Genomic DNA, 144,179 nt, shown 5'->3' with positions numbered 1-144,179 from the left:
TAAAGAATTGTGACTGAATTGTTATTTTGTGACACGACGAGCTTGGCTATTTTTCATTTGGCTGTAGGCTGAAATTATTCAACCCGCCAAGTGGCTAGTGGGAGTGGCTGTCTTACCCGCCACAGCTGAAATCTACCCGCATTTGGCGGGTGTTAATGTCAAGCCCTGCATATATGAGAGATGGTAGTCAGAAACAGTAGTGCAAATAAACATTTATGAAATAGACATTCTCAACTATATTTCTTGAATGTAAAAGAAAAAAACAGCAAAAATACAGAAATAATACACATCTATTGGCAGGCCCGGCTCCAGATATGAGATGAAAGGTGGGCCAAATGATATTCCAGGTGGGCCGGTCGGATTGGTGGGGGGCTTTAATGCTTTAATCTCACATGTCTATTGATATAGATAAGGCAATTGTTAGGGTTGTTTGTTATTGTTATTGTTATAAACTATTATACTATTTTGAAAAATCACATTACAAAATATAATGTGAGATAACACAAATAATATTTGCAACATTTATTATTTAAATTTTTTTGCACGAGCCGTTTATACTGTACGAAATTAGAACTTTTGTCCAATGCCTCCTCTAGGGGGGTCGGGGGGCATGCACCCCCGTAAGAAAATTTTGTACATTTTAAGGTTAAATGCATCAATCTGGTGCACTTTGGAAGCTCAAAATTAAGAGCTTCAACTCATGTACAGTGTGCAAATTGACCAAAGAAACAACATTGACTTGTACCTGGACATTAAAGAGGGTTCAAACATATTTTTAGTTGTGATATAAAGTCTACATCGTTTTAGGTGTTTTAGGATGCCAAACAATTATAACAATAAAATAATAATATAATAATGTTTTAGGCCTATATAATTATACATGACAGTAATATCCATATAGGCTATTGTAAGGGAGTGAGGTGGAACCTGACGTGTCTGTGACATATATATATATATATATATATATATATATATATATATATGGTTAGGCTACTTTACACAACGTATAGGAAAATTAAAATACTAGTTGTAGCCAATTTCTAATCCTTGAGCTTTAATTTTGATCACCAAATAGCCAGCTGATCGTGTGAGCAAAGTGCGCACTTCTCTTTAAAACACGCAGCACAAACAGACTAAATAGTATATACTTAATCACTGTATATATTTTGGTGCTTTATTAAGGCACAAAGCCATTACGGTTTCGATTTTAGTTCATTGGCAAAATACAATTTAGAGACCATTTATGTTTTAAATTTTCGGTTCATTATGAAACGGTGGCGGCGCACAGGGTCATTAATGGGAAACACTGAATGAATGAATGCTAAAGTTGTCGTATCAGTTGTTATCATAACAAAAACGCTTCAACCGGACCGAACGAGAGTCTCGAGGCCTGCCGCTGCGCTGAGTGAGTGACAGGAGGCTGCGATGTGCGTGAACTCGCTGTCATATGGATACTGTAGAGAAGCGGTATTGAACGGTTTAACATATTTTAGAGACATGTTTAGAAAAAATATATATTTTAGCAGCACTACTAAGGGGGAGGTTGCCGCTTGGTCTGGAGCTGAATTGAATATCACACTAATTTTGTGATTGGCTGTTATGTGGTGTGGGGCTGGTGTGGGGCCAGGGTGGGCCAAGCCTCTGATTGGGTGGGCCAGGCCCACCCTGGCCCCCCCGTGGAGCCGGGCCTGTCTATTCTTGGTATGGCCAAGAACTGGCAGAGCACCCATAGCGTGCGTCTCAATCAGCTCCCTAGTTCACTAGTCAGGGCACTGATCAGGGAGTCGGCCACATTCATTTAAATGGTATACTGATACACGACCTAGGAAGCTAGAGAGCTGTTTGAGACGCAGGGATAGTTTGTAGGGGTCTTCCTCGTCTACTTACTTTCTCTTCGTCGTCTTGTGTGCTCAGCAAGACTGTTTTGTGCTTGAGCGCCACCAAGTCGTGTTTTACTGTAACTTCAGCAGCTCCAGGCACGTGAACAAAAGCACCAATCTCATTGGTCGGCCAGTTTTTAATGCGGCGCGTCAAACCAAAAAAAACGAACCCGAGGCGTTTTTAAAAAAATGACGCTTTTACGCCTCGCGTTTTTCGCGTCGGTGTGCACACTCACATTGGCTCCCGTTGTTTAGTCACGAGGCGTTAAACGTAGGCGAAAATCGCGCGCGATATTCGTCCCGGTGTGAACAGGCCTTTACACTGAATCTTTGCTGCTTCAATCCAGAAGAGTAGGCTATTGTATAGGGTAAATTTGTTATTTGTCATGTTCTTTTCTCAGATTGAGCTCCCTGACAATCTGACAGAAATGTCTTGTTGTGGCTCAAAAATGGGTTGAATACATGCGGTTCTTGTATGTCTTCTTTAGTCTGTTGGCTCTTTAGGTTTTTTACTGGCACACGTCACTTACACATTTTGCACTTACTGTGGAGTGTTGAGAAAGTTTACATATTTGTGCCCATATGTACATTTTATGTACTGGTTTTATTTTTAATATTATTTTTTAATATTTTCTAAAATTGTATGATGTTTTTTTTTTGAGTTATTATTACACAATACTTTTTCTGACCTTTTTAAATCTTGCCCCTGACAAATAACCCAAATTACAAAAAAAGACTAAAACTAACACTAAAACTAATAAAAACTAAACTAAGCATTTTCAAAAAATAAAAACTAAACTAGCAAACCCACTTTAAAAACTAATTAAAACTAAACTGAATTTGAAAAACAAAAAGTCAAAATGAAATAAAAATAAAAACTAATGAAAAATGCAAAACTATAATAACCTTGCACACGAGTAATTTGAAAATTCTGTGTGACTGCCACAAGGGGGCTAAATGCAACAATCATGCAGTGAAAAGCCGGCTTAAGGCTGATTTATACTTCTGCGTCGAGTGTACGCTGTATAGCGATGGCGTAGGCTGTGCATAGCACACGTAGCCTATGATGTAAGGATGATTTATACTTCAGCGTCGGACCTACGCCGGAGCCTCTTCGCCGTAGGCTATGCGTCTGTTTTCATTATACTTATGCGTCCGTGTCGACGTGCATACAGACCACTAGGAGGCGGCGTCCGCGGTCATGTTGAGTATCAAAACAAAAGCCGAAGAAGAAGCAGCTCGTCATGTACGTTGTCAGAGAAGCTTACAAACAGAAACGGCAGAGAAACGGCAAATAGGTCACGACTTTTGTTGCAGTTTGACTTCATGTGTCCTCTGAAACAGAGTGTTTTTTCATTCATAGTGAAGTTGAAAGTGCTCGCTCTTCTCCGAGTGCTCCGCGCCAGTTTTTTGACCCGAGGGAGGGGTTCTAGCAGACCAATCAGAGCACTTGCGGTCCGCGTAGAATTGACGCGTTGTTACATTTTTGAAGAGGTGCACGTCAGGCTATGTTGTAGGCTACGCGTGCTACGCACAGCCTACGCCGTTGCTGCGGCGTACACTCGACACAGAAGTATAAATCAGCCTGTAGCCTTAATATTAAAGGTGCCATCGAACGTTTTTTTACAAGATGTAATATAAGTCTAAGGTGTCCCCTGAATGTGTCTGTGAAGTTTCAGCTCATTTAGAAACATTTAGAAAGACAGTTTACAAATATCACTAAAAATATCATGTTATCATGGATCATGTCAGTTATTATCACTCCATCTGCCATTTTTCGCTATTGTTCTTGCTTGCTTACCTAGTCTGATGATTCAGCTGTGCACATCCAGACGTCCTGCCCTTGTCTAATGCTTTGAACATGAGCTGGCATATGCAAATATTGGGGGCAGTCCCCCCGACTGTTACATAACAGTCGGTGTTATGTTGAGATTCGCCTGTTCTTCAGAGGTCTTTTAAACAAATGAGATTTATATAAGGAGGAAACAATGAAGTGAGTGTTATGTTGAGATTCGCCTGTTCTTCAGAGGTCTTTTAAACAAATGAGATTTATATAAGGAGGAAACAATGAAGTTTGAGACTCACTGTATGTCATTTCCATGTACTGAACTATGAAACAAGAACATTCTTTGTGCATTTATGTCCTTGTTCCCTCTCTATGACCTGTCCTGAACTATTAGCTAAAAAATCCCAGAAATATAGAAACCATTTCAAAAAATAGAATCCTTTGTCGTGTCACGGCTGGTTAGGACCAGTGGCGATTTCTTTAAGACTGCAAGGGAAGCTCGGCTTCCCTTATAATGTCACAAAATTAATGGTCAAATATGTACTATTGTATTAACATTTTATTGACTAAAAATGCGTTAGAAAACGTTCATCTCAAAGACGAGTTCGTTCAGAATCAGTTACATATAGCAGGTCGGCTGACTCGATTTCCTTCTCATACATTCCCGCAGCGTCACAGTGCATTTCCCTATTGAAGCCCAGCGTCCATTGACTTCAATGGGGCTGCTTTGAATGGTTTTTTTCAGCGCTTCGAAACTAGACGGTCATTGGATAAACGCTGCGATTATGTCCCGCCCACGGATGCTCAGCGTCTCTGGGGGTGAATGGGGAGTGGGCTGGCCCGAAAGGGTCTGTCGAAAGACTGCATCTCCTTTTGACTGACAGCGATTCTGTACTATAAGGAATCACTGAAGCTATTCGCGCTCAGTCCCATCGCGGATTTCTCAAGTTCAGTCGAAATAAAAACTGCTGCAACCTATTTCTTTGATATTTGCTTGGCGAAATTGCTTGATTTTCATCATACATTTCACACAATTATACACCACATTCCTTGTTTCAGTTTTACAGAGTTTAATTTTTTTTTTTTTTAGATCGTTCATTCATTCATTCCTTCATTCATTCATTCATTCATATAACGTTAGTAGGCTAGGCTAGCTTCGTGGGTGAAACTGCGCACGATGGCAGACGGTGCTAATATTGTCGACCTGATTTTGGCAAAGCCATTTGAAAGTGTTCCTTACGAGGAAAAACTTAGAATTAAACAGCAGGGCAGATCAACACCTAAGATTGATTTAGTGCAAAAGATAGGGGAAAATAACAGGTCTTTTCAGCTCTCCTGGTATGACAAAGTTAGCTGGCTGACTGGAAGTGCTGTGACAAATAAAATGTACTGCTGGCCATGCCTCTTGATGAAAGGAGCTTCTCCTGTTTAAAGCGACTCAAGTCCTACACCCCAAACACAATGGGCCAAGGCCGTTTAAGCAGCCTAGCTCTGCTGGCCATTGAGAGGACACTGGTCAAGTCACTTGAAAAGACTCCTAGTTGGTACGACAGGGTCACAGACCATTTTCTTGAAAAGGAACGTAGGGCAGAATTTACTTAATAAATAGACAATTTTATGATGTAGGCCGAAAATGAGCTTCCCTCTCTGACAGACCAGTAGCCGCCACTGGTTAGGACAGTGGTCATTTTGTAGCCAGAGCTCTTGAAATTTACATTTTACTGGCATGTTTGCCTTAGTTAACAGGCACAGGCAGGGATGGGCAGTATTTCAGATACATGTATTTAAAATACGTATTTGAAATACAAAATACTATTTTTTTTTTTTTTTTTTTTTATTAAGCAAAAAGACAGTTACAAAAGAAGAAAAAACAGTGACAGTTATATACATATACAAATAGAAGAAGACAGGAAAAGAGAGACAAAGAGTAGGCTATAGATATATGGTTGTAGTAGTTTCTGCAGGTACAGGTACAGAGATCAGTTCAGTATCATGAATTGTATTAGTAATTACTGTTTAACTTTCCTTGTATTGTTGTAGGGAGGAACAAAGGGGGGGGGGGGGGGACAACAACAGAACAAAAACTAGAAGTGGCTGCACTCAGTGATAGATAGTTATTAATACAATGTAATGCAACAACATTAATATTAATAGTAAATAACTTAATAATAATAATAATAATAGTAGTTGTGGTACCCATCGGTGCTGGATTGGAAGTAATGGCAGTAGCATTGGTAGTGATAATAATAATGACAATAATATTAATGATAATAATGAATGGACTAGTCAGTGAAATGATTACAGACGAATCCATACCCTGCTAGGTTCAGGAGCCACCCTACCCCCGGCGGCAAGCACAATCGACAGACCCGTCCTCACAACCATCAAAACCGCCTCTGATTCACCTTCTCTCTCCTTCACACCCCCGGACATACCAGACTCTTGTGCCAGTGTCAGGCACCTCCAGACAAGGCTCACCTAGTCTGGGTGTGACCCAACAACTGACTATTCTTATATGAATTTCTGGTGTTCAATGTATCAGTTGAGCCATTTTAAGTTATATTCTTTGGGTATAACTGCGGCGTGCCCTAGCCAGCTCCCTAGCCAGAGACACCACGTTTAACCCAACAGAGATGTTTGACCCAGATCACCGGCAGAGGTGGCGAAGGGAGGAGGTAGGCAACAAAAACAAACAAACAAAAAAAAAAAAAAAAAAAAAAAACATAATCGACAGTGCCTGTATCAACTGGATGTGCCATTCAGGCCCACCGACAGAAACAGAGTGGCCACCAAACCCAGAGTGTGTATATGTTATGTAAATTATTAAAAATTCATAATGATTGTGAAATTGTTATCATAATCAATGTAGATACAGAAGAGGCCCAATTGTTCTATAAAAAAATGAAAGTATTGATAGTTCGACCAATGCTGCCACTACTAATAACCATAATCATAGTAATAATAGTACTAATATACTTTAAAATATATATATATACATATATATACATATATATACACACATACATACATATATATACCCATATACATATACATACACACACATACATACATACATATACATACATATACGCATCCACATACATGCATATATATGCACACATACACATACATACATACATACATACATATACACATACGACATATTTTCGCATACAGTACAACTATATAGTCAGGTATCATATATTCATAATATAAAATCGCAGTCACTTAATACGCATAATATATGTACATAAACCCCCATACACATACATCTATATACTCATACACACACAAACATATATATATACATACATGTACATAAACATATATCCACATATAGACATATACATATAACATATAAAACATATGCATTATATTCATCTATAATTGTAATAATATATATTAGATAAAACTTTATTCATCTTTTGTTGAAGCATGATTTCTCATTTCCTATTCATCTAATTTGAAAATGCATCTATTGTATGTACCCTGAGGATTGGGGCATCAGCTCACCAGCCAGATTTAATCAATATTTAAGGATAGAAGCAGTGGGCTGAAAACTGTATTAAATCTGAATAACTGATTTTGTGTTTCTGATGCATGTTTTTCTTGATTAATATGTTCCTTTAATAGATGTAGCCATTGTGTAATTGATATTTGGCATTTCTTTTTCCAATTAAGTAATATTGTTTTCTTGGCAATAGCTAGAGACATGAGTAAAGGTATTGGATATTTAAAAGATGGGTTAATTTGGGAGGTGTCGCCTAGGAGGCATAATGAAGGGAATTTCGGGATTTTGGTTTTGAAAAATTCTGTTAATTTGTTAGTGACATCTGTCCAGAACTGATGAACTGGAGGGCATAACCAAAGTGCATGAAAGTAGGAGTCTTGTATGTTTAAATTGCAGTTAGTACATTTGTCCGAAGTTTCTAGGCCCATTTTGAACATCTTCTGTTGTGTAATGTGTGTTCTATGTACAATCTTATACTGTATTAATTGAATATTTGTGTTAGTACTAAAGATAAAGCTATTTTTACAGACTGTTTTCCAAAATTCCTCATCTGTGTTGATATTAAGGTCTTTTTCCCATTGTTTGACTGGTGCCACTGTGTTGGTATCTATAGAAGATATTAAAGAATATAGTTTTGTGAGCATCTTTACTGAATTACTGATTGTAATAATATGTTTAATAATTGGGGAAGGTTGTGCAATATCTGTAATTCCAGTTGTGGTTTTAATGGAGTTCCTGATTTGTAAGTAGTAATAATAGTGTTCTTTACCTAAATTAAATTTCTGCGTTAATTCTGAAAAAGTGATGAAGGTGTTACCAGAGAGCAAGTGATGTATATATGTGATGCCTTCCTCTTTCCATTTAGTATTGTGAAGTGGCATATGATTAATTGTGAAATCCGGATTATTCCATATAGGTGAGTTGATGTGTGGTACAAGCTTGTGATTTATCAATGTATTCGTTTTCCACCAGGCAGTGAGAGTTGTTTTAATTGTCAAATTCTTGAAGAGATTTTGTTGTTTGATTTTACTTGTGAGTGATGGAAGATCTGAGATGATTATTTCCTTACATTCTGCTTGTTCTATCTCTAGCCATGGATATTGAGTAGTATTATTTCTGATCCATTTACAAAGATATTGTAATTGCGATGCTAGATAATACTGTTGAAAATTTGGTGCTGCTAGACCGCCTTGAGCTTTATTTTTGTGAAGTTTTTGTAGGCTTATTTTCGGATTCTTGTTTTTCCAATAGAATTTGCTTATTATTTGATTTAATAATGTAAACCATTTTTTGTTTGGTTGTACCGGAGTCATGGTGAATAAATAAAGGACTTTGGGTAGTATACACATTTTAACTGTTGCAATTCGACCTAAAATGGAAAGTGGTAGATTCATCCATCGAGTTAAGTCATCTTCTATTGTTTTTAACAGTGAAGTAAAATTAAGGTTAAATAAGTCTGCGAGGTTTGAAGAGATGTGTATTCCTAAATATGTAATATTGCTTATTGTAAATGATGTGTCTTGTATACTAGTGTCCTGCGAATTCATGTTCAGTGGTAAAATTGTTGATTTAGTCCAGTTTATGGAATAATCTGAAATATTTGAGTATTTATTGATGACGTTAATTATTTCTGAAAGTGATGTTTTGGGATTTTGTAGAAAAAGTAATATGTCATCCGCATATAAGGAGATTTTATGATTTGTGTTGTTTGATAAAACTCCAGAGATATTGTCATTCTGTCTTATTGCAGTGGCCAGACGTTCTATAAATAAAGCGAAAAGTAATGGAGATAAGGGGCACCCTTGTCGGGTCCCACGCTGAAGCTGGAATGGTGGTGATATTATGCCGTTTGTTATGACAGATGCTAAAGGTATATTATATAATGTTTTAATCCAGTGTATAAAGGATTCTCCGAACCCAAATTTTTTAAGTGTTGTATGAAGGAAGTACCAGTTGACCTTATCAAAAGCTTTTTCTGCGTCCAGTGATACAATTATTGTTTTTTTCTTATTTTGTTTACATAGATGCATTATGTTGAATAATCGTCTAGTATTGTTTGATGATTGACGTCCTTTAATGAAACCGGTTTGGTCGGGGTGGATAAGGGATGAAATGACTAATTCCAGACGATTGGCCAAAGCTTTGCTTATTATTTTTAAATCTGTATTGATAAGAGATAATGGGCGATAACTAGAACATTGAGTCGGGTCTTTATTTGGTTTGAGTAGTACTGTAATTAGTGCTGTATTCATATGAGCTGGAATAGACGACATTTTTTTAATTTCTTTAATGTCATTTGCATGAAAAGCGGTGATATAGTTGACCAAAAGTGTTTATAAAATTCTGGTGGGTATCCATCTAAACCTGGAGCTTTATTGTTTGATAGTGATTCAAGAGCCTGCTTATATTCAATTTCTGATAGAGATTTATCTAATGCTTCTCTTTGCGTCAGGGTTAAACTAGGTAGAGTTATGTTGTTAAGGAATAAATTAGTATCTTTTATTTTCGGGTTTTTATCGTTACTGTACAAATGTTTATAGAATGTTTGAAAGGTGTTGTTGATGTCTTGTAAGGTGTGGAGCGCCTTCCCTTCTGTGTTCTTAATTACTGGGATTGTTGTTTTTTCTCTATTACGTTTAATTAAGTTGGCTAGATATTTACCTGATTTATTATTATGTTCAAAGTGTGTATATCTTAGACATTGTTTTTGAAATTCTATCCGTTTATTTATAATATTTTCATAATCAGTTTTTGTTTTGTTAATCTCCTTTAAAGTCTGTTCATTAGGATTATGAGAGTAGCTATTATGTAACATATGTATTTTATTTTCTAGGTCTTTTTCTATTTTTTTGTTCCTTTTTGTGTTTATATGCAGAGTATGATATAATCTTTCCTCTTAATACAGCTTTAGCTGTCTCCCAGAGAATTACTGCAGAGGTACCTGGTATATTATTTGTTTCCATGAAAATTGCCCATTCTTTTTCAAAGTATTCATTAAAGTCTTTATCTTTGAGTAGAGATATATTCATCCTCCATCTAAATGATTTTTTTGTAACCACTGTATTATTAATAGTTATAATGATTGGGGCATGATCGGATATAATAATAGGATTAATTGTTGTATTTAAAATGTCTGGCATGAGGGAGTTGCTTGTTAAAAAATAATCAATGCGCGAGTATGACTTATGAACTGCTGAAAAATAAGTGTATTCTCGTGAAGTTGGGTTTGTAAGTCTCCAGCTATCACCAAGACCTAGGTCAGCCATGTATTGTTTAATGATTTCTGTAGATTGCCATGGTTTAAAATGCAATGGTGTATTTGATTTATCTTGAGTTGGATCGATAACTGTATTATAATCTCCTCCTATTATGATACCTAATTGAGAAAGGTTGGCTAATGCTAAAAATTGGGGGTCATCGGTGTTTGGTCCATATATATTAGCAACGGTCAGTATTTTATTATTAAAGAATATGTTAATGATAACATATCGCCCTTCTGGGTCACATATAGCTGACTGATTAATAACTGTTATATTTTTATTGATTAATATAGCTACGCCTCTTTTCTTTGAGTTGTAGGATGCAGAGTATATTTGTGTTAATTGTGTATTTGTTAATTTTTTATGTTCTGATTCCAAAAGGTGGGTTTCTTGTAATAAGCATATATCTGCCTTGAGTTTTTTAAGATGGTTTAAAATTTTGGATCTTTTCACTGGTGAGTTGATGCCTCTTACATTCCAGCTTACAATTTTTAAATGTGTCATTTAATAATAAGATAGTTAGCTTTATTCAGTATTTCATATATAAGTATCTGTATCCTGTTGTATAATATAAACAATAAAAGCCTACGTACATTACACATTCAATATCATACGGACATAACATAGAACAAAAAAAGCTCTTGGTTTCAAATGAGTACACAGACATGTTTTGAATGTAGCCTACAGGTGTTTATTTTATGTCTTATATTGCTTTACTGGCGATATACATATGTATATATACTTTTTTCTTGCCTTTGATAACAGATTATAACCACGATATAGTCTCATTTCTATAAAGCTGACCGTCAACATATAGTCGATCGACCGTGAGGACCGCTTTCCTTCCATTCTGGCGAAACTGTTTCATAATGGGGATTAGTATTCTCCGTCTGTCTTGGATGACCCGTGGATATTGATCGTTAAGTCCGAAAGAAGTTCCTCGCAATTCTTTACCCTTGCTCTTGACCAGTTCTTTCTGTTTGTAATGTTCGAATTTTGCAACAATGGGACGTGGGCGCTTTGTATCTGCGTTTTTCTTGTTGTTAGTTCCGAGGCGGTGGACACGGTGAAAAGTTATGTTATTGACAGTTTCTTTTGAGAGTTTAAGAGCAGAGAGCATGAAATCTTTGATCGCTTGTTCCGGGTTGTCTTGAGTTTGTTCTGGTATACCTGAGAAGACCAGGTTGTCTCGCATACTACGACATTGAATGTCTAATATGGACTCTTTCAGCAGTTTATTTTCGGTTTTCAGACTGTCGATTGTTGTTGTGAGATTTAATACCTTTGTATGCATTTCGTTTCCTATTTTGTATTTTGTATTTTAAAGCCTTTGGAAAAAATCAAATGTAATTTGTATTTAAATACATTTAAGATGAGTATTTTTGTATTTTCAAAATACTCAAAATACTTTGAGACAGTCAACCTCTTTATCAGGGTGTTGTTTTCATGCATCAACTAGTTCAGACCAGACACGCCAGACACGGATTTCTTCACATGTAAACTGATTAGGTTGTGGGTCATTTTGACGACACATGTGAAAAAAGTTTTTTAGTACACTTCTTAAACCCTAACCAAATAATCAAGTTAAACCCAGTAAACTTGAAATTGTGACTTGTGACATTAGAACAAAACATATTAATATGATAACATATGTATAACACTAAATTGAACAATACTGTGTTATACAGTGGGTACGGAAAGTATTCAGACCCCCTTAAATTTTTCACTTAAATTTTTCACTAAAATTACGTTTTTTTTTTCCTCAATGTACACACAGCACCCCATATTGACAGAAAAACACAGAATTGTTGACATTTTTGCAGATTTATTAAAAAAGAAAAACTGAAATATCACATGGTCCTAAGTATTCAGACCCTTTGCTGTGACACTCATATATTTAACTCAGGTGCTGTCCATTTCTTCTGATCGTCCTTGAGATGGTTCTACAACTTCATTTGAGTCCAGCTGTGTTTGATTATACTGACTGGACTTGATTAGGAAAGCCACACACCTGTCTATATAAGACCTTACAGCTCACAGTGCATGTCAGAGCAAATGAGAATCATGAGGTCAAAGGAACTGCCTGAAGAGCTCAGAGACAGAATTGTGGCAAGGCACAGATCTGGCCAAGGTTACAAAAACATTTCTGCTGCACTTAAGGTTCCTAAGAGCACAGTGGCCTCCATAATTCTTAAATGGAAGACGTTTGGGACGACCAGAACCCTTCCTAGAGCTGGCCATCCGGCCAAACTGAGCTATCGGGGAGAAGAGCCTTGTGAGAGAGGTAAAGAAGAACCCAAAGATCACTGTGGCTGAGCTCCAGAGATGCAGTCGGGAGATGGGAGAAAGTTGTAGAAAGTCAACCATCACTGCAGCCCTCCACCAGTCGGGGCTTTATGGCAGAGTGGCCCGACGGAAGCCTCTCCTCAGTGCAAGACACATGAAAGCCCGCATGGAGTTTGCTAAAAAAACACCTGAAGGACTCCAAGATGGTGAGAAATAAGATTCTCTGGTCTGATGAGACTAAGATAGAACTTTTTGGCCTTAATTCTAAGCGGTATGTGTGGAGAAAACCAGGCACTGCTCATCACCTGTCCAATACAGTCCCAACAGTGAAGCATGGTGGTGGCAGCATCATGCTGTGGGGGTGTTTTTCAGCTGCAGGGACAGGACAATTGCTTGCAATCGAGGGAAAGATGAATGCGGCCAAGTACACGGATATCCTGGACGAAAACCTTCTCCAGAGTGCTCAGGACCTCAGACTGGGCTCAAGGTTTACCTTCCAACAAGACAATGACCCTAAGCACACAGCTAAAAAACGAAGGAGTGGCTTCACAACAACTCCGTGACTGTTCTTGAATGGCCCAGCCAGAGCCCTGACTTAAACCCAATTGAGCATCTCTGCAGAGACCTAAAAATGGCTGTCCACCAACGTTTACCATCCAACCTGACAGAACTGGAGAGGATCTGCAAGGAGGAATGGCAGAGGATCCCCAAATCCAGGTGTGAAAAACTTTCCCAAACTTTGCATCTTTCCCAAAAAGACTCATGGCTGTATTAGATCAAAAGGGTGCTTCTACTAAATACTGAGCAAAGGGTCTGAATACTTAGGACCATGTGATATTTCAGTTTTTCTTTTTTAATAAATCTGTAAAAATGTCAACAATTCTGTGTTTTTCTGTCAATATGGGGTGCTGTGTGTACATTAATGAGGAAAAAAATGATTTTAGCAAATGGCTGCAATATAACAAAGAGTGAAAAATTTAAGGGGGTCTGAATACTTTCCATACCCACTGTATATGTTTTTTAATTCATTAATTATTTTATTTCAATTAACGATTGTATTAAACACCGACCATTACTTTATTCATTATTTCTGCTATGCAGGCTCATTTTGTAAATGTAATCATTTTAAATTTTACAAACATGGTGCTTTATGAAAATGTAACTGGACACATTTCCAAATTGTGATTGTGTTTACCCATCTATGCAAATGTTTGTTTATGTAGAGACGAAATAATTAGGTTAATCATTGTCTGTCTCCATCAGTTTAGTGTAGTGATTGTGTGCATTTGTGATGACAATGATGAAAGATACACTACACTTTTAGTTTTATTGTTCACCAAAAAAAGTGCCAAATGATTTCTAATTAAAAAAAAATATTTTCGATAAATGTTATATTTTCTAATTATGTATTTAGAAACAAATAAACTTTACATTAAATAAATATAAAAGTTACTATACTACTTGCGTGAAAAAAAAAAAGCATCAAAAGAGTTTGAAATTCAGTTTTTGCTGTGGTATCAAAACTGATATTGATAATTGTGAAACCATGCCATATATTGTTACTGTGAAGTAAAATTAAGATTTTGGTCATATCACCCATCCCTATTCTTTGCTATATAGCAGAAAAGGTTCCCACAGTTTTACAGTTTTTTTTAGTAGTGTTCGCCATAAGTAATAGACTACATTGTAACCTTGTCAGAAGTAAGTATATAAATGGCTGCTATTTTGCACTACATAAGTTTATTTGTAATTACCAGCAAGGAAGCAAGCACTTAAGAAAGAGAGAGAGAGAGAATGACAGAGAGAGCAGAAATGAGGTAAGGAATTAAAAGTCAGTAGGCATATGTAGTTTCTTAATTCACAGTGACTATTTATAATTAGCTTAACAAATTATATATAACATTCAGTGTCTAAATGAGAGATTAGTGTTTTGTTCTTGTCCCATAACTTTTCTATGAACTGTTCTATTTAAAAATCTAAATTGGAACGCCAGTCTGTCACATTGGCTTTTAAAGATGGTGATAAAACATAATAAAAGTTAAAAATTAGGGTTTTTTTGTAGTTTTTTTATTTCCTACAGGGCAGGGGAAGGGAAGAGGTATGTAAAATTAAAACGAAAGTTTCTAAGTAATTGCACACATCTAAATGCTTTTTGGCATTCAGAATAGGCCCAGATAGAGTTCAGCCTAATAGGGATACCTGCACTGAATCTTCAATTTCACATGTATTTTGTGTATTTTCAAAATACAAAATACTGTATTTGTATTTAAATACATTTTCCCACACAGTATTTTGTATTTGTATTTAAATACATTTTTCCACACAGTATTTTGTATTTGTATTTTAAATACATTTCCATGTATTTACGCCCATCTCTGGGCACAGGTGACTGCATTTGACTTAAGTTGACAAGCAGGAAGGGAATAAAATGCTGCTAAAAAATAGCCTAACCCTAACAATACGCAAAACAACTCAATAAAAAAATGTGGTATAGAAAAATTACATTTTGATAAATGGAAACTAAAATTTAAAGCGACAAACAAAAATCCCTGATATTCCATGACTTGGACAAAAATAAAAAATAAAAAGAATTCCCTGACTTTCAATGTCTGGAATAGACCTTTTAAAATTCCATGATATTGCAGAAATTCCATGACCCGTGGGAACCCTGAGAAACATACAAAGAATACAGCGTAGATATCCTCAACTTGTAGTGTGTAACTTTAAGTGTAATAGGTAGATTTGATTAAAGACTAATAGTTGTAATAGTAGGCAAAAATTTTATTTTATAATTGTTTCAAGTGTCTTGTTGAGTTTTTATGTAATAAACAAACGTTTAACCTGTGATGGTGAACACACTTGCATTTTATGTTTTATGTGCTCTTTTGAGCCCATATCAATGCACTGCCACAGTATAGTCACACCAAGTAAACTAATTGTTAGTAAACATTTTTCAAATGTACAATCCGTGTGCAAATTTAATATATGAAGTATAAATACATCTTATGTTTTAAATGGACCAGAATGTAGTCACACCCCTGCATGACATGAAGCACACACCCTCTTTATCTTTGATCAGACCCCTTAAGATCATTTGTAACATTGTTTAAAAAGGGGGTTTGGGGAGTTGCTGTTCTTCAGAACTCTACAGCTATGGACTCAAGAACAGTGTTTGTCTTATTATGGATGTTGCTGTCGTCCTCCACTGGAATCAAACTAGATGGAAATGGTTATGTTGATGTTACCATTGCAATCAGTTCAACAGTACAACAGGATAACAAGCTCATTGATAAAATCAAGGTAAATATATACTTTTTTGTCTATTTAGGGATGCAACAATATTATCAATATCATAGTATCGCGAAAGCAAAATTGTCTCTATATTATTATTATGACTGTATGAAACGATGCGTCTTCTAATATTTGATAGTTTTATAATATTTGATAAAATTTTCTTCTGTTATACAGATGTTTTTATTACTGTTTTATGTATATATGTTTTGGCAATATTGTATTATTTACAGTCATGCCAATAAAGCAATTTTGAATTTGAATTTGAATTTGAGAGAGAGAGAGAGAGAGAGGTGCACAAATTAAGGCGAGCTGCACGACTAGTCTTTAAAAGATCGCGTTCTCAATGACAGCAAATCACTTGTGCATAGAAGGTATGCACGTGACGTCACCGTCGACCCTTACGACTGTGGTCATGCCCACTGAGTGGCAAAAGACTGGGGACTGGGGAAAAGCTCCTTTTTTCCTCCTCGCTGAAGCCTTTTTCAATAGCTCAGGGTAACTGCACGTCTATTGGCTCAAAGGAATGAAACTGCGGCAAAACAGCGCGCCAATGAGCCCGCCAAAACAGGCGTGGCTTATAGCTATATAAGCAGGTGTTTCGCCATGGAAATCCGTTCTCTCTCCTTCAGCGACGACTGCACTTCGCTGGATCCCGCTGAACACCTTCGCCGCTGGAACAAGCTCTTCTCCGCCGTCGAAGAGGCCTTGCAGAGGATAGCTGAGACCACCGCCTGCTGCAGCGCCGGTGACCTCAGACTGCCGCTTCTAGAGCCGCTCTCAACCGCACACTTCGAGCCTCCGGTGGTTCTTCTCAGCGAGTCTCCTGCTGCCATCCGGCGAGCTATAAAGCAAATTTCAGCGGTTCTCATAACCGCTTCTAAAAGAGCATTTTTTTACGCTTCTAAAAGAGCGTTTACCGTTTTCACGGCAGCGGCGTTGTTTAAAATGCCACGCCACAGCTGTGGCACCTGCAGAGTCCCTCTGCAGGATGATGACAGCCACGGTGAGTCTGTCGGATGTCTGGGCAAGCCCCACGCAGAAGCCGCGCTCACCGAGACTTCATGCCCGCACTGCGAGTGCATGAGTCTAGCCTCTCTGCGCTCGCGGATCGCTTTCTTCAATGAAAGCGGTCCCGCCTATCCCGCCTTCCCGTCTTCTTCCTCCCACGAGCCGACTAGGAAAATACAGCGAGGTAGAGGGGCTCAGCGCCAGGATTTGAGAAAGCTCACGCCGGCCCAGCGCCCGCCTGCCTCTCCCTCTCCTATGAGAGAGCCGTCCCCCGTTCTCTTCTCACGCCCGTAGCAGCATCCCTCGGCGGAAGTGAGCGACCTCGTCTCCTTCGGCGGGTCGGAGGACGAGCCGCTCGACGACTCCATGTCGCTCGCGGCATCCGAGACAGAGGAATGGGTCGGCGATGAAGAGCCCGTCCCCCTGCCGTCACTGGAGCCCATTCAGCCCAGGCCTGGGATGGACGCCGAGTTATTCCGCGTGCTCTCAAAGGCCGTCTCTCCGCCGCGCAGAAATCGTCCCAGGCTATGCGACATTTCTTGCCCAAGCGCTCCAGCTCTTTGTCTGCTGCAAGTCGGCCCAAGCCTGCGCCGACCCAGCACCAGAGCAAAACTGCCCCTTCCGCACTGCAAGCAGCGCCACCTAAAGAGCAGCGACAGCGGGCCCGCCCTGCTAAGTGCTCCACACTCCCGAGACGCCAGGGTCCCCGGCCCAAAATAGTGCTGGACCCGACGCCTCCGGCGTCTTCCTGATCAGAAGGGAAGAAAGAGGATGGGGCAAAGTCTCGCCGCGGCCGGACCACCCCAAAAGCTCTCTCGCACAGTTCCCCCACCACCTCGTTCAGTACCGGGTGTTGGGGACCAATGGGTTATGCGTCCTGGGTCCACAGTGGCCGCACCCACGCAAAACGCCATTCTAATGGCGAACTCAATAGAGTTTTTAAATTGTCAAATTTCCTCTTCCTTTAACGTCAGTGCAAAGACCCCTGCACAGCGGTCTGTCACCAGACGCTATCCAGCCCCTTGCCACACGGGCCGAGGCCTGGCAAGCCATCCCCGGTGTGTCAAAGTGGGTCATGGGGATCATAAATCACGGCTACTCACTGCAGTTCGCCCGAATACCCCGCGCTTCAGCGGCGTGGTTCCCACTTCAGTCAAACCGGACGTGCAGAAGTGATGTCTCTGTTAAAGAAGGGAGCCATAGAAATCGTTCTCCCCGCAGAGAGCGAGTCGGGCTTCTACAGCCGCTACTTCATCGTCCCCAAGAAAGATGGCGGTCTCAGACCCATCTTAGACCTCAGACTTCTGAACCGCTCCCTCATGAGACAGAAGTTCAGAATGTTAACATTGAAACAGATCTTCGCACAGATAAGTCCCGAGGACTGGTTCTTCTCGCTGGATCTGAAAGACGCCCTCTTTCATATCCAGATAACCCCCCCATCACAGGCGATTCTTGAGATTTGCTTTCGAGGGTGTGGCTTATCAATACACGGTCCTTCCCTTCGGGCTGTCCCTAGCTCTCCGCACTTTTACGAAGTGCATGGACTCGTCGCTTCTCCCTCTGAGAAAGATGGGAATCCGAGTTCTGAACTATCTCAACGACTGGCTCATACTGGCCCAGTCTCGTACCGAGCTAGAACACTACAGATCCATGCTCCTTAGCCACCTTCAGTGCATGGGACTCAGGGTCAACTTTGCCAAGAGCTCGCTGCTCCCCAGCCAACGTATCATGTTCCTGGGCACAGTTTTCGACTCAGTCCAAATGAGGGCTGTAGTCTCACCAGAGCGCGCTCTGACGATTCAGAAGCTCACGGCATCTGCCAGGAACAAAGCCCGTTACCCTCTGAGGTTCTTCCAGAGGATGTTAGGGCTGATGGCTTCCGCCTCCCCCGGTACTGCAGCTCGGCCTCCTCCGGATGCGGCCTCTGCAATACTGGCTGAAACTCAGGGTTCCACCCCACGCTTGGCGGCATGGCCGCTTTTTAGTCAAGGTCAATCAGGCCTGCATCACGGCCCTGAAACCTTGGATGAACCCCAGTTGGTTTGAACGTGGTGTTCCCCTACAGGCGGTGTCCAGAAGGAAGGTGCTCTCGACGGACGCCTCCAACACGGGTTGGGGCGCAGTATTCGAGGGCAGACTGGCCTTCGGCTCGTGGTCTCACAAGCAGAGCCATCTGCACATCAACTGCTTTGAGATGCTGGCAGTAGAATGAGCCCTCGTCTCGTTCCAGGTGTTCCTGGAAGGGTACTACGTCTTGGTTCTGGTTCTTCAACTTGGATATCCAGACCTTGCATGCTCGGGTCCTCTCAGTGTGACACGACGGCCTCATGTCGAGCTCCGTCGTCATACGGAGGGATGTCGTCATGTCAGGGAACACTGTTCCAGTGTAACACGAAAGGGTTCGACGGCTTCTGGCCTCTCACGTATCCACTGGGCCCCTAGGCGCCCAAGATATGTTTCTTGTCGTTCCCTGCCGTGGCACGGTGTGATTGTATTCGTTTCCCATACGCAGTATGAGTGAAAGTATCGAAAGGGAACGTACTCGGTTACGTACATAACCTCGGTTCCCTGAGGTACGGGAATGAGTACTCGCTTCAGTCGAAATAAACTGATTTCCATGGCGAAACACCTGCTTATATAGCTATAAGCCACGCCCGTTTTGGCGGGCTCGTTGGTGCGCTGTTTCGCCATAGGCTCGCGCGACTACGCCGCGCTATCATTGGTTCAAAGAGTTTTATTCCTTTGAGCCAACAGACGTGCAGTTACACTGCGCTATTGAAAAAGGCTTCAGCGAGGAGGAAAAAAGGAGATTTTCCCCATACGCAGTACTCGTTCCCGTATCTCAGAGAACCACGTATCTCAGCGTGAATGCAGCAAAAAAGCTTTGTGATTGACTGTACAAATAGCTTTGACACAAAACCTGAGGTGTATATTAACAGACTGCCGAAAGCTACAGAAAAAAAGAAGCTAATGGATCACTGTAATTCACAGAAAAAACTGGACTCCAGCAGAGAAACATGGATTTGCAGTTATCATTTTGTGTCAAATTCAGAGGTGGGAAGTCCAGGGGTCAGAGAGTAAAAGTCCTGCCATATTTTTATTCCACCCACTGATAAATAATGAGATAATTAATGAGATAAATAAGTGTTTAATTGAATGATGATTGACCATTATTAAAGACACATGATGATAACAAGCAGAATCACCAAAGGAGAAAATCACTATTTTTAAGTTACCATCATCGAGGTCAGGGTTTGTTTTAGTTGAACTCTTGACCCTTGACTTTTTAACATTAGATTTTGTTTGGGCAGTTTTAATTACATTAAATGTAGTTATGTCTTCTGGTCAGTGTTGGGGTAGTTACTCAAAAAATGTAATTAGTTACTAGTTACTAGTTACTTCTGTAAATTGTAATGAGATTACTTTACTAGTTACTGCATTTGAAAAGTAACTTCACTACTTATTACTTTACTTTTTCTTAATTTACCGTGTAGATACATGGACAAACATCATAGCCCTATCATCACTTAATCTTTCTGCATAGAGTTTATTGTATAAATATTGAACCATATGAAAGAACAATAACCCCGTCTGCACAAAGAAATATGCCTCACCGTAAACAACAGAAATAAAGAAGGCTATGGTGGGGTCATTTTAAAATGGTGTCAACACACAAGTTTCAAAACACAGGCTTTGAATCGCTAATTCAAAGTGAAAGTATAATGCTCACGGCCGCACGGGCATTCATAACGGCACCGCGCCAGTGGACACGCACGGTTATGAACGACCGTGAATGCATTTTAATGATGGGTTCATTAATGATGAGTTTATTATTATTCTTAATAAAAAAAAAACCAACAACAAAACAATACAATCAATGACAAACTCGCTTAAATAGGCACTCAGTCAAAGGTGAGGCGAAATGGGCAAAGTTAGGTGCGACTCTGGTTCAGCCCACTTTGAATTGAGCAGACGCGTTCAGTTCTGTAACTGAATGGTCACATGCAAAATAAAGAAATAAAATATTAAGTTTTGTTAACCAAATTTAGATTTTTTATTTGAATATTATTTAGTCTATTTGTTTGATTTGTAATGATTTAATTATAATTTAATTAATTGCTTGTCATCAACTTGCAATTCCCTTGCGAACCCCCGTTTGGGAAACCCTGTTTTTTAGAACATTATTTACATTCATTCTGGCGACGCGTCATGCAGCCAAGCTACAGGTATCGCGTTTATTTTGTTTTTCCTTTTAAAAATATTCACACTTGTTAACTAGGCTATATCATGAATTATATGATATTTTCCGATTGTCATATATGTGGAAGTGAATGCGTTTTGTTTAAACACCTATAATGATCATGTTAGTTGATAAAACAGAGTATCTGTCGGTATCTGTATCTGTTTACATTACATAAATTCATCAATTTTCCTGAAATAAACGTAAGTGGCTGGTGAACTGGGATGAGAGAGTAAACTTTGTTTCATACGCATTGTATCTGATATGAATAAACAACTTCGTCAAATTATAATTTAAAGGATTATCGCAGCTTCCATATGAGTGTATGGAATCTGCATTTAACAAACTATAAATGTCTTTTTTATATATAGCTTAGTCCTCATTCAAACATCTGAAACCTCAAATAAACATGTGGTTGAAAACTTAGTTGTGAAATATGAAAAGCACAGAGCGCGTCAATCTCTGGCTCAGCGCCAGCAGCGGGAAAGCAGGTTTGAATTTAGCGTATTGAACGTTCTCATCACACCGGTGTTATCGTACACGTTAAAAAAGTTAAAATCGATCGGGTGAAAGGAGACAAATTGAAACTGAGGGGGCACAAATCAGATCTGAGGGGGCAATATGCCCCCTTTTGCCCCCTCGTGGCGCCGGGCCTGCTGAAACCCCGTCTCCATCTCCATTTCCAGCTCCAGCAGCTACGTCAAATCGATCTCTATGGCAACGGCACACATACAGGCACACGCATGCACGCACCACTTAAACAGACAGAACTTTACACACAGGCAAACACGGCTTGGGTAACGAAGGAAAGCGTGTTCCTATAGTCTAATAAAGTAGTGTAGTTACCAATATTATTAGTGTAATGCGTTACTTTACTTCGTTACCCAAAAAAGTAATATCGTTACTGTAATCCGTTACTTTGTAACTCGTTACCCCCCAACACTGCTTCTGGTCCATATACTTTCCTTAGGAAGGTGTGCTAGACACTGATTAATGTAACATAAAAATACTATACTTATGTATTTTGCTATTGTATTGTGGATACTTTCATAAACTTTCATAAACATAAAGACAAATTTTGGATCACAATAATTAGGAACCACAGTTTCCACAAATCCCTTCACTCGATTGAGATGTTTTATTCTGGACGGCAAGGGCAGTGACTGTAACACCGAGCGTATTTTGCAGTATTAAACATGTATTTATACCGACTTCATCAGGCTCAGAAAATTCTTCAAAAAGAACACAAAGATTGGCCCTCTCAGCTGCCATAGTCGCAGCTCTTGCGTCATCAGAACAGGGTGTTCAACGCACCACCGTTTCTGTTTAAAAAACCTTTTGCAATGTTTTGTCGGGGCTGAACGCAGCCATGAATTCAGACACACATGTTAGTGCTCCTGACTATTCTACTGCTGGTTACTTACAAGGCAAACACAGTAAAAATGTTAATATTTTGTATATCCTTTATTTGTGGTTTAGTGGTGGTGTGTGTAAAATTGTGTTTGTTGTTTTTGTTTGTCTAGTTTTCAAGGTGTTCCATAACAAATAAAAACGCATCACGCAATTCTGACTTTATAACTTGCAATTGTGAGTTCATATCTCCCAGTTCTGACTTTATAAAACAAAATTGCTGCGTTTAAATCTTGCAATTCTGAGAAAAAAGGCAGAATGGTGGGATGCAAACTCGCTATTGCGATGAAAAGTCAGAATTGTGAGATCAAAAAAAAATCACAATTACCTTCTCTTTGTTTTACAATTACAAGGGACTCACAAACAACTATTGCAAAACATGAAAACAGTCGATTATCCAGGTAATAACAGGACAGTTAAGATTCAAGAGTATTTAAATTTTGAATGGGGCAATATTTATAAAGTCATTTTGTGTTGTGGAGTATACAGTATATGTAAACATTTGTTATGAGAAATAGCTTATTCAGGACAGTACTAAATAAAAAACATGCAATTTTTGTGATCAAGCTAGGCTTATTTTGTTGAAATTCTTAAAATGTTGCATATTCTGCAAGGGATATGAATCATATGAGCAGAAATGTAGCTTAGGATGCTATCGCAGACTGTCAGAATCATCAATTGCCGTTTACATTAATTGCCCGTCACAGTTTACATTAATGTTTAAATAAAATAAATGACTAAAATTCAAAGCAATCACTTTGATAATCTAAAATACTTTTCGGAAGTAACTGTAATTTTATTACCACCCATATAAAATGTAACTGTAATGAAATACAGTTACTCAAATTTTGTATTTTAAATATGTAACTTACAGTGCCCTCCACAATTATTGGCACACTTAGTAAATATGAGCAAAGGTGGCTGTGAAAATAAATCTGCATCGTTTACCCTTTTGCTCTTTCATTCAAAAAATTCTAACCTTTCATCAGAATAAAACAATTGAAAGTGTGGGGAAACTTACATTATGAAATCAATGTTTTTCTCTAAAACATGTTGGCCATAATTATTGGCACCCCTAGAAATTCTTAGGAGTAAAATATCTCTGAAGTATATTCCCATTCATATTTACATTTTTAGCACACCAGGGTGACTAGGAGCATGAAATTGTCCAGCCATGACTTCCTGTTCCACAGGAGCATAAACATGAGAAAACACAAAGGCCAAATTCCCTTAATCGTTCATCACAATGAGTAAAACAAAATAATATAGTTCTGATGTGCAGCAAAAGATTGATGAGCTTCACAAAATAGAAAGTGACTGTAAGAAAATGGCTAAAGCATTGAAAATCCCCATTTCCACCATCAGGGCAATAATTAAGGAGTTCCAATCAACTAAAGATGTTACAAATCTGCCTGGAAGAGGACGAGTCTAAATTGTCCTAATGTGTGGTGAGGAGGAAAGTTTGAGTGGACAAAGACTCTCCAAGGATCACAGATTGTTAGTTGAGTCTTGAGTCTCAGAAAGCCTAAAAAAAAATATCAAATAGCACCTACATCACCAAAAGTTGTTCGGAAGTGTTTCAAGAAAAATCCTCTGCTCTCATCCAGAAACAATCTCCAGCATATTCAGTTGTCAGACATGACTTGAACTTCATAAGGGACCGGCTTCTATGGTCAGATTAAACTAAAACAAGAGCTTTTTGGCAGCAAACCCACCAGATGGGTTTGGTGCACACATGGATAAAAAGTACCCCATGCCCACAGTTAAATATACTGCTAGATCTTTAATGTTGTGGGCCTATTTTTCTGCTAGAGGTCCTGGACGTCTTGTTCAGATTCATGGCATCATGGATTCTATCAAATACCAACAGATAAAAATCAAATCCTGACCGCTTCTGCTAGAAATCTTATAATGGGCCGTGATTGGATCTTCCATCGGGACAATGATCCAAAACAAACATCAAAATCAACACAAAAATGTGTCACTGAGCACAAAATGAAGCTTCTGCCATGGCCATCCCAGTCCCCTGACCTGAAACCTAAAGAAAATGAGTGAAGTGAACTGAAGAGAAGAGAAGAAGCACCAGCATGGAGCTGGAATCTGAAGGATCTGGAGAGATTCTGTATGAAGGAATGGTCTCTGATCTCTTGTCAGGTGTTCTCCAAACTTATCAGGCATTATAGGTGAAGACACAGAGCTGTTATCTTGGGAAAAGGGCGTTGCGATAATTGTGTAAGGACTTAGCCTATTTATTAGCTCAATTTAATTGTTACAGGGAATAAGAATTGAATCAACTGTAAATGATTCACTGTAAATGATTCAGGATTAATATTTAACACTTCATCAATTATTCGTCCAGCGAAAATTGAGGTTAGAGTATTTTACCAATTCTGGATAAAATATTATTCTGCGGCCAACAGTAACAATATTTTATTATGATTATTGTTATTATTGTAATTATTATATTATAAGCAAGAGGTAACTTGATCTTTTACGTTTAAGGCAGTAATTTGACACACAGCACAAGAAACTTGTATATGTGAAAATCAAAACAAGATTTATTGACTACTTCTAATGATTACAGGAAACTAAGGCTAAACACACACACACACACATACATACATGCACACACATTCGCGGAGTTGATGAGTTATGAAAAGTCCCAAGTTCAGTGCTAACTTAACTCATAACCTGAGGAAAATCACAAAAGCAGAGCTTTGGCTTGGTTCTTTAGGTTTAAAGGAGTTTCACCAGTTTCCAGCAAGAGAGAGAGAAGTTTGCTTGTACCTGCGTTTGCTGTGACAGCTGAGGTAATCGGGTTGTTCCGTGACTCGTGTACAGCAGAATCCCGTTCTGGATTGGCTGTCTTTCAGGTGACGTCTTCTCGGGAAAAGCCCTGTGGGTTGCGCGGAAGCTTTGAAGGATGCTGCTGGCTGAGCGTCTGGCTTGAGCGGCTCTCTTCTTGGGAGACTTTGGTCAGATATTTCACGAAGTGTTTTGGAGTCTGGATGTGACGGCTGTCGAATGATCAGCGGCGCAGCTCGTGGTTGAAGTCGGGTGTTCGATGGAAAATCAGCCCCGGTCAATCGGTTATCAATGACCCATGCGACTTTTCCGCCGTGGTCAAAGTAGCGGTGTTTCGGCTACCGGCTTCTGACCGATTTCGAGCGATTTCTGACCGACTTCTGGCTTCCAGCTTCTGACATTAGCTTGTTCGGACAGCATAGTTTTAAGGGAGCGATCCTCCAATGAGACGTTGCTACGGAGATTAGACACGCCTCGTCTATTGTCTATTGATCACATCGCGTGATATCTGCAGAACATTCTCCTGTTTTATTAACAACTTTATAAAGTTTCTTAATATTTTCCTGATACTGAATTTCAATGTTTCATTCACACAGAATTACAGAGAATTATAAATTCTGCATTTAGAACTCAAACATGACACACTTCTTACACACATATTACTAGACTGACCTAATTAAAACAATGATTACAATAATGCATTTGAAGAAAACCCACATATTGAATACATTGAATAGACATGTTAGTAATTACATCATGGCATGTATTATTCTGTATATAGTTAATACTTTAAGTAATCGACAATTGTCCCTTTTGAGATTCAAGATTGAGTCCTTAAGCATAGTTTAAACTTTGACCGGAGTCACGAGTGACCGGGTCAGGATGGATTGCTCACACAAGGGAGGTATTGATAGGACAGATTCGTCTTTAAATCCGTTGATGGGTCTTTTCCTGTTCCGTCCGATAATACAAGAGGGTTTTGTGAGAGAATCAATAGATTTAATGTGATCAGATCCACGTGATGGGTTCTGATTAGTTTATTGCTGATGAGCTAAGAAGTCCTTTAGACAGAGTCCTTTGTTAAAAGAAGTCACGTCATCACTCCGGTTAAGGCTAGGCGTTTCCTGTCAGGAAATGGATCTTTTGGACCAAAATGAAGCTTTGTTCAATCATGTTGTTCATTGATAAAGTCATTGGTAAGTTCTGTCGAGCAATGCCCTACAATTGGGTGGCAAAAATTGTGGCCAATGTGAACTAGAGAAAAAAATGTATTTCATAATGAGCTTTTCCCCCCATTTTCAATTGTTTTACTTCAATAAAAGGTTAGAATTTTGTGACTTTTTTGAATGAAAGAGCAAAAGGATAAACAATGCATATTTATTTTCACAGCCAGCTTTGCTCATATTTACTAAGGGTGCCAATAATTGTGGAGGTCACTGTAAGTTACATGTCTTTCGCTACTCCCTAACCCTATTTAAAGGGATAGTTCACCCAAAAATGAAAATTTGATGTTTATCTGCTTACCCCCAGGGCATCCAAGATGTAGGTGACTTTCAGTAGAACACAAATGATCATTTTTAACTCCAACCGTCGCGGTCTGTCAGCCGTATAATGCATGTCAATGGGAACTTCGTCTATAAGAGTCAAAAAAACACGACAGACAATCCAAATTAAACCCTGTGGCTTGTGACGACACATTGATGTCCTAAGACACGAAACGATCGGTTTGTGTGAGAAACCGAACAGTATTTATATAATTTTTTACCTCTAAAACACCTCTATGTCCAACTGCCCTCCACATCTGGTTAGTGAGGTCTGAACGCGCTCTGACAAGTGATGTCTCGCACTTATTGAAGCAAAGCGCAAGACATCAGTTCCGTCAGCAGAGAACGTTTTTTGACCTCACTAACCGGATGTTTTAGAGGTAAAAAATTATATAAATACTGTTCGGTTTCTCGCACAAACCATTTTGTGTCTTAGGACATCAATGTGTCGTCACGAGCCGTAGTGTTTAATTTGGATTTGTCTGTCGTGTTTTTTTTACTCTTATAGATGGAGTTCCCATTTACATGCATTATGCGACTGACAGACCGCGTCAGTTGGAGTTAAAAATCATCATTTGTGTTCTACCGAAGAAACAAAGTCACCTACATCTTGGATGCTCTGGGGGTAAGCAGATAAACATCAAATTTTCATTTTTGGGTGAACTATCCCTTTAACACTTATGGCACTTTTTTCCAAGTCTTCATTTATTTTCTTTCTTTTTTTAAATATCGCAATAAATATCATATTGTGGACTTTATATTTATTATTGTACTGTGAGATTTTGATATTGTCACATCCCTACTATTTAAAAAAAAAAAGCATTCTTTCTTTTTTTTGGCTTTTGTGAAACATACTATGTTGTTGCATTTTTTAAAGAAAATCATATAAAGAAACATATAGGGTGAATTCAGGTTGATTGGGACACTTTTTATCTCAATTGCAAAATCACCCTTAATTCACCCTAATCAAGTTTCATCAACAGTATTTGTGAATGAACAAATGAATTACTTTTTTTATAAATACTGTATTTTGAGACTCATTTTTCATTCTGACAGGACATAGTCACTAAAGGGTCGATTCATCTTCATCAAGCATTGGATAAAAAGGTTTATTTCAAAGAAGCAACGATACTCGTTCCACCCCACTGGAATAGTAAGGATTTTACCAAAGCAAGAACAGAGTCCTATGAAAAGGTACAGAGAATTATGCCATTTTATCTTACGTGTCAAATATTAATGTTTAATCATTTCATTAACATACTGCTGACAATTTCAATGTGAAATACAGGCAAACATAAGAATTGATAATGCTAATCCAGCATATGGTGATGAACCCTACACTCTTCAATATGGTGAATGTGGAGATGAGGCTCAGTTCATTTATTTCACCCCAAACTTCCTCCGAGACGATACACTTATTAAGACTTATGGGTCAAGAGGTGAATGTCATTTGTTATCCTTCAACATCTATCCAGGTTAATGCACTAATCTCTTTGTATTATTAACAAGAATATTTGTTTGTTTGTTTGCAGGAAATGTCTTGGTTCATGAATGGGCTCATCTGAGATGGGGCGTGTATGATGAATACAGTGAAACAAATCCATTCTACTACTCTAATGGCCGTATTAAAGCTACAAGGTCATAAAACTTTAACAAAACAGAATTTTTAAAATGTCACTGAAAATTAATCTCAACCATTGATTTCCTGCTTATCTTTAGTTGTAGCAAAAACACTGAAGGTCAGTTTTCTGATGAATCACTTCGACCGTGCCAGACTGATCCACAAACTTTACTACCGACTAAAAGGTGCAAGTTTTTTCCTAACAAATATCAAAACACAGACAACTCTATAATGTTCTTACCAAGCCTGGATTCTGTAAATACAGATTTTACATGTTCCCACACATGCTAATTTTATCTTTGACCATTTGACGAATGAAGAATTTATTTGAAATATTTGGTTTCAGGTGAGCACATTTTGTCATGAAAACAAGCACAATTATGAAGCCCCAAACTTGCAAAACAAAAAATGTGGCAAAGCAACACGGACTGTGATATTTGAGGATTCTGTTGATAAAGACGCACTTCGTTCTCTGAAACCACTGCTGTCCTCTCCACCAGCGCCAACTTTCAAAGTTGTGCAGCGAAAGCATCGGGTTGTTTGTCTCGTCCTTGATGTCTCAGGAAGCATGCATGTATGCAAAAACATTAACTTTACTTGAAAACAAAGATGCTTACAAGTATTTTAACCTTCAATGCCCTATGAGCTTAATCACTTTGAAACTTGAGAAAGCATTAAACCTGATATCACATGCATTTTTTTTATTGCACCCATTTTCTAGGGCCCCCAGAATGCGTCGACTACAGCAGGCTGCCACAGATTTCCTGCAGAACCTCATTGAGGATAAAGCCAGTGTTGGAATTGTAACCTTTAGTACTAATGCTAAAACTCTGAGCCCCTTGACTACTATTGACAATAATTCGACACGAGACAAACTCATTGAATTGTTGCCAAAAGTAGCAAAAAGGATGGACATACATTTATAAAGGCCTCAATGTAGGCTTACAGGTGCCATATTATTCATGTTTATGATCTGTTAAGTATATAGCCTACAGTTTGTTTTATACCAATGTTCTGTATTTGTCTTCAAAACTTAAAGGTACTCAAAAAGGACAATGGGGATGTGATAGGGGATGAAATCATTTTTCTGACAGATGGTGAAGCGACGGATGACATTAATACTTGTGTCCCAGCTGCAATTGAAAGTGGAGCCATTATACACACAATAGCTTTGGGTGATAAAGCAGATAAAGCACTGATGGAAATGGCTGAGAAAACTGGTAAGTACCATCATCACATAATGACATGAAGATGTCATTCCAGAAAATGTCTAAATAAAAAAAAGAGAACTCCAAGTTCCATGTGAATTTTTTTATTTTTTATTTTTTTATTTTTTTTGGGTTAATTTCTAAATTTATTATAGTAGGCCTTCATCTATAGGTGGATCTTGACATGAAAAATTTTGGGAACTAACAAAATTTTAAAGCAATTGGCAAATCTACAAACATATGATGCTAGAAGAATAACAAATTATCTGAGCCACATTAGTAACTTTTAACCAATTGATCCCAAGGTGAATTTAGTTATATATTGTTTGATGTTTTGGTATGTATGTGTGAAAAATGCAAAAATGTAGTAAATCATAATATTCATATTATGAATGCTTGTTTATTATCCAGTGCATATTTCTCATATGTTCTATGTTGGAATTAGGGGGGAAATTTATCACAGCCAGTGACGACATTCTCTCTAATCAGCTATTGCATGGATTTTTTTCACTTAAACTACCAACAGGAGATCAAACAAAAGACCCAGTTCAGGTTTGACAAGTTATTGCTCATTGCTCATGGTAAAACACTTTAAGATTATTATGAATATTCTAATAATTCATTTTTATCAACACTTTAGATAGACAGTGCAGGGAAAAAAACATCAGACTGGTTCAATGGGACAATATTAGTGGATAAGACCATTGGTACCAAAACCAGCTTTACAATAACCTATGAAAAAAGTTTACCTGACATTTCCATACAGTCACCAAGTGACTCAACCTACAAAGAAGTACAGATGCTTCACTATGAATCAGCAAAAACAGTCACTTTAAAAGTTCCAGGAACTGCACAGGTGACAACCTGCAAGAGATTTCATTAACTTTCCTAAAACATTTTCATTAATTATTCATCTAATTATACTATTGTGTGTTTGCTAGCATGGGGACTGGAAGTACAGTATCCAAACTACAATAAGTCAGTCTCTGACTGTAACAGCAACGAGTCAAGCGCCGCGAGCTGATGTTCCTCCTATCGTTGTCAAAGCCCGCATGAACCAGCAGTTCAGTGACGGCACTAAACCCATGATAGTGTTTGCTGAGGTCAGTCAGAATTACATGTCTGTAATAAAGACTGAAGTGTGGGCTACGCTGGAGTCTGAATCTGGGTCCGCAGAAGAATTACAACTTCTGGACAATGGAGCAGGTAAATTACCCATCATTTTTGTTTAAAGTGTACACTATAGATATCAGATTTACACTATAAGGCCAAAAGTGCTCAAATAAATCAAGTATTGTTTTACAGGAGCTGATGCTTTCAAAGATGATGGCGTCTATTCCAGATATTTCACACAGGTGAAAAAAGGGAGAAGCAGCTTGAAAGTGAGAGTGAAGAATCTAGATGGACAAGCCAGATTTACTGTCCAAAAAAGGGGTGGTGCCCCATACGTACCTGGATATGTGGTAAATGGTAAATCGTGAGATTGAGACTCTTAAAGCAAACTGTTCAAACATTTGTCCAAGTGGATGCTGCTCACTGGTGGTGTTTGAGGAGAAACCCCCTGATATGCGTGTACAATAGTACAGGAAATGCAAAAACATATAAACATATAAATGCAAAACATATAAATACTTCATTAATTAATTCAATTCCTCAACTTTAAATTTACTAATGCGGTTCCTCTAATTTCAGGTGTGGTGGAGCTGAACCCTCCAAAGCCTCCAGTTACTGAGGAACCACTCGAGGTTGGAAGATTTACCAGGACAGCCACCGGAGAGAGTTTTGAGGTAGTTTTCACAGGAACAACCCCACCAAATTTCCCTCCTAACAGAATCACAGATCTGAGTGCTGATATCCAGGAGGACTCTGTGTTTCTCAGCTGGACGGCTCCTGGTGAGGACCTTGACCAAGGGACAGGTAAAGCATACAGTTACTATACCAGAATTTAAAATTTCGTTAACGTCTTCACTGACAACATAGAAGTAGTGTCAAATTTAGATGAAATAATGAAAATTTAATTGTCTTGCATGACATATTTCTTTTCCTTTAAGCTAAATCCTATGAGATCAGGTGGAGCTATGACCTTCAAATGCTTCGAGAAAGCTTCATCAATGGTCATGTAGTCAACGCAGCTGCCGTCTTACCGCTGGAGGCTGGATCAGTTGAACAGCATTCATTCAATCTCAGTTTCACAATCCAATATGGCACCACACTTTTCTTTGCAGTTCAGTCTGAGGACAAAGAAAATGCGAAATCTGAAACCTCTAACATCGCTCAAGCTTCAAAGATCCTCCCTGATCCAACCCCCTCTGCAATATCAAACCCAGGCTTGAATTTGACAGTTCTAATAATTTCGTTGTGTGTAATAATTATGGTCATATGCTTTGTTGTTGCTGTAATCACATGGTCAGTGAGACGCAGAAAAAGCTTTGATATAAGCAACAACTGGGAATTAACAATTTGGAATCCAACAACTTTAGAACATTTCTTAAAATAACCATTTTTATCAAACAATAACAATCATAATGACTTTATTTTGTAATCATACATGCCAGCTTTGTAGTTTAATCGATTGTATAATTGGTTTGTCATGCTTAATATGTGTTCATAATCATTAAATATTATAAAATACTGTAAACAAAAAATAAACACATTAACAAGTGTACATTATTTCATGTATTTATTATTTTTAATAAAGTTTTTTTTAGTTTGTTATAAACTCTCACGCTCACAGATGAGGTGGTGTTTGAGCGCCCTCAGGCGACCGTTATGATTTGAATACGCTACTGATGATTAACGACAGTCCTCTCCGCATTGGATTTTGGGAAATAGTGCTTCAGGCCACTGAGCACCAGAACAGACAGGCACAAGAGAAGTTAAATGTTCTCCCCACTGTGCAACAACTACGCAATATCAGCAATATCTCTTCTTATCCCATTCCTTTCCTTGTTAATTCTAGTTAATACAAATTTGTGTATCTTATTCACATATATATTTATTTTATTTTTGTATATGTCTACTGTTGTTGTCTCTGTGAAGCTTCTTCTGTCACCAAAATAATTCCTTGTGTACCTTGAAACACTGTATCACAATAAAGCAGTATTTATTACATTTATCAGAATCAGAAGGAGCTTTATTGTCAAATATGTTTGCACACAAGGAATTTTGTCAGGAGACAGGAGTAACAACTGCAGATTACATCGAATGTACACTCGAAATCAGAGAGAATTGTGGGGAAAAAGTAGTGAACGAATGTAGGGAATTAAGTCACTCACTCAGAATTCGGACACCACTACAAAATGGCCGACACCCGATATAGTGGACTATATAGTGGATAGGGAGCGGTTTCGGACACAGCTCTAGTGTATATATCTATGGTATTCTCTTACTAGTAACCATGACGACAGTGATCAACGTAATATTAAAGATGGACGAGAGTAACTGAACCTTGAGTTATGTTTTACCATTTGTACATTTTGGTTTTGCGTTACCAACCATGTGAAACTACAGCAAGCAAAAAAAAAAAAAAAAACATGCTGCAGCAAACAGATATATTGTGTAATTTTAAAACCATGCAGTAGGAAAAGAAAGAAAAAAAAAAGAGTTTAGACACACACAGACATCAAGAATCAGCATATGAATCTCAACAATGGTGATAAAATAAATGCTTCACGCTGCAATGCATGCTGGGTATCACCATAGGACCAAACTCCCATCATGCACTGCAGTATGAATAATTATTGTCACCACTGTTGAAGATTGTATGCTATATTTTCATGTATAAGCCTGAGTGGTAAGAGTTGTTATTAGCGCTGAAGCATTATGGTGATATTTGTTTAATGGAGTTTTTGTTGCAGTTTTGTCTCTGTCAAGAAACCAAAGAGACTTCTTTATCATGGTAATTTAAAATGTCATTCAATCTAGTCAGCATCTAAACATCTGTTAATTCTCAATAAGAACCTCTTTAGTGTGACAGAAGTCAATCTGGTTAGTAATAAGCAGAGGTGGGAAGTCCAGGGGTCAGAGAGTAAAAGTTACCATCATCGAGGTCAGGGTTTGTTTTAGTTGTTTTAGGTTTTGTTTGGACAGTTTTAACTGCTTTAAAACCAACCAGACAAGCAAAGTTAAAAGATTTTCAGGTGGCACTGGTTATGTTTTCACATAATCATTATTTGATCTGAATCACTGAACTCATTTAGAGTAGTGATGTGTTGTTCTTGAACGATTCGTTCATTTTGAACAAATCTTTTATGTGACTCAGGAAGAACGAGTCGTCTCGGGGGGTGATTCGTTCAGTCGCGCATGTGCAATATTCTACAGGTTCTGTACTGCTAGAAGTAGTTCACCTGATGATTCAATTGTTAGTTCATTTCATGAGTCTTTCGGGTTTTGAGTCGTTCCTTAATCACGTGACAGACCCATACGCTACCAATGCATTCTGAGCCGGAAAGAGAATTGATTAGTTCTTTTTATGAGTCTTTCGGGTTTTTGAGTCGTTCCTTAATCACGTGACAGACCCATACACTATGCTGTGTGACCCAAGCACATTATATTTATTAGTAAATAACGTTAACTCTCCAGTTTTGTTTGAGTTTGTGTTACAACTGTTAAAGCTGAAGTTATCATAACCTTGATGTTTTAAACTAACACTAACTAATCATTCAAATTCAAAATGTTATTTGCTTTTAAATGTATGTCATTATGTCCTTTTTGAGCAATCTTCTTATATTAGACCAATATGTCAAGTCTGCCTAGGAAAAGCAATTATTATAACAGCAAACTCAAAATATTGGAGTAAAAATGAACAAACTAGGCTATAAATACTTTGTATTGTAGGCTTGGATTATTATAGTATTATATAGCCTAGTGTTTATTTACAGATAGACAGTCAAAAAGATAAATTAATCAATATTTTATTTATAACAGGGCTTTATTTATTTATAATAACACACCACAGATCCTCAGTAACAAAAACAGTGACAGAAATGTCAGAAATAGCGTATGGGTCTGTTACGTGACGACTCAAAACCCGAAAGACTCATGAAGAGAACTAATCAATTCTCTTTCCGGCTCAGAATGCATTGGCTTAGTGTATGGGTCTGTCACGTGTTTAAGGAACGACTCAAAAACCAGAAAGACTCATGAAGAGAACTAATCAATTCTCTTTCCGGCTCAGAATACATTGGCTTAGTGTATGGGTCTGTCACGTGTTTAAGGAACGACTCAAAAACCCGAAAGACTCATGAAATGAACTAATCAATTCTCTTACCGGCTCAGACTGCATTGGTTTAGCATGGGACTGCCTGTCACGTCATTAAGGAATGACTTAAACCCGAAGACTTGTCAGACAAGAGGTGAGGCGAGCTTAATCAGCTTGTCATAAACTGAAGACCCAGGTAATGAATTAATCATTTCTGAATCTTATAGCATTGTAGTTTTGTATTGTTTGTAGTGGGATCAACGTTTGCATAAGTAGTAGATGTGTTGGGGAAGTAACACGTAACATTTTAATTACATTTTGCTAAAATGAACGAAATGAACGAAATGACTCGAAAAAAGATTCGTTCATTTTGTTGAACGAGACTCAAAAGTCCGAGTCAGTAAAATGATCCGAACTTCCCATCACTAATTTAGAGCCCAATCTTAGTTCGATTTATGTTATTGATTACAGCAGCACTGTGATTCTACAGCAGAAGATCAACTACATCAATATGAAAATATATATTTTTTAAACTTCTAATTTAAAAAAAAAAAAATTTCATTTAAACACACAGACATCAAGAATCAGTCTGTGAATCTCAACAGTGGTGAAAGTAATAAAGCATGTTGCAATGCATTCTGGGTTCCACCAATCAAAATTCGTCCATGCCTCCCATCATGCATTGCTGCATAAATAAATTATGAGTTGAGCTGTCTCAGTAATTTTCGTTATTCTCACTATTTAATTTTTGCTGTTTTTCTGTGACTTTTTAGTAGCTTGTTTTCTAATGTTCAGAGTTGATCTGTTTATCAGAATATGTTGCTTGTCACCATTGTTGAGATTCATACGCTGATTCTTGATGTCTGTGTGTGCCTCAAATAAATATTTTTTTTTTTGTGATAAGGGCAACTTTCAAAAAAAAAAATTGTATTGATAAAATTGATCTACTGTAGAATCACAGTGCTGCTGTAATTAATAATGTAAATCTAACTAAGATTGGGCTCTAAATGAGTTCAGTGATTCAGATCAAATAATGATTATGTGAAAACATAACCAACACCACCTGATCATCTCTTAACTTTGCTTGTCTGGTTGGTTTTAATGCAGTTAAAACTGCCCAAACAAAATCTAATATTAAAAAGTCAAGGGGCAAGAGCTGAACTAAAGTAAACCCTGACCTTGATGATGGTAACTTAAAAATTGCGATTTTCTCCATTGGGGTTTCTGCTTGTTATCATCAGGTGTCTTCAATAATGCTCAATCATCACTCAATTAAACACTTATTTATCTCATTAATACTTCAGTGGGTGGAATAAAAATATGGCAGGACTTTTACTATCTGATCCACCTGGTGGACTTCCCACCGATGGTAATAAGTGAATCAGATTTTTTAATCAGATCTTGAGAGATTTAATGTCTTTTACCTTCAGTTGATTTCAGTTAAATGGTTTTGGCTGAAGTCCATTGTAGTTCTTGTGTTTCTCTTTTCTTCAGCGATTCTGCTTGTTAACAGCTGGTGTTCATCATTACTGTTCAATCATCACTTAAGTAATTGCTTAATTATCTCATTAACTTTAACTCTGCTTCAGTGTTATTTTAAAACTATTCAGAGACGGACCAAATGTACTCTGAGCAGAGTTGATTTAACTCTGGGGATTTTACGTACTAAACTTCTCCATATAACAAAGCAATTGTAAATCATGCAAAATAAATTCCATGATCAGTAGATTTTATACAGGAGTTACTATAATGATTTTGTAAGTGGTGGTCATCAACCAAATATTGATAATGTGGAAGTTACAGCCATTTGCCTTGGTGTGACTTCTCACTTTTTGCAGACAATACAAAGGCAGAGTACATTAACTTCAAAATAGAACACACACACACTGAATTAAAATCAGAATTTATTAAATCCTTTTCATTTTCACATTTTACAACATTTCATTAGAAACACATTTTTAAACATTCCATATGAGTCCATCTTGCCGGGTGTTAAAAAGTAACACTGAAGCAGTGTTAAAGTTAATGATATAATTGATTGATGATTGAGTGATGATTGACAATTAGTGGTGACATCTGATGTTAATAAGCAGAATCGCTGAAGAAACAACAAGAGAAAAAGAGAGAGAGACACAACAACTACAACTGACTTCCAGCTATTAAACATTATTACACTTATTATTAACCAGTTTGATTTTATTTCTGTCATACATCAACAAACGTTCTTATTGAGAATTAACAGATGTTTAGATGTTAAAGGTGCTAAATGTTTTGTTTTATACATTTTTGCAATATTACTTGAAACTGTCTTTACTAACTGATAAAAGACTATTTATTAGGTGCACTGAAAGGAATAATATTAATATACATCATCTGTGCATGAGGTAGGGCCTTAAAAACATCAGCCAATCGTTTACATGATCATCGCGTAAACGATTGGCCCTCTGGCTTGTCAATCACTGCCGTGACGTTCCTTGTGAGGGACAAGCGCGGCTGCGCGCTCCAGTAACTTTCCACACTCCACAGGCGCCGCATGCAATGTTTTTGTCAGGAGACAGGAGTAACAACTGCAGATTATGAGTTACCTGCGGTGAGTCCGACATAATGAATCCACTAACACGACACAGCGAATGCCGGTGGTAAACACTCGTGTTCCAATACTCATGCACGAGTTTTGGGAGGCATTCCCTCGAAATTCTTACGCATGCGCTCATTTCAAAAACTCAGTAACAGTCTTTGGTTTCTCAGTCGGCGAAAAGATCCTCTTTAGCACCTTTAATGTCTCAATGAAAGTTTAGTTTGAAGTCACCATGATGGTGAAAAGCATTTCCTTTAGTTGGGCTCTTGACTCTATTTATTCACATTAGTTTATCTCTGGCTTCTCCAACTTTGTGTTTGTAGAACAAACTATGATCTGAGCTGTTTTTCCCAAAAGTGCAGTGAGCCAAAGTTGATCAATTTAGGTTTACAATGCTTTGGGTAGCACAATCATAATGGTTGTTTTCTCATTGTGAAATGGCCAGATTCATTGGTGACACCCAGTATTAACCAGTGATATAGATGTTATATTACTTCTTTATAGTAAATCTCTGTTACCGCTTGAGATCCAGCAGAGCTTTTATAATCTGAAGGGTTTTTTTTTTTTTTAAACACACACAGACATCAAGAATCAGCATATGAACATCAACAATGGTGACAATCAAACAAAGTGCTTCATGTTGCAGTGCATGATGGGTGCCACCAATCAAAACTCATCCATGGCTCCCATCATGCATTGCTGCATGAATAAATTATGCAGCTAATTTGTCCTGTAATTTTCGTAGATTGCTCAATCATCACTCAATCATCAATCAATTATCTCATTAACTTTAACAATGCTTCAGTGTTAATTTTTAACACCCGGCAAGATGGACTCATATGGAAAGTTTAAAAATTTGTTTAAAATGAAATGTTGTAAAATGTGAAAATGAAAAGGATTTAATAATTTCTGATTTTAATTCAGCGTGTGTGTGTAAAATATATACATCTCATTATAGTCAACGATTGTACGTTGTCAAAGCCAATTTTGTACCCAATTTTGTAAGGGTCAATTTTTGTACTATTAAATAAAGGTACAAAATTGTCTCCAAAGGTACAAAATCACAAGGGTACAAATTTGTACCTTTGTACCATTGTACCCCTACAATTTTGTACTTTATTTTCTGAGAGTGTATAGTTAATTTGGCTGGACAACTAAAAGTATTTAAAGTAATTTTTCTCAGTTCCACACTCTAGTAAGTTAATGTCTTTTGCCTTTTAGGGTAGAATTGTTTTCAAGTCTTTTGTTGAGTTTTTACGTAATACACAAACGTTTAACCTGTGATGGTGAACACACTGAAGAGTGCATTTCCTGTTTTCTAAGTGCTCTTACGAGCCCATATCAATGAATTGCCACAGTATAGTCTCACAAAGTAAACTAATTAAGAGTTAGCCAACATTTTTCAAATGTACCAGCCTTTTGAGCAAATTAAGTATATGAAGTATGTCTTATGTTTTAAATGGAAACAAAAGATGTGGATGTAGGCAGAATGTAGTCACGCCCCTGCATGACATTGAAGCACACACCCTCTTATCTCTGATCAGACCCCTAAAGATCATTTGTGAAATTGTTCAAAACTGGGTTTCGTCAGTTGCTGTTCATCTAAACTCTTCAGCTATGGACTCAAGAACAGTGTTGGTCTTATTATGGATGTTGCTGTCCTCATCCACTGGAATCAAACTAGATGGAAATGGTTATGTTGATGTTACCATTGCAATCAGTTCAAGAGTACCACAGGATAACACGCTTATTGATAAAATCAAGGTGAATATATGTTTTTTTGTCTGTTTAACAAAATATGAATTAATGGTTTTAATGGCTTTTGTGAAAGATAATATTTTGTTGCAGCTTTTGAAGACAATCATAGAAAGAAACATATAGGGGGAATTCAGGTTGATTGGGACACTTTTTCTAAGTCTCAATTGCAAAAATTGTCCCAATCATCCTCAATTCACCCTAATCAAATTTCATCAACAGTATTTGTGAATGAACAAATTAAAGTATAATTACTTTTTTATAAATACTGTATTTTGAGTTTTTCTCATTTTTCATTCTGACAGGACATGGTCACTAAAGGGTCGATTCATCTTCATCAAGCATTGGATAAAAAGGTTTATTTCAAAGAAGCTACGATACTCGTTCCACCCCACTGGAATAGTAAGGATTTTACCAAAGCAAGAACAGAGTCCTATGAAAAGGTACAGAGAATTATGCCATTTTATCTTACGTGTCAAATATTAATGTTTACTCATTTCATTAACATATTGCTGACAATTTCAATGTGAAATGCAGGCAAACATAAGAATTGATGATGCTAATCCAGCATATGGTGATGAACCCTACACTCTTCAATATGGTGAATGTGGAGATGAGGGTCAGTACATTCATTTCACCCAAACTTCCCAGCCAGCAGAGCCATGTGGGGCCCAAATGGGTTTGACCTGGGCTATCTAACTGGGACCCAGCCAGTTTTGCACCCAGTTTCCATGTAGGCCCCACATGGATTTGCCCAGATGAAATGAACACTGCTTAGTGTGCACACTACAGGCTGTTTAATGTAACACTTAATCAGTGTTGGAGGTAATGAGATAATTAAGTGATTGAATAATGATTTTGTATTAGTGAAGAACACCTGCTGTTAACAAGCATAATCACTGAAGGAAAGAGAAACACAAGAACTACTTTCAGCCACAGCCTTGGATGAAATCAACTGAAGATAAAATACATTACATCTCTCAAGATCTGATTAAACAACTCCACAAACAACATTAGCTTCACTTATTACTAACCAGACTGACTTTATTTCTGTCAGACATCTACAGAAGTTCGTATTAAGAATTAAGAAGAGGCTTAGATGTTGATTACTTATTTGAAAGTAATAGTTTGATTTGATGTTACCATTGTGGCGATCAGTGTGTGCTTTAGTCAGGCTCTTGAATTTTTAACATTAGTTTTTTCTCTTGACAGCTGTGTCTGTTTGTTATGGTGAGAACAGCAAGAGAAAATATAATCAGATGCTGTAAGCTGATTGATGATAAGAATATAATCATCATATATTGGCTTAACTCATTGATATTATGTGGGAGGTTTATACAGGTAGTGTGTTATTAATTCTGTTTTATTGTTGTGATTCTACAGCAAGAGAATAATAGAATTTAATCAGAACATCAAACGATTTATAACACACCATTTACATATTTTGGGCTCCTGTGAGTTTTACTCGCACACAGACATCAAGAATCAGCATATGAATCTCAACAATGGTGACATGCTTCATGGTGCAATGTCATGGTACATTTTCTCTTGCTGTTCTCACCATAACAAACAGACACAGCTGTCAAGACAAAAAACTAATGTTAAAAAGTCAAGAGCCTGACTAAAGCACACACTGATCGCCACAATGGTAACATCAAATCAAACTATTACTTTCAAATAAGTAATCAACATCTAAGCCTCTTCTTAATTCTTAATACGAACTTCTGTAGATGTCTGACAGAAATAAAGTCAGTCTGGTTAGTAATAAGTGAAGCTAATGTTGTTTGTGGAGTTGTTTAATCAGATCTTGAGAGATGTAATGTATTTTATCTTCAGTTGATTTCATCCAAGGCTGTGGCTGGAAGTAGTTCTTGTGTTTCTCTTTCCTTCAGTGATTATGCTTGTTAACAGCAGGTGTTCTTCACTAATACAAAATCATTATTCAATCACTTAATTATCTCATTACCTCCAACACTGATTAAGTGTTACATTAAACAGCCTGTAGTGTGCACACTAAGCAGTGTTCATTTCATCTGGGCAAATCCATGTGGGGCCTACATGGAAACTGGGTGCAAAACTGGCTGGGTCCCAGTTAGATAGCCCAGGTCAAACCCATTTGGGCCCCACATGGCTCTGCTGGCTGAGTTCCTCCGAGACGACACACTCATTAAGACTTATGGGTCAAGAGGTGAATGTCATTTGTTATCCTTCAACATCTATCCAGGTTAATGCACTAATCTCTTTGTATTATTAACAAGAATATTTGTTTGTTTGCAGGAAAGGTCTTGGTTCATGAATGGGCTCATCTGAGATGGGGCATGTATGATGAATACAGTGAAACAAAACCATTCTACTACTCTAATGGCCGTATTAAAGCTACAAGGTCATAAAACTTAATAAAAAAGAATATTTTTAAAATGTCCTTGTAAATTATCTCAACCATTGATTTCCTGCTTATCTTTAGGTGTAGCAAAAACATTGAAGGTCAGTTTTATGAAGAATCACTTCAACCGTGCCACACTGATCCACAAACTTTACTACCGACTAAAGGGTGCAAGTTTTTTCCTAACAAAAATCAAAACACAGACAACTCTATAATGTTCTTACCAAGCCTGGATTCTGTAAGTACAGATTTTACATGTTCCCACACATGCAAAATGTATCTTTGACAATTTGCAATGCATTTCATACAACATACAGAATGAAGTAATTGTGCTAAATATTTGGTTTCAGGTGAGCACATTTTGTCGTGAAAACGAGCACAATTATGAAGCCCCAAACTTGCAAAACAAAAAATGTGGCAAAGCAACACGGACTGTGATATTTGAGGATTCTGTTGATAAAGACGCACTTCGTTCTCTGAAACCACTGCTGTTCTCTCCACCAGCGCCAACTTTCAAAGTTGTGCAGCGAATGCATTGGGTTGTTTGTCTCGTCCTTGATGTCTCAGGAAGCATGACAGTATGCCAAAACATTAACTTTACTTGAAAACAAAGATGCTTCCAATTATTATAACCTTCAATGCTCTGATATGATCTTAATCATTTTGAATGAGTATAAACCTGATATTACATGCACTTTTTTTATTGCACCCCTTTTCTAGGGCTCCAGAATCCTCCGACAGCAGCAGGCTGCCACACATTTCCTTCAGACCATCATTGAGGATCAAGCCAGTGTTGGAATTGTAACCTTTAGTTCTGATGCTTCTACTCTGAGCCCCTTGACTACTATTGACAGTGAATCCACACGAGAGAAACTCATCAATTTGTTGCCAAAAGTAGCAGATGGAGGGACATACATTTGTAAAGGCCTCAATCTAGGCTTACAGGTGCCATATTGATCATGTTTATGATGTGTTAAGTATATAGCCGACAGTTTGTTTTATACCAATGTTCTGTATTTGTCTTCAAAACTTAAAGGTACTCAAAAAGGACAATGGGGATGTGATAGGGGATGAAATCATTTTTCTGACAGATGGTGAAGCGACGGATGACATTAATACTTGTGTCCCAGCTGCAATTGAAAGTGGAGCCATTATACACACAATAGCTTTGGGTGATAAAGCAGATAAAGCACTGAGGGAAATGGCTGACAAAACTGGTAAGTACCATCATCACATAATGACATACAATGTACAATGTTTTTTTGGGGGTTAATCTAAATTTATTATAGTAGGCCTTCATCTATAGGTGGATCTTGACATGAAAAATTTTAGGAACTAACAAAATGCCAAAGCAATTGGCAAATCTACAAACATATGATGCTAAAAGAATAACAAATTATCTGAGCCACATTAGTAACTAGTAACTCAACCAATTGATCCCAGGGTGATTTTTGTTATATATTGTTTGATGTTTTGGTATGTGTGAAAAATGCAAAAATGTAGTAAATCATAATATTCATATTATGAATACCTGTTTATTATCCATTGCATATTTCTCTTATGTTCTATGTTGGAATTAGGGGGGAAATTTATCACAGCCAGTGACGACATTCTCTCTAATCAGCTACAGAATGGATTTTTTTCACTTAAACTACCAACAGGAGATCAAACAAAAGACCCAGTTCAGGTTTGACAAGTGATCGCTCATGGTAAAACACTTTGGGGCGGTTTCCCGGACAGGGTTTAAATTAAGCCAGGATAGGCCTTAATCTAGAATAGTTAATCATGGCTTAAAAAAATGGCTTTCTGAAACACAGATTAAGTACAAATTACTAAAACCTGGACTATGGAGTCCTGATTTAAAATAAACTAGATTAATTTAAAACCAACTGTGCTAATCTGAATTAGCATGAGAGAGGTTGCCTGTAAAACATTGAATGAACCAAGAAAAGATTAAAATTGCATGGGACTGAGAAGCAAATCCAAGGAAAGTGACTGCAGCAGAAAAAGACTGCAATCTCAAAAAAAAAAAAAAAAAAAAAAACTTTACTAAACAAGAGACAGTTCTTTTAAAGCAAGCAAAAAAAAAACAAACAATGGTGTTAAATCAAGATAAATTGTTTAAATAAAGTGAACAGCATCAAAAAAAAAAAAAAAAAAAAACTATTTTATATATATGTGTGGTCCACTAGAGCACTAGAGAGTGCGCACGGACTTTGAAAGGTTCGCGCGTTCAACTGTGCACGAGATGGAGCGGGACACGGAAAATGAAGTAAGGCCTGGCTATAGTCTACCCGCGGCTTAAGACAATTTTTATTTTCTTTCACACACAGCACAGAGAAACATCTTTCTATAAACCGACCAAACTGCCTGTAAAGTGACGAAACTGACAATGATTTTATATTTTTTAAACAAATGAAAGGCAATGTGGATAAACATTCACAGCCACGATGTACAGAACACTCTCAAAGATATAGAAGAAAATGAATAAAAACATTTTGGATCAATAAACTTTATATAATATATATATATATATATTAATAACTGCAGAAAAGCCACACTGCAGACAGATATAGGACATTTCATATGTCGGCAAATCAAATTACATCGGCTAAATTGTCTGTGCGAGCAAGCTTTAACTAATCTACAGCGCAACATTGATGCACCAAAAACCATAATAACCAAATATATATATATATATATATATATATATATATATATATATATATATATATATATATATATATCAAACATTAATTTACAGAATTGAATTAGAACAGAATATACCATTCTAATAAATGAAAATAGCCTAATTAAAAAAAAATGCAAAATGCCTGAAGTGCAGGGGAACATATATTCAAAACAAAAGCCAGAAAAAGTTAAATTAAATAACCCAGAGTGATCAATAAATAAATTAAAATAAAAGAAATTATTAAAATAACAAAATTATAACTAGAATTGTCAACTTGTCATTTCAACTGCAGAGACAATAAACGCTAAACTGGAGTGGCAGTCTTTTTAGCTAAACATTCACAGCATCCAAAAATCTAATTACATCCGGCTGAAATAGTTTGAAATCACTTGTAGCTACCCTACCTGATTGAGAGAGAAAAATCCAGTCTTTCACGCGATCTGCCTGTGTCCGTTTGAGTCTTTTCAAATAGCGCGCTATAGTCAGCTCGTTGGCCGGCAGAAGCGCGCCGCAGTGTTTGTCGTTGAGTTGTATAGGACATGATCTGTTGGCACAACTTGCATCATACGTTTTTTTGATCATCTTTTACCATTTCAAAGTGCATCCAATGTACACTTTATCCCAGACATTGTTGAAGATGTAATCCCTGTCGTAAAGATGCTCATCTGCCGGTCACGGATCATGGAAGTGAAACTTAAATCTGTCACAGGTTGGATTTATTCACGCACATTAAAAATATTTATTAAAAGCTTCTTTCTTTTCACATTTTTATTTATAGTATTAACATAATAGGCTCTATATTAACCTAATGGGAAAGAACCAGTAGGTCAATGTAAAATCAGATATTGAGCGCACCCATCTCGTCTCATAACACCTCTGCGACGATTCGACTGTGAGATTGGTAGTCGAATCAGGCTCCTCCTATCGAAGATTCGAATCGTCGACTATTCAGGGTCACCCCTAATATATATATAGTGTAGTATCTGAGGAACGACAGACAAGGGAGGCTTCGTTCTGAACTGTTTTAATCGGAACGCAGAACAACTGCAACACACCCGCATCAGACTAACTAACTCTCTGTCTGCCTCTCTTCCGGGCTCATTAACTTCCTGCCTTAACCCTAGAACTGCGGTGCAAAATAATAAACAGCAATTTCAAAAACAATTACAAAGATTCTGTGTGCTACAATATATATATATATATATATATATATATATATATATATATATATATATATCCAAGTAATACATGCATCTTCTTTTAAACACAACGTTAATCTGAAGTTAAACCTGCCTCCTAGTAGGTTTAATTTAAGCCTCAATTTAGTCCTGGAGTAGCTCTAGTCTTCCAGGAAATCAGCATATTAAACTATGGACTAGACTAAGTCTAGGACTATTTTAAACCATGACAGAGAAAGCAGATTTCTGTTAATCTGGTTTAAAGGGCCATTTTATTCTAGGGCTAGGCTTAATCTCTGTCTGGTAAACTTTAAGATTATTATGAATATTCTAATAATTCATTTTTATCAACACTTTAGATAGACAGTGCGGGAAAAAAAACATCAGACTGGTTCAATGGGACAATATTAGTGGATCAGACCATTGGTAACAAAACGAGCTTTACAATAACCTATGAAACAAGTTTACCTGACATTTCCATACAGTCACCAAGTGACTCAACCTACAAACAAGTACAGATGCTTCACTATGAATCAGCAAAAACAGTCACGTTAAAAGTTCCAGGAACTGCACAGGTGACAACCTATACAAGATTTCATTAACTTTCCTAAAACATTTTCATTAATTATTCATCTAATTATACTATTGTGTGTTTGCTAGCCTGGGGACTGGAATTACAGTATCCAAACTACAATAAGTCAGTCTCTGACTGTAACAGCAACGAGTCAAGCGGCACGAGCTGATGTTCCTCCTATCGTTGTCAAAGCCCGCATGAACCAGCAGTTCAGTGACGGCACTAAACCCTTGATAGTGTTTGCTGAGGTCAGTCAGAATTACAAGCCTGTAATAAAGACTGAAGTGTGGGCTACGCTGGAGTCTGAATCTGGGTCCGAAGAAGAATTACGACTTCTGGACAATGGAGCAGGTAAATTACCCATCATTTTTGTTTAAAGTGTACACTCAACTCAGATTTACACTATATGGCAAAAAGTGCTCAAATAAATCAAGTATTGTTTTACAGGAGCTGATGCTTTCAAAGATGATGGCATTTATTCCAGATATTTCACACAGGTGAAAAAAGGGAGAAGCAGCTTGAAAGTAAGAGTGAAGAATCTAGATGGACAAGCCAGATTTACTGTCCAAAAAAGCGGCGGTGCCCCATACGTACCTGGATATGTGGTAAACGGTAAATCGTGAGATTGAAACTCTTAAAGCAAACTGTTCAAACATTTGTCCAAGTGGATGCTGCTCACTGGTGGTGGTTGAGGAGAAACCCCCTGATATGGGTGTACAGTAGTACAGGAAATGCAAAAACATATAAACATATAAATGCAAAACATATAAATACTTCATTAATTAATTCAATTCCTAAACTTTATTAAATTACTAAATTTATTTATGCATTTCCTCTAATTTCAGGTGTGATGGAGCTCAACCCTCCAAAGCCTCCAGTTTCTGAGGAACCACTCGAGATTGGAAGATTTACCAGATCAGCCACCGGAGAGAGTTTTGAGGTGGCTTTTACAGGCTCAACCCCACCAAATTTCCCTCCTAACAAAATCACAGATCTGAGTGCTGAGATCCAGGAGGACTCTGTGCTTCTCAGCTGGACGGCTCCTGGTGAGGACCTCAACCAAGGGACAGGTAAAGCATACAGTTACTATACCAGAATTTAAAATGCATTAAGTTTTTCATCTTCACTGACAACAAGTAGTTTTAAATTTAGATCATGAAATAATGTAAATTTAATTGTCTGGCATGGCATGTTTCTTTACCTTTAAGCTAAATCCTATGAGATCAGGTGGAGCTATGACCTTCAAATGCTTCGTGAAAACTTCAGCAATGCTCATGTAGTCAACACATCTGCCGTCTTACCGCAGGAGGCTGGATCAGCTGAACAGCATTCATTCAATCTCAGTTTCACAATCCAAAATGGCACCACACTTTTCTTTGCAGTTCAGTCTGAGGATGAACAAAATGCGAAATCTGAAACCTCTAACATCGCTCAAGTTTCAAAGATCCTCCCTGATCCAACCCCCTCTGCAATATCAAACCCAGGCTTAAATTTGACAGTTCTAATAATTTCGTTGTGTGTAATAATTATGGTCATATGCTTTGTTGTTACTATAACCACATGAGTAGTGAGACGCAGAAAAAGCTTTGATATAAGCAACAATTGGAATTAACAATTTGGAATTAAAATGCAAATGATCAAATCAATCCTTTAGTCTAATTTGAGCATAACTATGTACATCCAACAACTTTAGAACATTTCTTAAAATAACCATTTTTATCACACAGAATTTCTTACTTTCTGAATATTTTTCAAGTACATGTATTGCTATCTCATGTAGAATTCTCATTTGTAATATATTCTCAATCGATTTATCTTCCTCTGAAATGTGAGCGACTTTAAATACAAAAGAATAAAAATATTTTTGTACAGTAGGGCATGTTTTAAACTTTCATTATGATGATTTAAAGCACATTTTTAGTTAAGTCAGTCTTTGAATTTTAAATGGGGACCTATTATGCCATTTTTCAAAGTCTTGAATTTGTATTTTTTGCTCGACTAGGTTGTCATGCTTGAATGATCAAAAACACTTTATTTTTCACATTATTTTATATTGTTGCAGCACCTTTCTTCCCAGTCTGTCAGTAATGCTTTGTTTAGTTCCTGTCTCTATGAAGCCCCTCCTACTGAAAAGCTCAATGAGCTCTGATTGGTGTTGTGTTGTGATTGGTCATCCACTTTGAGTGTTTTTTTTTTTGGAAATGTCACTCCCCTTACCATAACCGTGAGTTTCAACACACTACTACTAAGGGTATGTTTACATAACAATCATGTATTCAAAATGGAAAAGTTTTTTCTTTGTATAGTTCTGTGAAAATGACTAAAAACGCTGTGCACATCAGGCCAATAGTTGGCAATGTCAGTTTGTAAATAAAGACACTCTTGCACACATACACAGATTTTTTTCATAGAGCACCAAACGTGTATGTCCATAGACTAAGCATATAATAAGCATGTGCATGCTGTCACTGTTTTCACAGATTTGTGTATTTATAGTTTACATGGAGATGATAACTGTATAATTTTCAAAAACGTCCACTTTGAAACCCGTTTTCAAAAGTTTGTGTTTTCAGGCCCCCAAAACGTTTTTGTCATGTAAATGAGCAGCCAAAACGTATGAAAAGGTAAACTCAAGAAACTCAGCCAGGCATCACCCCCTTTTTTTTTTTTTTTTTTTTGCATAAGCCTTGGACAGGAATTATTAATATGAGGAATATCATGACGTGTATGTTCCTGGAAGAAACTCAAGACTATAATTGAGGCGTTAAAGGATTAAAGGATTAGTTCACTTTCAAATTAAAATTTCCTGATAATTTACTCACCCCCTTGTCATCCAAGATGTTCATGTCTTTCTATCTTCATTCGAAAAGAAATTAAAGTCCCCGTGAACCGGAAGTTGCAAACGACTTTTCTCCAGTGTTGTGATGTATTTCCAAGTGAAACGGAATATTGAATAAAGGGCAGGTTTTACTTTAGCGCTCCTCCTCTCCATCTCTCGCTCATTGAAACTGTCTTTACTAACTGATAAAAGACCTAAATAAAAACATCAGCCAATCGTTTACGCGATCATCGCGTAAACGATTGGCCCTCTGGATTGTCAATCACTGCCGTGACGTTCCTTGTGAGAGACGTGCGTGGCTGCGCGCTCCAGTAACTTTCCACACTCCACAGGCGCCGCATGCAATGTTTTTGTCAGGAGACAGGAGTAACAACTGCAGATTATGAGTTACCTGCGGTGAGTCCGACATAATGAATCCACTAACACGACGCAGCGAATGCCGGTGGTAAACACTCGTGTTCCAATACTCGTGCACGAGTTTTGGGAGGTGTTCCCTCGAAATGAGCTGTGAAGGAGGGGGGTTGTTCTTACGCATGCGCTCATTTCAAAAACTCACTAACAGTCTTTGGTTTCTCAGTCAACGAAAAGATCCTCTTTAGCACCTTTAAAGATTACCATGACAAACTATTTTTTTCTGTGTATTAACTTGCACGGATTAATTGTTCACCACAAGACTAGTAATATGCACTAACAAAGTAAACGGTCAATTCTGATTTCATGCCGACTTTAAGGTTTTTGATGAAAACATTCCAGGATTTTTCTCCATATAGTGGACTTCAAAGGAGCCCAAATGGTTGAAGGTCAAAATTACAGTTTCATTGCAGCTTCAAAACGTTCTACACAATCCCAGATGAGGAATAAGGATCTTATCTAGAGAAACCATTGTTTCACATTTATTTGTATAGCGCTTTTCACGATACATATTTCAAAGCAGCTTTACAGAGAATGCATGTCAACATCACAATTTAAAGAATGCAGTTAGCAAATAATGTAATAATTTAGGCAATTAATTTACAATCACTGTTAGCAGTTTAACTGAACGTAGAAGCAATGAGCTCCTGGAAAAATGAATTACATTAACAATAATTAGGATATAGAAATTGGGCAATGTGCATGTTGATCCAGATGATTGCGTCTTCTGAAGTCCTCGCAGGAGTTGGCGCCGTCTCTTCATAGGTGTTGGTCATCTGAGGTCTTCTTAAGAGGCTGGATCCAAACTAAAGCTGATGTACTCTCTAGTCTCAGGACGGGTGTCCCGAGGTAAAACAGAAAAGCAAATGGAGAATAATTAGCATAGCTGCTGTTCATAACATTAAGCAAAGATAGTCATGTGCAATTGATCTGGTATGAGATGCATTATGTGAATGCTTGGCTAAAGAGATGTGTCTTTAATCTAGATTTAAACTGGGTGAGCGAGTCTGAGCCCCTAACATTATCAGGAAGGCTATTCCAGAGTTTCAGAGCCAAATGTGAAAACGCTCTCCCTCCTTTAGTGGACTTAGATAGGTACAACCAGAAGTCCAGAGTTTTGTGATCTTAAAGAGCATGAAGGAATGTAGGGCAATAGAAGATCGGTTAAGTACACAGGAGCTAAACCATTTAGAGCCTTATAGGTCATTAGCAATACTTTATAATCAATACGGAACTTAATGGGTAACCAGTGTAGAGATGATAAAATTGGTGATATATGATCATATTTTCTTGACCTGGTAAGAACTCTAGCAGCTGCGTTTTGTACTAATTGTAGCTTATTTATTGAGGAAGCAGGACAACCAGCTAATAATGCATTACAGTAATCAAGTCGAGATGTCATGAAAGCATGAACTAACTTTTCTGCATCAGAAATAGATAACATATTCCGTATCTTAGCAATGTTTCTGAGGTGGAAGAAGGCTGTTTTTGTAACATATGAAATATGATTTTCAAAGGACAAGTTGCTGCCTAATATAACACCCAGGTCTTTAACTGTCGAGGATGGAGTAACAGTACATCCTTCTAAATGCAGATTGTAGTCTGAGAGATTCTGTGTACAGGTTTTTGGCCCAATAAGTAATACTTCAGTCTTATCTGAATTTAATAGAAGAAAATTACTAGTCATCCAATGTTTTACTTCTTTAACACACTCTGTCAGACTGGATAATTTAGAGATTTCATCTGGTTGTGTTGAAATATATAACTGAGTATCATCGGCATAGCAGTGGAAACTAATTCCATGTTTTCTTACAATATTGCCGAGTGGCAGCATGTATATTGAAAATAGCAGAGGGCCTAACACAGATCCTTGCGGCACTCCATAGTTTACTATCATTATCTTAGGTTTTTTTAAACAAAATTGTGACAGTCTGATAGTCTGACAGTCTTTTAGGAAATCAGCATAAGGCCCTGGAGGTCTATAAACGGTAGCTAAAGCAAGAGATAGTAGCGACTTTTTACTTATATCTGAGAGTGTAACATTTAGCATAAGAATTTCAAATGAATTAAACCTGTAGTTTGTTTTCTGAGTAACGTTAAGAATATCTCTATAGATTGTTGCTACACCACCGCCACGGCCAATCGAACGGCATTTATTTTTATAACAGTAGCCAGGTGGACAAGACTCATTAAGACCGAAATAATCATTTGGTTTAAGCCATGTTTCAGTAAGGCAAATTACATCAAGACTATTATCTGTGATAATTTCATTTATAATAACCGCCTTAGATGTCAGTGATCTAATGTTTAGTAGCCCTAGCTTTAGAAATTGTTTTTGTTCAGTAATTTTGTGAATTTCTGGTTTGATCACGATCAGGTTTTTTCTAGATCCTTTATTTTTATTGTTAAACCTCACTATTTGGGGAATAGACATTATAGACTGTACTACACTCACATTTCTATCAATTAAGTGGGCAGAACACAGACTGTGATTTGAGGTATGACTTACTAGTCATACAGTGCGAAGCGTCTTGGAGATGTTCTCTGACAGAAGATCAGGTCCGATTCTGCTGGGGTGCAGGCCATCAGCTCGGAAGAGCCTAGGTCGCTCCCAGAAAAGATTCCAATTATTTATAAAGAGCAGCTTCTGTTCATTACACCAAGACATCAACCATTCATTTAAAGCAAATAATCTACTGAACCTTTCATATCCTCGTCGGTATGTCGGAAGCGGTCCGGACACGATGATTCTCGTCGCGGGCGATGTGGCTCGTACCATCTCACCATCGTCTGCCGCAGCCTGGTGTCTTTCACCCCCATGTGCAGCACTACAGCTCCGATGGTCTCAGCACCGTTGAGGATCACGGGAATCTGCGCAGCGACATCAAGAACACGAGAACCAGGAAAACAGTGACTGCGCACCTTACCTTTGGCTGTGGTAGCGTGGACGTGGCGGACGATGGAGTCTCCGATGACCACGGCATCGTGTTCCGCCTCGCGAAGAGGGGAGAAGTGGTTTCGCGCCGAGACCTCGAAGACCGGGGACGGCGGAGGAGGAGAGGTCCTGGTCCGAGGCCTGGCTCGCGCCTTCCACTGCTGACGGTGCCGGAGTGAACGAGGGCTGGGATGAACGCGTTCTGGGTGCTCGGGCCCTGTGCAGAGAAACACACGGCGTAGAGGAAGCAGGAGTGTTAATATCGCGCTGCAAACTTACCGAGGATTGGTGAGCGTCAGCACAGGATGTTTCCAGCGCTGTCTGCCCCTCGCATAGCTCGGCCTGCTTCTTGTGAAGGGTCCGAATCTGTCGCTCCATGGCCTCCAGTTCCAACTGCACCGCATGCAGCTCAAACGTGTCCTCACCTGCACACAAAGGTAGAAAAACATCTGATACACTCGCCATTAGAATAGACTAACAATAATGTAGTGAGAGAAGAGTACAAACGCTAGAGTGACCACGCCGCTATTGCTAACAGGCTAAAGCTAATAGCGAATGTTCGGGAAGTCGGATAAAACTAGCGATATCAAGGTAATCCGAGTGTTTTTAATATAAAATAATGTTGGGGATGTGTTCCCCCGCTGAAAAAGAAAGAGTGATAGTTTATAAGTTTGATTTTAAGAGACAAAAACAAGCAATTAGGAATCAGCTCATTGGAGCTCTAGCTCAAACAGCGCAGCAGCAACAAACAGGAAGTGACGTGAAGAATACACAAAGCATGGAATCTATGAAAATTTGATTTATTAATTTACTTTACTGAATGCAGAAAGCAAAGAGAGGAAATGAGATTAGAAATACAGACATTACAAAGATAGTGTGTTACCTTGTATGTGATAGTCTAGGGGTCAGAGAGTAAAAGTCCTGTCATATTTTTATTCCACCCACTGAAGCATTAATGAGATAAATAAGTGTTTAATTGAGTGATGATGATTGACCATTATTGAAGACACCTGATGATAACAAGCAGAATCACCAAAGGAGAAAATCACTATTTTTAAGTTACCATCATCAAGATCAGGGTTTGTTTTAGTTGAGCTCTTGACCCTTGACTTTTTAATATTAGATTTTGTTTTAACTGCATTAAAACCAACCAGACAAGCAAAGTTAAAAGATGATCAGGTGGTGCTGGTTATGTTTTCACATAATCATTATTTGATTTGAATCACTGAACTTATTTAGAGCCTAATCTTAGTTAGATTTACATTATTGTAAATCTAACTAACATATCTGGACTTCCCACCTCTGCTCCTATCATATATTTGTGGGTAATGTAGTGTGGAGGGTTCCGATATCTTTTCTCCTGGTTATGGTTTAGTTAAGGAGGGAGGGAAGTTAAATGTCGTTTTGTTTTTTATTTTGGGGATAGGTAATTTTGTATTAATTCTTTTAGGTAGAGGCTTTTTTGGATTTTCATTTTATACAGGTCCTCCACTTGAGGTAATTATTCTTTTACCTTTAATTTCTTACCACTTCATACTCCTGCTCAATAAATAAAAGGCAGATATGCCACTTAAATTGAAAACCTAACATCTGGTGGTTTTGTGACTCTGGGAATGGAGAGCTAAAGATATTTTAAGTCTCTCCAATTTTTTTGTTCGTTCGATCCCTATTTACTCTGGACAAAAAATGGGAGGACGTAACAATTGGGGGCTCGTCCAGGATCCATGCAGTAAAAACAAGTCTGCCTATCTCCTTGACGCGCAGGATTTCGAGCATTCATTTTAGGATGAGTGCCGCATTTCCACAAGCAAGAACATTTTGGAGAAAGGGACTCTTCCCCCACAAACCTTTCAGCGGATGAAGGAATATTAGGAGTTAACTCAAAAAACTTTGCGGTGCGTAAGCACAAATTCATCAGCTGATACCGCAGCCTCAGCAAGCGTGATTACCTTCTGTTCATTTAGGTGTTGCACAACTTTTTCAGGAATACTCTTTTTAAAATCTTCTAGCAAAACCAATTCACAAAGTTGTTCAAATTGTCAATTTTACTAGACAGGCACCATTTTTCAAACAAAGCTATCTTCTCCCTTCCAAACTCAACATACGTTTGTTTGGATGTCTTCGTGTGTGACTGAAACCTCTGGCGATATGCTTCGGGAACTAATTTGTATGCACGAAGCACAGTTGCCTTTACCACATCATAATCAAGCGAATCCTCTAGGCTTAAAGCTGAAATTACTTCTTGCGCCTTAACCACTAGACTGCATTGAAGTAACAAAGCCCACATGTCTTTAGGCCAGTTAAGCTTACCCACTATTTGCTCAAAAGCTACGAAATAAGCGTCCACTTTGGCTTCTCGGAAAGGAGGCACAAGCTCAACATACTGATGTCAAATGTAGAAACAGAAGAAGACAGAGCAGAACTAACTGGTGAAACTGGAAACACCACAGAATAGGATGAACGAGAACGAGGTACAGGCACCGGCTTTTTCATTGCAGCGTGAGCCTCTAATTCAAACTTACGCAATTGAATCTCACAATCTTTCTTCGTTTCAATGACGCGCAGCCTAATAATTTGAGATTCACATTCTTGTTTTTTTATTTCTAAATCCAATTCCTGAAGCCTAATTTCCAACATGGGATTATAAGCTTGCACCTGCTCAGAGTCTAGAAAAACCGCAGGTGCAGATGTTTCTGCCACAGCATCCTGAGGTTTCCCATCATCACCATTCTCTGAACCCTCAGCTAAAATACAAGCATCCACTAACTTATCGTACAACTCTGTCTTTATAACTTGCTTAGTAGCTTCCCTTGCCATCTGAATATTAAAAAAATCAGCAATCAATAGCAAATCTTTTTTTCTACAATGGTTAAAAACCTCATTGGAAGGACAAAGAGTAAAAGCTGTCAAATCAAATTCCATTTCTTCTCCCACAAGAGCCCCCCCCCCCTTCCCCTAATATGAAGACATACCAAACAACAAAAGAGAGAAGAGAGTAAATTTCAACTTACCAACGTTTCTTAGAAAGGCTTTCGCCTATTGTGCCCGGACGAGCCCCCAATTGTTACATCCTCCCAGTTTTTGTCCCAAGTAAATAGGGATCGATCGAACAAAAAATTGGAGAGACTTAACAATTGGGGGCTCGTCCGGGTGCAATAGGCTTAATTTGAGTCATCACCTTTCTGAATTGATCTGCAAGCCCTCCTTCCAAAAAACACACTACCAATTAGTAACACAAACCCAGCTACTGACACCAGGGTCAGCCACCAGAGAGGATGAGCCTGTGGATGAATTAGACTTGGACTGTTTCTCCTGCTCTGTGCTGAAGAAAATAAAGAGGAGAAGAACTGAGTTTGGAGCTTTTATACAAACTAATCCACTTAAAGAAACCTTTAAAGTGGTGGTTCATTGCAATTTCACTTTTTAAACTTTAGTTAGTGTGTAATGTTGCTGCTTGAGCATAAACAGCATCTGCAAAGTTACAGTGCTGAAAGTTCAATACAAACGGAGATATTGTCTTTTAAAGTTATGGCAGTATAATGCCTACAAAAACGACTGGTTTGGACTACAACAAGCTTCTTCCCGGGTTGGTGACATCATAAACCCTGCAAAACACTGCCCATGGGAACACGCAACAAAGTGGGCGAGGCCATGTCGCGCAGCATAATCGAAACAGAGAAGTTGTGTACACCAGACGTGAGCAATGCGAATCTGTGGTATTTTCTACACTAGATGCGGCGCTGAAGACAGCTTCCAGAATCTACACGAGTTCAATGCTGGATTTGCACAAAGGCTATTACTGAAAGATGAAGCAGTTCCCACTTTAAAAGCAGAAGCTGCTGTTTATTGGCTTCAAACTGTAAGTACGTTTTATTGTTTGTACATGTCTTTTAAACGTATAGTTCTGTTGCTATTTTTGGTTGCATCAAGGACGTAAACAAAGACCAACTCGTTTTTGCTTCGCTAGCCAGTTAGCTAAATTCTACAAACACCAACAAACTTCTATGTTCATAGACAAACAGTTGTTCATGCTATAAATTAAACGATACCTTTACAAAAAATGCTACTACTCAGTCATGTATTCGGCTGCAGTAAATCTTTAATCAGGATAAAACCGTACATTGAAAGCTAACAAACAGCAGTGACAGCATCTAAACACTTTGACACAAATAAAAAAAATGAAATACCATTCATAAACGTCCTTTAAAAGCCGTGATTGCAGAGGTTCTGCTTGACCCTCTTCATCTGGGTCTAATTCGGGCTCAATTTGATACAGCAATATAGACACCATTATTTACATTTCCACTGAAGCACGTAACAACGAATAGTAAGGGGCGTGGCATTTCCAGACGCTTCAGCGAATCACGATACACTGGACCAGCTACCAACCTGCTAACCAATCTGAGCACATTACGTATTTCGGAGGGAGTGGTATCATAGAACCAGGAAGTCAAACGGCTCGTTCGAATGACAGTGGAAACAGAGGTGTAGAATAAAGGTAAAATATATGAAAAATACAGCATTTTCAAAAAAACAAAGCATTAAGACATGTTAAACTGTGCCCCAAAAACACAATCAAGCCTAGAAAAAAAAAAATACTGAACCACCCCTTTAAATATGTTTGTATGCTATGAAATGGTGACAGCTGTTTACAAGTATATGCTAAATCACAGATCACAAAGACTTAAAACTTATAAAAAAAAGTTACATTTTAATTTTGCTGCATTTGGTCGCTGCTTTGGATCAATCCAATATCATTTCTAGACTGCCAACACTGATTATCACATGTGTAAATAGTTATGTTTAGTTTGTTGCTAAAGGACAAAACAAAAACATTAATAATCATAGTATTATTATAATTCATCTATTTAAATAGAATTCATTACAAATAGATTTCCATGCATTTCTTCTTTTTTTCACAGCTGATGTTTTTGCTTGCTTTAAAATAAATGTCTATTGTTTAGTTAAGTTTTTATATTGGAGTCTTTTTTGCTGCCATTGTTTTCCTTGGATTTGCTTCTCAGTTCCATGCAATTTTAAGCCTTTCTTGGTTCATTCAATGTTTTCTAGGCAACCTCTCAGATTAGCACAGTTGATTTTAAATTAATCTATTTTTTTTTTTTTTTTTTTTTTTAAATTCAGGACTCCATAGTCCAGGTTTTAGCAATCTGTACTTAATCTGTGTTTCAGAAAGCCATTTTTTAAACCATGATTAACTATTCTGGATTAAGGCCTATCCTGGCTTAATTTAAACCCTGTCCGGGAAACCGCCCCAATATGTCTAATTTTGTGTTTCACAGAAGAAACAAAGTCATACAGATTTGGAATGATATTATTATTAGCTTTATTAGATTGAAGGTATTTTCCTCAAGAGAACAAAGACATCAAGTTAAATGAAGCTTCCGTGTAGGTACATCACCTGAGGCAATAACCAAAGACATTTGTCACATTGATCGATTCATTCTTTCTGATTCAGCACCTATAGCTTTCACAAAACACTTTGCCATTTGACGAAAAGCAAACGGGACATGATTTTTGAGAAGAATAGAATCATTACATGGGTCAGAAATGTCCTTAGAATTGTAAAATGTATTAATCATGAATAAAACATTAGCATTATGCTGCAATACAGAAATGTTTATGTTGTTGTTATCAGGTTTTAATATTGCTTATTGACCTACCAGCAGTCCCCACACAGAAGGCAACGTTCTCAGGACCTTGCGCAATGTTCCCTAAAAGTTCTGTAAAGGTGACAAAAATTCTGAACCTTTACAGAACATTAGGGACATTCCTAAAATGTCCTCTTTTATTAATGAAAGTGCTGCAGTTCAAGGTTCCTTATATGACTTTAGGGGACATATTTTTATTTTGTGGTCACATAAGAATGTTACAATGAGGATATTTGGGACATTAACAGAACGTTCCCACATGGTCCTCTGTTGGTCATTTAATAATGTTCCCAGATTGTTACAAAGAGGACATTTGGGAAGTTGTCAGAAAGTCCTATAATAATAGTCCCCTAAACATTCCCAGAACGTCCTGAATGTTCCCTGAAGGTCCACCAAATAACGTCCCCCCACCCCTTAAAATAACTCCACATCGTGACCGTCTCTGAACATTCTGGGAACATTACTAGGTGACAGGTTACCCCGCTAGAAATTTTACATTCACAGAACATTCACAGAACATTCACAGAACGTCCCCACTGGTGTTAAGAATGTCGTCTAGTAACATTCCCAGTACACAGTAAAATCCCCAGAGTTAAATCAACTCTGCTCGGAGTACATATGGTCCCTCTCTAAATAGTGATAAAGTAACACTGCAGCAGAGTTCAAGTTAATCAGATAATTAAGCAATTACTTGATGATTGAACATTAATGATGAACACCTGCCCTTAACAAGCAGAATCACTGAAGAAAAGAGAAACAAAAGAACTACAACTGACTTCAGCCACAGCCTTAGATGAAATCAACTGAAGATAAAAGACAATAAATCTCTCAAGATCTGATTAAAAGATCTGATTTACTTATTACTAACCAGATTGACTTTATTTCTGTTAAACGTCTCAAGAAGTTCTTATTGAGAATTAACAGAGGTTTAGATTTTGGTGTTTTATTGGTCAAAAAATTATGTCATCATCATAATGGTCAGTTTTTGTTTTAGTTGGGCTCTGAACTTTATCTTTATTGTCCTTAGAGGCAATTCTTTTTGTAGACAGCAGTATACGTACATGTACATACAGCAACACAATACACATTGGATAACACACATGTACATACAGCAACACAATACACATTAGATAACACACATTTATAATAGATCATTTCAAAACATAATAGCAGCAGGTATGAAGGAGTTTTTGTGTCTATTAGTTTTACACAAAGGGAGTTTAAATCTCCGACCCGATGGAAGCAGTTGAAATTCAGTGCACAATGGATGGGTAATGTCAGAAAGGACTAGCTGGCCCTTCCTAGTCACCCTCTGTTCATAAGTTTGTGTAATGGTCCTTAAATCAGTTCCAACAATCTTGCTGCACATTTTTACGATACTAGTCATCTTACTCCTATTCCTAACATTTAAATTACCATACCAGCAAATAATAGAGAAACTTAAAACAGATTAAATGAAACAGGAGTAAAACATTCTCATAAAGGAAACATCCATATTAAAAGTTCTAAGTTTTCTCAAAAAATACATACGCTGAAGAGCTTTTCCTCTGATACTATCAGTATTTGCTTCAAATTTTAGTTTGTCATCAAGTATAGTCCCTAAATATTTATACTGTTTGACCACATCTACTTGATGGCCCTTTTATGACAACAGGTAGCACAGGTACAGAGTTCTTCTTACGGAAATCAATGGACATCTCTTTAGTTTTAGAAGCATTAATATTTAAAAAACAATCCTCACACCATTGAATAAAATGATCAACCACTGGACCATGATTCCCATCTGACTCAGTGAGAAGAGACATAATTACAGAGTCATCTGCGTACACATTTAATAATGTGTCTTCCTTCAAAAACACTCCGACAATCATCAGTGTATAAGGAAAACAAAAGAGGGGATAAAACACAACCCTGAGGTGTACAAGTGGACGATAACACTGCATTAGACACTCTTGACACTTTACATCTATAAAATAGTTTGAGCAATTGCAATAATGTTTCACAAGAAACACTTGTACATTGCAGAATCAAAAGACTGAAAGGAACAGATCAGCTTGAATATTCTGCTTAAAAGCCCTTTCATATGAACATCACAAAGAGAGCTTTTTCTTTTTGGTTTATTGACTGAGATTTGGCATTTGCAAAAAAAATCCATTAAACAAATGCCATTGTAACGCTTAAATGCTAAAAATATGCAGCTCTTAGAGCTCAGGCTTATACATGGGAACATAGCATACAATCCTCAACAGTGGTGACTAATTATTCATACTGCAGTGCATGATGGGAGTTTTGTCCTATGGTGATAACCAGCATGCATTGCAGCATGAAGCGTTTTCACTATTGTTGAGATTCATATGCTGATTCCTGATGTCTGTGTGTGTCTAAGTGATGCAGTAGTTCAACATTTTTATGCAGTACATGGTTTAAAAATGATTCAATATGAACACTTTCTTCTCATGCTGTAGATTCACAGGTTGGTAATGCAAAACCAAAATGACAAAACATATGATCAGTTGTTTTGGATGCAATCAGGCAAGCTCACAATGACTATATTTACAACAACTATGCCTTGATGCAGATAAATAACTAACATAGAGGGGTGGTTTCCTGGACAGGCTTTAAATTAAGCAAGGATAGGCCTTAATCTAGAATAGTTAATTGTGTCTTAAAAATGGCTTTCTGAAACACAGATTAAGTACAGATTACTAAAACCTGGACTATGGAGTCCTGAATTCAAATAAATTAGATTAATTTAAAATCAACTGTGCTAATCTGAATAAGCATGAGAGAGGTTGCCTAGAAAACATGGAATGAACCAAGAATTGTTGGTTCAAATCCAAGGAAAACAATGAAAGCAAAGGAAGACTGCAATAATAATAATAAAAAACTTTACCAAACAAGAGAAAGTTCTTTTAAAGTAAGCAAAATACATCAACTGTAGGAGAAAAAAAAAAGAGAAATGACTGGAAATCTGTTTGTAATGAATTCTATTTAAATAGATTAATTCTAAACATATATAATCCTATGACTATCAATGCTTAGACTAGAAACATTTAGGGTTGATAGAAAATAATTTGATAGAAACAAGCTTGATTAATCCAAAGCACTACTATAGTAGATGCTTCATTATATAAAATAGTCAATACTTGTTAGCGAGTCCTCAACCCAAGCACAAGCTCTACACTTCACCACAATGGTAATCTCCAAAAAAACACTAACATAACAAAAACTTTTACATAATAGAACATTAAACAGTAAGAAGTCTCGCCATATTCTCATCATTATAAAAAAATGCATAAAACAAAACTTTTTCAACATTTACTGTCCCACTTCAGCCCGGTGCAAAGCATGATGGGAAGTGAAAGTCCTGTTTGACTGTTACTTGACTGAAACATGTTATTTCAAAGTGAAAACATCAGGTGAGTTCTAGTAACCATTTCAAGTCAATTTAACATGATGCAATCACATTTGAACCAAAAACAATGGTGTTAAATCAAAATAAATTGTTTAAATAAAGTGAACAGCACCAAAAGAAAAGAAAAGAAAAGAAAAGAAAAGAAAAGAAAAGAAAAGAAAAGAAAAGAAACACTTCAACACTTCACTTTCAACTTCTTTGAAACACAATGTTAACCTGAAGTTAAACCTGCCTCTTGGTAGGTATAAATTAAGCCTCAATTTAGTCCTGAGGTAGCTCTAATCTTTCTCCAGGAAATTATCTTATTAAACTCTGGACTAGATTAAGTCTAGAACTAATTTAAACCAAGCCGATTCTGGTAATCTGATTTAAAGAGCCATTTTATTCTTGGATTAGACTTAATCTCTGTTCAGAAAACCATCCAAGAAAGTCAAGGGTCCAAAGCCCAACTTAAGCAAATGCTGAGCTCCCTGATGGTGGCTTTGTTTCTTTTCTTTTCTTTTCTTTTCTTTTCTTTTCTTTTCTTTTCTTTTCTTTTCTTTTCTTTTTCTTGACCAATAAAACAATTCTGTAGATGTGTAAAAATAAAGTCTTCATAAAGCAGTGTTTTGAAACCAGCCATCACTATATAAATCATTATTATTTTTTTTTTTTTGGTGTACCAAAAAGAATCTCATCACTTTATAATATTAAACCACTGTACTTACATGAGCTGATTTAAATATGTTTTTTGCACGTTAACAGATCTTGAGAGAAGAACTGTTATTGCCTGCTATGCAGGCCTCACTATGCCATCAGATTTCAACCAAAACAGCTTAATCTGAGTTCCGAAGATGAACGAAGGTCTTACAGGTGTGGAACGACATGAGGGTGAGAAATTAATTACATTATTTTCTTTTTTTGGGTGATGTTACGTCCCAGAGTGTTTTAATGTCACTTTATTGTCAAATCTCTGTGTGTCCAGTGTTGTGCTCTGTTTCTCTCCCTCACTCTCTTACTCAGGTTAATTACCACCAGCTGCAACTCGTTGTGAGCATGCCTGAGTCAGAGCAGAGAAGTATGGTGCATTCAGAAGATCCTGTGCTGAGGAACATTTCTCTCCAGCCTTAAGGCTGGTTCACACTGCGCGATTTTGGGCTCGATTTGGTCGTCTGAGACAAATTTTGCAAATCCTAAAACATTCCTATAATACTAGCCTAAAATCTGTAGTCTTTGATCTCTAGTTTGACATGTTCACCGACAGCCGGTTAAAATTTACCTCCTACGAAATTCTGGCAGTGTCAGAAGATCTGGTACACAATCCTGCAGTGTGACTTCTCCTACGATAAACGTCAAGTTGTCTTATTTTTTCAAGACAAGCCGTGTTTAAAATGAATGATAGAGATGTCTTTTTTAGCCACCATTTTAGTCCCTCATATAATGCAGCTCACAATCATCTAACATGTATGAGTTGATGAAGTAAAACTCCGGAAAAGTTTTCATGCGTGCGTCTGTTTTTAACGCGTCTTGACTGTCATACAATCTGACATAAATGACAGCTGAGATCCCACAGTGTGACATGAGGATCATGTTCGTACAGTCTGACAAGCAACAATCCTAAAGGACTGTTATAAATCGCACAGTGTGAACCAGCCTTTAGAGTGGAAATTGAATTGCCTGTACCTCCCACATAGCAAACAGACTTGGCCCAAATGTGGCCTCATAATGGCACTGCTGGCGTGTTGCCGGCACTGGCATGCATCATGTCAGCCAACCGTGGGCCATGTGTGGCAATGATGGCACTGCATGCATGACGGCAGACAACATTTGGGCCGATTGTGGATGTGAGGTGTGTGGCCCAGATCAGTGTAACGATTATGGGCCATACTCTGTGTACTGCATGCATGACGGCAGACAACAATTGGGCCGATTGTGGATGTGAGGTGTGTGGCCCAGATCAGTGTAGCGATTATGTGCCATACTCTGTGTACTGGACAATTGTAAGTATTTAGGCCTGCTATATTCAAGGCAAGATTTACCCCCCCCCCCCCCCCCTCCTCTCTCCTCTCTCCTCTCTCTGAAACAGATGTAATGATTTTAATAATTAATAATATTAATTGACTTATATATATGAGTCATTTGAAAAAAAATGTCCAGATTTAAAAATGATACAAACAAAATATGATAACAAAAAATATATTTTCCTAACAAGATAGTTATTATATATATATATATATATATATATATATATATATATATATATATATATATATATATATATATATATATACACACACACACACATATATATGCGCACACATACATATATATATTTCCCCTACATAACAGTTTATTTAAAAATATATGTTAAGTTATAGTTACAACTGGGCGGTCAACTATTGTTTATTTTGGCGCGATCTCCACGGTAACACCAGCTTTTCTGGTTGGTGGATGAGGTTCACGTGATGCGTCGGTTTAAATTTCTCCCACTGAAGGGTGAAGACGTCTGTCGGACAACCGCTGTTCTAGGTAAGTGAAGTTATGTTGTGTACAACCTAACATTAGATGTTATGTTATGTTAGATGTTTTGAATCAATATTTGGCCTTTTGGAAAGAATTGAACTTAATTTTTTTTACAAAAAAGCCGCCAAATGCGGTTAAAACTCGCAGATTATTTTGGTTATTATGATTAATGAATTCCATCACTCGTAACAGCTATCTTTAAAAATAGAATAACAACCCATTTTTGGCGCTTTTTGAAATACATGAAACTCGGATGCCACTTAGTTCTTTATTGAAGTGAATTTTGCCTATAAGGTAGCTGATTCACTGCCCCATGAACTTGAGAACCTAGATATGAGGATTGACGCGACCGGGGTGAGATAGATCGGCCTGCGGGATGTCCGAGGCGCGGTGCTTCCTGTCCAGTGTGCGGAACAATGTAGCCCACTGTTGTTAAAAATCACAGCAAAATCAGCAACAGTAATTGACTTTTTTAACTGAAAGTGATTCAAAGGTTGTACAATCAGATTTAATTATATCTAAATCTAATCTCTGACTTTGATAATCAGGATAGGTCTATGTCTGATATTTTTGTTTTAGCTAGTAGACATTCTTAAACAATAAGAAGGCAATTTGTTATTTCGTAAGCATTTTGCATCAGTCATGTAGAATCAAATCTGGAATAATCATTGTGTCACATAAACAAAGACATGTTTTTGGTATTTGTAGGAGGTCATTGTTAGTTTACATTAACCTATGCAATAAGTAACTGTTTAAGACAGACCAGTACATTTTGAAATTAAATGCACTTTTTTTGAGGTGGAAATAAGATGTTATGCTTTGAATGCGTTACATTATCAGTACTTCAACAGTGCATTGGTTACTCTGTTTACACCACAGTTTCCATATCTCAACATTTTTAAGGTTTTTGTTTGCTAAAATGGTCTTATTTGTCATAATACTGTTGTCAAACTCTGACAAGCCAGTTAGTCATTCAATAGTGCCATATTATTGGCAATCATTTCCTGTAAAAAACACCAAAGCAACCTTATTTTTCATTTGTTACCTACATTTATTTACAGTAGATGGATGAATGTTTGTATATGTATTTATTAATTTTGTATTATTATTTTGTCTTTTAGCTGCTGTGAGGAAAAAATTGTCTGACACCACCCAGACAGCAACATAGTGTGGCCCAGATCCGGCCCACATCTGGTACATGTGGTTTACACGCGGACCAGATGTGGGCCGGATCTGGCCCGACACTATGTTGCTGTCAGGGACAAGACTAATAGTCTGCTGGAATAAGGAGAGAGCATTTGTGGAGAAATGAGGGGCTGCAGAGCTGTACTTCACTTCCTGAGGACAGTCCTAAATAGGATCACGTTCTCCCTCACACATACAAACATTCTGATGTGTAAATTTGTTTTTAAGTATTTTTTTTTTTTTATTTGCTCTATATTTGTTGAGAGTAAAATTACATTATAATATCTTTACATTTCAGTGCTAGATTCATTCATATATTCATGAGGTGGTAATAAGATATGCTTTGATTGTACTAAATAAAATAGCCTTCACACAGTTACACAATTCTGAATGTGGTTATTATTAATATTATTATTTTTGGCTTGTGCAATATTGTTAAATAAACTAATTTTGAGAATTGAATTTTCTTGTGACTCATTTGTTCACATGGTTTGGGTAAGATTAGGCTGGGTTATGGCTCATTTTTGGGGTTTCTGGTTAAAGGGTGGTGGTGATATGGTTAACATATGGCTTAGAATTGGTACCAATAATAAAACCTGTATTGGCCCACTTCAGGGCCAGTTAAGGGTGATTAACTGGCTGAGATTCGGGCCGGTTATGGCCCATGTGTGACCCCTGTCTTTAATCCAGTTCTGGGCCACTTCAGGGCCGCCATTCTTTGCGGTACTTGGGCCGAGGGAAACGTGATCGTGTGGCCCGGAGCTGGGCCAGAAAACATTTGCTATGTGGGCTGTGTATGCTGTGTGAGAACAAGTGCTTACAGTTTTGAGTTAGGTGTGGGCCTGTACTTTGTTGTGTGTCAGCAACATTCTTTAGCTTGCTTTTGGGTCTATCCATGTGTGGGTAACTAGAAGGTATTGTATCATTTAACTCTTAATTAGTATTTGGTTACTTGGGAATTGTAGGGAGAGAGTGCCTTTTTATTTTTGTGTACAATTGTTTTCTCCTGTTTATTGGTTAGAGAGGGAGCTCAGGGAAGTTTTTTGTTGTTTTTCATCTTTGTTTTTGAGCAAGTAGATTCTTTAAACTTTAGTTAGCTCCTGTTTTGTTTATTATTTTAGGCCATACTCTCTCCTGAAGATTTATTCCCTCATGTTCTTTTGTTAAGCTCTTTTTTTTGTAAAGGAAATAAACATTTTTACTTTCCTTTAAAGTGGTGTTACATTTTCCCTCTGAGTCTGAGGCTGAAGTGTGTCCTCCACGTTTTTTTTTTTTTTTTACATCCTTGCATTACTTTTTATTAGCATATCTTATTTTCTTTTGTTACCTTCCCTCCTAACCCCTAGACTGGGAGGGGAACATAACAATTGGGGGCTTGTCCGTTCCCATTACTAGTAATGGCAAGACACACTCATATTCATGGGTAAGTCAACTTTTTTCTAAACTGTTTGGCAGTTTTTTTGGTGTGGTGGAGGAAACTGTGGTAGGAAGATGGAGTTTGATTTGGTTGCATTCACTCTCTCTCCTACCACAGAAGTCTTTGAGCGTTGTAGGAAAAAGGATTTATTGTTGATTGTTAACTTTTTCAATATTACTGTTCCTACAGATGCAGTAAAACATGTTATCAAGCAAGTGCTGCGTGATAAACTTGAAGATATTTTGCCAGAATCCTCTGCCAGGGAGGAGGTTTCGCCTGACATAGCAGAGGGAGCTGTGTCAGATGATGGCCCTCCTAGTGTCCCTGTGGTAGAGCCTTCTGGTGACCCATTGTTAGTGTTTAAGATGAAAGAGCTTGATTACATGATTAAGAAACAAGAGCATCAGACAATGCTCGTTAAACTGCGCGTTATAGAGGAAGAAACTGATCTCGAAATTTGATTGTGTCAGATGGAACGTAAGGTGCCCGAACTGAAAAGTAAACCTGTACCTTTGCCTCGTTCACAAAGTATTTCTGCTAGCTCTCCTTCGTATACCCATTCTGCGACACTTCAAGATTCGCATGAGACCGAAGCCAATGCAAATTTTGATGTTAGCAGGTATTTGAAACTTGTTCCGCCCTTTAGGGAAAGCGAAGTGGATGCTTATTTTGTTACGTTTGAGCGCATAGCCTTGAAGTTGCTTTGGCCTAAAGATGTGTGGGCATTGTTATTACAGTGCAGCCTGTCTGGGAAAGCCCAGGAAGTTTCTTCTGCCTTGCCACTAGAACAATCACTTGACTATGACATTGTGAAGGCTGTGGTACTTAGAGCGTATGAATTGGTACCGGGGGCATACAGACAAAAGTTCCGCTCGCATGCCAAAACTGCCAAACAGACATACGTTGAGTTTGCCTGAGAAAAGCGCACCCTGTTTGAGAAGTGGTGTCTTTCTAATCGGATCACTACTTTTGAACAACTTCAAGAGCTGATTTTGCTTGAGGAGTTCAAAAGTAGTGTACCTGAGAACGTGGTAATTCACTTAAACGAACAGAAAGTGACTTCTATCGTTGACGCAGCTGTTTTAGCGGATGAATTCACGTTAACACACCGGAACGTGTAGTGTTCTCCACTAGCATTAATACGGACCAAGATGTGAGATCTGTCTTGTCACACACTAAACCTAGCATGCAACCAAGTTCGCCCCGTAAAAAGAATGTAAAGCGAGCTTGCTTTTTCTGCCTGGACCCAAATCACCTAATTTCTGAGTGTCAGGCTTGGAAACAGAAAACTGCTGCTTCACACCCTTAAAGTCTAGCTTTGGTGCACACTATCGATAACATTGATTGTAGTACAGAGACTGTTACGAGTGCGTATCAGCCGTTTCTACTGGATGGTACAGTGTCTCATTCACCTGACACAGTGGGTAAGTCGGTGAAGATTTTAAGAGACACTGGATCAGTCCAGTCGCTTATTTGTGAAAAATCGTTACCGGCTTCAAGCGTATACTCTGGCTCCAATATCTTAGTGCAAGCGATTGGCATGGGCTGTCTTAGTTTGCCATTACATTACTTGTATCTCATGTCAGACTTGGTCACAGGCCCTGTAACACTTGGAGTTTGCTCACATCTAGCAGTTGATGGGGTAGATGTTATCCTAGGGAATGATCTTGCGGGTGGAGATGTTTTTCCTAGACCATTGGTAATTAGTGAACCAACTCAAAATGATAGTTTGTCGCTTGCACAAAATTTTCCTGCGACCTTTCCTTCATGCGCAGAGTTTCTTAGCTGACTCACATGATGTAACGCCAGAGAAGGCTGTTGTTACAGAAACCTACGAAGTGGATTCTGTTCCTGAACTAAAGCCTATTTTAGAAGTGGGCAGGGAACAATTGGCTATTGCTCAGAGAACAGATCCTTCTTTAGCAAGCCTTATTGAGTCTGTTGCGAATTTCAAAAGAAAACCTCATGATAAGGTAAAGTATTTTTGGGAAGGGGAAATTTTAATGCGGAGGTGGAGACCCATTGCTCATTCTTCTCTTAATGAAATTCGGCAAATCGTTCTGCCTCAACAGTATAGAAAGCCTGTACTGAAAATCGCTCATGAACATGTACTCTCAGGACGCTTGGGAGTTACCAAGATGTTCAAACGAGTGTCCCGCTACTTTTTCTGGCCAGGGCTAAAGTCAGCTGTATCTAAGTTCTGCCGTTTGTGTGCTGCTTGTCAAATAGCTGGCAAACTGAACCAAAAACTTCCTGTTGCTCCATTGCGGCCCTTTGAACACCTGTTGCTGGACTGCGTGGGCCCTTTGCCTAAGTCAAAATCTGGTCACGAGTACATTCTGTCTATAATGTGTACTTCTACACATTTCCCCGAAGCGATTCCTCTGTGCTCTACAAAAGCCCACATCATTGTCCGTGAACTGATCAAGTTTTGTACTGTTTTTGGATTGCCAAAGGTCATACAAACTGATCAGGGTACAAATTTTACTTCAAAACTGTTCACACAGACTCTAACTCAGTTTGGAATTAGGCATGAACTGTCGAGTGCGTACCATCCGCAATCACAAGGTGCTGTGGAAAGATTCCACCAAACACTCAAGATGATGTTACGTACTTACTGTCTTTCTAGTGGTAAAGATTGGGCAGAGAGTTTACCATTCTTGATGTTTGCTATTAGAGAAGCAGCGCAAGAATCCCTTGGGTTCAGTCCCACGGATCTTGTCTTTGGTCACATGGTGTGGGCCCCACTTAAAGTGTTGAGCAAGCAGTTGCTAGCTAAAGATGCAGTGCCTATAACAGTTATTGATTATGTAAGTTCATTTCGAGAACGGTTGCACAGAGCTTGTGATCTGGCTAGAGAACATTTAGTCACAACCCAATCTAAAATGAAAGAACGCTACGACAAAAAAAAGTGTTTCTCATAGTTTTCAGCTGAACGATGAAGTTCTTGTACTTCTACCTGAGCCTGGTTCAGCCCTCCATGCTAGGTTTACAGGTCCCTACTCTGTGAAGGAGAAACTCAGTGAAACAGACTATGTTGTCAGCACTCCAGATAGGCAGCGTAAAACTAGAGTGTGCCACATTAACATGCTTAAGAGGTTTATGCGTGACTCTCAGTCTGAACCGCCATGTAACCCTGTGACTGTGTATTTACCAGTTGCTGTAGCCTTGCAAGTTACTGAGCAAGATGGTAAGAGACTACAAAACTCTGCTGTGTTGAAAGATCTGCCTTCTTTTCTTTCTCATCCAGAACCTGATGAGTCCGATCAGATTATCCAGTTAATGCATCGGGACTCACCCCTCTTTTCTGATGTGCCAAGGAGAACCACCGTTCTTGAGCATGACATCAATGTAGACTCAGCTAAACCGATCAAACAGCACTCCTACAGAGTTAACCCAAGTAAGCGTCACATAATGAAAACTGAAGCCAAGTACATGTTACAGCACGCCCTGGCTCAGCAAGGTCAGAGCCCATGGAGCTCACCATGTTTAGTAGTTCCAAAGGCAAATGGCACATACTGGTTTTGTACTGACTTCCGCAAAGTGAACACAGTGACGAAGCCTGACTCCTTTTCACTCCCCCGAATGGAGGATTGTGTAGATCAGGTAAGATCAGCCAAGTTTGTTACAAAACTTGACTTATTAAAGGGTTATTGGCAGGTGCCACTCACTGCCCGTGCTGCTGAAATCTCTGCATTCGTTACGCCAGACTACTTCCTGGAATATTCTGTCCTCGCCTTCAGAATGAGAAATGCACCAGCCACTTTACAGAGGCTGATGCATATTGTGTTGGGTGATGTACCTAATTGTGATGCTTACCTTGACGATATCGTAGTCTATACTGAGTCATGGGAAGACCACATTAAAACCTTGGAGAGGGTCTTTGAAAGGTTAAAGCATGCTTCGCTAACTTTAAACCTGTCTAAGTTCCTACAATCTGGAAAACTTCTACAATCATTCCGGTTCCCAAGAAGCCCCGTCCATCCGAGCTAAACCATTATCGACCCATTGCACTTACTTCAATAATAATGAAGTGCATGGAAAAGCTGATTCTCCACACCATCCTTCCAGCAGGCAGACCTCTGCTGGATCCCTACCAGTTCGCCTACAGGGCCAGGTGAGGAACATAGGATGCCGTGGCATGTCTCCTCCACCCCCTTCTAAAAATATATGGAATCACCTGGCACCTTCGCATCCATCTTGTTTATCGATTTCAGCTCAGCTCTTAATACAATACAACGGCACCAACTGATTAAAAGCTCCAATTTCTTAACTTATCTCCACTTCTCATCCACTGGATTCACAACTTTCTCAGTAATAGACTACAGGATGTTAAAGTGGGCTCAGTCACCTCCTCCATTATAGTTACCAACACCGGAGCCCCCCAGGGGTGTGTGCTCAGCCCCTTTCTCTACACCCTGTATACAAACGATTGTACTAGCTCATCATCCATCACCACATATTTTGAATACTCAGACGACACTGCCATTTTGGCCTTACTCACAGACAATAACTCCATTACTGCTTATCATCTGTCACTCACTTTACTAAGTGGAGCTGAATGTAGACAAGACCAAGTAGTTATCAATTTACACCCACTCACACATCCCAGACCTGGCTCCCATCATCATACATGACAAAACAGTGGAACATGTCAATCATTTTAAATATCTCGGACTCACATTAGATAATAATAATCTCACCTTCGAACAACATGTCACGGATATATATAAACGTTCCCAACAAAGACTCCACATTCTCCGCAATCTCCATGCCCTTTCTGTCACCCCACATCTTCTGTTACTGTTGTACACTAGCATCAACCAACCCATCCTCCTCTACTGTTCCCCTTGTTACTTCAACATGCTCTCCATCACCAATAGAAATAAGCTCATTAAGGTTACACACACAGCATTCAAAATTATCATTCTACCCATTACAAATCTCTCTCTTCTCAACAACAAAGCTGTCACACGCATGGCTCGGACAGTCAGCAGTGACTCGGACCACACTCTCCACATTTACTTCTCTCTGCTGCCCTCAGGCCGTAGATACAGAACTTTAAGGTGGAGACGAGCACGCTTCAGTAAAAGCTTTGTCCCTTCTGCCATTGCTGCTTCAAACAATCTGTAACCCGAACAGATCTTGCATGGGCTGTCTTTTTGTCTAATGTCGTTATTGTCTGTATTTTTGTGTATTGACAGAGTCTGTGAAAGCAAATTTCCCTTAGGGGACAATAAAGGTCTATCTATCTATCTTAGTGTGAGATAGGTAAGGCTACAGTAACCTACCTAGGGAAAAAGGTAGGTCATGGCTGGGTGAAACCTGTAGAAGCTAAAGTGGAAGCTATTCTTAAGTTCCCTAAACCTAACAACAAGCGTGAGCTTCGCCGATTTCTGGGAATGTCGGGTTACTATAGAGGTTTTTGCAGAAACTTCTCTTCTGTAGTTGTTCTTCTCACAGACCTCCTTAGCACAACAAGAGTGTTTAACTGGAGCTGTGACTGTGATCAAGCATTTGAAGCTGCTAAAGACCTGCTGAGCAATGCCCCTGTGTTAGCTGCACCTAACTTCAAATTGTCATTCAAGCTACAGGTGGATGCAAGCCACTTTGGTGCGGGAGCTGTCCTTATTCAAGAAGACATCAATGCTCAAGGCATTGAACACCCTGTTTAGTATTTCTCCCAGAAGTTCTCAAAGGGCCAGCTATCATATAGCACAATTGAAAAGGAAGCATTGGCTTTATTGTGTGCTGTACAACATTTTGAGGTGTACCTTGGGAGTAGTGCTCTACCTGTGATTGTGTATACAGACCATAATCCTCTAACTTTTCTGTCCAACATGTCTTCCTCTAACCAGCGTTTGCTGCGCTGGGCTCTCAAGCGTCAAGATTTCAATCTCCAGATCCAGCACATCAAAGGCAAAGACAACATTATGGCTGATGCTCTGTCCAGATCTGTTGAGATGACCGCTTAGGTGCTGTGCATGTTGGGTTGGTGATACAGAAACTTTATCGAACCATGGTCTGTAATCTTAGTGGTGGGGGTGTTACGTCCCAGAGTGTTTTAATGTCACTTTATTGTCAAATCCCTATGTGTCCAGTGTTGTGCTCTGTTTCTCTCCCTCACTCTCTTACTCAGGTTAATTACCACCAGCTGCAACTTGTTGTGAGCATGCCTGAGTCAAAGCAGATAAGTATATATGGTGCATTCAGATGATCCTGTGCTGAGGAACATTTCTCCCCAGCCTTAGAGTGGAAATTGAATTGCCTGTACCTGTGTATGCTGTGTGAGAACAAGTGCTTACAGTTTTGAGTTAGGTGTGGGCCTGTACTTTGTTGTGTGTCAGCAACATTCTTTAGCTTGCTTTCGGGTCTATCCATGTGTGGGTAACTAGAAGGTATTGTATCATTTAACTCTTAATTAGTATTTGGTTACTTGGGAATTGTAGGGAGAGAGTGCCTTTTTATTTTTGTGTACAATTGTTTTCTCCTGTTTATTGGTTAGAGAGGGAGCTCTGGGAAGTTTGTGTTGTTGTTTTTCATCTTTGTTTTTGAGCAAGCAGATACTTTAAACTTTAGTTAGCTCCTGTTTTGTTTATTATTTTAGGCCATACTCTCTCCTGAAGGTTTATTCCCTCATGTTCTTTTGTTAAGTTCTTTTTTGTATAAGGAAATAAACATTTTTACTTTCCTTTAAAGTGGTGTGACGTTTTCCCTCTGAGTCTGAGGCTGAAGTGTGTCCTCCACATTTTTTTTTACATCCTTGAGTTACTTTTTATTAGCATATCTTATTTTCTTTTGTTACCTTCCCTCCTAACCCCTAGACTGGGAGGGGAACCTAACAGTGAACTAACCCTTTAAGTGTAGGAGATGTTATTTAGTGGACCTTCAGGGAACATTCAGGATGTTCTGGGAATGTTTAGGGGTTCTGTAAACTTCCCAAATGTCCTCTTTGTAATGTTCTCGCACGACCATAAAATAACCAAAATAGAACATCGCCCTAAACTCATATCGGGAATGTTATTAAATGACCAACAGAAGACTGTGTGGGAACGTTCTGTTAATGTCCCAAATATCCTCAATGTAACATTCTTACGTGACCATAAAATAACCAAAATGGAACATCCCCCTAAAGTCATATAAGGAACCTTGAACTGCAGTACTTTCACTACCAAAAGAGGACATTTTAGGAATGTCCCTAATGTTCTATAAAGGTTCAGAATTTTCATCACCTTTAGAAAAATTTTAGAGAACTTTGCGCAAAATCACAAAAATGTCATCTTCTACCTGGGTGTTTTATAGAAAATAACAAAGTTTGAGATCATCCTCATCTTGATTCTTGACTTTTTAAAATGAGATTTTCTCTGGCTGATTTAACTTTGTTTCCAAAACATGCTTGTTATAAATTGACACATGAACCTCAACAATGGTGACATTCAGAGAATGTACTGAATGTTCCCTGAAGGTCCGCCAAAAAATGTACCCCAACCCTTAATAGAACTCCACATTGTGACCGTCTCTGAATGTACTGGGAACGTTACTAGGCAACATCCTTAACACCAGTGGGAACGTTTTGAGAATGTTCTGGGAAAGTAAAATTCCTAGCAGGGTTGTGACCGAAGCATTGAATTATTCATTAGATCAATGAGCCTATTCACAATAAGAGTATAATCACTTATTTGTTACTGAACACATGCAATTGCCAGATGTTTGAACTCAACTGAACAAGCTAACGTTTACATGCATTCTCTAATCAGACCATTTATATGGTTTAAAATACAACCGTTGCAGTATTCATCGGATTTATGTATCAGTTTGCAAATGTGAGCCAGCTGCAGCATCTAGTGGCTGTCATAAATACAAATTGCAAAGACAAAAGATTCAGAATAACATTTATATGCAGTGTGACTCTTCTCAGTGGTTAACAGAGGTGGGAAGTCCAGGGGTCAGAGAGTAAAAGTGCTGCCATATTTTTATTCCACCCACTGAAGCATTAATGAGATAAATAAGTGTTTAATTGAGTGATGATTGACCATTATTGAAGACACCTGATGATAACAAGCAGAATCACCAAAGGAGAAAATCACTATTTTTAAGTTACCATCATCGAGGTCAGTGTTTGTTTTAGTTGAGCTCTTGACCCTTGACTTTTTAATGTTAGATTTTGTTTGGCCAGTTTTAACTGCATTAAAACCAACCAGACAAGCAAAGTTAAAAGATGATCAGGTGGTGTTGGTTATGTTTTCACATAGTCATTATTTGATCTGAATCTCTGAGTTAGATTTACATTATTGACTACAGCAGCACTGTGATTCTACAGCAGAAGATCAACTTTATCAATACAAAATTTTTCTTTTGAAAGTTGTTCTCATCACAAAAAAAAAAATTTTTTAGGCACACACAGACATCAAGAATCAGTGTATGAATCTCAACAATGGTGACAAGCAACATATTCTGATAAACAGATCAACTCTGAACTTTAGAAAACAAGCTACTAAAAAGTCACAGAAAAACAGCAAAATTTAAATAGTGAGAATAAAGAAAATTACTATTATTATATAATTACAAATTTTTTGTTGAAATTTCAACATTTTTTCAACATTAATTGCGGGTGCAAAAGTGATATTGATTCAATGCGGTTAACGTTAACACATTAACATTGATTTAACATTGTTTAGATCATTGTTTGCTATCTGGGATATTACTAAGGGTACGTTTACATGACAATGATGTACTCAAAATGGAAAAGTTTTTTTCTTTATATAGATCTGTGAAAATGATTAATTTTGTTTTTTTATTGTGCATAGGCCAATAGTTGGTGATATCAGTTTGTATATGCATTTTTTCACAGAGCACCAAACGTTTATGCCCATAGACTAAACATATAATAAACAGTGACAGCATGCACATGCTTTCACAGATTTGCGTATTTATAGTTTACATGGAGATGATAACGGTATCATTTTCAAAAACTTCCACTTTGAAACCTGTTTTCAAAAGTTCGCGTTTTCAGGCCCCCAAAACATTGCTGCCATGTAAATAAGTGGCCAAAACGTATAAAAAGTTAAACTCAAGAAACTCAACCACGCATCACCCCTTTTTTTTAATCTTTTTTTTTTAAGCCTTGGACAGGAATTATTTAAATGAGGAATATCATGACGTGTATGTTCCTGGAAGAAACTCAAGACTACAATCGAGGCGTTAAAGGGTTAATTCACCCAAAAAATTCTGTTATCATTTACTTACCCTCATGTCATTCCAAACCCGCAAGACTTTCAGAACAAATCTTCAGAACAAATTAAGATATTTTAAATAAAATGTGAGAGATTTCTGTTCGTCCACTGACAGTCCATGCATCTACTGTACTACTTTGTCGCTTCAAAAAGTTCATAAAGAGATCATAAAATCATCCATAAATGAATGAAGTGGATCTCTGAAGGGACTCAATTGCTTATATGATGAATAGATTAAATTTAGGATTTTATTCACATATAAACATTGATCAGTGAACACAAACAAAAGCTCAACCGTACTTGCTTGATGCGTGAGAACAAATCTCATTGGTTCTTGCAGAAGCTCAAATGTGCTGGGTAACACATGAGAATGAACCTCACTTGTTCTCATACGTCAAACAAAGATGCTTGAGCTTGATTACCATAACTTGTGTTTATATGTGAATAAAAGCCGAATTACATCTCAGACTGTCTAATGAGGTAATAATGAGGTTCAATACTGTTTTGTACATGTTGTCATTTATAATTCAATAGATTGTGTTTTAGTGACCACCCAACATTATTGTTGATAATTGTTGAGAGGGGCACTTTTGATTCATTTTGAAAAAGGGCACGTGCTTGCAATATTATCTGCCTGCAATACCGGAGACTGCACTTCTAGGACTGCAGCAGTTTCAGGACTGCATTTCTAGGACCCTAATTTTTGTGACAGCGCCATCTAGTTGTAAATATTTAAACAGGATTACCAATGGGTAGGTTTAGGGCTAGGGGTTGGTTAGGAAAATATTTAATATAAACTTAATCAATTAAACAGTCCTAGAAATGCAGCCTCCTGTAAGTTTACCCAATTATGACGACTTCTGCTTCTGAGAACACTGGAAATGTGAAAAGGGTCCATTAATAAGGTCCATTAAAATAAGCTATTTTTAAATAAAATTTGCGATTTATTGGAGGTTTTTTTTTTTTGCAATTAAACTCTGGCACTAGTTGGCCACACCCAGCCAGTAATCTCACATTCACACTCAATCCTGCTATGAGCCTGCACACTGAACACAGCAGTATGCATGAAAATGTTCTCTATAGAGCTGAATGGGTAAAAAGTTATCCGAGGTCTGTCCTGCAACTAATGATGAAAATAATGAACTGTGGACTGTCTGACTAGCATGCCGGTGATAGCCAAGTCTGTGCTGCTGAAGAACAACAGACCCAGAGTAACATTGATCAATTACTGTTACTCCAGACCTCCCCTGAAGCTGATATGGTAGGCTATGTATTCTATTGATTTTTAATTTGGAAAATCTGTTAAAATAATGTTTAGCAGAGCTTAGCAGACATAATTATTAAGACAATAGACAGATCACATATATATATATATATATATATATATATATATATATATATATATATATATATATATATATATATATATAAATAAAATAATCCTAGTCTGTCATAGTCTATGACATTAAAAAAGATTTTTTTTTTTTTTTTTAAAGGGAGTTATTTGTTTATAGAGTGACAACTTAATGCACACTCCTGAAGGAGTTCTTTAGAAATAATGAATTAGATGTAAAATAGGCCTAATATAAAAAACATTTGTTCAAGTTCACATAAACTACTTCATCTATTGTTGAGCTGTCCAGTTGTCATGAATGAGTGTCCCTGGGGGTCGAGACAAGATGGCGACCGAGACAGACGTATGTTGAAACGCTCTGTAGGGTTTTGCTTCTATCCTCTTTAAAACGACTTGTCATGTGTTAAATCTAAAAAAACAACAAAACAAAAACAAACTTGAAACCATCGTGTAAAAAAAACTGTCATAGAAAAACTGATATTTTGGGATCAAGATAGACGTAACTGCGTGGCTCATCAACAAGCCGTTTAAAATGAGCGCCAAAGACAAAAGAAAGAAAGCAATCTCAGACCACTTCTACTCAGCTGATTGCACAATCACCTCTCCAACGGATTCATCTTCAGGAGAACTACCAGTAATTCTTCCTCCCGCTCCCGATACTCCACTGACCAGGGTAGCGTTTCCCAAAAGCATCGTAAGCCTAAGTTGATCGTAGCTCCATTGGTTTCAATGGAGCTACGATCAACTTAAGCTTACGATGCTTTTGGGAAACTCTGCCCAGCCCCATGCCAAAGAAAAACAGAGGTGAGCCCTCCCTGTCTGAGTTACAGGAAAACATCATCACGGCCAGCTCACCCTGAAAATTAATCAAAGGGCAGATTCACTCGAGCAGATGATAATCACTAATTCCAACACAATCGAGGAGCTCAAAACATCCTTAAATCATCTTTACGTGGAAATTCAGGAGCTTAAGGAAGACAAAACCAAGCTAGGTGAGAAATTCGCGAAGCAGCAAAAATCTCTTGTCAATCTGGAAGAACGAGTCGCCGAATGCTGAACGTTACAAAAGACGCTGGTGCCTGCGTCTTTATGGTCTCTCTGAGCAACCGAACGAAGATCTGAGGGCGAAAGTTGTTGAAATTTGCAAAGTTGTTGCCCCTGAGTCTTGCAAGAAAAGTTTTGAAGTAATTGACATTGCTCACAGGCTTGGCAAACCGCAATCGGGCAGAATTCGTGCCGTCATTGTTCTGGGCAGCGTATCCCAAAAGCATCGTAAGCTTAAGTTGATCGTAGCTCCATTGAAACAAATGGAGCTACGATCAACTTAGGCTTACGATGCTTTTGGGAAACGCTACCCTGATAGCACACGTACATCTTGGAGACGTCTATTTGATGTGTGTGTTTACGTCTGGAAGACGTATTATTTAGGTTGTTTGCTCATCTGGAATACGTCTATGGGACGTATCCTGTCAGATGTCAAATACACGTTTAGAAGATGTCTTTAAGATGTTTATGATTTAGAATGTATGTAAAACTGACATCTTAAAGACGTCTATCAGATGTTTGTAAACAGCAGATGCTTTCCAGATGAAGTGATCTTTAACAGACGTCTTGCAGACGTACGTGTGCTATCTGGGTACCCTGTTCGCTTTGCGATCTGTGCGAGATGCCATCTGGAAAAATGCCAAAAACAGCGAATTCCTGAAACAACACAAGCTTCGCTTCGTGGAAGATTTAACCAAAGAGGAAAAGGACGATCGCTTCTGTGGCCACATGTGAAGAAAGCACGTGAAGACAACAGAAAAGCCTACTATGTCGGATCCAAGGCGTTCATTGAAGGTATTGAAATCAAGCTCGATATGGAAGGGCCAAAAGATGGATTGAACTTTATACGGCTAACTTGGCATTCTGCAGACCCTTTAGATGCATGGCCACAAACTCATCGTGTTCAAACCTAACAAGGTTTCTTGGTTCATAATTGATGTTTATATATATAGGCTACTTTTCATATTGAGCTCATATTGTGGACTAATTAGCCTATATTTTATCGAAGTTTGTTTCAAGTCTGTTCTGCTTTTGAAGTTGAGGATGGACTAAACCCTCTTCATGTTTCTGTTCTTTTCTCTCCTGTTGATATTTCATAACGGAGTTATCACTGATATCACTTAATGTAAAGGGCATTCGAGATATTGTAAAAAGAAAAGCAATATTTTTGTTTTGTAAAGAGATGAAGGCAGATTTTATTTTTTTACAAGAATCCCACTCAAGTGCAGAAGATGTTTTGTTATTGGAAGAACCAGTGGGGTGATGATCTTTGGTTAGCACATGGAAATAATCATTCAGCGGGTGTGAGCATATTAAAAGGCAACTTCAGAGGGAAAATTCTTTGTAACAAATGTGATGTCAAAGGGCATTGGGTTATTTTGGTTATTGAAACTAGTAGTAATTTGTTTATATTATGTAATGTTTATGGATACAATTCCTCTTCTTTAAATTCTGATTTGCTAGAAACTATAGAGGAAAATGTCAATATTCTCTCAACTAAATTTCCAATGACAAAGATAATTATTGGTGGAGACTTCAATATGGTTCATGATAATGTTCTAGATAGATTCCCCACCAAAGTTTTTAATAAGAATAACAATCTCCAGAATTTTTGTGATAATTTAGCTCTCATAGACATATGGAGAAATAGAAACCCCCTCATTAGACAATTTACATGGAGCAATAAGCAAATAACTCAGCAATCGAGAATTGACTTTTGGCTGATTTCCTCTGATTTAGAACAGAAAGTTTTAGAAACCGAAATTTGCCCAGCTATTCTCACCGATCACAAAACTTTAACCTTAAAGATTAAATCTGAACATATACAGTATAATTCTAGAAATGTAGGTTATTGGAAACTAAACAATTCACTTTTGTACCATGAAGTTTATATGAAACAAATCCAATTATTAATAAATAAATACTGGAAACAGGCAAATATTCAGAAGGAATATGGCATGATGTGGGAACTATTAAAATTTGAAGTAAGAAAATTTAGCATTCAATTTGGGAAAAAATTGGCTATGAAAAAAAGAACACGTATTCAAGAAATAATCAGAGAGATTTCAAATTTAACTCAAACACCCCACCCACCCAATACTGATATTTTAGAAAATTTACAGAAAGAACTAAATAATATTTATCAAGAAAAAGCCAAAGGTGCTTTTGTAAGATCTAGAAGAAAATGGATGGAAGAAGGTGAAAGAAACAGTAAATACTTTTTTAGTCTTGAAAAAAGAAATGCAGAAATGTGTCTGATTAGAAAGCTAAAAATTAATGACATTGTTACTGAAGACCTAGTTATGATCTCTAAATTTGTTTCTAAGTATTATAAAGATATCTATTCATTAGAAGAAAATCAAGATAATTCCATTCCTTTTAAAACAATTAGAAATCCAAAAATGCTATCTTTAGAAAGTCAAATTGAATGCTCTCCGAAACCTTTCTCTAAATGAAATTGAGATATCCATTAAAGCACTAAAAAATAACAAATCACCTGGAAATGATGGCCTTACTTCAGAATTTTATAAAGCTTTTATAAACGATATATCTAAATTCCTCTTAGCGGTATATGAAGAAGCCATCAACAAAGGATCCTTACCTACATCACTTAGACAGAGTGTCATCACCTTGATCCCTAAACCTCAAAAAGATAAATTATTACTAGAAAATTGGCGACCTATCTCATTATTAAATAATGATTATAAAATAATGGCAGCAGTTTTTGCAAAACGTATGAAAAATGCCTTAAATGAGATAATTGATGAAACTCAATGTGGATTTATGAAAGGACGTCATATATCCTCTAACATTCGTTTAGTTATTGATTTAGTACAATATAGCAATTTACTAAATGGAGACCCTTTAATACTTTTTCTAGATTTTAGAAAAGCTTTTGATACAGTAAGCCATAAGTTTATATTTGATTTCCCTAAAACTCTTTGGTTTTGGACAATATTTCATCAAAAGTGTAAAAACTATGTACTATGGTAGTAATAGCTCTATTAAACTTGCTAATGGAACATCTCCCAGGTTTGAAATAAACCGTGGCATCCGTCAGGGATGTCCAATTTCTGCATTTCTTTTTTTAGTTGTAGCTCAAGTGTTAAGTAATATGATAAACCAACACCCATTTAAAGGAATTGAAATTCATGAAAGGCAAATTAAAATATCGCAACTTGCTGATGACACGACATTTTTTCTTGGGATAGTACTGAGGTACCTTTGGCTCTGAATATAATCATAAATATAGCTTTTCAAAATTCTCTGGTTTGTATTTAAATTTATCTAAATGTGAGATCTTACAACTCAAAAACAACAACCTATCCAATGTGTGTAATATTCCTGTTAAAAGTATAGTAACCTATTTGGGAATTAAAATTTCTAAAAATACCGATGTAATGGTCAACTCTAATTTTATGCCTGTTATTGAAAAGATGCAAAAGAAATATAACTCATGGTTAACAAGAGATCTTTCTATTCAAGGGAGAATTTTATTGAGTAAAGCAGAAGGCCTCTCGAGAGCAGCATACCTTTTTTCTTCTCTTAGTGCTCCAAAGGATATATGCTCACAAATGGATAAATTACTCTTTAAATTCATCTGGAGAAACAAACCTCATAAAATTAAAAAGAACATCCTTGTTAATAAATTATCTAATGGTGGGTTAAATGTTCTTAATTTTACTACTTTCAACCAAATTCTAAAAATTAATTGGCTTAAAAACTTTTTATTTAAAAAACTTGGGGGTTTAAATTTTTTGTTGCAATGTCCTTATATAACTGGTAAACTTCCTGTTGCTTTGGCAAATTATCATAAACAAGCATTACTCTTTTGGTCACTTTTATACAAACACAATTTTTCTCCTAGCAGATGTTTTATATGGAACAATGGTAATATCATTCATAATAAGAAGTCATTATACATGGATAATTGGGTTCAACACAACATTTTAATTGTTAACCAGCTCATTGACAAAAATGGGCAATTATATACATACCCTAACTTTATTTCAAAATATGGTTTTTTTTGTGAATGAAAAAGAATACAACAGAGTAATTAAGGCTATACCCAATGGCATAATAATGTTAACCAAATTCTCAGACGTAGATGTTAGTAATACAACCTTACAAAATCCTCAACTTTTTGTAAATGGTCTCTCCTTTTTTGATAAACATTTTAATAACAATTTTATAAGAAATTCTTTTAATGTTGGATCCATTCCTTCATGTCAATCAAAATGGTTTAAACCTCATTGTATATCTTGGCACAGCATTTGGACTTTACCATATAAATATATCATTTCTAATAAAGTAAAAGAAATCATTTACAAAATTATTCATAGATGTTATCCTGTAAATGCAGCCATTAGTAGATATATCCAAACTGTCTGTGATAAATGTACTTTTTGTAACACATCATCTGAGGATATTGAACATTTATTTCTTTATTGCCCTTTTTCTATTTCTTTTTGGACTGACTTTAAAATAGACATAACAAAAAAAATAAACAGAACTCTTAATTTAGAACCCCATGACATTTTACTTTGTTTTCAAAACCCATATTTTTCTCAAAAACAAAATTATGTTATTAATATTTTAATTATTTTGGCAAAGTTTTATATTCATAAGACAAAAATAACTCAAAAGAAACCCTCATATATTACATTTTATAACACCGATCTCACAATATATTTTTGAAACTCTTTCAAACATGAGATCACAAAACAAAAAGCTTATAAAAACAATACAAATTTTGAAGCTTTTCAAGTTCATGTAACTGCCCTAATATTATGTAGTACTTTGTATCCTATTTTTTTTTTTTTCTATTTTTTTGTATACATTTCCTTTTTGTATTTTAGTTATTGTTGGTACTCTTTGTTTTATATGCTCTGATATGTATTACAATGTCTTATATTTGTCATGTAAAATAAACAAAAAAAAAAAAAAAAAAAATGAATGGGTGTCTTTTTTTTTTTTTTTCTCAATATACACATATGCAGACCTGTTTGCACCTACTTAATTATCATATTGGAGAGTTTTTGTGAAAAATTGAGACCTTTGAGGGCGATCCTAGAGATTTTCTAGAGAAGGAAGACAGCTCTCAGAAATGCAGTGATGATGAGACCGGGCAATGAATTATGGGGAAATGTCTTTGATGGAATGGCAAAAGTCTGTGATGGAGTGCCCCCTGGTGGCTCTCAAGGGCACTCCAGCTGCACTCAAGCAAATTTATTACTGAATGGCAAGAAATACATTTTCACGATGAAAATGTATTACTGAATGGCAAGAAAAAAATTATGCAATATTTTATTGTGTACCTTGAAACACCATATCACAATGAAGCAGTATTTATTATATTTATCAGAATCAGAAGGAGCTTTAGTGTCAAATATGTTTGCACACAAGGAATTTTTTGGTGACAGAAGAACCTTCCAGTACACAGAGACAACAACAGTACACATATACAAAAATAAAATAAATATATATGTGAATAAGATACACACTATAAACAAATTTGTATTTACTAGAATTAACAAGGAAAGGAATGCAATAAGAAGAGATATGGTATTGTATCAATAAGTGATATTGCATATGGTAGTCATTGCACAGTGGGGAGAACATTTAACTGCTCATGATTGCCTGGGGGAAAAAACTTTTCTTGTGCCTGTCTGTTCTGGTGCTCAGTGCTCTGTATAGTGCTGGCCAGACTGCAAAAGTTCAAACAGAAGGTGGCTTAGATGTGACGGATCCAGAGTGATTTTTTGAGCCCTTTTTCTCTCTCTGGATGTATTCAGTTCATGGAGAGTATACAGTTATCTAGTATTATAGAATACTACTTTGATTCCTGAGAAGTTGACACAATGCTTGAGGCCAATAAGCTTATTTAAAAAGCACCATCAGATTTGAATCATCAGTCCATAACAGCAGGGGCGTGACTTGGGCTAATAGTCCCTAATGTTTTATTTTTGTGTATTTTCACTAAGATCATATCTGGTCATTTTTGAAAGTGTGGTGGCAACTGGATTGATTTAATGTGTAATGGCTGTATGTTAACAAATACAATCTAGACTGCAAATATTACCTGTTGAGCTTGTATTTTAAAGTAGAACTTAATTATGAACTTTTTGAGCACTCACGGCACTCATGTCATTTCCCCACTTTTATCCTTGTCACAGCAATAATGACAAGGTAAAAATAAATAATAATAATAATAATAATAATAATAGAGGCAAAAAGTTAATTTTATAATTCTGCCCTACAAAAGACAGTAACTTCAGTTTTGGTCAAAAATGAGTTATTGATATTTTGGGACATTCAAGACCTCATTTATCACGTGGAAGTATCTTTTTTTTAATAATGGGTTGTATTGACAGTAATTTCCAAAAGCCCATGAAAAACCAAGGCAGAACACCATAACTCCAGTTACCGCTCTTTGACTTTGTTTTGGAACACTCAAACTGAGTTAGGGTTCTCTGTTATTATTTAGCCGTTGTTTAGAAGTTATTGTATGGTCTAGAGTTACGGTATTCTGTCCATTAAAGTTTGCTGCATTTAAACTACAGTGTAGCCTGTGTCATACATCTGTCACTGAAGCACTTCTGACACACACGATACCTGAATAAAAGTGTAGGTACAACAAATAATTGAGTGGTTGTTTTTACTAATAGCATTTAAGGATGGCCCATTGCTCTCAAAGGACAATGATAGGTGACCATACGTCCTCTTTTTCCTGGACATGTCCTCTTTTTGTACCTAAAAAAATGTAAATTGCCTAAAATGTCCGCGATTTGGCTTTTGCTTTCTACAGTCGCTATTCCTTCTCACAGGCAAATTTGGAATATTGCATAAAATATGTAGGCCTAAGTAATAATGTATGAGAGGCTGTGCTGTATCGTGAATATGTCACGGCCGAAGGGTGTTGTTGCAACCCCTTCAGCTGTGGCTTATTCACGATACAGCATTAGCCTCGAGTACCTTATTGCTTTTATAAAATGGTTATACAATACAATACAAATATTAAAGTATATCAGTGCAACTTTCATGAAGTAAACTTTCACTAATAGCCTTCCTTCCACTGGAAAAAATAGTCCCTGACCGTCAACAGCAACAGAAGTTACATTATTACGCCATTAGATGGCGGTAAAGTCTTTATGAGTGAGTCAGTCAGTGAAGACTTTTTACATTAAAAAAACTGAATTGTTTTGAAAACGGAACAAGACGCAACTGACAAATCCTTTGACTAGCGACTGTCAGTCATGGGAAAACCCCTTAAAGGGGTGGTTCAATGCGATTTCACTTTTTTAACTTTAGTTAGTGTGTAATGTTGCTGCTTGAGCATAAACAGTATCTGCAAAGTTACAGTGCAGAAAGTTCAATGCAAACGGAGATATTGTTCTTTAAAGTTATGGCAGTTTATTGCCTACAAAAACGACCGGTTTGGACTACAACGAGCTTCTTCCCGGGTTGGTGACATCATAAACCCTGCAAAACACGCTTCCGGGAACACGCAACAAAGTGGGCGAGGCCATATCATGCAGCATAATGAAAGCGGAAGAGTTGTTTACACCGGACGCTAGCGGCGCGGCAAAAGATAATAGAACCCATTATAATCTGTGATATTTTCTACACTGGATGCGGCGCTGAAGACAGCTTCCAGAATCTATATGAGATTAATGCTGGATGGCTATTACTGAATGCACAAAAGCTATTACTGAAAGAAGCAGTTCCCACTTTAAAAGCAGAAGCTGCTGTTTATTGGCTTCAAACTGTAAGTACGTTTTATTGTTTGTACAAACTTATATGTTCATAGACAAACAGTTGATCATGCCGTAAATTAAACGCTACCTTTACAAAAATGCGACTACTCAGGCATGTATTCAGCTATAGTAAAGCTTTAATCAGGATAAAACCGTATATTGAAAGCTAACAAACAGCAGTGACAGCATCTAAACACTTTGACACAAATACTAAATGAACCTTTCTTAAACGTCCTTTAAAAGCCGCGATTGCTGTTCATCTGGGTCTGATTCGGGCTCAATTTGATACAGCAATGCATCGACGTCACTTTCCGCCGAAAGCGCGCTCCCTCAGCTGGACTGAGTGGCAAAAGAACCTGCTGCGTGACTGGATTTAATAGGGAAACTGCGAAAACGCGAGTAAAACTAACGGATTACACTAAAGGTTGGAATTGATTCTGTTCCTTACAACTTGTCAAATAAACCTAATCCATGGATATTGACATGCAGCCTGGAGTCCTGACATTTATATGTGCCTGATTTCGACGGCGGGGAGACACATAAAGCAAATCTGCCTGTGAATATTTTATATCTACAATATAGGTAGGTTTAAATCCGCGTATCACTTATATCAATGTTATATCGTCATATTGTCCAGCCCTAAAACATATATAGTTTTATAGTATAGTTTTTGTCAGTGTTGTTTATTGAAAAACCCCAAATTATGCAGAATATAAGATGGAAAATATTTAATTGATGAGTTGTCAACATAATATAACAATACAATATATACGGTATGATTTTACCTCAAAATCCAACAATTTGACACAAAATGATAACTGCAAATCCATGTTTCTCTGCCTGGAGTCCAGCTGTTTCTGTGAATTGCAGTGATCCATTAGCTTTTTTCCTTGTTGCTTTCTGCAGTTTTTAAATATGTACCTCAGATTTTGTGTCAAAGCTATTTGTATAGTCAATCATAAAGCTCTTTCCCGTTTTGGATGTGTTTTGTGTGTTTTTCGCGACATTCACGCTGAAAACCAATGCTGCCGCTCTTAAGGGGCTCGCACACCGGACGCGAAGCTCAGCGCCGCGCCATGTCTAAAATTCGAACGCTTTGGCTGTTTCTCAATTCCAAGAACGCAGAGAACGGACTTGCGTTCTTGTGGAGTCCGGTCTTGCCAGGCGACCTTGAAAGAACAATCTCGGAAGGACGCGAGGACAGAGAACGCATCATTTGAGAATTGAGATGTGCTGCGATCTTGTTGCTCAACTGACCGTCCCAGCATATTATAAGTGGCTAATGCACAATAAATACAACATAACATCACAAACAATTGTCATAACCTGTTAAAAAAATTCTTTCATATTATTATAGACATGTTTTCATATAATTTTATATCTTTTTATTTCACGTGTATTTATGAAAATGAGTAGCCTTTGGCTGTTATGCTTTGTCAATGTTAAGATTATTTTTTATATGCCAATAAAAATACTGCAGGCTTTCTTCAGGTTATCATTTTATTAAAATTAAGCAAAACAAACGGTCTACTTTCACGAGCCGTCACGTATTTGCAAGCTTGTAGCTGGAATCTCACGAGAACTTTAAAGCTTACAGGCTTCCGTACGTCGACTGCCACAGCGTCTTCTGGGATTTTTAACGGTTCGATTCCCTCAAGTTTGCATTCGATGCATCCTCGATATCAAGAACACATCCGGGTACTTTCATGCGTCCTCCGTTCTTGCGTTCTTGAGTATTAGAATAAACTTCGACGGTTGATGATGACGTAAAGCATGAACACAAGGACGCAAGATCGCTGAAGAACGCATATTGAGAAACAGCCTTTGTTTTCTACGAGTGTACGCATACCGGCGGCGACATTCGGCAACTGTCCGCGGCGCCCAGCTACGACTCAAAAAACAATAAAACAATGCGTTCGAATTTGAAAGCCCACGTAACCGGTAACAAATGGTAAGGGGTGTGGCGTTTCCGGACGCTTCAGCGAATCACTATGGCTCTGGATTACACTGGGCCCTAACCAATCTGAGCACATTGCACCCCAAAAACACAATCAAGCCTAGAAAAAAACATTGAACCACCCCTTTAACTGTTAAAAGGACAAGATAATACATCGGACATTTAAGCAGATTTTTTATTATGAACATATGACTGACCTGAAGGAAAATACTAAATCTGAATTCTGGTAATAAATTCGCTCACTCGATCTCTTTCTCATAATACTATTCTACATAAAATGGTAAGCTTCAATGAACAATATCAATTGAGAACATACAGTTTACGTTGTTTACGTTGCTAAGAGTGGTTGCTAAGGGTGCTGTGTAATGATACACAGAGCCGTTGGGTGAAGCGGTCATAGCCGTGTTTTATTGTGAATAAAACACTACTATTGACCAATCAGAATCAAGGACAGGAACTAACCATTTTATAATTGCAAATAAAGCAGCGTATCAATCCAGTGAGCCGAAGAGAACAAAATCGTCACTTCCTGATAAACTGGTGATAAATATCACCAAAGTCCCTTTAAGACAAGTCATTTCACTCGGCGGCCATCTTTGAAACGCCTCTCGGGCATCCTGGGCATCATGCAGCTCCTATCTCTTTGAATGGGGAAACATCAGATTCTCCAAAACTGTTCGCCAACCTTACGATTAAATTTCATATTTGAAATCACCAATGAAATCTAACAACAACCGACTCATAAATTTAGTCTCTAAACGCTCGAATCATGACAAATGTATTTTTTCAGGCTGGATCAAGCTAATGCGCATGCGCAGACCTAAATGTGCGTCTCTTCGGAGGCGCTCGTCTGACTGTTTCTATAGAAACCGGTGATTCTAACGGCCGCTGAAGTGACGCGATGACTTTACCAGTTGGCGATTGGCTCTTGGCTTTAGAAGGCGGGACTTATTCCGCCATATTGCTTCTGGGAGGGATTTATGCTGAACCACTTTGGCGAAAGACTTTGTTCAGGCATTATAGAACGACCAAAACAGGATGCTGTGCAAACACATGTCCTGCAAAGACTTTCATGCCTACTTGTACAATTTCTACTTGTACAATTTCTATAGTCGATCTTCAGGAATGTATACCATAGAACACAAGGAGGACTGAAATTATTTTTGACCGAAATAGTAGATTTTTTTATTTTGTTTTAGCCTATGGCCATGAAAAGAAACAGTGTCATGTAGAAGATGTTAAAAGCTAAACTATTTTTTTATTTGTTTGTTATTATTCTATTGTTGAGGGCCAAAAGTTGAATGGAAAGGATGTATTACTTTATGTATTAAATTACAATAACATAGTTGCATGGTTGTGAACGCATTTTTCAAGGTAAGAAATTGTGTGACACAAAAGGTGCATTACAAACAAATTTGATAGATCGCAGTCTACTTCATTTAGCTAGCTAGAAGCCTATAGCATAAATAGGCTAGTCTCCAAGGCTACTGAACTTCTCCATATAACAAAGCAATTGTAAATTGTGAACACACTGAAGTGTTAATTTCCTGTTTTCTAAGTGCTCTTACGAGCCCATATCGATGCATTTCCACAGTATAGTCTCACAAAGTAAACTAATTAAGAGTTAGCCAACATTTTTCAAATGTACAAGCCTTGTGAGCAAATTAAGTATATGAAGTATATAGATCTTATGTTTTAAACAGACTATGATGTTAGCAGAATGTAGTCACGCCCCTGCATGACATTGAAGCATACACCCTCTTATCTCTGATCAGACCCCTCAAGATCATTTGTGAAATTGTTCAAAACTGGGTTTCGTGAGTTGCTGTTCATCTAAACTCTACAGCTATGGACTCAAGAACAGTGTCGGTCTTATTATGGGTATTGCTGTCCTCATCCACTGGAATCAAACTAGATGGAAATGGTTATGTTGATGTTACCATTGCAATCAGTTCAAGAGTACAACAGGATAACACACTTATTGATAAAATCAAGGTGAATATATGTTTTTTTGTCTATTTAACAAAATATGAATTAATGGTTTTAATGGCTTTTGTGACAGATAATATTTTGTAGCAGTTTGTATGAAAATCATAGAAAGAAACATATAGGGGGATTCAGGTTGATTGGGACACTTTTTCTAAGTCTCAATTGCAAAAATTTTTCAATCATCCTCAATTCACCCTAATCAAGTTTAATTAACAGTATTTGTGAATGAACAAATTAAAGTATATTGCTTTTTTATAAATACTGTATTTTGAGTTTTTCTCATTTTTCATTCTGACAGGACATGGTCACTAAAGGGTCGATTCATCTTCATCAAGCATTGGATAAAAAGGTTTATTTCAAAGAAGCAACGATACTCGTTCCACCCAACTGGAATAGTAAGGAATTTACCAAAGCAAGAGCAGAGTCCTATGAAAAGGTACAGAGAATTATGCCATTTTATCTTACTTGTCAAATATTAATGTTTACTCATTTCATTAAAATACTGCTGAAAATTTCAATGTGAAATGCAGGCAAACATAAGAATTGATAATGCTAATCCAGCATATGGTGATGAACCCTACACTCTTCAATATGGTGAATGTGGAGCTGAGGCTCAGTTCATTCATTTCACCCCAAACTTCCTCCGAGACGACACTCTCATTAAGACTTATGGGTCAAGAGGTGAATGTCATTTGTTATCTTTCAACATTTGTGCAGGTTAATGCACTAATCTGTTTGTTTTATTAACAAGAATGTTTGTTTGTTTGCAGGAAAGGTCTTGGTTCATGAATGGGCTCATCTGAGATGGGGCGTGTATGATGAATACAGTGAAACAAAACCATTCTACTACTCTAATGGCCGTATTGAAGCTACAAGGTCATAAAACTTAATAAAAAAGAATATTTTTAAAATGTCTTTGTAAATTATCTCAACCATTGATTTCCTGCTTATCTTTAGGTGTAGCAAAAACATTAAAGGTCAGTTTTATGATGAATCACATCAACCGTGCCAGACTGATCCACAAACTTTACTACCGACTAAAGGGTGCAAGTTTTTTCCTAACAAATATCAAAACACAGACAGCTCTATAATGTTCTTACCAAGCCTGGATTCAGTAAGTACAGATTTTACATGTTCCCACATGTGCAAAATGTATCTTTGACCATTTGCAATGCATTTCATGCAACATACAGAATGAAGAAATTATTTGAAATATTTGGTTTCAGGTGAGCACTTTTTGTCGTGAAAATGAGCACAATTATGAAGCCCCAAACTTGCAAAACAAAAAATGTGGCAAAGCAACACGGACTGTGATATTTGAGGATTCTGTTGATAAAGATGCACTTCGTTCTCTGAAACCACTGCTGTCCTCTCCACCAGCGCCAACTTTCAAAGTTGTGCAGCGAATGCATCGGGTTGTTTGTCTCGTCCTTGATGTCTCAGGAAGCATGCAAGTATGCCATAACATTAACTTTACTTGAAAACAAAGATGCTTCCAATTATTATAACCTTCAATGCTCTGATATGATCTCAATCATTTTGAATGAGTATAAACCTGATATTACATGCATTTTTTTTTTTATTGCACCCCTTTTCTAGGGCTCTAGAATCCTCCGACAGCAGCAGGCTGCCACACATTTCCTGCAGAACATCATTGAGGATCAAGCCAGTGTTGGAATTGTAACCTTTAGTGATAATGCTAATACTCTGAGCCCCTTGACTACTATTGACAGTGAATCCACACGAGAGAAACTCATCAAATTGTTGCCAAAAGTAGCAGATGGAGGGACATACATTTGTAAAGGCCTCACCCTAGGCTTACAGGTGCAATATTGATCATGTTTATGATGTGTTAAGTATATAGCCTACAGTTTGTTTTATACCAATGTTCTGTATTTGTCTTCAAAACTTAAAGGTACTCAAAAATGACAATGGGAATGTGATAGGGGATGAAATCATTTTTCTGACAGATGGTGAAGCATCAGACAATATTAATAGTTGTGTTCCAGCTGCAATTGAAAGTGGCGCCATTATACACACAATAGCTTTGGGTGATAAAGCAGCTAAAGCACTGAGGGAAATGGCTGACAAAACTGGTAAGTACCATCATCACATAATGACATACAATGTTCCAGAAAAAGTCTAAATAAAAAAAATGAGAACAAGTTCCATGTAAATTATTATTTTATTTTTTGGTTGGTTGGTCTCTAAATTTATTATAGTAGGCATACACCTATAAGTGGATCTTAATGGTTTTAATGGCTTTTGTGAAAGATAATATTTTGTTGCAGCTTTTAAAGAAAATCATAGAAAGAAATATATAGGGTGAATTTAGGTTGATTAGGACACTTTTTCCTAGTCTCAATTGCAAAAAATTTGGAAACTAACAAAATATCAAATCAATTGGAAAATCTACAAACATATGATGCTAGAAGAATAACAAATGATCTGAGCCACATTACTAACTTTCAACTAATTGATCCCAAGGTGATTTTTGTTATATATTGTTTGATGTTTTGGTATGTATGTGTGAAAAATGCAAAAAATGTAGTAAATCATAATATTCATATTATGAATGCCTGTTTATTATCCAGTGCTTATTTCTTATATGTTTTATGTTGGAATTAGGCGGGAAATTTATCACAGCCAGTGACAACATTCTCTCTAATCAGCTATTGCATGGATTTTCTTCACTTACAATACCAACAGGAGATCAAACAAAAGACCCAGTTCAGGTTTGACAAGTGATCGCTCATTGCTCATGGTAAAATACTTTAAGATTATTATAAATATTCTGATAATTCATTTTTATCACCACTTTAGATAGACAGTACGGGAAAAAAAACATCAGACTGGTTCAATGGGACAATATTAGTGGATCAGACCATTGGTACCAAAACCAGTTTTACAATAACCTATGAAAAAAGTTTACCTGACATTTCCATACAGTCACCAAGTGGCTCAACCTACAAACAAATACAGATGCGTCATGATGAAGCAGCAAAAACAGTCACTTTTAAAGTTCCAGGAACTGCACAGGTGACAAACTACACAAGATTTAATTAACTTTCCTAAAACATTTTCATTAATTATTCATCTAATTATACTATTGTGTGTTTGCTAGCCTGGGGACTGGAAGTACAGTATCCAAACTACAATAAGTCAGTCTCTGACTATAACAGCAACGAGTCAAGCGGCGCGTGCTGATGTTCCTCCTATCGTTGTCAATGCCCACATGAACCAGCAGTTCAGTGACGGCACTAAACCCATGATAGTGTTTGCTGAGGTCAGTCAGAATTACAAGCCTGTAATAAAGGCTGAAGTGTGGGCTACGCTGGAGTCTGAATCTGGGTCCGCACAAGAATTACAACTTCTGGACAATGGAGCAGGTAAATTACCCATCATTTTTGTTTCCAGTGTGCACTCAAATCAGATTTACACTATAAGGCCAAAAATGCTCAAATAAATCAAGTATTGTTTTACAGGAGCTGATGCTTTTAAAGATGATGGCGTCTATTCCAGATATTTCACACAGGTGAAAAAAGGGAGAAGCAGCTTGAAAGTAAGAGTGAAGAATCTAGATGGACAAGCCAAATTTACTATCCAAAAAAGGGGTGGTGCCCCATACGTACCTGGATATGTGGTAAACGGTAAATCGTGAGATTGAGACTCTTAAAGCAAACTGTTCAAACATTTGTCCAAGTGGATGCTGCTCACTGGTGGTGGTTGAGGAGAAACCCCCTGATATGACTGTAAAGTGCTTTGGGTGTACAGACAGGAAATGCACTAGATAAATATTTCATTAATTAATTCATTCATTCAGTTCCTCAACTTTAAATTTATTTATGCGGTTCCTGTAATTTCAGGTGTGGTGGAGCTGAACCCTCCAAAGCCTCCAGTTTCTGACGAACATCTCGAGGTTGGAAGATTTACCAGGACAGTCACTGGAGAGAGTTTTGAAGTGGCTTTTACAGGCTCAACCCCACCAAATTTCCCCCCTAACAGAATCACAGATCTGAGTGCTGAGATCCAGGAGGACTCTGTGCTTCTCAACTGGACGGCTCCTGGTGAGGACCTCGACTATGGGACAGGTAAAGCATACAGTTAACACAAAATAAATGTGGTTATCACAAAATAATGTATATCTTTTATAGGCCTCACAAGGTGTTTCCTTCTTTTTAAGCTAAATCCTATGAGATCAGGTGGAGCTTTGACCTTAAAGAGCTTCGATTCAACTTCAGCAGTGCTCACGTATTCAACACATCTGCTGTCTCACCGCAGGAGGCTGGATCAGTTGAACAGCATTCATTCAATCCTAATATCACAATCCAAAATGGCACCACAGTCTTTTTTGCTGTTCAGTCTGTGGATAAAGTGAATGTAAAATCTGAAATCTCCAACATTGCTCAAGCTTCAAAGACGCTCCCTGGTCCAAAACCCACAGACATGCCAGGTCTAGACCTGAAGTTGATGTTTATTGCAATTTCTGTTTGTCTGGCAACTGTGGTGATTATTGGTATTATTGCGATAACAACATGGGCGTTGAGTCGAAGAAAACTTTCTGGTTCTTAGACTACAACTAACATTAATATCTGATGCAAAGAAAATCTTTCTGTTGTACAATTACTGTGCTGAATTTTCTTTAGTTGTACATCATATGCTTGGCAAAAAATATAAAATGCAAAATACAGTTTGGTAAATTGTGTTTAGATTTGTTTATATTGGAAATGTTTGTGTTCTAGAGAGGCATATAATTAAACTCACTCAGATGATGACTGCAGTTCAGTTCTTGATTTTTGCTTTAGCTATTGTTGTGTACCCTGAATATAATCAAATAAATGTGTCTAAAAGCATTATGATTCCCATCATTTCAAATTATGTCCATATCTACAAAAGATGTGTGCCCTCCCATGATAGATTAATAAATAATTAAAAAATGAATAAATAATTCTGTTACTCAGCAGAAAACTTGTATAAATATAAGATACATTATTTATTTTAAAAAAAACCTTGCAAACAAAAAATTGAATCAAATTTGATTCTGCACTCTGTTATAAAAGCTTAATTTTGTTGATTCATTCCAAACACAGTCACTTTGCATGATATCCACAGACATATAAGCATATCTGTTATGATTTACTGTATGTGTCTGATATATTAGTTATGTGTTTTATATAATTTTGTACTTTTTTTAATCATGAAGAAGTGTTTCACCATCTTCCACTTGACAAGTCATGTTTAATGTTGTTGAGAGTTGCTTAATAAATTTCATCAGATCCTGTGAGAGGGTTAAGCAAATAAGATGACATGTCATGTAGATATAAATATATCAATACGCCTTATAGTCATGTTTGAGGGGTTGTGAGAAAAGGTCTTTCTGGCTTTATGGATGGGCTGATTGTGACATTTGAAAAATCATAAGGTCGATCTGGGTTCAGTCATGGCATTGTTTATGAGGACTTTATATTGTCATTAGATCTCATTATGATCATTCATGATATTGTGCTTTCTGCCAGTGATGATATTTACATTATATGGCAACTATTCAGTCATATAGTTAGATGAGGGGCAATGATCTTGTAAAAGGAAAATCATTGTCTAAATAAAAACGCAACTGCTGGAAAATGACAATAGATTTTCAGCCATTAAGTTATTAGACACAACAAACCCCACGGCAGTATAGTACTCAATTACTTTCTACTTAACATTTTATAAATGATACCCCATATGTCCATAATACATCAAAGCTTAGACAGCTATGCTTTTATGCCGCACATGTTTCAAATGTTATGACTACATTTAACTTATTATTAATATACATAGTCTATATTTTATTTTCATGTAAATGTTTTTGAAAGAAGTCTCTTATGCTCACCAAAGCTGCATTTATACAAAAATACAGTATATTGTTAAAAATTATTACAATTGAAAATAACGGTTTTCTATTTTATTATATTTTAAAATGTAATTTATTCTTGTGATGGCAATTTCAGTGTCACATGTTCCTTTAGAAATCATTCTAATATGCTGATTTGCTGCTCAAGAAAAATATTGTTTTAGCAATGTTGATGCTGCTTAATATTTTTACTATTTTAAAAATATTTTAAACTATACAGTTTTGAGGTTGTAGAAAACTTGCTAAATATTAGTGAAATGTGCACTGCACCTGCAGATTTTGTATTTACTATTTAGTTTGCAATTTATTAAATGTTTTTTTTCTTCTAAGTTTTAATTCTTAGAGTTAAGATGTTTGTGTCAGTTTTCGAATTGCAGTATAACGCCACATTCAACTTGATGCTAACTCTTGTCTGATGCTGTTGAGACATAATTACTCAATAAAGATTAAGAAACACTGCAAGAGGGTTAAACTGATAAGGCCCTTTCTATTGCCACACTTTTTGTGGGAATTTAGTTTTTCTCTTCGGTACTGTACAATTCTGATTAGTTGCACCTGTTATAGTGATCCTCTTACTACTCTGTTTTGTATTTGTATTTTAATTGGCATATGATATCTGGAGTAAGCTTATTTCACAGACCAGGAAACTATAAAGCATACCCAGAACAAAGAACGCTAGCTTCTGATTGGATGGCATGCTGGGAGTATGGCAGGATGACACAGCGTCTCGTTCTCTATTCAGGGAACCAGGGTTACAGACGTAACCCGAGACGTTCCCTTTCATGGGAACTCACGCTGCATCAAGAGGCGGTGGGAACACCATACCCACTACGCCATATGCAGGGTTGGGGAGTAACGAAATACATGTAACGACGTTACATATTTAAAATACAAAATTTGAGTAACTGTATTTCATTACAGTTACATTTTAAATAGATGGTAATCAAATTACAGTTACTTTCAAAAAGTATTTTAGATTACCAAAGTGATTACTTTGAATTTTTATGTCATTTATTTCATTTAATAGGTTATTAACGTAAGCTGTTTGAGGATTTTTAACCAACGAGCCAATGCTGATGATTCTCCGACGCTGTCTGTTTAAACCAAAGACAAAAAAAACGCGCGCAGCCTGTTAATGTTTTATAAAACCAATTTCTTGGTGTACTTTACAGACAAACTTTAAATCTTAATCATTCTTTCCAAATGTTTGGTATATGGCGCGTGCGCGAGTTCATGATCAAAATAGAGATGCAGTAGTCCACTGGTCATAAATCCAAAGGTTTTTTAGTTTTATTTTGGTCTATCTTTATTCCAGGCTTGCAAACAAACTGCTTTGTAATAATTTCCCAAAATTTCAGGAAATATTTACTAAGTCTGTAAACAGGACGTTAACACAGGCACACGCTGAATACGGACACAAAGAGGAGAACAGACGCGCCCGCAGAGAATATACTGCACCATGCACAAGCTCACTGTTCGCCAAATATAGGAAGAATAATATAAATATTAAATTGGGGTTGATATGAATGTATCTCTGAAGGGAACTGTCTTCAGAAAAGTTTTGATGGCTTTTCCTCTTATCTCCAGCGCAGCTGCATTGTGTATAGTGGTAACCATGGAAACACTATATCACTGCTGTTCCACAAACGCCACCTACTGTCAGAGAGTGACTTTGCATTTCATTCAGTCTATCTGCTGATTGTGTTTTGTTATGTAGCAAAATTTCACAAAGTCTAAAGTCAGACCATGCTGTTAATCTTGAAATTATACAATAATTTAAATGAAAAACAACTGCTCATGCTCATAACATCTTTGTTGGGACTGTGATAAAAATCCAGTGTTTGCCTCTAATATCAAAGAGCTACACATATTTTTTGAACAAATAAACAACAAATAAATTTGCAACCAGTATCAGAATCGGCCAATTTGCTTCTATTGGCCATGAAAAATCAAAATAGGTGCATCACTAATAATAATTAAAATAAATAAATAAATAAAGGATTATTTAAAAAATCTAATATTTTTTTTCTTTGCTGTTTGTTGTTTATATGGTTAATATTAATGCAGCTATCAGTGCACTAAGGTTAAATATTAGTATAAACATATTTATACTAGGGATAATTCACACAAAATGATCATATGTTTTTTCCAAACCTGTAAAATGTGGTGGTGGAGAGATGCAAAAAACTGTTGAGAAACCGTAGGTGATTCAGCTTTGAATATAGGCCTTCTCTCGAGATTATTGGGTAGATCATTTCATTTCATTTTGTTTTCTTTATAAACATTCTAAATGTTACAAACAAACTTTGTTAATAAAACAATTGGACCCACTTTATATTAAGTGGCCTTAACTACTATGTACTTACATTTTAATTAATCATTTGATACAATGCACTTATTGTGTACATACATGTTTTTACATTGTACTTATATTTTAAAAACACCTGCATGTAATTACATCTGTAATTAATTTCTGTAATTACATTCATAATTACACTGTTGACCCATCCCTTAACCCTTACCCCTACCCTTAAACCTACCCATACCACCAAAGCTTTCCCTAACCTTACCCGTATCCACCTCAATATCAGCAAAAGTGTTTTGCAATTCAATATGAACCCAATAAGTACATTGTACTTATTTTTTGATGTAAGTACATAGTAGTTAAGGCCACTTAATATAAAGTGGGACCAAACAATTTAAACCACTGTGTCAATTCGACTCTATACACCTATAAAACAACCTATATTATTAACAATATTTTATTGTTGTTATTTAATATTTTGTTATCCCTTTGATGCACATCTTTACAAATATAAAAAGATAATTTAGGAATGATATATCACTAGTAATTATATATAGATGTGATGTTAAAAGAAACAAATATTTTCTTAATTTGTTTATCAAGATTTTGAAATTCTTTACCAAAACATAGGTTATGTCTAATAAACTGCAGATATATATTTTGTAACTGATGTTCAAAATACAATTGAGTGGAAAACCAAATCCTGGTGGGTAGAGGTCATTTTTATTTACAGGTTGTAAACTTAAAACAGAACATCAAGTTAATATGGTCCTTTGTGTGAAGTATTTCAAAGTATTCCAAAGTATTTAGATTAAGTTACTAAACTTGAGTAATGTAACGAAATACGTTACAGATTACTTGTTAAAGCATGTATTTTGTAATCTGTAGTGAAATACATTCTAAAAGTAACCTTCCCAACCCTGGCCATATGCTGAGTGTATCAGGATGACAGAAGAGAAGATCCTAGAGTGGAGCCAAGATCTAGGTTATAGAACCTAATAAAAGTGTGAGGTGAAGACCACAATGCTGCATTGCAAATATCCTGCAGGGAGACTCCAGAAACCAAACAAACCATTGATCTGTCTTACACCACAGGGCAGCTCTGTGGACATAAGCATCTAATGCCCAAACAGGGCAAAGCAGATAAAGTTTTTCCTGATCTGGATTAGAGAAAGGTGGAGGACAGAAGGCCTGCAGCCTAATAGGACCTGCAATATTTGTAGGAACCTTGGGCACGTAATCTGGGTCTCGGGTGAAAAAAAGCTTTAACCATGCCTGGAGCAAATTCCAGACATGATGGAGCAACCGAAAGAGCCTGTAAGTCTCCAATTCTCTTAAGAGACGAAATGGCCACCAGAAAGATGGTTTTGAGAGTGAGGAACTTTTCAGGAACCTCTTCCAAGGGTTCGAAAGGAGCCAGGGTCAGACCCTCCAGTACTATGGCTAGATCCCAAGCCAGTGTTCTTGTGCACTTAGCAGGCCTCAGCCTCAGTGTACCACAGAGAAATCATGTAACCAAAGGATTCCTCCCCACAGATGTGCCCTCAAAGGGTAGATGGTTTGCAGAAATAGCTGCAACATAAACTTTTAGAGTAGACAGGGATAATCCAGTGGAGAAACGTTCTTGCAAGAACTCGAGAATCAGACCAACAGCACAAACAGCTGGGACTAAATTTCTTAAACATTCTCCACTTAATGGCATACAATCTCCTTGTGGAAGGAGCTCTGGATTGGAGGATGATCTCAACCACCTCAGGGTGAGGTGAGCCCCCTCAGGGGCCACACCCACAGCTTCCACAACTCCGGATAAGGGTGCAATATGGCGCCTCCTGCCTGCAACAGGAGGTCTTGTCTGATTGGAATCTCCATAGGGGGACTAGAAGGGACACTAGGTCCGAAAACCAAATTCTGGTCAGCCAGAATGGGGCTATGAGCAGCAGCCGAACCCCATCCAGGGCAAACCCTCTCCAGAACTCCTGGGAGCAGAGCGATCAGGGGAAATGCATACAGACGCCGCCTCGGCCATGTCTGTACCATAGCATCCAGCCCCAGTGGAGCTGGATGAGTGAGGGAGAACCATAACTGACAGTGAGTCGTCTCCCGAGATGCAAATAGGTCTACTTCTGCACAACCAAAGTTTTCCCAAAGGAGTTCCACCACCTCGGGGTGGAGTCTCCATTCCCTGGGCCTCGGCCCCTGTCTCAACAGGACGTCTGCTCCCTGATTCTGAGACCCAGGAATGTAAGCTGCCCTCAGAGAAAGCAGCTTCCCCTGGGCCCACAGGAGGATCCGATGGGCCAGCTTGCATAAGTGACGTGACCTGAGACCCCCCTGATGATTGATATAGGAGACCACTGACGTGTTGTCCATACGGACCAACACATGATGGCCCCTCAGGTCTAGGAGAAAGTGCATCCGTCGTTAGCATTACGCAATGACAAGGAGCTCCCAACACGAGCCCTTGGGACAGGAACAAAGGCTTTTTCCACATGACTAAGGCATCGCCGCGTGACCTTGATCATGCAAAAAGGATTTCCCCTTGTGGAAAACCCCTTGGTCCTGAGCCACCACTGTAAAGGTCTCATGTACAGTAGGCCAAAAGGTATCACGTTGGACGCTGCTGCCATAAGACCTAACAGCCTCTGAAACACTCCTCTGTTTTACAGTGAGTGACTGGCTTAGTTTTACCGCATTCACAGCTGAGAGAACTGAAGCAACATGGGCAGCCGAAAGCAGAGCCCGCATGTTCTTCAAGTCCCACACCACGCATAGAAAAATGGTTGTCTCTGATGAAACGAGCAGACTCTTTTTGGCGTTGAGCCTGAACCCCAACCTTCTCATATGGGCGAGAACTACATCTCGATGTTGAACCACCATGCTCTCTGTTCGTGCTAGAATCAACCAATCGTCGATATAATTTAGTATGTGAATGCCATGGAGTCTGCGGGGAGATAAACCTAGGCCGAATGGATGAACCCGATATTGGTAAGCTTCGCCCCTGAAAGCAAACCTCAGGAACTTCCTATGTTGAGGATGGATATACACAAATGGAAGTAAGTGCCCTTGAGATCGATTGTCACAAACCAATCCTCGGACTGGATTTGCAACACAATCTGTTTGAGTGTAAGCATCTTGAACTTTCATTTCTGCACGGTGTGATTCAAAACACACAGATCTAAGATGGGACGCAGCCCTCCATCCTTCTTTGGAACTATGAAGTAACGGCTGTAAAACCCTCCCAGCCAGCAGAGCCATGTGGGGCCCAAATGGGTTTGACCTGGGCTATCTAACTAGGACCCAGCCAGTTTTGCACCCAATTTCCATGTAGGCCCCACATGGATTTGACCAGATGAAATGAACACTGCTTAGTGTGCACACTACAGGCTGTTTAATGTAACACTTAATCAGTGTTGGAGGTAATGAGATAATTAAGTGATTGAATAATGATTTTGTATTAGTGAAGAACACATACTGTTAACAAGCATAATCACTGAAGGAAAGAGAAACACAAGAACTACTTTCAGCCACAGCCTTGGATGAAATCAACTGAAGATAAAATACATTACATCTCTTATTACTTATTTGAAAGTAATAGTTTGATTCTTGCTGTTCTCGCCATAACAAACAGACACAGCTGTCAAGAGAAAAACTAATGTTAAAAAGTCAAGAGCCTGACTAAAGCACACACTGATCGCCACAATGGTAACATCAAATCAAACTATTACTTTCAAATAAGTAATCAACATCTAAGCCTCTTCTTAATTCTTAATACGAACTTCTGTAGATGTCTGACAGAAATAAAGTCAGTCTGGTTAGTAATAAGTGAAGCTAATGTTGTTTGTGGAGTTGTTTAATCAGATCTTGAGAGATGTAATGTATTTTATCTTCAGTTGATTTCATCCAAGGCTGTGGCTGAAAGTAGCTCTTGTGTTTCTCTTTCCTTCAGTGATTATGCTTGTTAACAGCAGGTGTTCTTCACTAATACAAAATCATTATTCAATCACTTAATTATCTCATTACCTCCAACACTGATTAAGTGTTACATTAAACAGCCTGTAGTGTGCACATTAAGCAGTGTTCATTTCATCTGGGCAAATCCATGTGGGGCCTACATGGAAACTGGGTGCAAAACTGGCTGGGTCCCAGTTAGATAACCCAGGTCAAACCCATTTGGGCCCCACATGGCTCTGCTGGCTGGGCTGACTGCTTGTTGGGCGGGGACACCCGTTCTATAGCCTCTTTTTTCAAGGGAGTCAGAACTTCTTGTTCCATAACCAGAGTCTGTTCTGGGTTCACTACAGTAGATAGAACCCCGTTGAAGCTGGGCGGCCGCAGCCCGAACTAAAACCCACTTCTGTAACCCACTTCTACCATGCGCAGCACCCATTGAGATATATTGGCAGACATTTCCATTTTGCCAGAAAATCTACTAAGGGAACCACTCTCTCGAGACTGGCCTCTGGTGTTGGTTGTGCGATCAGACCAGTGCCCTATATGAAATAGCGAACCAGCAGGAAGTGACTGAGCTAATCGCTCCACGACCCTCCTCGGAGGATCACTGGAGGTCTCTGCGCCCTGAAGCATACAAGGTGGCAGGCTTGGCACAACGACTCCCTGAGGGCGCTGAAGAGAAACGGTCACCATGTAATGAGGTGAACTCCATTCCTCCCCAGAGGGGACCACCCTCAGAAGCCTGACACTGGTGTCAGGACTTCTTTGCAGAGATTCAGGACTTTTTCTTAGAGATCTGCCTTCTTCTCTGGAGCCTTCGGCTGTGACCGCCACCCGGACCCCCAACCACCCTGCTTTTGTGGAGGAGCCCGAGTGGCAACGCTGAGCTTTTGTTGGGCTCTGTGTGAGGAGCTTGTGCTCGGCTGAGGCTGCTCCCACCCAGCAGCCTCAGAGACATGAGTTCGGCAGGGATAAATTTTCTTAAATGCCGCCGCTTGTTTCTTTGCCTCCTGAAACCTGTCGACGACAGCCGGACATGCAAGAAGACGAAAGCGGGGCATTTAAAAGGAAACATTTATCTTTCTCCTTTATACCGGACAGGTTTAGCCATAAATGCCTCTCAGTGGCCACCAGGGCTGCCATAGAATGGCAGACTGACTTGGCCATCTCCTTAGTGGCCCTGAAAGACAGATCTGTGGCTTGACGCAGTACTTGAAGTGCGTCAGCAGAAAATTCCCCACCCTCATCAATCTCTTTTAGCAGGTCAGCCTGGTATGCTTGCATGATGGCCATAGTGTGCAAGAGGCTGAGTACTGCATTCCAACTGCATTCATCACTCGATTTGTGAGGTCTGATTGCGCTCTGACAACGGCAGTGATGTCTCGCGCATATACTTCAATGAGAGCGAGACATCACTGCCGTTGTCAGAGCGCGATCAGACATCACGAATCGAGTTATGAATGCCATTGGACATAGTGGTGTATTAGAGGTAAAAAATGATATAAATACTGTTCGGTTTCTCGCACAAACCGATTGTTTCGTGTCTTAGGACATCAATGTGTCGTCACGAGCCGCAGGGTTTAATTTGGATTTGTCTAAGCATATTTTTTGACTCTTATAAATTGTGTTACCATTCATTCGCATTATAAGACTGACAGACGGCAGCGGTTGCGGTTAAAAATCATAATTTGTGTTCTACTGAAGAAACAAAGTCACCCACATCTTGGATGCTCTGGGGGTAAGCAGATAAACATCAAATTTTCATTTTTGGGTGAACTATCCCTTTAAGAGTCCAATCTTAGTTAGATTTACATTATTGATTTTTTAAAAAGTCACAGAAAAACAGCAAAATTTAAATAGTGAGAATAAAGAAAATTACAGACAATTCAGCTCATAATTTATGCAGCAATGCATATTACAAACAAAATAGAGTAATTGCATAATCATCATATTCATCAACACCCACTCCTTGCAATTATTCTATTTCTCTAGGTTTGCAGTTTCAAACTCAGATACGGCACAACAAGGTCTTTGAATTTATTGTATTTGGCAAGCAGCATGTACACTGTTCCATCATTTATTAGCAAATTCGTGTGAAATACATCCATGTAGTGTTCCACCCAAATGCGGGTGTTTCTTGGTTTCAAATTCACCTTATGAATTATTGTACCTTTAACAGTATCACCTGGGGGCCAAATCTTTGTGCTCTGCTTTAGGATAGTCAAATACTGGCCAAATTTTGATCTCAATAGCTTTCCATTTGTAATTTCATGTACACACATTCCAAGCAAGCGCCCTTTAGGATCCTCACACAGGAACGTTCGGCTCCTCCCCTGGCTCAGACAAGGTTTGCAGTAGCCAAGCAAGGGAATCTGGTCTTCCAGGCAAAGTACCTTGGAGACTTGTGCCGTTTGCCTGTTCTTCGTATCCTTGGGGCGTAAAGGTGACTTGTTTGTTGTCTGATCTTCCGTCTCCAGAAAATCCACAAACTTCTCTGTCTACAACAAAAAACACCCCATCAAATTTAACCAATCTTACAACTTCTGTAGTATATTTACTGTGCAAGCAGTGCACAAAAACCTGGTCCCCCGACTGCCATGCCTTGTGTGCATCCAAATCATTGTACCAGTCTTTGAATCCAGGTTCAAAAATGTTTAAATTGTTCTTCCTTTCTTCTAGAATGTCTGTATTTAATCCAGTAATAAATTCAAAAGATCTCACACTATACTCAATGGTTTCATCATCATTGTACCAAAGAACATATGCCATACTTTTATAACAATTTTTACATAAATCCTCCATTACAAGGTTTACTCTTGGGTCCATCAGTGTCTGGCAGCATCTCATACATTTTCAATGTATGATATCAATAACCACCCAGTAATTAAATCGTCTTGTCAAAAGTTCTCCCCCGGGAGCTCTTCTGAGTTCCTAGGAACATTAAATAAGTTATATCCAAAATGTGTTCCTTTTCCAGTAACATATTCAACATATTCGTTAAATACGAAAACAAAACTAACAAAAAATGATAATATGAAAAACTTTCCCCTTACTAATACATAGTCTTTTCCCATATTTTTATGGTTATTAGCAGTTACTTAAAACCCAATAAAGTATTTAATTCATTTCAAGTATTTAATTCGTATCTGCTTTCTTGTTTTTCCCAGACACCTGCATGATAAACTTAAGGAGTCCACAACAAAAGCCCTTTAATAAAGCTCTCGTTACCCCTCCAAGGGCGGTAATTTCTAATAGAATCAAAATACCTATAATAGCTCCCACTATCAATATAACATACCAGTGATCAATTATCCACTGTATTGCATTATATGTCGTAGTAACCACTCCTTTTCCTACATTAACTATTGTTTCGATTGTTTCTTTAACATTTTTGCCCACTATTTTCCATCCTTGAAATATTTTACTTCCTATATGTTTCCAGTCTTGGGTAGTCCATTGTCTGTATCCTGAATTTTTTTCAGCATATTGTAGTCTAGCCACTGCCCAATAGAAAGGGTAAGGAGGCATGCATCTCCCTTTATCCTCTTCATCATAAACAATTTTGTTATCCATATATATAGGTTTATAAGAAGTAACTTCATATGCCAACATCCTATTAATTCCCTGATTAATATCCACTCTCCTAAGGTTACTGTCTATAGTTGTATTTAGATAGGCCCATCCAGCATACACAAATGTCTTTTTACCTTCAAAGTAATAAACAGTCCATAAACTCCTGTCAACTGACATTTCTTCCTGGTCATCCAAAATGCCACTGACATTGACTGACATTCTGTATTTTGGTGTTGGCACATTCTCTCTATTATGGTATTCAGGAATTTCTTTAGGGATAGCCCATATTATTCTGCTATTGTTTGCATATCTCATCCTCACTATAGGTAAGGGAAAATATCCTCCTAACCATGTATTCTTGTATTGTATTCTCATACCATTATGGGTTTCTTTATTGTTTGATCTAATTAATTTAGCTTTCATGCTTTTCACGGTAATGCTCTCCAAAATATTAGTTCCAATATCTCCCAATAGATCCCATAGTCTGAATTGTATTATCATCTGATCAGCCTCAGTCCCATTGTCCGTAATCACCTTTTTCCACAATTCATTATTTCTCTCCATTATGGCTATTCGTAAACCTTGCCATGTTTGACCTCTTGGGTTTCTCCAAAAAGCTAACCAGTGTTTAGTTTTGTCCTCTTCTTTCCAAGTGATTCCAGCTCTAGCCATATAATCTTTCCCACAATTCCATTTTCTAGTCTTGTGGTCGCATGGGCATATACTTGTAGTATATTCTTTCCCTCTTTCTACACAGTTTTGGTTCTCAATCATTTTCCTATAGGCATCCAATGCCTTTAATCTCCAAATGGTATGTAAATCCCAATTATACTGAGTACCATCACATTTACTTAAATTCTTTTCTGGACAGTCTTCCCAGAATTTACGTGTTACAATACTAATTTGGTATAGGGTTCGTAATCTCCTAGAGTATCGGCTAATGCCTTCAGTAGTTTCTCCTATTCTGGTGGATTCATTATACCACTTTATCCATGAAAATGGATCACACATCTTTTTTGGTGTTTCATACATAGTATACTTATTTCTAGTATAGTATTTTGCACAATTTCTCTGAAAATTTCTTTTAGGATTATACAACCCCCACTTTTCTATTTGTGGCCCACCATTAGCTGGTGTGAGTGGGGTCGGGACAATTTGGGGTTCCCTAGTCTCCATAATAATTTCCTTTTGATGTTCCTGATAACATCCATGCTTCTCTCCAGGTCCAATATATTCTATTCCTTGCATCTTGTGCCAAATCCAAATTTTCTTTCTTTGTGTAATATTAAAGATGTTTGTTCTTGTTCTACATTTCACTAGTATATTTTTTCCCACTCCTCCAAAGTTCTCTGTTCACACGAACCAAAAATGAATCTTGTTTCTATAGTACAGTTTGCTACTTCTCTTATAGTAATTTCATCCACGACCATCAGTTGTGTGGTGAAATCAATTAAAGGCCAAATTCCTGTTATGATTGCAATTCCTATTGCTAGCATTACCACCAGACAAGGCCTAGGCAAACACGGTTTCCTCCATTGTTGCAGTTTTCTTGCCCATTCTTCTCGTTCATCTCCGTCTTGAAGTTGCATCTTTCCTGAAAAATAAAAATTTTAGATCACCCCCCCACCCCAGAACCTCCTGTCAATCTCACTTGATTATCAATCTTGTGCCAATTCAAGTTCAACAGCACATGCAAGAATTTGAGGTTCTGAGGCAGTGGTCATATTTATTATTACTTTAAACACCAGTGTATGCCTGTGTACTGGCAAAACTGAGGTTTCACCTTCCATTATTGGCCTCTTGCCAGGAGATAAAGCACCTGGCTGCATGCTTCCTTGTCTCCAGAAGCCAATTGGAACACACATAACTCTGTTCTCTTTTAAAAAGATTTTATTTGAGCATCTTTCTTTACTTTGAACATCCTCCGTATTTTTCTTCATACGGTAGGACCATAAATAATTGATGCTAGAATTACCCAGCTGTTTCTGATAATTTGTATTATCCACGTACACCTTTGCACCTTCAAGTCTTCAAGTTTACTAGATAAATCACCAAAAGTCTTATTCCAAGACCACACTCTATGTCTACCGTACACCAGCAATTTCCGTTGTTTAATGTCTTCAAGACATTCCTCACATTTAATCCATTTCATTCCTGTCCATAAACATTCACAGGCATCTTTTCTCTCTCCAAGTCTTTGAGTCATTATCACTTCAAGTTTAGGGAAAATAATCCTGCATTCCTGGCAGATAACACATAATGCTGCTTTTATGCCTCCAGGGCATTTGAAATATTGGTCTCTCGGTACTTTGGACATTGTTTGTGGTTTGCTGTCTTTTAATTCCTTTCTGGATTTTGGCTTACTTTTAGCTGGCCCATCCCACCAAATATATTCTCCAAAGCTACCACAAATTACACACATTCCTCCAAAAAATGCTTTATCACATTTTATTTTCACAGGTTTAGCTAACCTGCCTGTTTGTCTAGCTCTTTCATGTTCAACATTTGTTACTATATAATTAGCTTCACATTTTGTCATTAAATTGGTTTCAATTCTAATAACACCTCTTTGATTATGTATTTCTACTAACTTAAGCAGCTCTTCTTTATCTTGTTGATAGTTCTCTTGTTTAATTTCTTTCTTTGCCTCCTTATTCCTTAACAAGGACTTTTTTAGTAATTAAATCTTTAAATGGTTTATTTGTATTTTTATTGTCCAACCTGATCCCAATGTGTTGATCCCACTTGGCATGGTTACAGTTGGCCCTAATCCAACTTTTGATAGTGCCTACAGCCCTTTCTGCAAGGCCATTGCTCTCTGGAGCATATCGCAAAGACTTAGTTAAGATGATATGTTTTTCAGTTAGAAAATCTTCAAACCGTCTGCCAACAAAATATGTTCCATTATCCACACGTACACTTTCAGGACGGCCCCATGCAATCATTAACTCTTCAATGGCCTTAATTATTGCATTAGCTTTTGTTTCTTTTAAAGGCTTTGCCCAAATTCGTCCTGTAAATCCATCCACTGCCACCAATAAATATTTATTACCTGCTTTAGATCGAGGGTTCAAGGGCCCTGCAATATCTAAAGACCATTCTTGGTTTGCTCTTTCTGGTGTTATGCTTCCATAATCATTTCGTATTGTTCTATTATACCCTTTCCACATACAGTTTTCACAGTTTAATCGTATAGTCCTATATTTCTGTCTCCAATTGGAAACATGTATCTTATTATCTGTCAAAACTTTTCCCATTAAATTTACACTTGGGTGTCTGAGTTGATCATGAATTTTTTGTATAACATTTTCCTCCGTTTCCTTAATTACTACTATTCGTCTCATACATGCCAGCCTGTCGACCTCATTGTTTCCCTTGGCCATTAAAGTGTCTTCTTTAGAGTGGCTTGGTTGGTGTATAACGGTCAATTCCATACCTCCCATTAATTCCTGAACTTCCTGCCATAATTCTGCATGTTCAATTGGTTTACCTTTTGATTTGGTATAACCGTTTTCTTTCCAAATTGGTAAATGATCATTAATTCCTTCCACCACATAATTACTATCTGCAACTATTATGGCTTGTGAGATTTCACAGTTTCTCAGTGCTTTGAGTGCTTTCGCTACTCCCATTAATTCTGCGTACTGTGCTGTACCATCTGTAACTCCCTTTTCAGAGACCATGACCTTGCCGCCTCGCTTCACAATGAAAGCCCAATGATCTTCCTTATCTTTACTCGTCTTAGAACCATCCGTGAAAACAACTGTACTTTTATACATATCCAGTGTCTTTTTCTGACATTTTCTTAATTCTTTATGCCTAATTATTAAGTCTGGATCCAAGAGCATATTTTCCCATCTCTGCCATCGAATATTTTGTGCACGAGCGTCTTTAACTTTATTTTTAGAAAGATGAGCCAATCCTGCTGTATTCGTGTTAATAATTATCTTCTGCCCCCGTGCCAGACCTTTCAACTCGCAATACCTTTTACTGAGTGCAGCAAGTTGTTTTTCCACCGGAGTAAATTTAGTTTCTGGATTTTCCCAACTACCTGACATAATCCTAATAGGTATGTTACTTTTTTCATTCCTCACTATTAATTGATACCCTATAGTATCAATTTCCAAATCAGCTTCTAAATTCTTTCCATCATTTCTTCCTTCCAAATTTCCTGAACTTAAAATAGCTTCTTTAAGTTCTTGCAAAGCTTCTTCTGCTTTTTCAGTCCAATTTAGGCGTCCACCCTTTATGGCTATATAAATTGGTTTTGCTATCTGGCTAAAACGAGGAATTAAGTCTCTAACATACCCCATCAATCCCATTGTTTGTTGGACCTCTCGAACGGTTTTCGGGGTCCCAATTTGGCTGACTCTGTCTTTCATAGTCTGAGTAACCCCTCGATTACCTGCTGAAATCCAAAAACCTAAAAATTCTACCATGTCTGTCATCAATTGTGTCTTTTTTATATTTAATTTAAACCCTGCCTCCGCAAGACGGCTTAGCACCTGTTTAACAGTTTTTACATGTTCTTCTTCATCGTTAGATACAATCAACACATCGTCTATATAAATTTCAACCTCCAAATCCTTTAAAATTTCTAGCATTATCGCTTGAAACACTACTGGTGAATTTAAATAACCTTGTGGTAACCTTTGATAAACATAATGTTTATTATCTACAGTCAGTGTTGGTCACATTGCTTTAAAAAAGTAATTAGTTATAGTTACTAGTTACTTCTCACAAATAGTAACGGAGTTAGTAACTGAGTTACATCATTATAAAAGTAACTAATTACCAGGGAAAGTAACTATTGCGTTACTTTAAAAAAATAAAATAAAAATAAAAATATGCCAAATAAATTGAATGCCCCCAATATTACATATAAGTCTAAGAATAAATTATTCTTGATGCGACTCCTGACTGATGATCCGCTCTTGCTCACGACATGAAATTTCTCTGTACTGTGTTGGTAGCCATTAAAGAAAACGTAGTTTCATATTTATGTTTAAATAGTCCTATGTTATGTTTTAAATCCATTTATTCGATTATGAAAAGTTAGTGAACAGCATGAGTAAGATGCATCATAAGATATATCGGGAGACATGGAGTGGGTCAGATAAGATTTTTACCACTTCATTAAGTTTTGCTTTGTAGAAAGCCTTTCTTTAAAGTGAATTTCGTTTTGTAAAAATTGTATCTTAATTTTAATCAATGTTTCATCTACAAATTGCTTTGATTTAATATATAACAAGCAAATATAGCAGACAATAAAATCATGACATGGAGGCGCGGGCGCGATCACTGGCGCGTGAACTGGAGCGCGTCTTAAATGAACCGAAACTCAGAGGCTGCTTGCCTCGCAGACATGAGAAATATATCTATAGAATGCTTGAAATATCTACTTTAACGAAAATGAAGTTATTAAAAACGAAAAGAAAGAGGCTACTCTGATTATGTAGCCTAATCCGAATGAAATGTGCATTATCTCTCTAGGCGCGTCCATATGAGCAGATGATCAGCAATGAGAATCAGCAATGTCAACTTCATCTTTGCAGCCGACACTGATTCAGAAAACATTACTTTATTAATAAACAATTAAAATGTCTCCTTACTGTTTTTGTCACACTCATAATCATTACTTTTGCCGGTTCTTTATGGCAATTATGCGTGCCATTGAGTGCTATATAGCCTTTATTATGTAAACGCTCCTTATTATGGTTTATTCTCTCCAGTATTTAAGAAATTAAATTAATATAAATGTGATTAGTCAACTAATAGCTTAAATGAACAACTACTAGTCGACTAGAAAAAAAACTCATTTCACATATTTTCGATCAAGCATCAAAAAGGGTATTCTGGTTTGAGCTCGCGCTTCGCGCGCATGCTCTGACAGACACATGTAACAGGTATACAAAGTATACTAGTAAATATTGTTATAATTCACACAAAATTGTTCTATTGTACGTTTTATGATACCTGATCTAAAGGTGCGCTTCTCCTTTAAGTGTTGCATGGTCACAGTATGACCTAATTTCCTGTCCTGTCTCCTCCTCTTCCCTTTTGAACTGTGATTCAGTGGAAGAGAGTGTTATAAGGGCCACTCAATCTGAGGCTGCTTATTTTGTCTCTATTATTCAGTAAAAAGATCCAGTGAATCGGCTGCCTGCTGTCCCGTGTCTGTTTCTACATCCACACAACGTAACACAACGCAGACCAAGTTTTAATACCCGGTGTCGCTAGCCGCACATCACGCTGGGCATAAGCGAGCCGCACGGGTTACACACACACACAGCGCATCGTACATTATTATCAGTTTAAAATTATATTTGTGTATGACTTACCACAGCACACACCAGAGAAAAAAACTTTGCAGGTCCTATGGCTGAGAGAGAGCTTACTCTGATGAAAACCGCTTCAGTGAGCTCAATTATAGTAACGCGGCATTTTTTTTGTCAGTAACGGTAACGGCGTTGTAACGGGAGAAAAAGTAATTCGTTTGATTACTCGTTACTGAAAAAAGTAACGGCGTTAGTAACGCCGTTTATTTATAACGCCGTTATTCCCATCACTGTCTACAGTAAAGGCTGTTTTTTCCTGGCTTTCTTCAGCTAAAGGTACAGACCAAAATCCATTTGCAAGGTCTAATTTTGAGAAATATTTTCCATCTCGCAATCGTTCAATCGTGTCTCGAGAATTAATAAGGTAACGTCTATCCGGCTTTGTTACCCTGTTCAAGGCTTTAAAATTAGTCACTAATCTAAATGTATTATCGGGTTTAGGTATTAACTGTATTGGACTATTAGTAATAGCTCCTTTCATTTCTTTTATAACCCCTTGCTCCTCTAATTCTTGTATTGTTTGTTTCAATTCAGGTATTCCTTTTTTATTAATCGGGTATTGTCGTTGAGGTTTATGTATTCCTCCCTCAATAACATGTGCAAATTTATCACTCACTTTTCCGCAATCATATTTACTCTGTCCAAAGGGCGTTGTCCTTAATGCTGACATTAACTGATTCTTTGCCCACTCTGAACCCTTAATTCCCTTTTCTATTCTTTGTAATTCATAATTGACCTCTTTCAATCTTAAAATCTTCTTTAGGTCTTTTGCTGCTAATAAATTTTCTGAGCCTTCAATCATAGTAATTCCATATTTTTCCCCTGTTTTTTTCTGTTCTTATTTGCCCATCATATGTTTGTACATGAATTATACCATTTTTATCTAAAGGCTCAGCTGAAATACTCACTTCGGCCCCTGTGTCAATCAAAAAATTTGTCCCTTGTATTTCAATATATAAATTACAATCTTCCTCTTTCACTCTGGGGTCACAAAGTCTGTTTTTCAGCTGGCCGGCCGTATTTCATGCCAGGTCAGAGCCGTTTCTCTCTTTCTTACTCGCTTTATCTGTTTTTTCTTTCTGAAGCTGCGTTTGCTGCTCTGCCTGATTGACTACTTTATTCCTTCTAACTTTTTTTGAGCTATTTGTTTTGTTCTTATGGTCTTCAATCACTTTACTTCTCTCTACGGGGGTCATTTCTTCCCACTTGTCTGCTGGGATAAAGCTTGTATTCAGCGGGGTCCTTATGCTATTTTTCCCCCCTGATATATTATGCACTGGTTTCTTTGTTGTGTTAAAGGTCTGTCTATTTCCAGCAAACTTGTTTATTTTTCTCTGTTCACTCTGAAACCGTGTATCATACCTTTTAAACCCTTCCTGCTTATTAACTTGAAACCTATTATTTTTAAATTTCTTTTTATTCTGTTGCCCCTGTTTTGGTATATTTTGAGGTGCCATTTTCTTTATTGCTTTCACATGCCTGGAACCCAGGTCGTATTCGGCCAATTTCTCTTCAATTTTGTCCCTAGTCGCATTGTTTAACAACGTAATCAGTCCCTGTCCTCCAGGGATTTTCCATCCAACTTGTCGTAATAGTGCCACCTTTTCTGTAGCAGGAATCTCCTGTTCTATGGATAACCAAATTCCTAATAATGGAACCTGCTCCTTTTGGGCATTAATTAGGGTTTTTTCCCATTCAATAAATTTATCTTCAGTGCCTGTTAAATTTCTCATTCTTCCTAAAGCTTCTGCAGAGATTGGATGCCCAGTACAGGTCTGTACCAGCCTTGTAGCGGCATCCCGACTCAGCTGTGCATTCTCTGCTGCTTTCATAATACGATCTGCATATGCACTGGGGTCTTCATGCATCTTTTTGCCCCCAACTTGCTTTCTTACTGCTTCAGTAAGCTGTAATTCCAGCAGTTTTACATGTACGCTATTCTGATCTGTCCTGGTTTCCTGAGGAGCGTCGAATTCCAACTGTCTAATTGGGGTTTTAAATCCAGGGGTTGCTGATCTAATTCTGACCCTCTTCCTTGGTTCTGAATTTTCACTCTCCCAGTCCTCCGGCTCCGTTAATATAGTATTTTCTGTTATTGCTTTCTGACATTGTAACGTTTCTATTTCTCTTTTCAGACTTTTAATATCTGATTTCAGTGACTTAATCACTTTTTCCAATTCTTTAACTACTTTCCTAGTATATTCATATCCTTCTTGAAACAGTATTTGCTTCCCTGTTTTAGACCATCCTTCTGTACTAGCAACTCTCCGTGCCGATGGGGAGCGACTGGCTGACCTCATTTGTCCGTAAGTCATATTGTTATCCTGAATAATTCTCTGGTCCCACTTTTTTGTTAACGTTCTACCTCGTTTTTCACTAGTAGGATTTTTATATTTAGTACCTTTTATAACAACTTCAGGCCAGTCATTTTCTATTAGGTGTGTTACTCGTTTTAATTCAAGCTTACTTCCTCTTTTATTTCGGAGTCTAGCTTCTCTATCAATATTGTCTGCTTCACTACTGTCACTATTCATACACGATGACAAAGAATCTGACGTGTCAGAATCACAACCAAGCTCTGACATTTCAGATCCAAATTCCGACTCCGTCTCACCCTGTTGTAAATCTCCTTCCACTCTAGGGCCATCCCATTGAGGAGCAGATGGATGAGAGGATCCTGGCTGTTTTTGTTCATCTCTCCGTTTAAGAATTTTTTCCAATTCTTCTCGATTTGTATTAGACATTAATAAATTTATTGTTACCTGACCTTCCTGAGACATATCTGTGATACCTGATATTATTCCTTCTATTACTGATGTTACAGGATGTTTAAATTGCCCAGTTCCCATTAAAGTCATATGTATCTGACTTTCATTTCTGCTTAGTGTTTCTCTTATCACGGCTGCTGTTATCATCCTGGCTTCCAGCCAAGAACGTTCTCTGCTACACAGCTCTTCTCGGCAGTCCGTCATTACAGTATGTGCCACAAAATTCCACTGAGGGAGCCCAGATGTCATTCTGACCGTTGCTGCATTTTGGGGTCCAAGCTGAGCCCTCATTTTCTCTATTTCCTGTAATGCTGGAGTACCTAATCTACTGAAAATTGCTTCAGCCGTTCCAGAGCCAGTTATCATTTGTTTGTTTCCATTTAATATTACAATGCCTCCTTCTGTTTTCTCAATTAAGCTGTCACGAACTAAAAGTCTTATTTCACCTATGTTTAACTTGTACAATTCTGGGGTAGGTGTATATGGATGGGCCATGGTAATAACACTTTCTCTATCCTCCTCTTCATTTACTGGTAGAGTTAATCTAATCTCTGCTGCTTGTTCAAAGTCATTAATGCCAAGCTGATATTTCTTGACTTTTTCCATATCCGGTATATCTCCTCTTACTTTCTTTAGTGCTTTACCGGTCATACCAAAAATTTCTATTTTGCCTTGATCCCTTTTACTAATAGTAGCTATTATATTTTCTGCTTCTGGCGTTTTACACTGTAACTGTATAGTACAAGCACGATTCCTCCCTAATTCCTGCATCCATTGTATGACTGCCAGACCTACTTCACTTTCCTTAAATTTCCCTGCTTTTAGTCCTTCTGTTGAGGGGAGCCACAGAAGTATTTCTCCTGGTTCCGTTTCCTGGACCGACGTCTCTGCTTGTAAGGCAATTTCCTGCCATCCTAATACACGAGAATCTCCCCATGTATAAACTTGTATAAACATATTGCTGGATTTGTCTTGGGCTTTCACTGCCATAGTAAAATCTCTTCTTATAGAGACTTCTTAGTCCTTTCCTTAACTCTTAAATCAATTTATTATGTGCACATTCAACCCTTTCTGGGTTACTTTTAAATAATCTCTCAGATTATTTCTTTCCGACTTAGTTTCTCTAGTCGTCGTTTACTTGGTGATTTATCTTCTAGTTGTTTCAAACTACAACTTTATCCTTAAGCAAAACAATGTACACGCTAAAAGCGAACACTTAATTGTTCAATTCTGGCCAGTAATTGAACAATTAAAGCACGTTGGGCGCCATGTTTTATGGTGGGTAACTTTTACCTTAACACCTTTAACCTTATTATTTATTATTCTCAGGTTAGGTTGAGTAACTCAAATCTGACCTAAATCATAAGCATTCAAACAATACATACAATATGTTCAGAAGACTTCTCTGTGGTCTGTTCATGCTCAAGGGTTTAGTAATAAGAATATCGGTAGACAATTATTTGCAATTAATGTAGTAATAGTTTTAATTACAATTTAACAAAAGTAAAGGCAAACAAAGGTTATTAACAAAGTTATCCAAAACAAAGCAAAGTTTCAATCAAAGGTGTAAAAAGCTGGGTTTCTCGCGTCGTGAGACACTGCTCAATCAGTATCTGTCTGGCCAGTCTTCTCATCAGTCTTTTATACTCAAACAGTTCACTGCCGGTGTTAAATTCTCTTCTGCTGTCATCAGTTGGAGAGCTGCCAAGTCTTCCACCATCCTTTTAAGGTGTTTCTGACGTAGCCTGCTTTTCCTCCTGTTAGCTCTCCTCTTGGCTCTTCTCCTCTGTCCGTCTCGTTTTTGTCTGTAAAACATGCCTTATCTACAACATTACAATTCTCTTGTATCTAATACATAAATGTTTTCTACTCTATGTTACTTTAATATACTATACACCACAGTTTAATAGTTAACATATACTGTAAGTAAAATAGTCATATACAAATTACTTTAACATGGTTAAGTATACATGCATACATAATAGCAATTAATATCATTAGTTTGCTTTTCTACATTACATCATTTTAATACATTTTAATGCATCATCACTAATTGGGTTACATAAAACTACTACAAAGCCAAAACAACTTTAAACAAAATAGAGTAATTGCATAATCATCATATTCATCAACAGTACATAGCCTATAAACACTGGTCAGCAAATAGTTATGTATTGGTGAAGACATAACCATCACATATAGTCTCTTGATTCACTGAATTCATACTGTGTTTTAATACATTATTAAGAGAAATTTTTTTTTTATTATCATCACTGTGAAATTACAAGAGCACCAAGATCAATCAGCTAAAAAGAGTTTATTTTTAAGCACATGAAGTGGCGCTCTAAAAAACAGCTGTAGCATGGACCTTCCAATGGCCTTTGGCCTTTTCGCAGGGCTTTTGCGGAGGTTGAAGGCAGATTCGAAGCATTTAGACACACACAGAGGTGTAGGCTCGCGAAGCCAGGGTGGAGGTATCCTGCAGCAAGGAAGGGCATCTTAGATCTCAACAATGGTGGCAAGGTAGCTGCCACTGCTTCATCCAGGGGCAAGGGTGCTCGTACCATTCAGCGCCGTCCACAGTGGTGAGGGCTGAACGGTGCGTTATTCATGCTGCAGAGTAAGGAGCGCGCCATGCTGGGAGTTTTGTACTCGGGGAAGAACGGGGCAGCACGTGCGAGGGGCCTGGCGTATCCAGGAACATGCAGGCGGCTCCGTGCGGCTCTTCCAGCGGACCCATCCAGGTCCAGCTGCTCCAACTTTAGAGAGGACGCGGAGAAGTTCGGCGTCATGCCCGAGCCGTTTCGTTGAGATCGTCCGATACCAGCCCAGCCTTCTGATTGGAAGCCGCGAGAGACATAGACTGATCTAGCGGCTCTCTGCCACCGAATGTGCAGGTCATTGCTATGCTGAGGAGTGCTCAGGGTGGGAAACTGACGGGCGACTTTTGTGCGGGATTAGGGCGAGGCACGCGGGGGCTGGGCCGACGTGAGCTCGCTCGATCCGGGCGCTATCGCTCTCTCGCAGTGCGGGCATGAGGCTAACTGATAATTCCGATGGGGCTTACCCAGGCTCCAACGCTGTCGTTCCATTATGCTGCAGAGGGGCTTGAATCACAGATACGTGGCAATCAATAAAGCTGGCGCCGTGAAAACGGCGATTGGGGGGCTCTTTAAGCGGCGAGACTGAACCCAAGCGGACGAATCCGCTAGATCTCTTATTGAATTAATGAAGTCCAAGGGGGCGCCGGATGGCGGCAGGAGACGGCTGAGGCGGCGGCCGGACAGGGCGGCAGGCGTCTAAAACACCTGGGGCATAGTCACGAGGGCTCCATGTAGTCCGGCGGCTTTTTCCGCTGCGGGGCCTCATTCAACGGCGGCGAAATATGTTTTCCATTAACACTCAGGCTTACAGCAACCAGAGAAAGCTTACGTAATAGAGTCAAGAGCCCGCTTAATAGCACTAAACCCCGCCCCTTTCGGCGGGACACTGGCGCTTTCACCATGGTCGCGCATGCCGCGCCGTGACTGGTTCAAACTTCTCATGATACATGACGATGCAGTTACACTGCGTTATTGAAAAAGGCTTCAATAAAACTTTTCCCCATCGCAGTACATAAGTATCAAAGGGAACTGTTAATTCTCAACAATAACTTCTGTACATGTATGAAAGAAATAATGTCAAACTTTTTTGTGAACTGGTTTGACACTCAGTGTGGCTGAAGTTGTAGTTCTTGTGTTTCTGCTTGTCTCTTTTTTCTGGTCTTGTTTCTCTGTCGTTCAGTGATTCTGCTAATCAGGTGTTCATTAGTGTCTGAATTCACTCACTTCTTTTCATTCACTCTGTCAAGTGGACTATATTAATGAACTAATGTAGGGAATAGTGAAAGAGGGAATAGGGTGTGATTTAGAACACAGCCTGTGAGTTTTAATGGAAAATGTTTTTTTACTCTCAGAATTTGGCCATTTTTCTACAGCAAGGTCTGGTTTTTGTTTTATTGACCACGATGTTGTTGTTGTTGATAATTGTTGAGAGGGGTACTTTTGTCATAATGATGTGTGAAATTGTGAAATATTATTTCAGTGGAAAAAGGCATACCCTTCAACACATAGCAGCTGGATAAAAGAGATTATGTCATACATTCTGCTGGAAAATATTACATACATAATTTGTGACTGGAAACATAAGTTTTAGGTCATTGAAGGGAACTGTCTGAGTCATTGGAGGGAGGGAGTTTTTTGACATGCCCAGGAGGTTCAGTTTTCTCAAATTCTTGAGAATGATGAACACTGTTGCCAGTAATTTACTGTTGATTTGTACAGTTATTTACTGTAATCTACAGTATGTTACTGTAAAGATATCATGCACTAAAAACTCGTGTTGCCTCATTTCATTTGCAGAAACCAACTACCTCAAATTGTCAGACTGCCATTTAAATTTACAAACTAATTTTTATTATATGCTAATAATATGAGCATATTATTACTATGAACTTATTTCATTAAAGCTTAATACAAACATTTTAAACAAAAAATTTTTTACCGCACCAGCAACTACACAGTCACCAGTTAAATAAAACAACATACAGCACTTCATCAATGTCTATTTGATCTTCTCCTGAACCTAAGCACAGGCTCTACTCTTCAGCACAATGGTGACCCGCAAAACTCAATTTTACAGTAAACTACTGGCAAGAGTGTTGCCAGTATACAGAGGTGGGAAGTCCAGGGGTCAGAGAGTAAAAGTCCTGCCATATTTTTATTTCACCCACTGAAGCATTAATGAGATAAATAAGTGTTTAATTGAGTGATGATTGATCATTATTGAAGACACCTGATGATAACAAGCAGAATCACCAAAGGAGAAAATCACTATTTTTAAGTTACCATCATCAAGGTCAGGGTTTGTTTTAGTTGAGCTCTTGACCCTTGACTCTTTAATGTTAGACTTTGTTTGGGCAGTTTTAACTGCATTAAAACCAATCAGACAAGCAAAGTTAAAAGATGATCAGGTGGTGTTGGTTATGTTTTCGTGTAATTATTATTTGACCTGATTCACTGAACACATTTAGAGCCCAATCTTAGTTAGATTTACATTATTAATTACAGTAGTACTGTGAATCTACAGTAGAAGATCAACTTTATCAATGCAAACATTTTTTTGAAAGTTGTCCTTATCACAAAAAAAAAGATTTATTTTAGGCACACACAGACATCAAGAATCAGTGTATGAATTTCAACAACGGTGACAAGCAACATATTCTGATAAACAGATCAACTCTGAACATTAGAAAACAAGCTACTAAAAAGTCACAGAAAAACAGCAAAATTTAAATAGTGAGAATAAAGAAAATTACTAAGACAATTCAGCTCATAATTTATTCATGCAGCAATGCATGATGGGAGGCTTGGATGAATTTTGATTGGTGGCACCCAGAATGCATTGCAACATGCTTTATTACTCTCACCACTGTTGAGATTCACAGACTGATTCTTGATGTCTGTGTGTTTAAATGAAACATTGTTTTTTTTTTTTTTTTTTTAAGTCAGAACTTTAAAAAAAATTATTTTTTTTTTGTATTATAAAAGTTAATCTTCTGCTGTAGAATCATAGGTCTGTTGTAATCAATAATGTAAATATAACTATGATGAGCTATGTGAAACCTGAAATATGACAGAGATAAAAGGGAACAATGCATTAAAATGAAAGTGTCCTGTTGTCGATAGGGGCACAACCTTAGTAAACGCTCCTATGGGTCGTATTTCAGGGAAGTGATAAACGACCTATATAGGCGTATTGGTTAAATAGTGAGAGCTGTTTATCAGAATATGTTGCTTGTCACCGTTGTTGAGATTCATACGCTGATTCTTGATGTCTGTGTGGGCCTTAAATAAACCTTTTTTTTTTGTGATAAGGACAACTTTCAAAAAAAAAAATTGTATTGATAAAGTCTGCTGTAGAATCGCAGTGCTGCTGTAATCAATAATGTAAATCTAACTAAGTGAGTTCAGACCAAATAATGATATTTGGTATTTATGTGAAACCATAACCAACACCACCTGATCATCGTTTAACTTTGCTTGATTGGTTTTAATGCAGTTAAAACTGCCTAAACAAAATCCATTATTAAAAAGTCAAGGGTCAAGAGCTCAACTAAAACAAACCCTGACCTCGACGATGTTAACTTAAAAATAGTGATTTTCTCCTTTGGTGATTCTGCTTGTTATCATCAGGTGTCTTCAATAATGGTCAATCATCACTCAATTAAACAATTATTTATCTCATTAATGCTTCAGTGGGTGGAAAAAAAATATGGCAGGACTTTTACTCTCTGACCCCTGGACTTCCCACCTCTGCGTATGACTGTCGTTACGAATCAAAATGTGTGCTCATTTAAATGCAATGTGTGGAGTTTTTACACCATTTCTCCTATTTCCATTTAGCAAAACTAATTTTTTTATTAACGACTACATCCACTCCATCCCTAAACCTACCCTTAGTGATTTATAGTGAATATAGACTTTATGAGCACATGCGTTCCCTGGGATCGAACCTGCAATCGCATGATCACGATTGCATATTGTTATTGCAATGCTCTGCCAATTGAGCTACGTGAAACCTGAAACATGACGCAGATAAAATGAGTGTCCTGTTGTCGATAGGGGCGCAAGCGCAACCTTAGTAAACGCTCCTATGGGTCGTATTTCAGGGAAGTGACAAACGACCTATATAGGCATATTGGTTGGAGAACATGTTGAAATTTAAAGAATTGGGAGCTAAGCTTAAAAGTTTACAGAATTGCTTTATTAACGCTTATTTGATTATAGCTGGAGATTTTAATGAAACTCCTGACGATGCACAAGATAGATTTCCTACAAGAACTACTTCTAATTCACATGTTTCTAATTCACAAGATGTTCATGCTGTTAATCATCAGTTTGCCCCATTTACTAACCACATGTTAATTTCTTTAGATCTTGCACAATATAAAAAGTTAAATAGAACAAGGAGTTATTGGAAATTTAACAACTGTCTTTTGGAAGACGCTACCCAGCCAGCAGAGCCATGTGGGGCCCAAATGGGTTTGACCTGGGCTATCTAACTGGGACCCAGCCAGTTTTGCACCCAGTTTCCATGTAGGCCCCACATGGATTTGCCCAGATGAAATGAACACTGCTTAGTGTGCACACTACAGGCTGTTTAATGTAACACTTAATCAGTGTTGGAGGTAATGAGATAATTAAGTGATTGAATAATGATTTTGTATTAGTGAAGAACACCTGCTGTTAACAAGCATAATCACTGAAGGAAAGAGAAACACAAGAACTACTTTCAGCCACAGCCTTGGATGAAATCAACTGAAGATAAAATACATTACATCTCTCAAGATCTGATTAAACAACTCCACAAACAACATTAGCTTCACTTATTACTAACCAGACTGACTTTATTTCTGTCAGACATCTACAGAAGTTCGTATTAAGAATTAAGAAGAGGCTTAGATGTTGATTACTTATTTGAAAGTAATAGTTTGATTTGATGTTACCATTGTGGCGATCAGTGTGTGCTTTAGTCAGGCTCTTGACTTTTTAACATCAGTTTTTCTCTTGACAGCTGTGTCTGTTTGTTATGGTGAGAACAGCAAGAAAAAATATAATCAGATGGTGTAATGCATTCTGAGTGCATCATACGAAACTTATCCATGGCTCCCAGAATGCATTGCACCATGAAGCATGTCACCATTGTTGAGATTCATATGCTGATTCTTGATGTCTGTGTGCGAGTAAAACTCACAGGAGCCCAAAATATGTAAATGGTGTGTTATAAATCGTTTGATGTTCTGATTAAATTCTATTATTCCCTTGCTGTAGAATCACAACAATAAAACAGAATGAATAACATACTACCTATATAAACTTTACACATAATATCAATGAGTTAAGCCAATATATGATGATTATATTCTTATCATCAATCAGCTTACAGCATCTGATTATATTTTCTCTTGCTGTTCTCACCATAACAAACAGACACAGCTATCAAGAGAAAAACTGATGTTAAAAAGTCAAGAGCCTGACTAAAGCACACACTGATCGACACAATGGTAACATCAAATCAAACTATTACTTTCAAAAAAGTAATCAACATCTAAGCCTCTTCTTAATTCTTAATACGAACTTCTGTAGATGTCTGACAGAAATAAAGTCAGTCTGGTTAGTAATAAGTGAAGCTAATGTTGTTTGTGGAGTTGTTTAATCAGATCTTGAGAGATGTAATGTATTTTATCTTCAGTTGATTTCATCCAAGGCTGTGGCTGGAAGTAGTTCTTGTGTTTCTCTATCCTTCAGTGATTATGCTTGTTAACAGCAGGTGTTCTTCACTAATACAAAATCATTATTCAATCACTTAATTATCTCATTACCTCCAACACTGATTAAGTGTTACATTAAACAGCCTGTAGTGTGCACACTAAGCAGTGTTCATTTCATCTGGGCAAATCCATGTGGGGCCTACATGGAAACTGGGTGCAAAACTGGCTGGGTCCCAGTTAGATAGCCCAGGTCAAACCCATTTGGGCCCCACATGGCTCTGCTGGCTGGGTATTTTAGTTAAATCGGTAATAAGTGTAATAATGTTTACAGTTGTAGTTCTGCTCGTAGTTGTAGTTTCTGCTTGTATTTTTTTCCGTTCTTGTTCCTCTTTTCAGTTATTCTGCTTGTTAACAGCAGGTGTTCATCATTAATGCTCAATCATCACTTAAATATTAACTTAATTATCTCACTATAAAGCAGCGTCAATGTTACTTTTACTCTACTTTTACTATATGTTTCTGTGGGGTTGAAAGGGTTAAAGGTGTACGATAAAAAGACACACCCACAAATTATATTTTAACAGTGACAAACTGTAAGTTAAAAAACAGTTATACACTGGCAACACTACTGCCAGTAGTTTACTGTAAAATTGAGTTTTGTGGGTCACCATTGTGCTCAAGAGTAGAGCCTGTGATTAACTTCAGGAGAAGATCAAGAAACAATGATGATATGTTGCATGTTGTTTTATTTAACAGATATGTTAACTACTGAACTACAGAACTACTGTGTAGTTGTTGATGAAGTGAAAGTCTCTTTATTTATTTTATGTTTTTTATTGAACTCCAAAGAAATAAGGTTATAGTAATAATGTGCTCATATGATTAGCATACAATTAAAAAAAAGTTTGTAATTTTAAATGGCAGTCTGACAGTTTGAGGCAGTTGGTTTCTGCAAATGAAATGAGGTAACAAATTTTAATTTAGTGCATGGTATCTTTACAGTAACATACTGTAAATTACAGTAAATAACTGTACAATCAATAGTAAATCACTATTATGTACAATTTACAGTAACATACTATAAATTACAGTAAATAACTGTACAATCAATAGTAAATCACTGGCAACAGTGTTGCCAGTATTATACTGTAAAAAAGCCAGGCAAGATCTAACAGTGCACTGAAGGTTGCATTTTTAGTTTTATGCACTATTTTGAGCCCATATCAATACACTGACACAGTATAGTCACACAAAGTAAAATAATTGTTAGCAAACATTTTTCAAATGTACAATCCATGTGCAAATTTAATATATTAAGTACATATACATCTTATGTTTTAATTGGACCAGAATGTAGTCACACCCCTGCATTGAAGTACACACCCTCTTCTCTCTGATCAGACTCCTCGAGATCACTTGTAACATTGTTTAAAAGGGGGTTTGAGGAGTTGCTGTTCATCTAAACTCTACAGCTATGGACTCAAGAACAGTGTTGGTCTTATTATGGATGTTGCTGTCGTCCTCCACTGGAATCACACTAGATGGAAATGGTTATGTTGATGTTACCATTGCAATCAGTTCAAGAGTACCACAGGATAACACGCTCATTGATCAAATCAAGGTGAATATATGTTTTTTGTCTATTTAACAAAATATGAATTAAGTGGCTTTTGTGAAAGATAATATTTTGTTGCAGTTTGTAAAGAAAATCATAGAAAGAAACATGGGGGGAATTCAGGTTGATTGGGACACTTTTTCTCTCAATTGCAAAAATTGTCCCAATCATCCTCAATTCACCCTAATCAAGTTTCATTAACAGTATTTGTGAATGAACAAATTAAAGTATAATTACTTTTTTATAAATATTGTATTTTGAGTTTTTCTCATTTTTCATTCTGACAGGACATGGTCACTAAAGGGTCGATTCATCTTCATCAAGCATTGGATAAAAAGGTTTATTTCAAAGAAGCAACGATACTTGTTCCACCCCACTGGAGTAGTAAGGATTTTACCAAGCAAGAGCAGAGTCCTATGAAAAGGTACAGAGAATTATGCCATTTTATCTTACGTGTCAAATATTAATGTTTACTCATTTCATTAACATACTGCTGACAATTTCAATGTGAAATGCAGGCAAACATAAGAATTGATAATGCTAATCCAGCATATGGTGATGAACCCTACACTCTTCAATATGGTAAATGTGGAGATGAGGCTCAGTACATTCATTTCACCCCAAACTTCCTCCGAGACGACAAACTCATTAAGACTTATGGGTCAAGAGGTGAATGTCATTTGTTATCCTTCAACATCTATCCAGGTTAATGCACTAATCTCTTTGTTTTTTTAACATGAATATTTGTTTGTTTGTTTGCAGGAAAGGTCTTGGTTCATGAATGGGCTCATCTGAGATGGGGCGTGTATGATGAATACAGTGAAATAAAACCATTCTACTACTCTAATGGCTGTATTAAAGCTACAAGGTCATAAAACTTTAACAAAAGAGAATATTTATAAAATGTCACTGAAAATTATCTCAACCATTGATTTCCTGCTTATCTTTAGGTGTAGCAAAAACATTAAAGGTCAGTTTTATGATGAATCACGTCAACCGTGCCAGACTGATCCACAAACTTTACTACCGACTAAAGGGTGCAAGTTTTTTCCTAACAAATATCAAAACACAGACAGCTCTATAATGTTCTTACCAAGCCTGGATTCTGTAAGTACAAATTTTACATGTTCCCACACATGCAAATGTTATCTTTGACCATTTGACGAATGAAGAAATTATTTGAAATATGTGGTTTCAGGTGAGCACATTTTGTCGTGAAAACGAGCACAATTATGAAGCCCCAAACTTGCAAAACAAAAAATGTGGCAAAGCAACACGGACTGTGATATTTGAAGATTCTGTTGATAAAGACGCACTTCGTTCTCTGAAACCACTGCTGTCCTCTCCACCAGTGCCAACTTTCAAAGTTGTGCAGCGAAAGCATCGGGTTGTTTGTTTCGTCCTTGATGTCTCAGGAAGCATGCATGTATGCAAAAACATTAACTTTACTTGAAAACAAAGATGCTTACAAGTATTTTAACCTTCAATGCCCTATGAGCTTAATCACTTTGAAACTTGAGAAAGCATTAAACCTGATATCACATGCATTTTTTTTATTGCACCCATTTTCTAGGGCCCCAGAATGCGTCGACTACAGCAGGCTGCCACATATTTCCTGCAGAACATCATTGAGGATAAAGCCAGTGTTGGAATTGTAACCTTTAGTACTAATGTTACAACTCTGAGCCCCTTGACTACTACTGACAATAATTCGGCACGAGACAAACTCATTGAATTGTTGCCAAAAGTAGCAAAAGGATGGACATACATTTGTAAAGGCCTCAATCTAGGCTTACAGGTGCAATATTGATCATGTTTATGATCTGTTAAGTATATAGCCTACAGTTTGTTTTATACCAATGTTCTGTATTTGTCTTCAAAACTTAAAGGTACTCAAAAAGGACAATGGGGATGTGATAGGGATGAAATAATTTTTCTGACAGATGGTGAAGCGACGGATGACATTAATACTTGTGTCCCAGCTGCAATTGAAAGTGGAGCCATTATACACACAATAGCTTTGGGTAATAAAACAGATAAAGCACTGAGGAAAATGGCTGAGAAAACTGGTAAGTACCATCATCACATAATGACATACAATGTTCCAGAAAATGTCTAAATAAAAAAAAGAGAACTCCAAGTTCCATGTGATTTTTTGGGGGGGGGGGGCTAAAAGAATAACAAATGATCTGAGCCACATTAGTAACTTTTAACCAATTGATCCCAAGGTGATTTTAGTTATATATTGTTTGATGTTTTGGTATGTATGTGTGAAAAATGAAAAAATGTAGTAAATCATAATATTCATATTATGAATGCCTGTTTATTATCCAGTGCATATTTCTCATATGTTCTATGTTGGAATTAGGGGGGAAATTTATCACAGCCAGTGACGACATTCTCTCTAATCAGCTACTGAATGGATTTTTTTCACTTAAACTACCAACAGGAGATCAAACAAAAGACCCAGTTCAGGTTTGACAAATTATTGCTCACTGCTCATGGTAAAACACTTTAAGATTATTATGAATATTCTAATAATTCATTTTTATCAACACTTTAGATAGACAGTGCGGGGAAAAAAACATCAGACTGGTTCAATGGGACAATATTAGTGGATCAGACCATTGGTACCAAAACCAGCTTTACAATAACCTATGAAAAAAGTTTACCTGACATTTCCATACAGTCACCAAGTGGTTCAACCTACAAACAAGTACAGATGCTTCACTATGAATCAGCAAAAACAGTCACTTTAAAAGTTCCAGGAACTGCACAGGTGACAACCAGCACGAGATTTCATTAACTTTCCTAAAACATTTTCATTAATTATTCATCTAATTATACTATTGTGTGTTTGCTAGCCTGGAGACTGGAAGTACAGTATCCAAACTACAATAAGTCAGTCTCTGACTGTAACAGCAACGAGTCAAGCGGCGCGAGCTGATGTTCCTCCTATCGTTGTCAAAGCCCGCATAAACCAGCAGTTCAGTGACGGCACTAAACCCTTGATAGTGTTTGCTGAGGTCAGTCAGAATTACAGGCCTGTAATAAAGACCGAAGTGTGGGCTACGCTGGAGTCTGAATCTGGGTCCGCAGAAGAATTACAACTTCTGGACAATGGAGCAGGTAAATTACCCATCATTTTTGTTTAAAGTGTACACTCAACTCAGATTTACACTATAAGGCCAAAAATGCTCAAATAAATCAAGTATTGTTTTACAGGAGCTGATGCTTTCAAAGATGATGGCGTCTATTCCAGATATTTCACACAGGTGAAAAAAGGGAGAAGCAGCTTGAAAGTAAGAGTGAAGAATCTAGATGGACAAGCCAGATTTACTGTCCAAAAAAGTGGTGGTGCCCCATACGTACCTGGATATGTGGTAAACGGTAAATCGTGAGATTGAGACTCTTAAAGCAAACTGTTCAAACATTTGTCCAAGTGGATGCTGCACACTGGTGGTGGTTGAGGAGAAACCCCCTGATATGGGTGTACAGTAGTACAGGAAATGCAAAAACATATAAACATATAAAGGCAAAACATATAAATACTTCATTAATTAATTCAATTCCTCAACTTTAAATTTACTAATGCGGTTCTTCTAATTTCAGGTGTGGTGGAGCTCAACCCTCCAAAGCCTCCAGTTACTGAGGAACCACTCAAGGTTGGAAGCTTTACCAGGACAGCCACCGGAGAGAGTTTTGAGGTGGCTTTTACAGGCACAACCCCACCAAATTTCCCTCCTAACAGAATCACAGATCTGAGTGCTGAGATCCAGGAGAACTCTGTGCTTCTCAGCTGGACGGCTCCTGGTGAGGACCTTGACCAAGGGACAGGTAAAGCATACAGTTACTATACCAGAATTTAAAATTTCGTTAACGTCTTCACTGACAACATAGAAGTAGTGTCAAATTTAGAGAATTAAATGTAATAATGAAAATTTAATTGTCTTGCATGACATGTTTCTTTTCCTTTAAGCTAAATCCTATGAGATCAGGTGGAGCTATGACCTTCAAATGCTTCGAGAAAACTTCAGCAATGGTCATGTAGTCAGCACAGCTGCCGTCTCACCGCTGGAGGCTGGATCAGTTGAACAGCATTCATTCAATCTCAGTTTCACAATCCAATATGGCACCACACTTTTCTTTGCAGTTCAGTCTGAGGACAAACAAAATGCGAAATCTGAAACTTCCAACATTGCTCAAGCTTCAAAGATGCTCCCTGATTCTCTCTCCAGTGGACAGCCACTCCAGTCGACAGCCACCAGAGAGTGTTTTGAAGTGGTTTTTACAGGAACAACCCCACCAAATTTCCCTCCTAACAAAATCACAGATCTGAGTGCTGAGATCCAGGAGGACTCTGTGCTTCTCAGCTGGACGGCTCCTGGTGAGGACCTTGACCAAGGGACAGGTAAAGCATAGTTACTAAACCAAAATTTAAAATACAAAGTTTTTCATCTTCACTGACAACATAGGAGTAGTTTCAAATTTAGATCATGAAATAATGTAAATTTAATTGTCTTGCATGGCATGTTTCTTTTGCTTTAAGCTAAATCCTATGAGATCAGGTGGAGCTATGACCTTCAAATGCTTCGAGAAAGCTTCAGAAATGGTCATGTAGTCAACACAGCTGCCGTCTCACCGCTGGAGGCTGGATCAGTTGAACAGCATTCATTCAATCTCAGTTTCACAATCCAAAATGGCACCACACTCTTCTTTGCAGTTCAGTCTGAAGACAAACAAAATGCGAAATCTGAAACTTCCAACATTGCTCAAGCTTCAAAGATCCTCCCTGATTCTCTCTCCAGTGGACAGCCACTCCAGTCGACAGCCACCAGAGAGTGTTTCGAGGTGGTTTTTACAGGCACAACCCCACCAAATTTCCCTCCTAACAGAATCACAGATCTGAGTGCTGAGGTCCGGGAGGACTCTGTGCTTCTCAGCTGGACGGCTCCTGGTGAGGACCTTGACCAAGGGACAGGTAAAGCATACAGTTACTAAACCAAAATTTGAAATACAAAGTTTTTCATCTTCACTGACAACATAGGAGTAGTTTCAAATTTAGATCATGAAATAATGTAAATTTAATTGTCTTGCATGGCATGTTTCTTTTGCTTTAAGCTAAATCCTATGAGATCAGGTGGAGCTATGACCTTCAAATCCTTCGTGAAAACTTCAGCAATGGTCATGTAGTCAACGCAGCTGCCATCTCACCGCTGGAGGCTGGATCAGCTGAACAGCATTCATTCAATCTCAGTTTCACAATCCAAAATGGCACAACACTTTTCTTTGCAGTTCAGTCTGAAGACAAACAAAATGCGAAATCTGAAACCTCTAACATCGCTCAAGCTTCAAAGATCCTCCCTGATCCAACCCCCTCTGCAATATCAAACCCAGGCTTGAATTTGACAGTTCTTGTAATTTCTTTATGTGTAGTAACTATGGTCATATGCTTTGTTGGTGCTGTAATCACATGGTCAGTGAGACACAGAAAAGCTTTGATATAAGCAACAACTGGGAATTAACAATTTGGAATCCAACAACTTTAGAACATTACTTAAAATAACCATTTTTATCAAAAAGAATTTCTTACTTTCTGAATATTTTTTCAAGTACATGTATTGCTATCTTAGAAGTCACATTTATAATAGATTCTCAATCGATTTATCTTCCTCTGAAATGTGAGTGACTTTAAATACAAAAGAATAAAAATATTTTTGTACAGTAAGACATGTATTAAACTTTTATTATGATGATTTAAAGCACATTTTTAGTTAAGTCAGTCTTTGAATTTTAAATGGGGACCTATTATGCCATTTTTCAAAGTCTTGAATTTGTTTTTGGGCTCAACTAGGTTGTCATGCTTGAATGCTCAAAAAAACACTTTATTTTTCATATCATTTTATATTGTTGCAGCACCTTTCTTCCCAGTCTGTCAGTAATGCTTTTAGTTCCTGTCTCTGTGAAGCACCTCATACTGAAAAGCTCAATGTGCTCTAATTGGTGGTGTGTTCTGATTGGTCAACCATTTTGAGTGTTTTTTGATCAACACTGATCAATTACTGTTACTCCAGACCTCCCCTGAAGCCGATATGGTAGGCTATGTATTCTATTGATTTTTAATTTGGAAAATATGTTAATATTATGTTTATCAGAGCTTAGCAGACAGATAATTATTAAGACAATAGGCAGATCATATACATACACAAAATAATCCTAGTCTGTCTTAATTTATGACATTAAAGGAGTTAGTTACTTACAGAATGACAAATTAGTGCACACTTCTGAAGAAGTTCTTTATTAATAATTAATTAGATGTAAAAAATAAGCCTAATATAAAATAATATTTGATCAAGTTCACATAAGATACTTCATCTATTGTTGAGCTGTCGTTGTCATGAATGGGTGTCCTTTTTTTTTTCTTTTTTTTTTTTAATAAATATACACATATGCAGACCTGTTTGTCCCTACTTAATTTTCATATTTGGAGAGTTTTTGTGAAAAATGACTTTTGAGGGCGATCCTAGAGATTTTCTAGAGAGGGAAGACAGCTCTCAGAAATGCAGTGATGATGAGACCGGGCAATGAATTATGGGGAATGTACAGTATAGTCTTTGATGGAATGGCAAAAGTCTGTGATGGAGTGCCCCCTGCTGGCTCTCAAGGGCACTCCAGCTGCACTCAAGCAAATTTATTACTGAATGGCAAGAAGAAAAAAAAAGTGATACTTTATTGTGTACCTTGAAACACCGTATCACAATAAAGCAGTATTTATTACATTTATCAGAATCAGAAGGAGCTTTATTGTCAAATATGTTTGCACACAAGGAATTTTTTGGTGACAGAAGAAGCTTCACAGAGACAACAACAGTACACATATACAAAAATAAAATAAATATATATGTGAATAAGACACACAAATTTGTATTAACTAGAATTAACAAGGAAAGGAATGGAATAAGAAGAGATATGGTATTGTATCAATAACTGATATTGCGTAGTTGTTGCACAGTGGGGAGCACATTTAACTGCTCATGATTGCTGGGGGAATAAACTTTTCTTCTGCCTGTCTGTTCTGGTGCTCAGTGCTCTGTATAGCACTGGCCAGACTGCAAAAGTTCAAACAGAAGGTGGCTTAGACGTGACGGATCCAGAGTGAGGTTTTTTTTGTTGTTTTTTTGTGAAAAAAATAATGGGTTGTATTGACAGTAATTTCCAAAAGCCCATGAGAAACCAAGGCAGAACACCGTAACCCCAGTTACCGCTCTTTGACTTTGTTTTGTAACACTCAAATTGAGTTAGGGTACTCTGTTATTATTTAGTCGTTGTTTAGAAGTTATTGTATGGGTATTCTGCCTTTGATTTACTGTCCATTAAAATTTGCTGCATTTAAATTGTACAGGTGTAGCCTGTGTCAGACATCTGTCACTGAAGCACTGCTGACACTCACGATACCTGAATAAAAGTGTAGGTACAACAAATACTTGAGTTCTTGTTTTTACTAATAGCGTTTGGCCCATTGTTCTCAAAGGACAATGATAGGTGACCATACATCCTCTTTTTCCTGGACATGTCCTCTTTTTGGTCCTAAAAAAATGTAAATCGCCTAAAATGTCTGGGATCTGGCTTTTGCTTTCTACAGTCGCTATTCCTTCTCACAGACAAATTTGGAATATCGCATAAAATATGTAGGCCTAAGTAATAATGTATGAGAGGCTGCTGGCCACGTTCACACAGTCATTTTTTGAGTTTGACAACCGCATATACTTACAGGTGTGAGTCTCGAAATGTCTCGTTCACACAGCAACTTACAGTACGTTTAGAACACTGTCTGTATAAATGTGCAGTGAGAGTCAAGCCCGTATTCTCCATAGATATATACACTAGATGCACTGGCGTGCAGTGGTGTTCTGAAATGAGGAGGCACATTTTTTTTATGAATCAATGTAAATTCATGTGCATTACTCTTAACGTTGACACATCTTCCTTGTTAAATGAATATTACTTTACATTACATCAAAAAAGAAACCAAATACAATTCTATTTTGTAATTTTACATTAACAATGTAATGTTCTATTTATCAAAACCACGTCAATCTCATCACGTTAGAGTTTTAAGCATTTCTACATTCATTCCAAAATAATAACTAAAGGCAATAATAATTTAAACAACACATTTTATTTGTGTATTGCGGTTTTTCTTTTTAATTGTCAACCTAGGATATTTTGGATCATCAGTCATGATCCGTAAACACCGTCTGTCACAGACACAAATTGTATTTTTAATTTCACCAAGCTGATTGCACTAAAAAAAAACCGCAGTCATCATGCTTTCAGTCCATTTCAAGTTTGATTTTGACGTGACATAAAGCGGTGATATCTAACTGGGTGATCTGTTTACTTACTTTTCAGTTAGTCTTCCGATTGACGCCATCATTTGTTCAGTCAAACTGACGCGCGGAACGCGCACGTAAACAAGAGGCGGGATTTATCTCACAAACCAATCATATCCAATCATAACCAATTACATCCAATCACAGCGTGATGGAGACATTGCCTCATCTCACGTGACTTTTCCCCATTCATTCTCAATTACCCCCCACAAAACCCACCGCACGCCGGGGGTCTGATGATTTTATATGGTTTTCTATGAGAGGAAAGGGATGCATGACTCCATAAACTGTAAAGCATGACTCCTGCTGTAACTTTACCTGCGGGTGTCGCTGTTGTGCAGTGTTCCTTTAGAAATACGCATGCCTTGCGCTCTTTTTAATGACATAATTTGTAATATTTGTGTTGTTTTATATGTATTATGGATTATTTTCTCATCCTATTTTTTTGAGGAGGCACTGCCTCCCTTGCCTACTCGGAGGAAACGCCCCTGACTAGATGTCACACTAGATGTCACATTGTCATAATTAGTCACACTCTTCCACTTGAGTAAACTTCGAATGAACTATCGCTACTTACATATAATTATTAAAGAATAAAACAGAAAAACAACATGAAAATCACCACAGTGGTACTTGGGGAGATCTAGAACAAGAATCAGGTGGAGTTTGTAGAAAATCATTTGATTTCATATTTTTATGAATTTTTAAAATATGTCTGTATAGCGAGTCTATGACTTTGACATATAATTATTAAAGAATAAAACAGAAAAACAACATGATAGTCACCGCAGTTGTACTTAATTGGGAACATGTATAACAAGAATCACCCAGCCAACATAGCATGGTGGGGCCCAGATGGGTGTCACCTGGGCTGCTTAACTGGGGCCCAGACATTTTTGTCCACGGTTTTCATGGACGCCCCACATGGGTTAGCCCAGATGAACTGAACACTGCTCAGTGTGCACACTACAGGCTGTTAAATGTAACACAGAAACATGCGGGAATTAATGTGATAATTAGGTAATAATGAGCAGAATCACAGAAGGACAGAGAAACAACAACTACGACTTACTTCAACCACAGCCTTCGATAAAATCAACTGAAGATAAAAGACATTAAATCATTCAAGATCTGATTAAACATCTCCACAAACAGCATTACCAGCTTCACTTATTACTAACCAGATTGACTTTATTTCTGACATTCATCTACAAAAGTGGTTAATGAGAATTACCAGAGGTTTAGATGTTGATGATTTGTTGAAAATACGTTTGGTTTGATGTCACCGTGATCGAGGTCAGCGCTTACTTCAGTTAGGCAGTTTAACTCTTGCCTGTTCTCTGGTTGTTCGTTATGGCAAGAAAAACAATGTGGTCAGCTGCTAAATGATAAAAATATAGTCATCATTTAGTGGCTTAAATCACTGATCTAATGACTGAGCTTTTTAGGAGCAAAATGTGATTAACTTTGTGCTGGATCTCCTCTAGGATTACAACACTAAAAACGTTTTAATCAGAAAATTTGAAAAACACATTGTTCACTAAATGTTTCAAACCTCCTGCAAGATTCACTTACACAGACATCAAGAATCAGTGTATGAATCTCAACAATGGTGACATGCTTCATGCTGCAATGCGTTCTGGGAGCCATGGATGAGTTTTGTATGAGGCACCCAGAATGCATTGCAGCATGAAGCATGTCACCATTGTTTAGATTCATATGCTGATTCTTGATGTCTGTGTGTGAATAAACTATCTACCTCTGCTTAAAGGTGATAGAGAGGATCTTTTCGTCGACTGCGAATCCAAAGACTGTTACTAACAGAGGTGGGAAGTCCAGGGGTCAGAGAGTAAAAATCCTGCCATATTTTTATTCCACCCACTGAAGCATTAATGAGATAAATAAGTGTTTAATTGAGTGATGATTGACCATTATTGAAGACACCTGATGATAACAAGCAGAATCACCAAAGGAGAAAATCACTATTTTTAAGTTACCATCATCGAGGTCAGGGTTTGTTTTAGTTCAGCTCTTGACCCTTGACTTTTTAATATTAGATTTTGTTTGGCCAGTGTATTAAATCTGCATTAAAACCAACCAGACAAGCAAAGATAAAAGATGGTCAGATGATGCTGATTATGTTTTTACATAATCAATATTTGACCTTTTGATGAAGTAACTAATTTTGATAGTTTAGAGCCAAATTTTAGTTAGGTTTAAATTATTCATTACAGCAGCACTGTGATTCTAGTCTGGGTAAACCCAGCCTGATCTGCCGGCGATTTGATTTCGCTCTGGAAACCCGTGCATTCATTTCTGCTGCGCTGTTACACTTTTGCGGGAACCAATCACAGACTGGCTTATCCACCTTGCTCGCTATTGGCGGGTATAACACGATGACGATAGAGAAGCGACGGCAAGCAGCTTTCAAACTCTATCTGATCTACCCATCTCTCCAAAATAACAATGCACAATCACAGTGACGCTGATTGTGTTAAGCATTTACCTTATCTGAGAGAAATGTAGCAGAGCGTTGATCCGACAGTCTCTTCATAGGAAGATTACAAACGGCGATTGATGACACACAATGATTCTGCTGTTATTTTGGTGGTTTGCTTCACGATGTGAGTACAGGACTCTTTTACTTCAATGCCCCTTGATGGTAGACAATATTTTTATTATTTGCTCTATGTTTCGTCTCCCTGCTTCTTGAATCTCGCGCCGCCTGAGCTGACTGGAATTCTTTTTGGTTGTCATGACAATGACGTAGTTTAGGGCGGCTATATTCCGCGTTCATTTACACTGAACCACAACAGTATCAGAGTCGCCTTTTAAACTCTCGACGATGCTGAATGACTTCTTTAGTTAGCAAACAAATTGCTCGAGTTGGTGTAAATACCGATCGCTTTCATGTTTTTTTCAAAATTCATCCATGGCTCCCATCATGCATTGCTGCATGAATAAATTATGAGCTGAATTGTCTTAGTAATTTTATTCTCACTATTTAAATTTTGCTGTTTTTCTGTGACTTTTTAGTAGCTTGTTTTCTAATGTTCAGAGTTGATCTGTTTATCAGAATATCTTGCTTGTCACCGTCATTGAGATTCACAGGCTGATTCTTGATGTCTGTGTGTGCCTAAAAGAAATCTTTATTTTTTAAGATAAGGACAATGTTCAAAAAAAAAATAATTGTATTGATAAAGTTGATCTTCTGCTGTAGGATCACAGTGCTGCTATAATCAATAATGTAAATCTAACTAAGATTGGGCTCTAAATGAGTTCAGTGATTCAGATCAAATAATGATTATGCAAAAACATAACCAACACCATGATCATCACTTAAATTTGTTTGTCTGGTGGGTTATAATGCAGTTAAAACTGCCCAAAAAAACTCTAACATTATAAATTCAAGGGTCAAGAGCTCACCTAAAACAAACCCTGACATCGATGATGGTAACTTAAAAATAGTGATTTTCTCCTTTGGTGATTCTGCTTGTTATCATCAGGTGTCTTCAATAATGGTCAATCATCACTCAATTAAACACTTATTTATCTCATTAATGCTTCAGTGGGTGGAATAAAAATATGGCAGGACTTTTACTCTCTGACCCCTGGACTTCCAACCTCTGGTAGAAACTATATTTTTTGAGGAAATTAAGTAGTTTTGGTGTGAGTAAAGACGTGCTTGAAATGGCATAGGCCTATACAGATCTTATTGAGAGTGTCCTGACCTGAGGTAAAGACAAATGAACCTGACATTAAAAATAGTTTCTTCAGTGAAATTATTTGCATAATCTGTGTCGCCCTCTGCTGGTAGACAAATTTACAGCATCTATCTCTGTAGTCTCAGACTCTTAGTAAAACTTTTCCCAATGTTGTCTGTATTGCACAATAAATCTACTGTCTATGACTTGTTTTTTCACTTGCTTTAATATTCAGTGAGCATCACAGTAAGATTTCTCTTCAGGACATTTAAAGGCATATAGTAAACCTTGTTTTGTTCCTTGTTTTGAACCCATTCATGAGTTGGGTCATGACCAGCAGCTTGAAGTTTGTGAGTTCCCTCCACACACCACCTGCAACCTGTGGTCAGTGTACATACATGAGGAAGTGCAGGTCTGTAATAATGATAGAAAGACCTTATATGCCAAAAGACCAAGCGGAATTTGATTTCTCATGTCATGATTCCTTTAATGTAATTGAGGGGTAAGATGAAGTATAAAAAATTATATATGCTTATTTGGAGTTTCATGGACATTATTGTATTCAAGGTGCTAAAGAGGATGTTTTGTTTTATACATTTTTGCAATATTACTTGAAACTGTCTTTACTAACTGATAAAAGACTATTTATTAGGTGCACTGAAAGTAATAATATTAATATACATCATCTGTGCACGAGGTAGGGGCTTAAAAACATCAGCCAATCGTTTACGCGATCATCGCATAAACGATTGGCCCTCTGGCTTGTCAATCACTGCCGTGACGTTCCTTGTGAGAGACGTGCGCGGATTGGCCCTCTGGCTTGTCAATCACTGCCATGACGATCCATGTGCGAGACGTGCGCGGCTGCGCGCTCCAGTAACTTTCCACACTCCACAGGTGCCGCATGCAATGTTTTTGTCAGGAGACAGGAATAACAACTGCAGATTATGAGTTACCTGCGGTGAGTCCGACATAATGAATCCACTAAGTGTGTGCGCGGCTTTAAATCGGGGGGGTTCTTACCCATGCGCTCATTTCAAAAACTCAGTCGACAAAAAGAACCTCTTTAGCACCTTTCATGAGCAACTGATTCATGTCAATGTGATGCACAAACTTATAAATATGATTTAAAATTTTCTGATTATTCTTGTTTTTAATCAAATGTGGCTATAGGGTAAGTGGGCTAAGGTGAAGTACAGTATAACCTGAACATGCATGTTAAAAACACAACATATACATAAATACATAACTACATGTATTTACTCCAATTAAAAAAAAATGTCAGTAAGGCATGGCATTTTGTATTGGTGTATTTCCCTTTTCTTATCCAAGAAAATAAATCATATATATTATTTTAAAAGACACTTAATGATGCGTAATGTTGATGTGATTTGAAAATACAGTCTTATTGCCTCAAATAAGTTTATTTGAATGTGTTGATCTAAGCTCTGCATTGGCCGCTGAACAGCTCCTCCACTGGTGCATCAGAGAACTGCTGAAGGAAATTGACCATCTCATCTAGGCTGCGTTCCACAACAACATTCAGCTCTGTGTTGAGAGGAGTTGCAGCACCGCTTTGAATGGGGCGGCCATTTTTATCGACGCAGCAGTAAGCGTTCCAGATGTACTCTGGGATGTTCACCCTTTTGACATTGACAATCCAGTTGTTAGAAGAAGGGATGGCACCAACCAGCACATAAGCCTGATGACAGTTTGCATTAAACAAGCTGGTCAGTTTGGACTCATGTTTGTTCCAAGCCTTCTGGTTCAGTGTTGGGTTTTGAGGCACCACGTTGGTCAGGGTGGCATTACGACTTGGAACTAACAGGAAGCAGGTAAAAAAATGAAAAAGAAATTCATTCATTTTAGTATGTTTTCCTCCAGGAAAAACATTTTCAATGTATATTATAAGTGAACTCAAACATACTCGAACACGCGACTTTCAGGTAACAAGTCCGACTTTCTAACCATTAGGCCACACAACTTACATTATGCATACTAAATGTCCCTTTTTAGTAACTTTTAAGTTTGGTAATAAATGTAATAATGCTAAAAGTTAAAGTATTATTTCACTTCAGAATTAAAATGTTCTGATATTTTACTCACCCCCATGTCATCCAAGATGTTTATGTCTTTCTTTCTTCAGTCGAAAAGAAATTAAGGTTTTTGAGGAAAACATTCCAGGATTTTTCTCCATATAGTGGACTTCACAGGGGTATAATGGGTTGAACATCCAAATTGCAGTTTTAATGGAGCTTCAAAGGGCTCTACATGATCCCAGCTGAGGAATCTTATCTAGAGAAACGATCGGAGAAACGATCAAAAATCAAAATGTATATACTTTTTAACCACAAATGCTTATCTTGCACTGCTCTGCGATGCACTACAAATTACATACACTGTAAAAAAAAAATCCTGTAAAAAAGGTAATTTTCTGGCAGCAGGGGCACCAGAAAAATAACGGAAAATAACCATTATTTTAAGACATTTAATAAGACATTTATTTTCCGTTATTTTACGGTATTTTTCTGACATTTATTTTCCTTTATTTTATTACTGTATTTTTTTATTTAATTTTTAATAAAATACAGTTTATAACCATAATTGACCCTTCATTGTGAGTTTGATTGACAAGCGAGCTAACTAATCAGAACGCAGAATCCACCAGTTTGTCCGACAGTCAGAAGTTAGAAGATTTACCTTGTTGGAGTTAAACTTGAAAAATTATGTATATTGACATCTTTCCGCGTTTAAAACATTCATTCTCGTGTTCATTCATGTTTATTTGATGCTATAAATGAACTGCTAGAAAGAGATGATCGGTTTACGAGCCTCCTGAGCTGAGGCACTACAGCAATCTGTCATGACCATGGTCACGACACATTAAAGAGCCACAAAATGATTTTTATTGTTTGAATTTGTTGCAGGCCCCGCCTCCAGAGACCTGTCAGACAGATTACTGTCCCTGTAAAAACAGGATAAAATGAAAAGACCGGGAGAGTCACGTCTGCTCCTTCACAGCTCCTCTGTTGGTATGAGGAAGCATACACAGTTCACCAGTCCATTCGCAACTCCTGGGCCAGAATAGCAAAATATTTAATAAATCTGAGTTAGAGTTACATTATTGATTACAGATTTATCTAAAGTCACCAATAATAAAAAAAAATAAAATTAATATAAAAAAAAAAAAAAAAAAAAAATCTTCATTTAAAGCCTTCATCAGACACAGACATCAAGAATCAACCCGTGAATCTCAACAGTGGTGGCCATCAAAAAGCATGTTGCAGTGCATTCTGGGAGCCACCAATCAAAATTCATCCATGGCTCCTGAATAAATTATGAGCTGAATTGTCTTAGTAATTTTCTTTATTCTCACTATTTAAATTTTGCTGTTTTTTTGTGACTTTTTAGTAGCTTGTTTTCTAATGTTCAGAGTTGATCTGTTTATCAGAATATGTTGTTTGTCACCGTTATTGAGTTTCATACGCTGATTCTTGATGTCTGTGTGTACCTAAGATAATTTTTTTTATTTTTTGTAATAAGAACAACTTTCAAAAAAAAAATTTGTATTGATAAAGTTGATCTTCTGCTGTAGAATCACAGTGCTGCTGAAATCAATAATGTAAATCTAACTAAGATTGGGCTTTAAACGAGTTCAGTGATTCAGATCAAATAATGATTATGTGAAAACATAACCAGCACCACCTGATCTTCTTTTAACTTTGCTTGTCTGGTTGGCTTTAAGACAGTTAAAACTGGCCAAACAAAATCTAATATTAAAAAGTCAAGGGTCAAGAGCTCAACTAAAACAAACCCTGACCTCGATGATGGTAACTTAAAAATAGTGATTTTCTCCTTTGGTGATTCTGCTTGTTATCATCAGGTGTCTTCAATAATGGTCAATCATCACTCAATTAAACACTTATTTATCTCATTAATGCTTCAGTGGGTGGAATAAAAATATGGCAGGACTTTTACTCTCTGACCCCTGGACTTCCCACCTCTGGTTTCTACATAGACTTCATACCTTCATTTTATTACACCCTAATGATATTGAAAAATATGACTGAATGTTATTCTTTGCTGTCTTATTAAAATGAAGAGACGAACTTTGAACCTAAATATAACTTTACTGCTCTTGAAGTTTGCCCTGTTGTACTGTAGCGAATGCCTGTTATCAATACAATGTGTTTATCAAGCTTAAGATCCGAGTGTTTCACAAAAAAAAAGTAAAAGTTCAGAGTTGATGTTTCGCCATTTAAACAGCAAGTGTAGCAACTTAAAAGAAAATGCAGAGGAGTTTTTTTTTAATCTGTATGTAATTAAATGTTGATCTAGGTGAGTGTTCAGGTCTCGAGATGCTTTACAGGTAGGCATACTTCCATATTAATATTGTCTCTGAAGGACGTAAATAATTCTTTGAAATGTATTTGATATTTTTCATTTTAATTTAGATTAACGTGGTTTCATTGGTGTTTAGTGTTGTCTGTGGGTTTTTTCCTCTTTGTGTTAATAATATATGACAAACACACTCTCAGAAAATAAAGTACAAAATTGTACCTTTAGGGGTACAATGGCTTGTCACTGGGGCTGTAACCTCAAGGGTACAAATTTGTACCCTTGTGATTTGTACCTTAAGAGACCAGTTTTGTACCTTTATTTAACGGTACAAAAATTGGCACTTCAAAAAGCGGACAAAATTGGCTTTGACAGCGTACAATCGTTGACTATAATGAGATGTATATATTTTACACACACACACGCTGAATTAAAATCAGAATTTATTAAATCATTTTCATTTTCACATTTTACAACATTTCATTTGAAACACATTTTTAAACATTCCATATGAGTCCATCTTGCCGGGTGTTAAAAAGTAACACTGAAGCAGTGTTAAAGTTAATGATATAATTGATTGATGATTGAGTGATGATTGACAATTAGTGGTGATACGTGATGTTAATAAGCAGAATAATTGAAGGAAAGAGAGAAAAAAGGTCTTAATTAATGTTTTATGGAATGTTTCATTTCAAGTCACCATGAAAGAGGTCAGTGTTTGCTTTAGTTGGGCTCTTGACTCTTTACCTTTTATTATTAATTGTTTCTGACTGCTCCAACTTAGTGTTTGTAAAGCACATTTGTTTATCATTTTGTAATGGCCTGATGTCATTTAGAGTCTAAATCTCTGACTGTGTGTTTCGATATTAATGATTGTAGTCCTGTGATTTTACAGCTTGAGATCGAACAGCAGTATTAACTTTTTTTTTTTTTTTTTTTAAGTGTAATACATTAAACACACACAGGCATCAAGAATCAGCATATGATTCTCAAGAACGGTGACGATAAATAAATACAAAATACTGACAAACAGATCAACTCTGAACATCACAAAACAAGCTACTGTCACAAAACAACAGAAAAATAAAAGCAAACATGAACAATCTACGTAAATTACAGGACAACTCAGCTACATAATTTACTCATGCAGCAATGCATGATGGGAGCCATGTTAACACTGGACATCACCAATGAATCTGGCCATTTCACAATGGGAAAACACAACCATTATGACTGTGCTTTCCAAAGCACTGTAAAGCTAAATTGATCAACTTTGGCTCACAGCACTCTTGGGAAACACAGCTCAGATCATAGTTACTCTGGCCATAACAAACTCTGGCTCTACAAACACAAAGTTGGAGCTGCCAGGAAAAAATTAATGTGAATAAACAGAGTCAAGAGCCCAACTAAAGGAAATGCTTTTCACCATCATGGTGACTTCAAACTAAATTTTCATTAAAACATTAACATCTAAACATTTGTTAATTCTCAATAAGAACGTTTGTTGATGTATGACAGAAATGAAATCAAACTGGTTAATAATAAGTGTTATAATGTATAATGGCTGGAAGTCAGTTGTAGTTGTTGTGTCTCTCTCTTTTTCTCTTGTTGTTTCTTCAGCGATTCTGCTTATTAACATCAGGTGTCACCACTAATTGTCAATCATCACTCAATCATCAATCAATGATCTCATTAACTTTAAAGGTGCCCTAGAATTAAATATTGAATTTACCTTGGCATAGTTGAATAACAAGAGTTCAGTACATGGAAATGACATACACTGAGTTTCAAACTCCATTGCTTCCTCCTTCTTATATAAATCTCATTTGTTTAAAAGACCTCCGAAGAACAGGCGAATCTCAACATAACACCAACTGTTATGTAACAGTCGGGGCGTACGACCCCAATATTTGCATATGCCAGCCCATGATCAAGCATTAGACAAGGGCAGGACGTCTGGATGTGCACAGCTGAATCATCAGACTAGGTAAACAAGCAAGAACAATAGCGAAAAATGGCAGATGGAGCGATAATAACTGACATGATCCATGATAACATGATATTTTTAGTGATATTTGTAAATTGTCTTTCTAAATGTTTCGTTAGCATGTTGCTAATGTACTGTTAAATGTGGTTAAAGTTACCATCGTTTCTTACTGTATTCACGGAGACAAGAGCCGTCGCTATTTTCATTTTTAAACACTTGCAGTCTGTATAATTCATAAACACAACTTCATTCTTTATAAATCTCTCCAGCAGTGTAAGCTAATGTTAGCTTTAGCCACGGAGCATACCATCAAACTCATTCAGAATCAAATGTAAACATCCAAATAAATACAATACTCACATGATCCGATGTATGCATGCAGCATGCATGACGAACATCTTGTAAATATCAATTTTGAGGGTTATATTAACTGTGTGAACTGTGTTTATGCTATTCAAGGCAAGCGCGAGCTCCGGGGGTGGGGGAGCACGAGAATTAAAGGGGCCGCAACCTATATATCGGTGCATAGTTGATGCCCCAAAATAGGCAATTAAAAAAATTTATTAAAAAAAATCTATGGGGTATTTTGAGCTGAAACTTCACAGACACATTCAGGGGACACCTTAGACTTATATTACATCTTTTAAAAAGAAGTTCTAGGGCACCTTTAACACTGCTTCAGTTTTCATTTTTAACACCCGGCAAGATGGACTCGTATGGAATGTTTAAAAATGTGTTTAAAATAAAATATTGTAAAATGTGAAAATGAAAAGGATTTAATAAATTCTGATTTTAATTCAGCGTGTGTGTGTGTGTGTGTGTGTGTAAAATATATATATATATATATCTCATTATAGTCAACGATTGTACGCTGTCAAAGCCAATTTTGTCCCCTTTTTGAAGGGTCAATTTTTATACTGTTAAATAAAAGTACAAAATTGTCTCCAAAGTTACAAAACTGGTCTATTAAGGTACAAATCACAAGGGTACAAATTTGTACCTTTGTACCATTGTACCCCTAAAGGTACAATTTTGTACTTTATTTTCTGAGAGTGCATTGTGTAGGCTATTTGAGTGAAC

General features: G+C 37.6%; 2 protein-coding genes, 1 long non-coding RNA gene and 2 pseudogenes across 3 annotated transcripts; all 5 read left to right on the top strand.

Moving 5' to 3' along the window:
• The first annotated feature begins 15,856 nt into the window (after window positions 1–15,856).
• On the top strand, window positions 15,857–32,518 carry LOC125248419 (annotated as a pseudogene).
• A 6,763-nt stretch (window positions 32,519–39,281) lies between these two features.
• Window positions 39,282–48,233, top strand: LOC125248274 (annotated as a pseudogene).
• Window positions 48,234–89,754: 41,521 nt separating this feature from the next.
• On the top strand, window positions 89,755–94,766 carry LOC125248392 (calcium-activated chloride channel regulator 1-like). The gene is made up of 14 exons (XM_048160236.1): window positions 89,755–89,926; window positions 90,219–90,356; window positions 90,451–90,601; window positions 90,691–90,796; window positions 90,878–91,034; window positions 91,147–91,374; window positions 91,520–91,744; window positions 91,836–92,016; window positions 92,549–92,655; window positions 92,744–92,959; window positions 93,045–93,309; window positions 93,406–93,570; window positions 93,787–94,011; window positions 94,104–94,766. The coding sequence occupies exons 1-14, from the start codon at window positions 89,780–89,782 to the stop codon at window positions 94,490–94,492; spliced, it is 2,700 nt and encodes an 899-aa protein (XP_048016193.1). The 5' UTR covers window positions 89,755–89,779; the 3' UTR covers window positions 94,493–94,766.
• A 14,616-nt stretch (window positions 94,767–109,382) lies between these two features.
• On the top strand, window positions 109,383–114,851 carry LOC125248423. The gene is made up of 3 exons (XR_007180300.1): window positions 109,383–109,714; window positions 114,226–114,289; window positions 114,625–114,851. It is a non-coding gene; the product is annotated as an uncharacterized LOC125248423 (long non-coding RNA).
• A 9,718-nt stretch (window positions 114,852–124,569) lies between these two features.
• LOC125248272 (calcium-activated chloride channel regulator 1-like) lies at window positions 124,570–131,703 on the top strand. Its single transcript, XM_048159994.1, has 16 exons — window positions 124,570–124,683; window positions 124,965–125,101; window positions 125,183–125,346; window positions 125,440–125,545; window positions 125,628–125,784; window positions 125,876–126,103; window positions 126,251–126,449; window positions 126,567–126,746; window positions 127,046–127,152; window positions 127,241–127,456; window positions 127,542–127,806; window positions 127,903–128,067; window positions 128,290–128,514; window positions 128,657–129,088; window positions 129,227–129,658; window positions 129,799–131,703. Exons 1-16 carry the CDS (start codon window positions 124,570–124,572, stop codon window positions 130,182–130,184), a joined length of 3,513 nt encoding a protein of 1,170 aa, XP_048015951.1. The 3' UTR covers window positions 130,185–131,703.
• Window positions 131,704–144,179: the final 12,476 nt, after the last annotated feature.

The sequence above is a fragment of the Megalobrama amblycephala genome, linkage group LG16, assembly GCF_018812025.1.
Source record: "Megalobrama amblycephala isolate DHTTF-2021 linkage group LG16, ASM1881202v1, whole genome shotgun sequence".
Taxonomy (NCBI): domain Eukaryota; kingdom Metazoa; phylum Chordata; class Actinopteri; order Cypriniformes; family Xenocyprididae; genus Megalobrama; species Megalobrama amblycephala.
The sequence above is the reverse complement of the archived record's forward strand: the minus strand, read 5'-3'. Positions and strand labels throughout refer to the sequence as shown.

Excerpts from the sequence above, each read along its gene's own strand:
- LOC125248392 (XM_048160236.1), top strand. The coding sequence starts at position 89,780 with ATGGACTCAAGAACAGTGTCGGTCTTATTATGGGTATTGCTGTCCTCA. Across the intron at positions 92,656-92,743 it reads AAACAAAAGACCCAGTTCAG|ATAGACAGTACGGGAAAAAA; the intron begins GTTTGACAAGTG and ends TCACCACTTTAG. Across the intron at positions 93,571-93,786 it reads ACCTGGATATGTGGTAAACG|GTGTGGTGGAGCTGAACCCT; the intron begins GTAAATCGTGAG and ends CTGTAATTTCAG.
- LOC125248272 (XM_048159994.1), top strand. The coding sequence starts at position 124,570 with ATGTTGCTGTCGTCCTCCACTGGAATCACACTAGATGGAAATGGTTAT. Across the intron at positions 125,102-125,182 it reads GAGCAGAGTCCTATGAAAAG|ATGTGAAATGCAGGCAAACA; the intron begins GTACAGAGAATT and ends CTGACAATTTCA. Across the intron at positions 126,104-126,250 it reads ATGTCTCAGGAAGCATGCAT|GGCCCCAGAATGCGTCGACT; the intron begins GTATGCAAAAAC and ends CCCATTTTCTAG.